This window comes from Erigeron canadensis, chromosome 5 (assembly GCF_010389155.1).
Source record: "Erigeron canadensis isolate Cc75 chromosome 5, C_canadensis_v1, whole genome shotgun sequence".
Classification (NCBI taxonomy): Eukaryota; Viridiplantae; Streptophyta; class Magnoliopsida; order Asterales; family Asteraceae; genus Erigeron; species Erigeron canadensis.
The window spans coordinates 40,283,582-40,406,531 of NC_057765.1; the positions used below are offsets into that span (position 1 = coordinate 40,283,582).

Here is a 122,950-nt window from a genome sequence, read left to right on the forward strand (position 1 = left end):
TCACCGTAATCTGTTGTCACAGTTGGTATGAGAGGTTTTAAGGAAGACTTGTGTGATATTTCCCCCTAAAATGTGGAAGGAGTTTGTTTACCTGAGCATCTCCACCAGTGGGAAAGACTTATTTAGCGGTGAAATAACATTTTAACCGAAAACATCAATTTAAAAAACTATGAATACATCTAACAAAAACTTAAATGTTAAACGGGTCAAACAAAATTCCATACTTCTAATAATAATGTGCATTTGTTAATAGATAGATAGATATCAGTTTTCAAATATTGTTTTTTAATGTGTTAATCATTGTAAAAAGTAAGTAATAATAATTAAACATCCAAGCAAAAGTCTGGTTTAAAACGCTTCTGTGCTATTATCTGAGTCCGTTTCACCGATAATAACTGTACGTCAACAGTTTCCAATTTTTCACGTCATAGATGAATAAATATAGTGTCCACAATCCTAATTAAACAACATCCGCATGGATACGCAATTCCAACCTTCATCATAGTAACAGAATCTAATCTATTGGTGAAGGTCAACCCACTTAGATCAAAAGAAAGGTAGTACTAATAGCTTCACATGCATAATAATTAATATAAATAATAATTATAATAATAACGATCTCGATAGTGAATCCTAATGTAGTTTAAAATTACATAACTAATTGTGTAGAAAAAAGACAGATGCATGTGAGATACATAAAAACTTACCTTTTTATGTAAAATGGCTCGAGAAGAATTGAAGTAAACACCAATATTCTGGCCTCAAAATAAATGAAAAAAGGGGGCAACAATTAATGGTGAAACGAGAAGAAATGTAGGTTGATAAAATTTGAAAAGACATATTTTGGGGGAAGGGGCCGGACTTGGAGGGAAATAAGAAGGGAACAAAAAAATTTGGGAGATAATAAGTTTTTATCTAGTGTAAGAGCGGGGCTTAATGTATGACATCCGGGTTCTATTTGAGGTTCCATATAGTAAGCAAGCGCGTTTGTTTTAATTAGGGCGCCTCCTTGATACAACTCGATCGGTTTTTTAATAAGAGGGTTTTATTTGGGGGGTTCTATTTAGATTTGTGTAGTACATGACATATACCTAGCTTCCCAAAAGTCGATTAAAAGACCATCTTCATTAAGCATCTCCTTTATCAGCTCCCATTCTTCTCTTAAACATATAAAATTGCTACTCCAAGAATCTCACTATTAAGAAGAACCTTTGCGTCCATACAAGAATATCCATGGCATAAACCTATGAAACTATATATCAGCATTGATATTACTCGATCTTTATATCTTGAAACGGTAGAGTCTTCCAAGTTTGAACCATAGTCAAGTGAGTAATAAGCAAACCGGTTGTAGGGCTTCTCTCCTTTGGCAGACAAACATCAAATGCAATAAACGTATGTATGTATGCATGCAATTATATATATATATCTATGTGAAATGTGTATACAACGTACTATACATATATTATATATCGAGTCTATAGAATTCTTGCCAAAGGAGAGTTGCTCTGCAACTAGCTCGCTTAATTTGAGATAAGAACACAAATCAAGGCTTGAACGGGTTCCATCAAAGGTACGCTCGTAAACGTTAAACAAGAAGGCTCTAATTTGACAGTAATCATAACAAAGATGATGTCAATCACTCTACTAAACAGCGACAGAGCCAAAAGGGAGGCTCCGCCCACAACCAGCCAACCTTTCATTGCAAGTTATGTCTGGGACCATATTTAGAAAATGGGATTTAGCAATCGGCCTCCCCCAATCTTCCATAGCCAGTTAATCGACCCCCCCTCCCCCCAACCCAAAAATAGATAAATTCTAAATTCATGATTCCGCTACTAAAAATATCATGTTCAGTTTTTGCTAGATCCGGTCTCAAATGGGTAGTAACATTTGACACAAGTAAACGGTTCATAAATGATATAATTTCTTGTTACATATGTTTCATATGTTTTTAAATTGATTTTATATGTTGTTTCATGGTGTCTCTGTAAGTATTGCTAGTTAGATGAGGGAAAAAACAACATAACATCTAAATCAATTGCTAATTGCAGTTGTACCATAGATTTTGTTACATGTACTACAAACTTTGTATTACATATATAGTTTATATAGTCTATTGTGATTATAACCGATGACAATAATACATTATTGATGATCAAGGAAGAGCGCAATTTTGATCAAGAACTATATATATACGTAAGTCTTTCTTTTGCATTTTGTAACAAGTAAACAAGGATATGCTGCACTACCGATGATCTGCTTCGATCTTTTGCATTGGACTATTGGAGTTTACTGATCTAGAAATATTTTGGTAATGCATAATGAAAAACGGAAAATAGTATGTGTATGTCGTGGTAATTAAGGGTTGTTAGTGTAAAGTGGACGTAAAATGGCAATAGTATTATATTGATAATATTATATATATATATGTTAGGCACCCAAGTTTTGTGAAAAAAACTCCAATATATCAATTTATAATACATAAAAAAATATATGGGCCCAATTAATTATTCAAAATATTAAAAAATTAATATGTGAAAAGTGTTCATAAAATTTGAGTGTCTAATAACCTCATATTCACTTTTCCAATATATAAAAAAGATATATATAAAAAAATATAATATTAATATATACTATATAAATCGATTAATAATAATTATATCTTAATGACATATTCGAAAGTCATTAAATTTTTGTAATTAAAGGATTTTGTCTAATTCTCACTAAAAAATAATCATGGCTCTTAATATCTTTTTTAAATGTTTTGAGATATAAAATTTCATATTTATATTTAACTTTTACTTTTTAATACAAATTTATTACAAAAAGATAAACTTTAGATAACTTGGAAGATAAAAAAGAGAAAAGGGAAAAGGTATAAAACTTTCAATAATGAGTGACCAAATTCGATAAATACGTTGTTTTAACAGACTCCGTTTAGAGAATCCACTCATAATCCTCAATTACATATTGCCTCTTTCATTCCAACATTTTTTAGTAAAACATGTTATTATGTGTAGATAATCAAGATGATAGTTGTTGCTCTTTTTATTGTTTTTTCTGTAGTTATCGTCTTCATTACCATCTGATTCAAGTTATTACACGTTATATAAAAAAAGATTGATTATCTAAAATAGAAAGTTATAGGAATAGATACATAAAGTTGTGTAACCTCCCAAACAACTTTAAAAAAAATTGGTATTTGCCTGGGCACCACTTAATCGCATAGAGAATAATTCTCTCAAGCCGCTACCCTAGCAAAGCAAGCTTGGCGGTGAAATCTCCAAACTCCTTGTGTTGGGATATAACTCAGGACATGCGCCCACAAGGGGTTTTTGTAAGGATGCAGGTGGCCACTGCGCCATTAAACGAGTGGTTCTCCCAAACAACTTTACTATATAAAAGAGTGGGATGGTTAAAATCATTTCTAAATGTATACAAAACATGTAATTTGTAATGTATCTCCCTTTTGGCTTGTAAATTTTTAATCACTATGACTATCAGTTGTTTGTTTTTATTACATAACAAGTCATCACGAAAAATGTTGTCTTAATTTAAGTTGATATATGTTTTTATATACTTTATATTTAGTTATCTGAAGGTGGAAGGAGTACGTACGTATGAGAGTAAGGTGGTGACCAGATGAAACAACTCCCTGCTCTATAGGTACTTATGGGATGAGGAACAAAGTGGTGATAGTAGTGTCTGATTTCTTCTTCACACTCTCACCTTATAATTTGTTTAATTTTTTTCTTGATTTTTTTGTTTTCTTTTAAATGTAGAGAGATGGGGAGAGAATGGTGAAACATTCCGTACTTGCGGGGAGAGGATGAAGGGGGATGAAAAAATAGGAAAGAGTGAGGAATGGTGTTTATTACTTTGTACTTTGATGACATTTACTTGAATTTCACAATAATATATCTTCGTCTTTCAATGAATTATATTCATATGTTATTGAATTATTCGTTAAAAATTTACATTAGCTCATGCAACGCACGGGCCCAAAACCTAGTGTATATATATATATCTATATATATATATTGCTGGTAGAGCAGAGAGAAAAAATGAATGAATTTTCTCGCTTTTGATTGGCTGGGAGTTTTATTTTCTTGTATTCTTATTGGTTGAAGTTATATTTAGAAAGTATTCTTAAATGTCTTTTTTATATTTGGTAACAACCAAATCTAAAAGGAAACTATAAAAAATAGATTTAAATTCTAAATAAGTTGGAAATCTCTTAATATAACCTAATATTTATAATATAATACTTTTTTAAAACAATTGTACAATTAAAAAAAAAATCAAAAAACAAAGGATACCTTATCTCTAGCTAAGAAATTTATCAATTTATATATACGGTTTATATATCAACAATGATTATTTATTTTTTCCCTACTAAAATAAATATTAGATAAACTATTGTCAGATAATTCTTTTCTGTTCTAGGGTCGGGTTGAAATTCAAGATCAGACACTTCAACCTGGACTCGATTCCGGTCGACCCAAGTCACCAGACTAATACATGGGTTGGCGAATTAATATACCCTCACGTGGGATACACATGAGGGCATTAACGGAGGAAATTAGAGGTACGTTTGAGTCAGGGGCTTCTGGTGATCAAAAATGCAACTATAAAGGCATCTAGAAGCATTAATCGACCACAGGGTGCAAAATGCTAATTTTGACAACCACAGGGGCCATTTCTGATATTAACCCTATATTATATATATAACATTTTAATCACCTTAATTTTTCGTTATAATAGGGCGAAAACTATGGTCTCTTTTAGGATATGTTTTACTCTTTTGTTTTTACCACCCGTATGTGTATCAACCATGTGTTCACAGCTACACAAGTTTAGTTTCCGTTTAGTTTCGTCATTTATATAATAACTTATCACAACTTTTCAATAAATTAACGTTGTTTTTATACATTTTAACATGATAATATATTTTAAAGCTACCCAGATAGAATTCAGTTTATCTGTAAAGCGTTTATAAGTTAACCCGGGTTGATTAGCTAGTTTATATATTAAAGATAGTTGTAAAAAAAAATAAAAAATAGTGAGGATTAATTAGGAGGTAGCTTTAGGTTTAAAAAGGGATTAGGGGTGTCCCCAACCTACTCTTTTAATTATATTATTATAGATTATTTTTATTTATTTATTTATTTAAATTTCACTTTGAACCCTCCAACTTTTATGTTATATGAAAAATTACTTTGAAGTGAATATGTTTTTGGTAAAGTATCATTATTATTAATAGTTTAAAGTTGTATAAATATGAAAAATGTAGTGAGGGTTGAGATATAGTGTGGGTTGATGTATTAAAGTTATATGTCAAAAAATAAAGAAAAGAATTTGGGTAGTTTGAGTACCATTGCCACCAAATTGAGTAAGATTATTGTAGAATTTAGTAGTTTTGAGTTGAAAAGTTTTTATTGGATAAAAATGATGTGGTAATTTGAGTATAATTGGATACTTCGAGTATCACTCTTTCTCCCCTTATGGATGTAGCGTTTTGTCATAGATCAATTGGATCCAAATATTATGGGTCCCACATGTGAAGTTCTCTCTAGAGAAAATGTCACAACTGGTTTCTATGGTTAGTTATATTCACATTTCGCGCCATGTGTTTTTTCTGTTGCAAACAATCCTTTAGTATTTTATTTTCGTTGAAAATGGTCGTTGACATTAACTTTTGTTAGTTTAGCTGTTAGATCTCTCACGTTCATATCACATGAGGACATTTTAGTCCATTTCATAGTCTCAGGGACTACTAGTAATAAAAACATAACATATTTTAATTTATTCATGAAGATTTATATATAAGTAGGTATATGTATTCTTACCATATCTTTTAAGGGTCTTTACCATATCTCATATAACTATATCGATAACCATCGACATCACTCCTCTACATATTACCTTTCTATATCTCGATGTTATAACTTCTTACTAGAAAAATACCCGTGCGATGCGGGAGGTATGGCGATAACGACAACGGGCAACGGCAGCCACAAAAACAGTGGTAGTAACGATGTGGGTATTAATATAAAAACGATTTATGTAAAAGATAGTGATATAGTTATTTTAAAAGTTGGGAAATGTATGTTTACAATTTATTAAAGATATTATATATGGGGGAAGTGAGTATGAGGTTGTCCCCCATTTAAGCTTAGATGGGGAACCCCTCATATCTGGTTTTTATAATCATGAAAATCATGGGGACATGTATTTGTTTTAAATTCAAACAAATAATAAAATATTTGTATGTGAGGGGTTCCCCGTCTAAGCTCCTCATCTAAGCTTAGATGAGAAACAACCTCATACTCACTTTTCTCATTATATATATATATATATATATATATATATATCTTAGGGAAAATGTTTAAAACATTAAATTAATAAATTAAAAAAAAATTAGAGTATTTTGAAATTTTCAATTACTTAATTATAACAAATGTTTTATGATATAGTAGGGATAATATTGAATTATGATTTTCAAATCGTGCGCAATTTCACATGACCAAATGAATACAGAATTCGTTTTTACAATAAAAATGAATGTAACACTATATCCTTTTATAACAACGTTTATTCATAACAAAAACAATCCCCGAGCGCTAATCAAAACAATCCAGAAAATTAAACACTGAAAAATAACTATATCGTTGATAAATCCTCATCGGTCCCACACAATTTGAACGTACAACAATAACATCTTCAAGAAAACATGATGCATCAATGCAACTTCAAAACTTATGGTTAGGCTGCAATTGGCGTCTTTCGGTTTGGTGCAAACACGTACTTCACAAGTGATTCTTTGATCGATAAGAGCTCAGGAAACTCAGCTTTTAACTTGGTGGTATCTAGTTCATTGTTGCTTCTTGGTGCAATTATCACTTTTGCTTGTTCTTCAAGACTGAAGTTCTTCCATGTAAAGCTTGAGTCAATGTACTCACGGTACAGCTCCAAGACTTCATTGTGGCTAACACAACCAGGGTTAGTGAAATTGTAGATCCCGGTTAGGTTTCTCTTAGCCATTTCTACAGAGATTGGGAGAAGCTCGTCAAGAATGGTCATGGAGTTTGGGATGTTGACCACTTTCTCGTAGCGGCTGATTTTTGTGATGAAGTTTCGGGGGTTTGTAAGATCCGAAGAGATAGGCATCCTTACACGTAATGTGCAGACATTATCGTAGTTTTTGAGCAGTTCCTCTACCTGCAAGTCAAACAATGGCATCGTAAGGTCTGAGTGTCAAAGTGGCTTGATATTGCTTCGAAATGTACATCAAAATTGTAAAAATCTACTATTCTACCACATTTTTATCAGCAAATATCAGAAAATGCCTAAGCGACACAAAATCTTTACAATGATCATCACAAAAATGTTTACATAATGCTAAATATTCAGGAAATACAAAAACTTTGAAAGTTTGAATTAGTAGGTTCCTTAGAGTTAGTCTTTATTGAGCAAGATAAATTATAAATATCTATAGATCTTTTATTGTAGATCCAAATTGACTTCAAAGTAAGACCCAAAAATTGAAAGATGACAACATACACGTATATGTCAGTTTGTTTTTGTATTAATTCAACATTACGATCTCAAATCCACGACAAATGCATCATAAAAATTCCGCATCCGGCCATAGAAATGGTATTTCCCCAAAACTTCATGATTGCCTTAACTTCAGAAAGACAAAATATTGAAATAACGGTATCAAGTTTTACCTCTATTATAGCTTTCATCAATATTTAACAAGTTTGATTCATAGAGCATTTGTCGAAATAAAAGGCTGGCTATTGTCTAGTCTAGCTAACAAATGAACATGAACTAAGGAAATGCAAGGTGAAGACAACATAAGTTAGGAAACCTTGACTGTTGTATTCAAACTAAGAAAATATGAAATTGAAACATTAACTTAACAAAATTTCTTATTAGAATCTTACAGCAATTCTTTTCTTTGTTGAACTTTTTCATCTTAGGTGTACCAAATGCGTAAAGATCCAGATCACGTTTTAATAAGAATGTATAGGGGAGAAGAACCAGATTAAAACCAATGAAGCTTGGATTCTTCAACGTGAGTAATAAAATTGCCTATTTACCTCATAATTATTTACAAAAGCACAGGCTTATCAAAAGTAGAAACTTAAGTCACCGTATAAATCTTAAAGTCTGATTTAAGTCTAATATAAGATGGATCGATGGAATCATGCAGTAAATACTAAATCCTCCAAGAGAATGATTTTGAGGTTGAGGCTATCAATTTATGGGTCCCAAAAGGTCCATGAAACTGTCCTCTTCTACTTAAATGAGAATAATAATTTGTGAATTGTGACCCACGACATGTAAGTTTTAACTGATTCAACAGAGCTACTATACACAGTAGAAATGCTAGGCATCTACCTCAACATCCATTGTCATTAAACTTCAGTATGATTTTGAACATATATGTAATGAGTTCACATGATAACTTCATATTTCTCCATATTAATGTAAACTTGTTATACAAAAATGTGGTTTATCCAATACCTTGAATCCACCATAATTTTATCAACAACTCCACACACATATATTAAAAAAAAAAAACTTATCGCAAGGTTAGTTGCACGACTATACAACATTGGACAAAAGTTTAACAAAAATGAGATCTTGAACTTATTGTAAGTCCTCTTACAAACTTATTGTACTTTGATTGGTTTCAGTGTGAAATATAAGGCCATTAAAACTTATGCTTTGTTTAATATGGACATAAGATCTTAGATCCTCCAAAGCTCATCAAAAAAATGACACAAATATCATAAGAACACAAATCAACACAAGGTTCATCACTTCATTGCAAAAAACTTCAAAGTTGTTCTTAAGATTAATAACTTGAGGTAACTATCAACCTTTCATACATTAACATGGGCCCATGATATTAACAATTTATCATAAAGTATTATGAAAAGCTTAAATTTTTTTCATTAGAATGCACATCAAACCTTAGATCCACCAAACTATAATCAACAATTTCACACAAATACATCATAGAAACAAACAAATCAGCAAATGACAATAGTAAAAACTGACAAAATTAGGCACACATATCCATAAGATCATATCAAGATCTTTAGGATCCAATTCATTTTTTAAAAATATTTTCAAATTACACAAAATCATCAAATGGATCATCAAAACTATACTAAAATGATCATATACATTCTAAAAATCTTGAATCACACAAAATCATCAAAAGGGTCATCACAAAATCATTAATATATACTAAAAATCAACCAAATCTACAATCTTGAAAAGCAGCTGAGATTAAAATAAAGATAAGTAATAATGAAATATGGAAAAGAAAAACTTACCATAGCTTTAGTCTTGGAGTAAAAAGATCCAATAAAGTTGGGAATATCCTCTTCCTTAAACCCAAGACCCGACCCGAGAGGATGAGCATCATCATACTCAAAAATACACCCAGTAGCATAATTAATCAAAATCAAACCTTTTTCACGACAAACATCAGCAAGAGTCAATGTCCCAACAACATTAGTCCTAATGGTTTCAACTTTATGTGACTCACACCAGTCAACGTTTGGTCTGCCAGTCACACCAGCAGCGTTGAACACGTGAGTTGGGTTCACGGCAGCAAGGTCAGCGACCAGGGTGTCACGTGACTCTAGCCTGCCTGACCCATATGTGTATTTGATGTTTTGAGATTCACAGATTTTGCCAAGTAGACCCCCAATCCAACCGGTTCGACCGTAGATCAAGAAGTTTAAAGGGGCTGTGGTTGTTGTTTGTGAACCGTTGGATTGGGAAACCATTATTGTTTGAAAGAGAGATAGATATGAAAATATTGATATAGTGATATGGTGTGTGTGTTATATGTCTATGTTTGTGAGAGTTTATAGAAGTGTTTTGTGTGTGTGTGACGGTGGGGAGTTTGACGGAGATTCGCCAGCTGTAATTTTATTCTTATTGTTCGAGTTGTGTTAAAATGTAACAGTAACCATGTCCATTGTCGGTTTGTAATAAAATGTGGAATGCGAATTATACCATTTGGTTAGGGTTTATTTGACTAGAACCCCTCACATCTTAATTTTTTTAATTCAAAGACCAAATATTTATAAATATATTAAAAAATTAGTATGGAATGGGTTTTACACTCAAATGAGTGTCTAACAGCTACATATTTCATTTTCTTTTATATTATAGTTTAAATTGACATATTCTTTTATTATGATTACAGTCTAATTAATGATTTTTTTTGTATGGTTATTTTAAAGTGTTTTCTCAATTATGGCTAGATTTTCTATTTCTAAGACATTTTCCAATAAGACATCATGTCTCACGTCTCAGAGGACGTTCATGGCATTCTCATCTTCCAGACAACGATAAAAATAAATAGAGAACATGTGTGATAATTAAAAAGCATTCCGTGATGTTATTAAAAAGTAATCCGTATGTTTTTATTGTTTAAGAATGCAGTGGGAATGTGATACCACGATGTACACACGATTTTTTGATGATAGTAGTATAATATGCACAAAGATAAGTCCATCGTCAATTTGGATCACGGCATAAAATAAAAATATAATACTCTTATATAATAAAATATATAAGATCAATGTGAATCACGTATTGCTTATAATAAGACTGAAGAATTATTGTGTCGAAGTAAAGAAATAGTATTCCGGTTGCCAAGCGAAAGTAAACGACTTATCCATCATGAAATGATTCGAGTTTTAATTGTGGAGTAATTGAAATGTGGTTGCCGGGTGGGAACAAGCCATATTCTGTCACGTTTGAAAACTTATTATATGTTTAGATAGAATTCGTGACGTTCAACAAAATTAATATAATTAAATATGTTTAGTTTCGTCATCAAGAGACCATCTATTCATTCGTTGTACTTCTAGGCCCTATTCCCCCTAGAAGAAAAATGATTTCTTTACAATATTTGCTAAAACAGTTATTTTCCATATATAATAAATCTTTGATGTACCGTGTACGCGTACGTGAAAACATGACTAACATGTTGAGATGATAACTTTATAAGTAATGTAGTTTTAAGAGTATATATTAAATATGTAAATACAGTTTTTTTATTTATGTCGACTCGTATATTATAATAGAATCCAACGAGATCTAGATCATGAATCTGCCCCATTATTAAAAAATATATACGCCAACGTCTTCATGTCCAATACATTGTGTTAAAATATTTATATTAAAAACAAGGGAAAAGATCTCATGCACTAATTATTCAAAAATACATTGAATTGGTAGCTTCAAATCGTGAGATTTTCTTGAACAGGCATAAAACTGCCCACAATGCTGCCGCCCATATCTGGAAAATTTGGGCAGCCAGGGAGAGAGTTCACCTGACCCTTGCCATCGACTTCCACCGGATACTTAAGAAGATGAGCCGTCACGTCACTTGCTTCATCCGCCGCATACCGGTCCCAGTTTTGTTCTGCCAACAACCTCACCTTTCTTACACACTTGAGGCTATTGGGTTGCTCAAAACAGCTCTCTAGATTTCCAATGTGCTCTGCCCAAAGTGACATCCTGTATCCAAATACCTGCACAAAACCATTTCATTTTCGCTAATACATCAAAATGGTAAAGTTGGAAGAGTTGGCGAAAACATAGTTGAGCAGGCCAAAAGTTATCTGAAGTGTATATAAAATGAATCAAAACTCCAGAATTGCTTTTTAGAACCTTGGACTGTTATTATACAAGAATAGGAAATAATATTTATCTGGTATAAAAATCAATAAGAGTGGATAGATTAAGTGTTTGTCAGCCAACCCAACCCGACATGACTCGCCGATATTTGTTTCAAACCCAATCCTCCCAACCCGCCTCACTTCTAGATTTGTAGAATATGTAAGGGATCTCAGTTGTTTTATGAGTAACATACAGGGCTTACTTAAGTTCACACATATACATATAAACGCATGATAAGTTTACTGATATAAACATCTGTGTGCAATTCTATGACCTCTGAATTAACTAGTCACCTGTCCAGTTGGATTAAAACCCTTGCGAGCCCAAGTGTGATGAGGCTGATATGCACCCATAGCAATTTCAGTGTCTCTAGTGCCTTCCAGTGAACGTTGATTAATGTTTGCTGAACCCAAAAGCACAAACTCATCATCCACTATCATTCCTTTTGAATTCACATATATCATAAAACGCCCACTTTTTCTGCTTAGTGCCTATGCAATTCGAAAGATTGTATGTTAGATGATGACATGGTGAATCTTCGTACAAGGTCTTGTTTAAATTTTCTGCATCCACTGTATCAAAATTAGAAGAGGCAATATTGCATGAATTGGTCTTCAGCTTACACTTTATCTCTTAGCAGGTCACATAAAACTAAATTAGCTAAAAACACGCCTCAAATGGATTAAAAGTAGCAGTGTAGCACATAGAATGGTTGGTTTTAATGTATAAAATCTCCTAAAGTTAGAATATCATTGAAATAATATAATTTTCAAAATCGTACTTGAAATTTTATTTGTAAAAAGAATATTTTACACAAAAAGTGTTTCAGGCCAGCCACGGCCCATGCAAAAAGTTAACATGTTTGACTTGTTTCTTAGCCTGCCCGGCCTCCTCATTTTGTCTCCTACGATAAAAATGTCAAATGATTAAAACAAATAGAACCTTTCAGCTCTTCAGTGTAAAAAGAAAGGTAGGGATGTACTTGAGGCTTATTAGAGCCAGATGAGTCTTTCCCATTTAGAATCGGTGCTATGCCTCCAAGCGACTCACGAACACCAAGACAGAAAAAGTTCAAGTAGTCTTGAGGCTCAAATTTATTTTCAAGTCCTGCCTCTTCTAATGCCTTGTAAATGACTCCATACATCATTTGCATAGTTTGATGCTGCCAAAATAAATTAATTGAGATAGAAGTGATTATATAAATGAAATAATAATAACTGATGCTTCTTTCTCAAGGATTTAACCTGCCAATAGAGAATACGTTGAGTTGCAGAATTTGTAGGACAGCCCTCCGGCCACATTGGAATGACAATATATACAGCAAACCTCTCGTTGTTTCTGATTTTATTTGCAATTTTTAGAGCAAGTTCCATTGGTATTAAGTTATTAGCACCTGCAAAACAAGCAAAGTTCTTCATAAAAATTACCGGACAATCAAAATTTTGCTAGATGCATGCTACAAATTACTTATTTATATTTTTAGGTGCATCCTAAAAATATTTGTTTGAATGTCATCATTTACGCATCCTGTTGTTTACCAATGAGCATGTGAAGTGACTTGTACTCTCCACCTTGGAGGTTATATTTTGGTCAAATTACAAGGAAAAAGGTAAAACCTAATAGTTAAAATGTTAATGTATCTTACCTAATCCTCTGTGATCAGTCCAGTTATATGAAGAACCAAGAAAATATTCATTTTCAATATAAATGAAATGTTGAGCCGAACGAATTGCCTTCACATAAGCGGAATGTATACTCATGTCAATCAGCACATTCTTCCCACATACGAGGTTCTGTTACAAGGTAGCCTAAGTTAGAACTTAGAAGATATTATCGCAATCACTATAACAGTGGGGGATCAAGTTTTCTAACCTGGTGATGCACTACCAAAGGACGTTTTTATATATTTATATTTTTACGCTACAAAGTTTTCTAGAGGTTATGCAACTCAGGTATAGGGATCCATCGCCGACATAAAAAATATTTTTGTGGTTTTGTTAGGATTCTTATTATATGATTGTGAATTCAAACGTGATACATATACAGAAGCAGCCTAACATTGTTAGAAAGTATAGTTCAGATAAAAAAGGGACAAAACATGAAAATTGTGAACCTAAGTATCCCAATTAGAAAGTATAGTTCAGATAAAAAAAAAAGGGACAAAACATGAAAATTGTGAACCTAAGTATCCCAATTATTGCTCGCAACCATATTTTAATGCAGTCTAGATCCGGCCCAATATGGCAATATCTAACAACCAGAGTATAGCTATTGTTCACAAATGCAGATACTTAAAGCCAGAAAACAATACTGGTTTTGTTATCCATAATCTACTTGTACCAAAACAATAATTGATCCTATTCCACCTTTAGCATCTTGGTAAGTGGTGAATTTTAATCGAAAATATGACTATGAAATAGTAGATATTAAAGCCAAAAAATCACCTTACCTTGCTTGAAGCATCTTTTAAGTCTTTTGGGAAGCCTTTCACGGAGTTAGAATCAATGGAACGGAACACCTACAGGCGATATGGTGTAAGTTTAGGAAATATAACTAAATTCAGAAAGAAGTTGTACTGGGAACCTGCCCGATCTGTTTTTACCATCTACCCAACCTGCCCTGGCCCGCTCATTTTCCTGCCTTTTAACTAACAAACCTGAATATGCCAACCTTCAGGATCCTTTTCACTAGTGTAACGAGCATCAGTGATTCCTAAAATGTCAGGAATTTTGTCTAGCTTAAGTAATACATCATCAGAAAATTTCTTAATTTTTGAAAGACCACGAGGCTTAGAAGCTCTCAACCACCGCTCCTCAAAGTTCTTGAGTACATCATAAGCCGCCGGACCTTCAATTCGACAGTGCAGATCATGCCATGGTTCTCTTGGACAACCAACAGTTGACCCCTGGTTAAGTGAGAAGTCAATATGCAACAAAAGAAAAAAATTGTGATCAGAAGTTAAAGAGTGAAAGAAATAACTTCCTTATAAAGCACTTAACTTAACGTAAAGCATACTTTGACACGAAAAATGTAGAGTATGTATTATTAAAGTACAAGTTGTTTACTGTATAGTTAGGATTGTGATAATCATCTTTGTGTAGCGTCCGTAATGTGTTGAAAAGAGAATGTTCTGGAGTATCATATCTTCCCGTGCATAAATCAAGACCACCAATGAATGCCATTATCCTTCTTTTGATACCAGCACTAGCATCCACTATAATGCTTTTCTGATTATGGGTAAAGATTGCTTCAGCATCCTGCAAATCGACAATACCAAATTCGGTCACCCACAAAGATTTTCCTACTCAAAACATATCGTGCATATTTCATATAGTCCTTTAACATTTAACAAATTTCACTCAAATTGTACATAAAGGCAACCATTGTCTTCCCTGACACCATTGACAGTTAGTATAAGTAGCTACTTGAAATACAGATCATATAGAGGCGAGCTGGTTAATCAAGTAGAGTATGCCGGTACAAGGTACGGGTGGATCAACAAGCAAATTCTATTACTGGTCAGGTTGACTCTCAAAATATATTTTGTTTCCTCTTTATGATACTGTTTAACTAATGTACTAAATACGATTAGAAGAACTTTCCTACTAGTAGAATATGCTAATCTTTAATAGCAACTGAAGATATGTGGGTGACATTTGACACGTTCGACAAAAATGATAGTTCATTTTAGCAGATTTTTTTCATTTTACCTTTTAACCGGTTGGATATAAAATATAGGGCCAAGTGCGCCGGTATACAGTTAACTAATCCCAAAAAGTTATCGTGTGCACGAACTTTAGGTTTATTTTATTGTATTCAGGAAACTTAAAAAGATGGTTATAGTAAACATAGAACCGGTTTCCTACTTATGAGCACCGGTTACCTCTCCACCATAAGCATCTCAACCCATCTATCTCTTTTTTTCTTTGTCTAACAAACCAACCCCCTTTTCTTTCTTTTTCTTTTTCTTTTTATTGCTAATTGATTAGTGGGTATGTGTTTTGATGTATATTTACCAAAGAAAAATGATTGAGACGATGGTGGGTCTAGACCTGAACGATGATGATGAATCAATGATGTTGTTTGTCTAGGGATGGGGTGGCTGGAAGTGGTGGTGATGGTGGTGATGAGAAGTGACGGCGGCAGAGGAGCGATAACAGGGACAATCAATTAGCACCGCCATCTGCTGCTATTGCGATAAACTAGGAACCAACTACTCTTGATCATCATAAATCAATATCCAACTACCACCGCCATCTGCTGCTATTGCTATTTCTCGATCATCAAATCCAAACAACTAATTTCGAGATGTTGTTAGATAAACCGGTATGATTTATGATCCCGTACAGTATTTGGTTGTTGTTGTTGGTTGTTGTTGAAGATGATAAGCACCAGCGCTGAAGATGATTGGATTTGCAGGTGTCGGAACAAATCTCGTCGGAAATCTTGGCTAGAAAAAATGAAACACAACCAAAACTCACATAATCGATACGGGAAGGTTGAATCAGCTCTATACGGGATAAATGTATATGTATACCATTGTATGTAGTGAATCTGCCTTTTTTCCAAAAAAAAACCCGACGGATTTTCCGATGGGAAGGTTGAATCTGCTTGTAGTTTGTGGTTGAATCTGCTTGTGGGTACAGTTTTTTCATATACACAAACATTGTATGTAAATCATTATTTTTATTGTGTGCATAAACTAATCCCAAAAGGTTATTGTGTGCATGCCACGTAAGCAGTCAACGTGAAAGTGGTGACCGGTTAACTTCTTACCCGTTAACTTTTGTTTACTATGGGACTCTTGAACAAGTTTCCTGAATACAATAAAACAAACCTAAAGTTCGTGCACACAATAACTTTTTGGGATTAGTTAACTGCATTCCGGCGCACTTAGCCCTAAAATATAACCTAAATTGACACATTCTTTTGTTAAATGGGTCGAATTCGTCTCCTCTACCTATACATTAGTGTTATCTGCATAATGAGAGTAAAAAAACCATTAAAGTAAATAGAATTGTAATCCAACCTTCTTGCCCTTCCCTACTGAACGAGGACAAAGTAATACTTGAACTGAAGAATTCTTGAAAAAAGCTCGGGTTTCTTCATCATGAGTATGCATTACCCCTTCCTACATATTGCAGGAAAATCTATTAGAATCAAATATACGAAGATACTACTTGAAATATTGTTCCCATTATTATTATATATACTTACCGTCTTATACCCAAAAATGCTCTTAGAAGTAGGATCATCCCACAAAAGAAGCAAAACTCTTACACCTTCTTCTGACTTACTTTTGAGAAGGTCTCCCAAAATACTATCTCTTGCGTTCATACCATAACGAACAAGCTGGACTTTATGGTAAATTGACCACCCTGTAATGTAAATCAAACGACGAGCCTGTCTTATGGCATCACAGATATCACGCCAACAATCTTTTTGTATATACTTCATTCCTCGGTCAAGCTTCAAACTTGGAATACTACCATCAACATGAGCATCTTGATAAAGGGTAACTTTCCCACCTCTTCTAAGAGGAAAATAAGTCCCTGGAACACCTTTAACTTCTGGATCACATCCCACACCTTCACGATAAATAGCCATTTTCTCCACAGGTGTGTACTGAATCGATAAAGATAACACAGCTCCAAGTTTACACACTTGACCACTTGCATTTAAAATCGGAAAAGTACCTTCAACAACCGAATCACAAACCAATAAATCAGCAGGAACCCCAACAGCTCCTATAAGTTTAGAACCAACGACATTATTATCTTTAACTACAAAAATAACTTCAGAAGCATAATGAGCCACGTTAACATATATACGCTGATTCCAAACAGGGTTCTCATTATTATTCACAACAAATGTTCTTCCAATCACCGCATCAGATAAAGAAATCGTCACATAAGGATCACTCGTCCCCAAAAGCGGCTTAAATTTCTCATTAAAAGACCCCATGTTTGGTAAATTCTTGGCTTCTTTAACACACACATCAAGATTTCCGTGTAGCAATATCGCCTTAAGAGATGCATTTGGTTTTCTGAATGGAACAACTAGTACACCTTGAGAATGTTGTGATCCTTCATCAGTTGGATCAACCATATCAAACCAAATATTACCTTTTCTTGTATATATAAACTTTTTTTATTTTTTATCGGTTGTATAGCAAGTTTACATGATAAAGCTCAAAACTTTATAGAGTTCATTCAGGCATTTTATCAAACAATTTGTGGGTATGAAAATTTTTATGGAATATTTAAGTGTATACATATAGATCATATATATGTAAGGGTGGGGGGAAGGTGCCAATGATTGGAATCTTTGGTTGACTTGAAGTGGTGTTTCTTGATTCCTTCGTCTGAGGAACAGCATTGCAAATTGGAGATCACTATGGACATGATGACGGCAAGGAAAGTTTTTTTATATCTAGTTTGACATTTGGCGCCAATAGAAGAAAAAAAAATTACTCCTGTTATTTATTTATTTATTCTATTTAACTACATTGTAAAGCTTGTTCTTAATGGAAAAAAAAAAAAAAACACTGCAAACAGAAGTAATTAGATTTTTAAATGTTGCTAATCCAAAATTTAATATTTTCTACTACTAAAAAAAGTTTATAAACAAATAAACTTTTTAAAAAGTTTATTAAAATTTCTTTTATAATGATGGGATTATTAACTACGGATGTAAACAACTATGCTAAAATGTTTTGTAAAGATCTCGTAAAATGTCTTTGTAATGTAATGAACTTTCGAATTCTGGTTATTGGATGTACCCGAGTATATGTGGCAACCATATAAGCTGACACGTGTAAGTTTTTTAATAAGTCAGGTACATCAATAATCAAGATTTGAAAGTTCATGACATAACATTGACATTTTACAAGATCTTTACATAACATAGACATTTTAGTATAGCTAGTTACTTCCATAGATAATAATCTCTATAATGATTTGTTATGAGTTATTTAAAAGTGGTTCACTAATTAAGTAGATTTTATATAACCAGTATTCGTAGAATTGTGATATGTCTATTTATATATACATTCCCATATTGATTCTAAGTCGTTTTAAGCTTAATTATGTGCAAATTACATATATATTCGATGCTTTGATGGTATTGTTAGTGAATTCAGGCTTAGAACAGGTACAATGGTTAGAAATGGCATTTGGAAGGTCAAAAGATGCATTAAGATGGTTCTTGGACGAGTTGGAGTGAAGATTGAATGAAAAATACAAGTTTTGTGAGTTTCGAAGCTTTATGCGGCGCATAGAAGTGGTATGCGGCGCATGGAAATATGTAATTTTGATCAGAAAATTTGGCAAAAGTTCCTGTGCGGGGCATAAAAATGGCATGCGGTGCATAACGGGCAATTACTGTTCATAAGTGAAGTTTATGCGGTGCACAACTCTTTTGTGCGGTGCATATCGGGTGCCCAAATTATGGAAACTCTAGTTTATGTGGTGCATAAACTAGGTTGGCAGATTTTTTTTTGTTTTTACACTATAAATACAAGACCAAAACCCTACCATTCGATATACAATCACCTCTAGTCGATTTTAGGGTTCTTTGGGGCAATACTCAGCAGCTTTTTCGTCCATCAAGGTCCAAGGGTTGTTCATGAGCTTCAAGGCATTCGGTTATCGATCTTCTTAGCGTTTACTTGTTTTCTACACATTGGTACAATATGTTCTCTTATACTTTTACTCTTTGTGTTTTGTTTATGATTATGAGTAGCTAAATAATTCGTCATCCACTGAGATGAAGTGATACATTGACTATGGTTGCATAATCTTTTGAATTCAAGTTGATTTGATTTAACGTTATGTCGTAATCTTAACTTATTAATTCTTTGTTATTTAACTCTTAATTGCGGATAGTTTTTGCATGATCTTAGTGGTAACTAGGCTGTGTAAAAGTTATTTTGATTGCTTGGTTAGAAGCGATTGTTTCTATGACGGGTACGGTAAAAAGTAATTAATAGTTAATAAGAGTTAACGGGTTAATGGTTGGGTACAATCAATAGACACAATTGTTATCTAAATAACCAAAACAATTAGTTGACTAGGAAAGTTATGAAATGCTTCTTGGGGTACCGTTCTTAGTAATGAAACTAGTTAATTAAGGGAATTGAATAAAGTAACGAACTTGACGGGTACAGGGTGAGTCTTTGTTTAGTTCTCGGTTATTAATCAACATATTCGAATTAGTTCTTCATTTAAGTGCAACCTAAATAATGTGTGTCATGGAGTCGAAGTGAATGATCTTTTAATTCTATTTGATATACAACAATTCTCTTTTCGATAAATTCTTTAAAATTTCTAACTCTTTTAATCAACTAACGTTTTAATATAAAAACCAAGATGACGTAGTGTCTTTAAAAAACCAAACTCTTTTTAACTACTTAAAACTCGCTAGCTCTTTGTAGTCTCCGTGGAACGAACCTTTACTTGCTTTAATCTATATTGCATACGAACGGGTCCATTGCCCGATTGTGTGTGGTATTTGATTCGGAGTATTTTTAAGGAATTTAATTTAACTAGATTTTCACACATCAAATTGTATCATAGATATCTCACCTCATGTCAAAAGAATATTTCAATATGTGATGTCGTGATAACATGTGATCGACTTGCATACATGTGATCATAGCAATATTCGTGCACATGTGACTAAAAATCCAAATCTCCACATAATTGTATAACGGATGATAATCCATGCCTCCACACAATTATAAATTTCAAAATTACACATAAGTTGTTCGGAAAACAATCAAAAAACAATTTTCATGTAAAAAATAATCATCGATTAGGCTTGATTTGAAAAGTTTTCAAAGGTTCTCGCAAAAAAAAAGTTCTCAAAATAACTTTACCCATTATGATATTATTAAAAATATAAACATATCTACTATATGGTTCTACAGTTATTATATAATATTATAATATCGTTATATAATAAATTTTTATTGAAAATTAATGAAAATGATGAAGCAGAAATTAATAAATTTTTGAAAAAATAAAAATAAAATTAATTTGTTAATTTGTTATTGTAGGTAATCAGGTCAACATTTGATCAACCATGTAAAAATTAGAAAAGTACGTGGGTGATGTATATTATTAATTTAGTTCAATGGACAACCATGTAAATAGAGATTAACCTATTATAGCAGGTCACTCGTCAACCATGTAAAAAATTAAAAAATATATGAGTAATACATATCAATAATCCAGTTCAATGGGCAAACATGTAAATTGTGAAAAAGTACGTTCTGTTCCTCCAATGACATCCCATATTTTAAACATAGATTTTAAATACTCCGTATTAAATCAAAAAGAAAGACATTTTAAATTTAACAACCCAGTTGAAATAATATATACAGATTTATATACCATTATACTACTTCTCAATTGTGTCCGTACGAACCATTTACCAGTTCATCGGCGTTCCAGACACCAATTTCCGGCGGTAAATATACTCATATATTATATATTTCTCTATATATATCTGTATTCATATCTATATGTATCCAAAATTGGCTTCTTTTTCTCATCAATTTTTGAATATTATTATCTTTTATTGCAGATAGCAATGAGTAGCAGCGTTAAAAAATCGTCTGTGCAAAAACCTAAACCTAATAAAAAAAATAATTCCGATAAAAATAGTAAATTAGGGTTTAATAATGAACATAAATCAAACACTTATTGTGGTGATGATGACTGCCTTTATTGTAGGGAAAAACATTTAGAAAAAATGTTATTAATAAAATTAGATATAGTATATAATTTAGCATTCGATAAGCTTATCGGTTTAGGTTACGATAAAGATGCTGTTATGAAAGGTATATTAAGGTGTGGATTTTGTAATGGTAAAATGGATGCTGTAAGTAATATAGTTAGTAATGTTGTCGGTTATTTTGATAAGTCGGTGAAAGGCGGGAAGGATACGAAGCAAGTTTTTGATAATTTGTCGATGTTGTTGAGTTTTTCGGTTGCGTTTTTAGTGTGTATGGTTAGACGAGAGAAAGAGGAGATGAGTAAAGAGGAGGCTATGTGGCGTTTGGTTATGTGTGATCTTCATGTTGATAGTGCTAGGGATATGAATGTCGGTGATGAGGTTAGGGTTACGGATGCGGAGGTTAGTGAGGATGGTATGAGTGGGGTGAGTCCTGATTCGTGTAGGTTTAGTAGTGGTTGGGGGTTTGGGAAAATTATGGTGGATGAGTTTCATGTAAAGCGTCCTGTATCGCGTGCTGAGTTTGAAAAGATTTTGGGAGTAGATCGTAAGGGTTCAAATGATTTGGTGATTTATTCCAATGAGAAGTTGATAAGTAGAATTAATGGAACGTTTGCTGAAGAGGATAGAGCGAAAATAAAAAAGAGGCAGGCCGATTCGGATGGTGGTTCGGGAGCTGTGTGTAATGGAGGTCAGTTGAGTGTAGTTGAAACAGAGGGTGTGGATTCTTGTGCTTCTGATTTATTCAATGAAATTATGGAAAAAATGAGTGTGAAAAATAACGAAGGAATTGACACGATTTTGAAGCAGTTTTATGATCTGACGATTGAAGGAGATAAAGAATCTGCTGATATGGACCAAAAAGATGAGATGCTTTTAAGTTTAGTTAATGAAATTGTGGCTCTTGAGGGTCAAGTAAAGGAAAGGAGGGAGTGGGCCCATCAGAAGGCTATGCAAGCAGCTAGAAAGCTAGCTCATGATCTCGCCGAGTTAAAGATGTTAAGGATGGAAAGGGAGGAAAATCAGAAAGTTAATCAGGAGAAGCCAACTGTCGATGATTCCACTATGAAGAGGCTTTCAGAGATGGAGAACTCGTTGAGGAAAGTGAGTGGTCAAATGGGGCGTGGAAATTTAATAGTTAGACGTCTTGAAGTAGAGAACGCGGAGATCAGAGCAGAAACGGAGGCTTCAAAGTTAAGTGCCTCCGAGTCCATGACTTTGTGCTTGTCTGTTGCTAAGAGAGAGAAGAAGTATCTCAAAAAGGTTTTGGCTTGGGAGAAACAGAGGGCCAAGCTGCAGGAGGATATTACAGCTGAGAAACAGAAACTCATAGAGTTGCAGGAAGAAAGGATCCAAGTTGAAGCTGCTACCAAGACCGCCGAGGTATGATCTCTTTATTTGTTTAATGTCATTAGATGTAGAATGCTAATAAATGCTTATTATCCTTTTCCAGAATATATTCCATTTATTTGGTTACTATAATTGAATGCAACATGCTAACAAATTATTCTTTTGTGAACTTCACTTCCTTATTATGATTGTCTCTTTATTATTGAGATATGTTATCATTAGTACCTAATATATCATCTTAAAGGAGTTGTGATCACCTAATATTGGTATCACGTCCAGACGTTCTCTTTGATCGACAGAAACTGATAAGTCCTCCTAAAAGAATAGCCTAAAAGTCTTCCGAATCACAAGATGATGACTTGTGGAATAATCAAGGGATAAGATTAGGAAAGAGATTTAGTGAATCCACGTGTCATCATGATATCATGTTGTGGTTTTTGGAGGATTTTTAGACTAATCTTTAGGATGATATATCATTTCCCTTGTTCGACTGTCTTCCTACTCTTCTTTTTTTTCCTCTTAGAGTTTCTTAGCTTCAACAGCCTACAGAAGAATCTTGAGTCTCTCTTTTCAAGTTGCATTACACGTGAATTCAATCTTCTCTTTACCCATTTCCTTTTTTATACGTAAAAATAGTTAATGCTTGCCCAAACAGAAGCATGGTAAATGAGATAACTTTTCCCTCCTTTTTGTTAATCATTACTCCAGTCTGATAATTAGATTATCACAAATCACATGGTGATAACTGATGAGGGCGGTTACAATGGACTAATGGAGGCCAAAAAGGGCACCGAGTAAATAGGCAGTCATAGTAATGATAATAGTAGTATCCACAATAAAAGTTTGAGCAATGGACTAATGCAACCAAATTGTTCTATTGTTTCTTTGTCCTGAACCGCTCTTTGGATTCCTTCAGTTTTTGTAATAAGAACTTTATAGATATTAGATTATATGCTTTTAGAGTCACATACAGCTCGTTAAGCCGGTATTAGAGAAGGTTTATACGGAACTTCTGGATGACTTATTTTGTTGTGCATAATTTGTGATGGCTATGGTTATATCATCACCAAGATCCAAACATGCTGCAAGGATTGATACATTCTACTGTCGGATGCTTGTTTGAAGTCACACGAGAGCGAGTCACATTATCCAAACACACAAATGATGTGAGAAGGCATGCTGGGCATTTGTGCCAATTCCAACCAACTAAACGCATCTAGTGTTTTTGAGGTTTTCAAGTATAGAAAACATTACTAGATCAAAAATTAAAACAATCAGAATGATTGTTTTTAGGATAATTAAAGCAATTTTGGCTATTCAGCAGTTTTTGGCAATATCTGGCTGTTTATGGCAATTGTCCATGTTAGGTGTGTAAGAGGAGGGGACATTCATATACTTCGGGGGAGGGAAGAAGGCGACGAGGCACATTCCTTTTAGAGCTTTATAACTCTACAATGGAGGAGGTGTAAATGCTTTATAAAATAGTATAATTGTATAAATAGTTGATTTGGTGAACTTGAAAGATTTAGTGATAATGATAACGAAGAATGAAGTGGGAAAGTTAGTTAACTGTTACTATCCTATTTTGAAAGTGGCCTACTATTTTGGGATGGGGAGAGTACACTGGTAAGTCAAGAATACCTATACTTGGGTGTAACACATGAATAGCTGGTTTAATTAAAAGAACTTAAATATGGCCGCAAATTCTGATCAATTTTTAAGCGCTGATATTCTAATTTTTACCGTTTTGACCCGTTAGCATTGAAATATACATGAGTGAAATTTGATACCTCTAGAAATTACCAACATTAACACCAAACCCACCATTGTTCCTTTTACCCATAGTAAAATGCAATATATTCCTTTTGGTTTATTTATAAACTTCTTTTTTTTTGATTAACCGCATCTAGTGATGGGTTTGATGTTTTAAATATTACAAGGACAACTAAAAACAACATTAGCTTTTTGAATAACAGTCAACAAACTTATGTAAAAATAGTTTGGTTATTGCTTCATAAAAGGTCATTGGAGAAAAAGGAATCATTGGAAAAGCTTCCATAAGTAAGATGAAGTGGATGTGTTTCTAACACGTGACCTAAAGAACTGGAGTCTGTCACTCGTTCAACCAAGCTATCCCTGTTTGGTGGTCTTACTTATCCACAAAATTATCGTAAAGTCAACTATGGAAGGCGCCTCTGTGACTAAGAGACATAAAATGATGTAGTTAATGTTATAACTGAACTTAGATTTTGTTTTTATACATATGCAAGTATTAATATATACTCTAATATTAATTATTTAATATGATATAGTTCATCTTTTCTTCCAAATATGGTTAAACTGAGAAGACTTGTTGTACAAAGATTTTAATGCTTGGGGGTTCTATGGTAAGTTACTTGGTTTATCAATATATTGACCAACAAGACCTGTAGATACATTTTCTTAATTACTTACACCCGCCTCTTATTTTCCCTTGTTCTTTTTATAAAAAAATCTTATGTGGTGTGTTAGCCCCTACTCGGGCACATACCCACACGTCCAAAGTTGTAGTTTTGATCATTAGTATGAATCCATGTTGCTTGCAGCTTCTGCTTAAAGCTGTAAAGTTACACGCTTGATAAGAAAGTCTCCTAGTGTTAGCAGATAAATGCTTCTAGTGCGCCTCAAGTCACCTCACTCCTAAACAAGCCCATATACTTGTTTTTAACAACAATTTGCTTGATTAACATGTAACTTGTATGCAAAGCATTGATGGCTAACAAAAGTTTTTGTATTAATATGGCAACTTCCAACAATCACAACTCAGAAAATAGTTTTGTAGTGTTAAAAGAGCTGGGAGTCTTTATCCTACTTTGTTTAAGATACTTATCCTAGTTAGTGTTTAATACATACCTGTTTATATCACCAAGTTTGGAGGTTCCTGATGTACATATAAGGAGTTTTTTCTGCATAATAATTAATAATGGCATAGACTTTTCCATGGATATTAGTTGTACATATTTTAATATAACCCTCTTATTCGCTCTAAAACCCTAGCCTTCAATAAGACAACAAGGACATCCTAGCCTCAGCCGTGAAGTGCAAAGCTCTAAACTTTGATTAATTTCTTGATTCATTCTGGTTTACGCCTTATGATTTTATATTCAACTCATTAATACTGTTTGTTTCGTTCTCACACAGAAATTCTTTTGTAAAACCTTGTTTGGTTTTGTTTTTGTCAATGTGGTTGATCAAGAAAGAAATGATGTTGGTATCTCTGGTATGAATCTGCAATAAGAACTTGTTAAAATTTCCATATGCCCCCAATGACAAACTTGGACTCGGTCGTTTACTGTTACTTTCTATTAATTATAAAGACGGTCTGAGGCTAACTGATTAATAATAAGCTTTGAAAAATTGTCCATTTGGTCAAATTGCGTCTAATCAATGCACCATTTGCAGAAAGCATCTATTTGCTAGTGTTTTCTGTTTTGTTATGTTCTGTTTCTGAGAGGTAGTTTTTTTCTGGAACAAGAAAATAATAGTCTCTCGAGTAGATTTTGTGAATACCGAGTATTTACTTTGAGTTCTATATTGAGTTCTTATCTATATTGATTGTGGTTCAATTATTAATTACTTGGATTATAAATTAGTCCACTATTACTTTGACGATGTTTGTATGTCATAATGTATTTTGCAAAACAGGCCCAATGGAGGGAAGAACGGAGAGCTAAAGAGAGTGCTTTAGCACAAGTAGAAGTAGAAAGACGCCGGAAAGAAGAAACTGATGCAACTAATAAAAGAAAGAATGAGAGTTTATGCTCAAAAATCAAATTAGACTTCCAACGTTACAAAGACGACCTCCAACGACTCGAACAAGAACTGTCATGCATCAGGACATCTACCAACCCGGATCAGCAGTTAACCAATTCATATGGGTTCCACCTTCAAGACGGAACTATAGCTAACATGCTTTCTGAATTGGATGATGTTGATGAAACAGAAGCTATTGATCGTGCATGCATAATTTGTCAAAGACATGAAGTTTCTGTAGTTCTCTTACCATGTGCACATCAAGTTCTTTGCATTAGCTGCAATGTTGAGTATAGAAGGGCAATCTGTCCAATTTGCAGCACCTCAATAGAACAGAGGATTCGTGTTTTTGGGGCGAGCTCCTAGTCTTGGGTTGTAGTTTACAGGTATCTGCTAAAGTTGTTTTCTAAAATAGATGTTTCTTTATGATGTTATGAACCACAGTAGGTACTTTGTTGTAGTGTTGTGAACTAAAGTAGGTATCCTTTTGTGTTGCAATGAACCATTTTGATCGAGCTGTGTCAATGTCAACTTAGCACAATAGGCTGGCATTTTCATGACTAAAGAAAAAAAAGGGTTTTGATATGTTAATACCCTTCTGTCTCCGTACTAGGTTTTAAACTGTAACCCAGTTTCTATTAGTAGTGTTTTAGATATATTGGCACAAGTATGTTTACTAATTTTGTACTTAAAGAGAGATCATAGTGATGCCTTTGAAAAAAAATATAGTATTTCACAGTAGATTGCTTCCATGAAAGCTTATAAAAGCAGACATCATATCCACTCCTGGTAACAATCGATAATAGTGATCGTTACTCAGGGACTCTTTTTGTATTCTACTATAAAGCATTACACAATAATAAGAAAAAAATGAAGACAGAAAACACAACCCCCTTAAACGTATTAGGAACACAGTAACCCCAATCTTTGTGTGCCTTTCGAGAACTAAAGGCTCAACTACCTCCGTAAAACTCATATGGAAATTGATCTTCGTTTCCAAAAAATCCTGTTAAGTTTTCATTTACTGAATATGGCGACATGTAGCCAAATCGATTTGGGTCATCAACTAGTTCAACTTCCTCTGTAAAATTCGAGTATGATGAACTTGGTGAGATTTCAACCTGGTGATATGGTTGCCATGGACTCATTGGATTTGAAATGTCCTCTGTGATATACCCAAACGGCCCTTCTAATCCTCTCGATTGTTCCTGCATTGTCATTAAAATCATGTTGAAACCTGCCCTTGTGCATAGCTTAAATGTAGGTTTGTTATTGAGCTAGAAGTGGCAATCTTGACCCATCCATTTACGGACAGGGCAATTTTAAAGGTGGCATTTCTCAACCCTTACAACTTCGACCCGTTACCCAACCCGTATAATTTGGTTAATCCCTAGGATATGGATTGTAAAAAAAACATACCTTTGAAGAATCAAGAATTAAATCAGGTGAGACCCAAAAGCTCGAAGAATTGGTACGGCCAACAGAGGAAGTTGGTTCATTTTCTGAAGTAGACGTTTTCTCATAAGAGGCAAGAGGACTGGATAAATTACTCTCATTACCCATTCGGGTGCTTGTTTGAAGAACCAACGAGTCATTGACAACTCCATTACTACTACTTCCGGGCTCCTTAGTTTTTGGGCCACTAGTCACATAGCTGGTTTTTGACTCGTTCCTTTTCATCACACGACACAAAGCAAACTGTCCCTGTGAAAGCATGGATGCAACTCATTATTAAACTCTGCTACACTACTATATCGTTAAAGAAAATTGTTAACGGAAGGAATTTAGATGCATGTTTCCTAAAATATATACCTGAAAACTTGGTGTCCCTCTTGAAACATCGTCACATAGGCGGTACTCATGCATCACCCAATCAGTGCGATCACCTAATGGTGCTCTGCCACGATAAAAGACAAGAGTCTTACGATACCCTGCCAGAGAAGATTGGCATGTCACTTTTCGGTCTTTTCCTGTGGCTTTCCAGTAACCGGCTTTTGTTGCTCTATTTGTTCGCGACCCATTTGGGTATTTGCGATCACGTGGAACAAAAAAGAACCACTCCATATCGCGCTTTGGAAGGAAAGATTTATCTGTAATTAACACACCAATTAGAAAGCATACCATCATAAAAGCACTTCATTATTGCTTTAGAGATAAAAAGAAAGATTCTATAACAAGATCATTTTCTGAAAAGTTTCATGATCTCAATTATCTATCTTTACAGAAAAAGAATAAAGTGCCACTAAAGCTTCACAATCAAACAATTCTACTAATTAGCATGAACTAGTTTTTCATTAAACCATCAAAGCTTTCAAATTTATATCAAAAAATGAAGCTCACCAGGCAATTCCCATGGATCAAATTTGTACAATTCAATAACCGGAATCACTTCAAGTTCGAATTGAAGTCCTTCAACTTTCCTTTTAAGGTAATATCCAATCAATTCTTCATCCGTTGGATGAAAGCGAAACCCTGGTGGCAGTGAAGATCCTCCCATAATCTCCTACTAGAATTTAGAGAATTTACAAAGAAAATATAGAACCAAAAAAAAGGCCAAAAGTAACTTAGAACAATACAATGTCAGAGTTTTCGGTTAAGTACTCGTATTATAACTATTGAAAATTTGAAAAATCCAGAAATAGAAGCTTTTCTCAATACATAATTTACTTTCAAGAGTTGCAACTAAGTTCCATAGAATGCTTCCATTGTTCAACAAGATCATTTTCTTTTAGAAACTTCAATGGATTCTTAACAATCAAAACCTTCCCAAATTGTTAAAAGTATATATATATTTGTTACAAGTTATGGAAAAAAATATCGAATCTTTGAAATACCCACAAGTAAAATGATCAAGAAAATATGTGAGAATTATAATTGATAGGGGGGAAGAGGGGAGGTGTAAGAGTTGGAGTGGAGATGGGTTTTATACAAGATTTTGGGGGCAAAAAGTCTTTAAAAGTATATATCTATCTTATAATATTTTATAATATATATACTCTACAATAATAGTAATAGTATGTTATATAGAAATATAAAATATATTAAAAATGAAAGGAACAAAAACACCGAAAGTGGGATAGGTATGTTTGAAGCTAAAATGAAATTCCACAAAAAAGGCCATAAGTTCACACCTAAACGGCTATTCGCGCCAAAAAAGCTATACATTGTGACCGTTGAATTTGCATTACAACTTTTAATGCGTATCATACTAGTTATCTTAGCAGATATCTCGTTTTGTCATCTTAGAATTGTTGTGTAAATGTATAGCTCCCTTCATGTCTTGAAAATTATCTTCCAACAAAAACAAGTTGAACTAAAATAGATGCATCTAAATGGCACTTAAGATATGCTACATTATCTTAACCAAGACTGGCGTTGTCATAGAATGGGATCCCGAGAAAAAATCTCACAGACATGTCATTATGTCATTTCTAAGGATTAAACTCATGGAAAAATCTCACAAACATCCTAATTGCCTCAATTTGGAGCACTTAACTCGTTATATTAGACGTTGATATTCCCTCAATACTAATTGCGATTATAATAGAACCAAATATAGAAACGAAAAACTCTAAAGTGGTCGAATTAATAAAATCTACAAAGAGTTATATACTAGTGTTCTACACATTTATTATAAAAATTCGTAAGTTTTGATTTTTAAACTTCCACAGATATAAAAGTTTAAATGTTGTGAAACAAATTATAAACTCTAAACAAAAGTTCCAATTAACTTCCAGTTCTAACAATCGACTCCAACTCGAATTCACGGTCAAGTCAATAACTCAAGGTAATGTTGTCTAAAAACTACTGTATAAAAGTGTGTGAACAAAATACACATCAGCTTGAGTCAGACAAAATCACTATTTTGCCCTTTACCCTGTTATTTATAGTAACTTAAAGGTGATGTTGTCATCAGCATCTACTCATCATCAAACCAAAAAGTGCTGCTTCAGTTTATTTGCCACTTTTTTTTATTGTTGAATCTTTATTCCCAGACCCATTAGCTTTTAATACACACACCATTATCAGTTTATCACAATATCTTGTAGTTCCTTTCATTATAAGCTGTACATAAATCTGTATTTGATAAAAATGTCTCTGGATGAAGACTATATAATATTGGGAATAACATTTAGCTTGATAATGACTTGATGAGAGCTTCTAGCTTTTGGTAGTTCACTCTTTTTTTCTCATTTCACACATGCTTTTATGTCATCAATGTGTTTAAAAATTTAAAGTGGGACCGGCCAAAATGTCTTTTATGAACTTAAAATTAAGGACTTGTCATGTTTTTCTAGGAAATTTCTTTTCTTCTTCTTTAAACACCACGAAGAGCATATTCTTCTCTTATTTCTTCTATTCATTTTAACAATTTTTATGATAATTGTCTAAAAATGTGTATAGTGGGAACGAACTATCAGATTGGATATTGTGTGTTAAGAACTTAGTAAAAATATTCAAATCATAAACCGACTAATAAAAACTTACACGTGACGGGTCATATGGGTTGCCACGTGTGTCATATTACATGATTTGGACAATTTATCAAGTTGTGAACATACAATGTCCAAAACCTTAGTTCGTTCTTACTATAGACATCTAGTTGTAGTTAGTTACATCCCACGATACTTAACCCCTGTTTAAACTATGAAAAAATCGAAGGGTAAAATGAATGTCCAATTCAAAACAATTAGGTAGAACCGATAGAAACTTATCATAATTCATTTTTTTGTTTGAACTAAGAAAAAATTCAAGTAAAACAAAATTATAAGCATACAAATCACACTTCGAAAGCAATATACATCCAAAGGTAAACAAAACATCCCATACATAACACATAAATGAAAGCCAACTTAATCAAAGGTTACACATTATGGTTTTGTATTTTTAAATTTCAAACTGATACAAAGTTTAATTTAATACTAGTACTATTTACTTTGGGAAAAGACAAAAGGTAATCACCAAAGACATTGGAGATAAACTAGAAGATAGAAAATGTACATAAAGCGAAAAAAAAGAGAGACCATGGTTTACGGCTTTAAAGCAATGACTACTGAGGATTTGAGATTTTGATGTTACACTTCCAACTATAATCTTTTTTCAACCAAAGGTTACAACTTACAACAATTTTAAGACCTTAGATTCCCCTCCAACAAAATGTTACAACTTGAATCTCAAAATTAGTTTGTTACCTTTTCCAAAAGATGATTTTTGTATGTATATTTTCAATACAAGTATGCCAAAAGTGACAAAAAGGTTTGCAGTTTGTTCTACTAACAATCGATTCAAATAATTAATGAATTTTATTTACACAAGACTTCACTTATGTAAGGTTTTTGGATATAACTTAGGGAACAGAATCTGGAAATGCAAGTAATTTGTCATCTTTTACTATTGTATGTATGCATAAAAAATTTTGAATGTTTGATGGAAGTATACCTGCTAAATTGAATGAATCGTGGAATTACCGGTTGGATCTAAATTTTAGCCGCTCATTGATGGAGTCACTTCATATTTTTTATTTTTTTAAAGAAAAAAACAAAATATCATCATCTATATCAATCATCATCAGATCTCCATGTTTCTAAACAACCTTATATATCATGAAGTTTCTGGAAAAAGAAAAAAGAAAAAAACAGATGTAATTACATTTTTTATATTCGTAAAGATTCCGAAAAATAAAGTAACATGAAATACCAATGTGGATATATAAAGTTCTGTAGTTAAAACTTTAAGTTTCAGAGCTAATTTTCGAGTTCTCGTATTGCGAATTGGTTTTTAAAATGGAACTGAATTGTGCTTGGGTTTTGTACCGTGTGTGCCAACATTGTCTGGATCGAGTTTCCGGCAATCATTTACTCGCTATATTAATCTCTATTTATATGTATATCTATCTATACCTCGTTACCACCAACAGTCCATAAGAATCCCACCAAGTCATAAACCAATGGTGGTGGCCGGCAAAAACCCACGTCGGGAATCAGCCAACCGCCATAGCCCCATTATCACCACACCGGGAATAAGCCCACGCCATAGCTGCCGCCAGCCAACCGCCATTAGAGTTTGATTATGACTTAGATCGAGAATTCAATTTTGGTTTCATGTAGTCCTCCACAGCAGCCACCATCCACAATCCGTACTATTATTGTTCGAGATGTGAATTGTATTGTAACTTTATTTTAATTTTACGAGCATGGTACTCGCGCAATGCGGCGGCAGTAGTGGGGAAGGCGGTCTGTTTTACTAGAGATTTTTGGTAGTTACGTAAAGAAAAATAAATAAAAAAGTCCAAGGGCAAATCTGGTAATTCAAAGGTAGAATTACCTAATATAAAAATAGGTCATTTCTTTTATAAGGTATTATAGATATTTGTTGTTACTGATTTATATAATTTTTGTGTATGTATGTAATGATTTAAATATATATTATATAGATACAGATTTAGATATATACAACATAAAGAGTATAAATATAGTTAGTAAAAGATGACACATACACTCCGAAATTCTTTTCCCTATAACTTATGAGTCATCTTGTGTCTAATCATATAGGAATATTCAAAAGTTATAGGCATAACCAACATTTTCATGACCCGTAATTCCATACAAGTTAGGATCATAGTTAAGAAGAAGAATTAAAATGTTACTTACACTTACACTCACAAATAGTTTATTAAAAAAGAACTTATTATTTCATATCACATGTGACATAGTCCAGTTAAACATTTTTTTTATTTGTAAATTGTTTTATAATCTATATTGTTGCTCTACTCAAATACTCTAATACTAAGGACTAGTTGTAGGACCTTTCAAACATCTTAAAAGTATATTTTCGATTATCAAATTGCAATGATGCAAGTAATAGGAAAAATAAACTCTCTTTTCTGACCAAAAATATAGCAATAGGTGTTGTTGGTAGCTTAAATAAAATTGAAAAACAACGATGCAAAACATATTTAGACATGTGACCTACAATATAATAGCAATATCTTATTAATATTTTCGATTTACGACAGCCGCCGTTTTATATTTTTTATTAATGAACCTACCATATATATGTATTTTTTTTGGCGTGCATGTCTTTGAATTCTCAAAAGCCAACTTGCTACACAGTCCGTTGTTTCATATTCAGATACTACGAAGAAATTCAACTATATATAACTTGTTTAATCAATAACATGTCTTAGCGTGTTAAGTGTCATAATTTTTTTCACAAGAAAACTCAAATTCCAACCTCTCTGGGTACAAATAATATAAAGGGGGTCAGGAGTGTGAAAATGATCGCGAGATACCATGCGTTAGGCCATATATATAAATCTTGATTAGAGATTTAAGGACTCATTATACTTAAATAACATTTATTTAAAAAACAAACTTGTGTATTACTACTAATTACCCATTAAGTTTAAATCCTGTGTGTTTCTACACACTTTTGTGCGTGATTAGAATATACGAGTAGTTACCAAAAATCGAAAGTTATGTGTAATGCTTTTGTCTAGTCTGATCTCTAAGATAACAATGGGCTCAGATAAACAGATATCAATGTGTAGAATTTAAAACTTAATTATTTTCTTTTGTAGTCTTGTCGAGTTGTAGACTTAAATAGTTCATGATAAATATGAGTTATGTTCTTAATTACCTTAAATGACTTGTGTGTAAAAAAAAAATGTAACTTTTAATGTAAAAAAAAAGGATAAAATTATGTGTTGCTACATAAATGTATTTCATGAAAACAATTAATTCATTATAAATCGAAATTTTTGGTCCGTTGATTATTTGTTAGTGTGAAATGTGGTAGGAAAAATTAATCATTTAAGTGGGTTATGGTTTTTATTATGGGGAAATGAAAAGGATAGAGATAAGCTTATCTTGTCTCTATGTTGGGTCCTATATATGCTTTCGGCTCATTGTCTCCGAACCCAAATTAACCCAGCCCATGAGTCTCACACTACTCCCCTGACCTCTAAATCAACGGCTACTTTGGCTCCTGATGGTTCTTCAAAATTCAACCCATTTATATCATTGGACTAGCTTGTGTCATTTTCTAATTATTAGTGTCACTATATTCTACTTATCAGATTCATTGCTCCATATATAACAAAATCTACAAAAATATTTCCTTTTTGACTAATTGTATACAAACTTGACTGAAAGATCAGTTTATTACTAGTTGTAGCATGATTTTGAATTTCGTATTGAAATATAGTGATATATCATTTGAAATCTTTTATTGAATTCCATAGAATTAGACCAGTCGCGCTATAGAATCAAAAGACTTTTAATTCGTCGAACACCATGTATAGGACCTGTGACATGCGTGATTTTATGTACCAACTTATTATTAGTTTAAAGTTATGCTTGATACAAAAAAGCAATAATATGCTTGAACATACAACTATCATGGAAGTCAAGGATATACACAAAAAGATGGCTTGTGTAAAAAGGTGAAAGTATATTTTATTAATGCAGTTTGTCTCTTAGAATTGTTTTTTATTTCCAAGTATTAGAAATTTCGAATCCAATGCGTATGAGTCAAGGCATACAAATTACAAAAAGCCAATTCGAAATGTCTAAAGCATATCACGTTATGTATTTACATTTTGTAACTTTGTATATATGAAATTTTTATGTAGGGTATAATATATTAAAATGAAACATGTGGGCCTTTCCCATTCAATGACTTGTAGAGTTTGTTATGTTATTTTTATTGTGAGTCAGAGCCGTTCTTGAGGACTCAATTGTTCAATTTTTTTCAATTGACTTTCCAAATTTCCTTTAAGACAAATGGCTAGGAATGGCGACATGCGGCTTCTTCAACCACGACTTAAAACTAGTTAAAAGTATGGTCGATGTTGGTGGTAAAATATAGAGAGTCGTTGATGATGCCCTCGAAAGAAAATATTTTGTTTTTGTTTGTTAAGCATTTAATTAGTGTTTACTTTCTTGTATAATAATCGGGGAATTAATAATTGTACCCTACCTAGAACAACTTCAATCCGAATCGAATGGTCTAGTTTTAACTTTTAACTATTGTACCCTACATAGAACAACTTCAATCCGAATCGAATGGTCAAAGTGGTATAGTTTCAACTTTTAATTCTCTGTTGTGTCTTCTGCACCTCTAATGTAATCCGTTCTTGTACTTTCAACTAGTATCTTTCTAGTTTTTGGTTATTAATATACATCAAAAAAAAAATCTACCACTACTATAAATTATATAATATCTGTGATGTATGTTATATCAGTTGTACTTAATTTGTGATAGATTAATATAAATGATGGAAGTACGACTCTGTTAATTATGTTGCTATAGACAAGATGAAAAAATAGAATGGTAATTCATAATTTTTAAAAAGTTTAAAAACTAAAACTATGTCAAATGCCATAAATGATTAGATTAGATATGATTTTAACAGCTTAACTTTGGATAACATCTGGAGTATTGCATATTAAAAGAACAGGGATTAATCAAAGATTAAGGTCGCGTTTTGTTCACAGAATCTGATAGAATTTGATGAAATTGGAATTGAATTTCATTCCTTAATGCGTTTGGTTGCACAAAGAAGAGGAAATCTCATTTCACAGGAATGTAAACATTCCATCATTTGATGGAATCTCCATTCCTTGGGGATGGAGGAAGGAATTTTATTCCTTCCATCACTTGAATTTTCAAAAAATAAAAACATTCCGTCAAATTTCATTCCTTCAAATTCTAATTCCTTTGAAAGATTCCATTTCTTCCCAAAACATTATGTGAACCAAACGCGCCCTAATAGTTGCACTTAGTAGAAAATGCGTTCAAAGAAAAAGGACAAGAAAGCAGATAGTATTTGTCCTTTTAGGTGAACTTTTCATATTTGTTCAAGAAGTCGGAAAATAAGAAAACTGAACTACTGAAGTACAAATTTATCATTTGGGCTGCTAAAACAAAAGTTATTAAGAGATGACCCAAAGAAAGGTGTAAGTTTTTTTTCTTTTCTTTTGTCCATTAAATCTATTACTAACAAACTTTTGTAAGTGTTCAAGACTAGCAAGGTCCGTGAGGTGCTCTGTTTAATGTAAAAGCTTAATTAAGATGCGAGAAAATGCCGAAATTTTCCTGTCCATCGTATGTTTGCACTTTTATCCTTCATTTGCATTTTTCGGTTTCCATATGGCATATTTAACTAAACTTTATCTTAATTTAATTTTAACTTCTATAAGAAAACTTGATGATCTTTCATTTCAATTTCACTATAAATGTTTCCTTACCAAGCATGCCTAAAAGCTAGAAGATTAAAGAGTAAAATACAAGGATGCAATGCGGTTGTTTCTTTTAGTAATATGGATTCTAACACTTTCATGTATGTGTTAATGGAAGTTTTCATCAATGTTTTGTTCATGGGGGGCTTAGGCATTGGACGAAGTGGACAATCGGCTGAGGTCTGATTTTTAAGGGGGCTCGACTTTTTATTTTTTTTTATGCATATATATATGAAAAGTTAAATTAGGGACTCCTTATTTTAGGGACTGTTAGGGACTCCTTCTACCTCCTTCTCCGGCCACCACCACCATCATCTCTGACCACCACCACCATGATCATCTCCGACTACCACCATGATCCTCCGGCGACGACGACCATCTCCGGCGAGACTTACACATGTGTAAGTAACTTACACATGTTTTAAGTACAATTTTTTTAGGTAAATCACCCATCACCGGCCACCCCCTATGACCTATCACCCTCTATGACCTATCACCCTTAATGACCTATCACCCTCAATGACCTATCAGTCCCACCAGCTTTGGTTTATGAATATCCTTAAGGGCGAAGCCCGCTCCGAATTATAATTTTTATTCAACTTACACATGTGTAAGTTGTACTTACACATATGTAAGTCTCGCCAGAGATGTCGCCGGAGTTGAATATGGTCGAAGATGTCGCTGGAGATAATCAGTGGTGATTAGATCTGATGAAAATGGACGGTCTAGATCGAGTCCCTAAAATAAGGAGTCCCTAATCTAACTCACCCATATATATATATATATATATAATATGTTGTTAACCAAGATCGTTACAAATTTTAACAATTATCCAAAATTTAAACAATAGTACTTAACAAAAAAAAGCTCAAGTAACAATTTGATATAACATTTATCATCGTTTTTATATCTTAGTTTATATAATTATAATTGTTGCGTATATCCTCAGAGCCCTTTTTGTATTCTCGGTCTTCATAAATCCTCATAGACGGCACTGGTTTTGTTGTATCTACAAAAAAAAGTAATATAATATATGCAATTTCCATAACACGTTTACTTTACTCTATAATCTTCTAGCTTTCATATCCAGCAAGGCTGAAGTTCTTTTCTACCAAACCTATAAACAACATCTCTACCCTTGGTAGGGATAAGGTTGTCTACATCTTAACCTCCTCCATACCTTATCAAATAAGGTATTTGGGATCCAAAACCGATAGAAGACGGCATTAGGAGTTAATTTACTTTCTCTTTTTTTTTCTACATTTATTTTATGTTTTCCAATAGTCAATTATCATAATTGTCTATATTTCGTACGGATTAGCCCCGTCCTTATTTAGCTGATCAGTCCAGCCTATGTCTAAATTAAAAAATGACACGCCTGAACAATTTCTAAGATTTGTTATTCCTTAAATAATGTTTGAAAGTTGAAGCACTCAAGTGTTAAACCAAACTATCATCTTTTCCTACAGATCAATCTCATTATCGACATGAGTTACTTAATGAGATATATATAAAATTTGAATTAGTGACTCCATTTTTATATTGCACGATTATTAGCATTAGGCTATGTATTTAACTGATAAGGTTTTTATAGATACATTTGGCAAAAAGTCATACCGAATAATGAATTGCCCCTCTAACCTACTTGATATGTTTGGCTTCAACAACATCCTTTATGGATTCTCGTAATCCACCATCAAAATTACATATTTTCACTTTTGAAAGTGAAAATTTTTCAATGTCTTAACAAATGTAAGAAAAGAAAGAAAAAACCTCCCCCCTAACTTACAACCACAACCACATCCTATTTCAGGTTGAGAATGAAAAACTAATTAACCACATTTTCTCCACCTATGCAGCAAAATCTAACGATAATAGAAAATAAGAAGAAAAAAAATAATAATCCATTCTTTACCACCCCCCTTCACCTAATTTAAAAAAAAAAATAAGTCCCTCTTTGTCAAGAAAGATTGCCGCCAGCATGTTTACTCCATATTCAACCAATTTTTTGGGCATCTAGCTAAATTTTTGATCACATTTGCCTGGCACATTCCATTCGGACGCACAACATGTGGGTCCACGTTGAAGTTTCTACAACAAGATATAGGCTTGGCTTTGCTTTTGAGGATCATGGGGCAAAAATGAGATATGCTTTGGTTCTTATGGTGTTTAGAGATATTTTCCAGATGATTTCCATATTCTTCCCTCAAGAGAAATGATCATGACTGTCACATCATCATGGTATTTTCTACGATCTCCTTGTGGAATGTCCAACAATTCATGTAAATCCATCCCTGTAGGGAGTTACAGAAACTCGTCGTTAGAGCACGCAGCAGCTAATATCGTAGCTGGAAGTTTTGAACAATACCAATAAAATTAATGTGACCAAAAGTAAAATGTTAATTAGATTTCTTCAGTATATCCCAAATCCAACACAAGAAAATATATGCTAGAGATGACAATTTCAACCTATTTACCTAAATATGGTAAATTTGGCCTATATTTTTATACTCCGTATTTAACTAGTCAAATGAGTAAAAGTTGAAGACTGGCTGAAAAATGCAGTAAAAAAAAATGCCCTATGCAATGCTTACGACCCTTTGGATGACTTAAAAAATAAAGATTAATAATTCAACATTCTAGTTTTTGACATCATATCTAAAACTTTGAGCACTTGTTGAGTTGTTATATTTAGAAAGAGTTGGTGAGTCTCAAAACCAAGTGAGTTAAAACTACCCGTTAAGACCTATTAGCCAATCTGCTGTTTATACACCTCTAGTATATGATGATGCACATCAAAAACCTAAGGAATAAACCACACACTATTCAACTGTTAAGACCTATTAGCCAATCTGCTGTTTATCCACCTCTAGTATATAATGATGCACATCAAAAACCTAAGGAATACACCACACACTGTTCAATCGTGTTTAGAAAAAAAGCAGTAACTCGTTGTTTCAAGGGCTAACAAAATGGATTTAATAATGTTCTCAAGTTGTTGCTATGAACGAGCTTCAATAATACTTTGAACTTCATAAAACAATATTAAACTAAAGTTTATTTGAACTATCTGGAAAAATTAGAAAACATAAATTCAAACTATTTGCTAGGTAAAGACTAAGCTATTGACTTATTGCTATCAATTTATCTTGCAGGGGGGATTTTAACCAGCATGGGTCATGTTTTGTTGCCAATGGGTCAAATGATTTATAGGTCAAGTGATTACGACCTATTGTATTGATCTATTCAACATGTTAATAATAGTCTCTCTCTCTCTCTTCTCTCTCCTCTCTCTCTCTCTCACACACACAATATATAATTATTATTGATAATCTAATTTTAAAAAATTGAGGAAAAATGTGTGAGCTGGTCACCCACCCTGTTTTAACACACCATAAAATGACCAATTTCACCAAACCCATTTTGACTTGCTACACAACCCACCATTAAAGTAAGGATGGCCAGCTTACTGATTTGATGAAACAGCAAACATAATAAGAGGGAAGATGTGGGAGGTTACCAGCTTTCTTAGCCGCGCGTAAAAGAAGCTCCTCAATCAGGTGTTGAGCAGGGTCCCCATCAGGAAACCTTTCCATGAAATTGTCAACGTGTGACACGACTTCCTGATTGGTGAAGTACTGATACAACCCATCTGATGAAAGAACCAAAAATTGGTCTCTTGGACATAGTTTATGGTGTCTAAGAGAAGGTAGGCAAGATATGTAAGGTGCATTTCCAATATACTCGTTACGAAACATCTCCAATAATGAATCATTCCATTTCGCCTGAAAGTATCCAAGAATAAACAAATCATGCACAAAGCAAAGGTACAAGCAGCATAATGATCAATGTGTTGTTTGAACTAGTACAGTAGTATGATGACCAATGTTTTATTTTAACTATTCAAAGACAGTGAATACCTCAATATTTCATATAAGTTAATAACAATAAAAAGGTGAGACAAAGTTAGAATTAAGTAACAAACCTGTTTGAGAGATCCAGCACCAAAAGCACGAGTAACCTTCAGACGACCTTTGACTCTATCATTTACTATACAATTGTTGTCATCTGGATGCTCATTTTTAATTCGAATAACTTCCTGCAATGGTAACAAGATTTCTGCGATAATTTGAGATAATCTCTGGTAAACTTAGGTATAAGACAAGAAAAGCTTAAAAACAAAATCAAATCAAGTTTTATTTTAAGAGTGTAATAAAACAATGTTAAGAATTTACCACCACACATATGTACAAAGACTACAATGAAGCTACCAATGATTAGTAGTTCACATTTCAGTTACATATTGGAAAACATACATCACAGCATATATCATTTAGAAAATACCTTATCTCTTAAAACGGCATCTATGATTTAGAGGAAGTCTCACATGCAAATGTCCTCAATTAATCAAATAATTCTCGCCAAGGTAAAAAAAAAGTGTCACCATGCAAAAGATCGATCCAATAAACAGTTTCAAAGATCTAAAGGCCACTAATAATATAAACACTACATTACGACTTTATACTTATTTTATTAAGTGGTCAAATATAAAGCCACATGTCTTGGTACATGATGAGCCATTACTTTAAAAAATGATGACGGGTTGAAAAGTGAATTCAGGTAAGTGAAGCATAAGATGCATCCCTACAGGAAGAAACTTTAGAATGATAGTGTAACTTAAATTGTGGTTCAAGTAAAGAACCAAAAGATATGTCAACAAAAAGATTAAAAGGAGAGAAAGCAATTACACCGACTAAAGTTTGGCTTGTACTCCCATCTAGTACACATCAAACCTTTCAGAATTACTTAAAAGGCTAGATTTGAGTTACAAGATAATGTGGCCTCTCTCTTACTATCTATAATCAACAAAAGTAATGAGAAGCACAATTTGACTATGATGGAGCTGCTAGTAGTAACTGTCCCCATAATCATCCAAGAATGCTAGATAGCATACTTCAAAAAAGAATAAAACACCTCAAATAATATAATTAATCAATAACAGACAAGAAGTTCACTCTTTTTTTCTGGCTTCATCAAAAACGTCTAAATAACACCAAGGTTAGGCTCTAAGTATGTTAAGAGCATTAAACATGATATATCATAAGTAAACTTACTTCTTCGATGCTTGTGCTATGATCGGTAGATAGTTGTAACGCGGTCAGCCTCATATCTTGATCAGCAACTTCATTTTCTGTGTCGTTCCCCTTCCCAACTGTATCTAAGGATTCCTTGACTACACTGTCATCAACAATCCCACTATCCTGCGGTTGAGATGGATCTTCTGTTTCTTGGTGTTGTGCAACAATTGCCCGGCTATCTCCTAAATTCATCACATACACGTCCTCGTCTCTCATCAAAACAGCCAATAAGCAGGAACCCATTAGCGCAAGCTCTGGATATTGATCCATAACTTTATCAGTCATATCCAAATACGCAACCTCGGTTACTTCCAAAGCCCTCGACATTGCTCTCAACACCAAATCATGGTCTACCGGACCAGCTTTTTTCTTCCTAACACTTTTAACAACATTACCTGTCTCCTCTATTCTGTTTTCCGCTTCTTTATGCTCTTTAGTATCCAACCCAAATTTCCAAGCAAACAACTTACTACCTTCCTTATGCTTAGTGAATCCATTTCTTAATTTAGACAGCAGTAATGACCTTCGATTAACACCGGAACTGTTTTTGCTTACACTAAGTGCATCATCCACCGAAAATGCAAACCGCTCAGAACCAGAAAGATCAAGCCCATCTTCAGGTTCTTCCTCTGCAAGATATTCCCATAATCTCCTTCTCCTAATCACTATTTCTTCTCCTGATCGAAACGAAACCTTCTTTACAACATTCTCAGGTACTAAAACAACATCTCTAATTTCTTTTTCTTGTAATTCCTGCAAACAAGATTGAGCTTGATCTTGAACTCGAACATCACCCTGACTATGACTCTGACACTGACTCTGATCCTGAACCGTATTATCCAAATCCCAAAACAAACCTTCAAGCTCTTTATACATCGCTTTATACAAATTCCCCATCAAAAAACTCAGGAGCATCAGGACCATTAAACCCATCATAAATCCCAACAAACAACCACCCATGTTCTTCTGACACCACCACATGAACCCGATCTTCACCCGCTTTCCCCAACGCCCATTGCACATCCCTGTCATCCTTCAGCCCTCCCTCCTCCCCTCCCTCTCCCCCTCCACCTCCGCCTCCCTCCTTCCGGCCTCCCACAAAATTCCTAACCGGAACTACCCAAGGCCTCGGGAAATTTCTATTAAATGCCTTCCTAATCCCATCCATCCCCTTTCCTCCTCTTCTTCTTAAGGTACATTCCGCTATTCAACGGTGCCGAAAACGGAACACCACCACTACCTCCACCATGACCTAAATCCGAATCCAACGGACCAGACAACGCCCCACGCTCAATCGGTCCGGACATAAAAAACCCTCCCCTGCCTGAATCAGAATCTCCTCTAGGTAAAGGCTGCAACGGTAAAGCACTAAACGACGACGTACTTTCAAATCCATTAATTACACTAACACTATTACTACCAGCCTTAACACTACTACTACTACTATAAGTAATATTATTAATATTATTGTTATTATGATTATCAGTATCAGTGGCAGAATCGTAAATATCAACAGTTCTAGGGGTAAACGAATTAGCACTTACATAAGCGCCTGAAATCGCTTTAAATCCAGTTTCCAAAACGACACCGTTTTGATTTTGAGAAAATCGAAGCGATTGAGACGGAGACAAAAACCGATCGGAGTGAGTAGGTGATATAAATCTCGCAGATGACCTGACGTAACAAAAAGAGTGACCTAGGGTTTCATCTAGCGGCGGCGGTTGCTCGCCGGTGCCGGTGAAGTTGAGGTCCGGTGAGGTGGTGCTCCGCCGTTTGCTTAACGCCGTCGATGGATTGAAGCAGGAGAATCCACTTCCCATCACATTTGATTTGTGACTTTAGTAAAATGAAGTGAAGTTTGTTGTAACAAATTTGTATGTATATATGTATGTATATGTATGTATATTTTGAATACACACAGTAAGCGTGTGTGAATCAAAGAAAGAAGTAGTGAGAGAAAAAAGAGCTGATTGTTTTGTGTTAAACAAAAAATAAATAAAATTGGAGAGAGAAAGAAGACTTTGCTTTAAATATGAAAGAAAACTTTCATGATTGTTGCACATATTAAAAAATTAAAAATCAAAATCGATGGGTGTATTTTCTCTTCTTTGTAGGGTTTTGGTTGAATTTCTTTGAAAAACATAATGTTAATATTATTAATACATAAGTAAAATAAAATAAGTATTAAAGTAAAATAAATAAAATAATAAGTTTTTTTTTACTGAAAATCATCGTGTATCATTAAAATTATCATGCATCAATTGCTTCATAAATCTTCGTGCATCAATTTAACTATGATCTTAGGGTCAAGATCTTGGTCTATTTATTTTACTTTAATACTTGTTTTACAATATTCAACCCCAAAATATCATTTACCTAATCTTAACAATCACACAAAAATTTAAGGTGAGTGATATATCTACAACATATTTTAGCCATCTACAACAAAAATACATATTTATTGCAAAATATACAACTGTATAAAGTATGCATTGTTGTTGATTACCAAAATTTGTTGTAGATATGATCGACTAACATTAAATTAAAAAAAACTTACAAAATACATCAAAGTACATTAAAAAAACATATAGTTATTCTTCAACATGATAAGAACTAGGTTTGTTTTATTTTCATGTATTTTAAAGTTTTTCGGTAAAAAATACCTTAGTCTTATTTCATTAGAGTTTAGAGTAATGACATTAATTCTCATAATTATACACGAGTACGGTATCCGCGCAATGCGGCGGCGAGCCGATGATGACGGTGGTGGCGACATCTATTGGTGTAGGTAAATATATTTGATTTAAAGGGGTTGGTAGAGATATTTTATAATATAATGGACTAATGGTGTAATTTAATATTAAGGGTTGATGATGATTTAATTCATTAAGAGTATTTTAGTCAATTCGCATGTCCCATTTTTGTAACTTTCAACATAAGGTTATAATTTTTATATAGTAGTATAGAAGTATAGATTATCACATATTTTACAACTTATCAAGATAGATTTGTAATTTATGTTAACTTTTAAATTATAAGTTATCTTTTAGTTACTTCTAGTGTCCAGCATGCCAATGTAAATACAATACTTATATGATAATATATTTAAATGAAGTTTGAATTTATGCCTTTCAGTATTTATATTGCATGTTCGTTGTCATTAGACTATTATAACATGAACTCGCTTTAAACTATAGTCAACATAATATCTACAAGTTAAGTAACAGTGTAACACGATTGCGAAATGTAACAATATCAAAACATTAAAGGCGTGTTTGGTTGCAGAAAACACCTCTTGTTTTTCATTTTTATTTTTTAAGAAAACATAGAAAACAGAAAACGCGTTCTAATCATAGTTTTCTATAAATATTTTCCAAGAAAACAGAAAACAATGTTTTCTACTTTTCAATTAAAAACCTGAAAGCATCTTTTTCTTGTTTTCAATTTCCTCTTCCCCTTCCACTTACATCTCTAACATATTTTTTAATATTTTAATTAGAACGCGTTTTTAAAATTCTTATTTGTTTCCTACAAAACTAAAAGGGTTTGTATTTTCTAGAAAATTAGAAGTGAAAAATTTGAAAACATTTTCAACAACCAAACGACCCTAATCAATTGCGATGATGCACATATCATTTCCGACAAATTGTTACTCCTTAGTCCTTAATACTTTACATGATTTAAGTATACATAGTTGAGTACTTGAGTGTAGTTTAACCAAAACAAAAAAGTATTTGCTATAACTAAGATTAACTTTAAATAGTTAGTTACCTCGGAGTTTCTTTCAAATGTTCTTATAAATAAAGCTTTTATATACATTTTGAATGATTAAGTATAATGTAAAAATAATGAAGTTTATTGGATACTTCATTGGAAGTTTGGAACCATATATAAAAACGGTTAGTAGTTTATGATTGTAATTGTTATTAAAATAGTTAATTTAGGATTTGTAACTTTGACTTGACATTACCCAAGGTAAATACTTAAATAAGTAATGTTGTGCAAAACTAGGAACTTTGGGAAAGTTGTTTTTGTAATACGTGGACGGTGGAGATTCAAGTTGACATAAGAAAATATGCATGTCGCTGTATGTAGCTGTACCTGATAGTCAAACGCCACATTGTTTTTGTCTACATTTTGTAGACTTTTTTCTTAATTCATACTGTTTATTTTTACCGTGCGTTATGTTGTTTTTAGAAACCTTATCAAGTAAAAGATACATTTATTTGTTTCCTATTATGATTATGACGTGTTTTCTAAAAATATGTTATCATGTACATATATAAGATATAGTATTCATTTACATAATCAATTCTATGAATAATTGAATGAAAAAACCAAATGTTAATCATGTATTAACTATACGAGATGGGTACCCGCGCAATGCGGCGGCGGCGGTGACGGCATCGGGTGGTATTAGTGGCGGTGGTGGTAAAGATGTGGTTATTAATCTAAAAGTAATAAACGTAAATGGTAGTGTAGTTATTTTATAGTTAAGAGATGTGTATTTTGTAAGTAACTTTATTAAGATTATTATAAGATATTAGGTGAAAATATTTAAATTAATTAATAAAGAAGATAAATAGTTTGGAAAAATATGTGTGTAAATTATTTTAGGAATATATTGGGTGGATTTAATGTGTGAAATAGAAATGTGTTGAAAATTAAAAATATTTTTGGTATTTTAAAGGTAGAGAGTTGAAAAGTGGGTAGTTTGTTTATTAATATAGCATAGATTCAGAAATAAATGGTTTGATGGTAATGTAAATTAAAGGGTAAAATAAGGATTTTAAAGGTAGAGTGTTTAATTTGGTAAGGGAGTAGTTTGTTTATATAGGGTGTATAGATATGTGTAATTGATAAAAATGTGATAAAATTGGGGGGAAAAATGAAAACACACTAAAATTATACTTATATATGTGAAATGTAAAAAAAATGAAAAATATCATATAAATCATTATAAAAAGTAAACAAATATTGTTTATCCTTATAATAACCGATTTCTACTTTCAAATATTATTAAAAAAAAAAAGGTTATTTTATGTTAAGTATCAGTTGGTACAAGGTTTGGTTTTAAAAACAAACTAATATGTTAATAGTTTTTTTTTAATGGTGAATTTCGCTTGAAGTAATTTTGTGTCGCGATTTGAGTTGTAGGTCTAATATACATTGTCTTAATCAAATACGCATTAGAGATTTCACTCGAAGTAGAAATGCCTAATTCACATACCCGTTTAGGAAAGCCCCTACTAATCCGCCAAAAGACACGACGATTAATAAGATTAAACCATGTCTCTTTATACTTGAACCTGGTTATACCCAAATCAAATTCTCATAGAGGAACTTCTTATGTCTATCCTATCTCCCTTTTCAATGTAAAGATAGTTGAATAGACTAGTATGTCAGTATGTCTCTTACCTCTTAATGTATTTTAACATCACATTTATGATTTATATAAATTTTCTTTAATGAAATATGATACAATATGGATCTCTCAACATTTAAAATAACTACGTTACTCTTTTTTAGATTAATTACATTTACATTATCATCGCGCCACTACTAACCGTCGTTGCCTCTATCAAATCATGCATCACTGTCATATCTCCCGGACAAACGTCCAGTATGATATACCATGTCACAAATATATTGTTATATAAAACTTTGGTTTGCAAGTAAAAATAAATAAATCGTATCCTATCTATATTCATATTACTATTCCATTATCCCATATGTCATTGGAGTTTACAAACTATTGCTTAGTGGATGACGTTGATAATGGTTAGACTATGGTTAATTAACTTATTGTTATATACAATATATATATCATGTGTATTTACCTATTATGTTATTGTGTTGGTTTATATAAAGGTCTTAACCCTAACCATTGTAACACACGTTCTATTGTTCTAATACATTCTCTCTTCCCTCCTCCAACATTTCTTCTCCTAATTCATTTATCTATTATATTGTATGTTAATTATTGTAGCACTTGTTATTGATCAAAAGATCAAGATTTATAACACTTATTATATTTATATTTATATTGAACAAATAAAAAAATTTATTTTAGGTATTCAACTTCAGATTATTAGTTATTTGTATCGATTTCTCAATGTTGTATTATTCAATAGTGTCTCATGTGTGTCACTAGTCACTACTTATAGAAGTGATAAAATAGTTACAAATGTAAATTATGCTTTTCTAATATGATCATAATCTCTCTCGACCAGGTCATCATAAGAAAAGACTGCAAAATCTTTCCAAAGTGTTATAAGACTTTAGAACGATACTAGCAATTAATTAAAAAGTTGTAATTCCACATATTACAACATGATTACATATCTATAATTGTTGGAGTGTGATTATGTTAAATATAAACTTATGTCCGAAAATAATTTAAGTTTAATTAGTATATTGATGTAATATATTAATTAATATAATCACGAATTGATTAATTTAAATATATTAAAGGGTCAATAGTATTTAAATTAATTAAAAGGAGGTGTTTAAGTGTAATTAGAAATCAGTGGAAGTTTCCTAATCCTAATATGATAAAGCCGAAATTTCTAAGGTTTGGAAAGTCTTCGAAGTTGCTTGCTCGTCAAGTCTAAAGCCCTAACTAATTAGCCTATATATAGAGGGCTAATTCTAAGGATTTTTACATACAATTACACACAAGCAAAACTCTTTTCCTCTCTCTTTCGGTCAAACCAAACTAAATCTCAAAAGGGATTTTGTTTGTTGGTGCTGTTCGAAATACAACATGGAACAACATATATATAATAATTAATGTCTACATTAATTATGGTTTTAGTGTAGTCGACTACATATGTTCTTGGTTCATGGAATTTCAAACTAAGAGAATTAACAAAGGAGTTTGTTGGATCGTGATTCGGGTACTAACATATGGTATAAGGGTGCTTAGCGTGCGATTATAGAAGGGTTTTGCTTTAAACCCTAATTCATCATAATAATAATATTATTTATAAGTTGATTGCATATACGTTTTTTTTTGCATACTCGTGAATTGTTATATGTTTATGTGCTCATATTCTAACAATAATTTCTTATAAAGCAAATCACTCTTCCCCATCTTTAAACTTTCGGCCTTTGAAATACCTAAATTACTATTCTCATTTATTCATTAATTTAAACATTTTCACCTAATATAATTATAATACCCTTAGTAAAATTAATTATTTTTACATTTCCTACATTAAATCAATTTATCTTTACATTAATAACCACATTGCTACCTCGTTGTCACCGCAACTGATGCCACCCGTCTTCACCACCGCTACCTAGCGTTATCGTCGCATTATTCGGGGAACATATTAAGCTTTTATATAAGAATAACATTTATCACCTCACTATAAAGCTTTATTAATAGCCTAATGGCATTAATTATTAAGGGAAAAAAATGTTTTATATAGTAATTAAGATGATTGAAATTCTTCTTAAAACAATTATTAATTTATATTATTATTATTATTATTATTATTATTATATTATACCATGTTATTCATAGTCCTAATAAATTTGATGATAAAAAATAAATCAATAGTGAAAGGAAGTTAAACACTTAAACCTTTAATAAACTGGGGGCATTATTTTATTTTTCATTTACTTTATTAAACATTTAATTTTTAGATGTGAATAGTATATAAAATTCAACCAGAAAATAAATGAAAAAATTGCATAAACTTATTATTGGAAGGAGTCAAACTCAAGTATTACTTGTGAGTAAAAATCTAAAGTAAAAAATCAATAAAAGTCACCAAATCGTTACGTAGTTTATAATTTTTTAATTTGTTTGTTTATAACAGGAACAGGAACAGCGAGCCTACCAGCTGAGCTTTTTCAACGTTTTGTCAAAGAAAATAAAGGAAAAAGTACTTTAAATTATCAATAAAATAAAACAAATATAAATAAAAATAATAAAGAAAGAAAGAGAGAGATGGAGAGAGAGATTCCCGCCCTCACATACAAAAATTGCTTTCTGCAGAAGTCAAAGGAGTTTGTTGGTTAAGTAAACGACAATACCATTTGTCAGACATATTCCTCCTCTCACATCTTCTTTAAACTAATGTTTTCCTTTCTGTTTAATTAGAGTATTATTTTAGTTAATCTCATTTAGATTTTTTTTTTTTAAAGAAATTAATTAATTGTTTAAAAAATAAAAATCTAACTAAAGTTAGATAAACAGTTGGTTTCTTTTTACTTCTAGATCAAGGGATATATGGATTTTAATAATCGTAAACTTTTACAAATAAACTAGAGAGATGTGGAGAGCTTCCATGGATAGGTTACTAACGTTATTGGCTCTGAAAGATAGGAATTGTGTCTATGGAAGCTTGGTTTGCGGTTTATGTCAGGAAGCGGATGAATCCATCGAACATATTTTATGCTCTTGCGAGATTGCTATGGATGTGTGGTATAGAATTAGTGTTTGGTGTAAGGTAAATCTCATCTTTATCTTTTCTGTGAAAGACATATTTGATTTATATATGCATATGGGATTTGGGAAGAAAACAAGGAAGGTATTTAAGGGGGTGGTCTTTGTCACTTGCTGGTCTATTTGGAAGGCAAGGAATGAGAAGAAGTTCGAAGGCAAAGAGATCAAGGTGGAGAAGATTATTCACGAGATCAAGGCCTTGAGTTTTTTGTGACTCAAGAATCGGTCGAGTCTAAGTTCCCCTAGTTGGCAAGAATGGACATCTTTCAATGTAAATTTGTAATCCTTATAATATACTTGTAAAAGAGTTGGCCACTCCACAGTTTGTGGGTATTTAGCGATTTATGAATAAAATTTAACTTTAAAAAAAAACTAGAGAGATGTGATTTTGTTTGTCTTATGTCATATTAGAGTTCAACCAATCATATACTCGTACTTAAAACTTTATTTATAAGTTATATTTAGAATTACTTTCATAAAATAACAATTAATTTTACATGAATTTAAAAGATTGAGTGAATTTGATAGGGTGCCACCCTTAAATACGGATATACCGTAATATCGGAGTGTTATACTCCATCTGTCCCATTTTAATTGTCCACTGTTGACTTTTAAAATCTTTTTGCTTCAACTTTGACCATAAATATTTTTGTTTGTATTATATAATACTTGATTAAAGTTATATCATTGAAAAGTTCGTTTAAAATCAAATTTATTTATATATTTGTATCAAGTGTTATAGAATATAAACAAATATATTTGCGGTCAAAGTTGTGACAAAAAGACTTTGAAAGTCAACAATAGACAATTAAAATGAGACGGAGGGAGTATATCGTTACTCGTCTGACCATTAAAAACCTATTTTGTCATAAAATGAAACCTTATTTATAGATAAAGTTTTATTTTAAGAGATTTATTTTCAATTTTTATTTTTTATCAGTTTCATAAACTTTTTATATGTGTAAACATGGTCTTCTATTAATTTTTGTTAATGACAAACGGAAAATGGTATTTTATTTTGAATTGTTACGAGTATTATATTTGATTTTTAAGAAATATAAAATCATATAATATTTGATGTTAGTTTATGCAAAAAAAAAAAAAAAAAACTACTAGTTTTATTACTTATAAATTAACAGGTTTGAGACTTAATTTTTGACCATTACAACCCAGAACAAACTTTAACCAATTTTAATTTCAACTAATCACATGATCATTCGTATCAAATTTTCTTTTTAATTCCAATCATTTAGTTTTAACCGGTCACATCATCATCAATATTAAATTATAATAACACATTTTTATAAATTAAAAAACTATTAACTATAATAATAATAATAATAATAATAATAATAATAGTTATTATTATTATTATTAATAAAATAACATAAGTTACGTAAAGACAATGACTTAACAACATACCTAAATTGAAAAAAAGCAAAGTACTTATCATAGTAGCCACTCGAAGGTTTTAAGTTTGGGGTTTGCTAAATACAGTTCTTAGGGCTGTATTTAAGGTGTATAGATTATTTGTACATTTATCATGAAAATTAGGGGCAGACTTTTAATATGGAAGATATAAGTTTTTTTATACACGTTAAATACAGCTTAAAGGCTGTATTTAGTATTTTACAAAAGATATTTTACAAGAAAATTAGAACACCTAAATGGTGATTTCTTACCGAGTGTTATTTATTTATTTCCTTTTTATTTAGCAATGAATACTAAATGAAATTAGGAATATTTATCTCGTGAGGTTGAATTTAAGACAAAAAATCTCTCACGAGAATATTAACACCTACATTGTGAGAGTTTTTTTCAAAATTAGTGTAATGGGAAAAGTTATTTACCATATTAGTATAGTTTCAAAAATATTTACCATTATGGGTTGTAACATATTTTAACATGATTTTTATTAAAAAGATTTACAATAAATAGATAGAAAATCTTTTGTACTATTACATGATAAGGATTAATCGATTATGGCTTATTTTATTATACCATCATCTCAAGATTAAATATTACATGTTGATGCAAGCTTTTATAAATCTTGAAATGGTGATCAGATTTTAAGAAGTTGGAAGCAAATCCTTTTTAAGTATGAAAAATTCAAGTTATATAGAATGAGGAAAAATGAAGATAATATGGGTGAAACTTAAATGTGTTCAAGTTGAATGTCTATCTATTGATATCACAAAAGTTTGTTTTTTTTTAAAAAAGTACTACCTGTTATCTCTTGTAAATAGTTTTATATATATAAAACATTTATTATTAAAGAACCTGATAATATCAAATAGCTTCATTGACTGATGATATAATTAAAAGACCACAATCTTGTTAAAAGTTAAAAGCTGATGATATAATTAAAAAGCTTGAATTTACTTACAACTTTTTGACCAAGTGTTATAGATTTGTTAAAAGCTTAAGGTTATGCCCATATAATCAGAATAGATTTGTTTGGTTGAAGGTTTTGGTTAAGCGTATAAAAGTCAAATTTAAGGGGATGAAGATAATTTAGGTGAAATCAAATAGGTAGATATATATGATATAGGTACTGTATTGTAATTTAGATGGATGATAATTTGGGTGGAATAAGTTCAAAAAAATTTTAAAAAAATTATACTAATTTGGTAAATAATTTTTCCCACTGCACTAATTTGGAAAAAAAACTCTACATTGTGATTTCTAACCGAGTGTTTTATTTACTTAGTGCAATTATATATTCACCATATTTTATAGTTTCAGACTCAAACAACTTATAACTCGTATTATTTTCTTTTACAGCTAATAGTACTTGAACACGATATAATACCCTTACAATAGGCATATATATTTTCAAGTTACATCAAATAATACCTCCTGACCCCTAAATTTTACAAGATACATATCATAAATCCTCTTTACGTGAGAGCAACAACACTCATAATGGATACAATTGCAGCATATATATACTAAGTCATATTAAAAAAATACAACATTCTTCCTTTTTCTCTGGCCACCTTCTTCTCCGGCGACCGCCACACCTGCTCCTTCTTCTCCGGCGAACAATCACCGCCACCACCTCCGACGACTTTCCGGCGAGAATCAGGTTCGTTTTCGGGTGGATACGATACGGGTCAGTGGCCCTTATCCGTTCTAAACTGACCGTCAAGGGACGCATATGGAAATCGTATGGATTTGATGGGCGGTGATCCAAGAGATGTGACGGTTTGCTACGGTACGGGCGAAGCCCTTGCTGCTGGCGCCGACGCCGTGGTTGGGGTGGTCAGAGATGATGGTGGCTGTCTTGCCGGAGAAGAAGAAGGTAGTGGCTGGCGGCGATAGTTTCGTCGGAAAAGAAGCAGGTTGCTGGCTGGAGAAGGAGGAAGGAGGAAGAATGCTTGATCTGGTCCGTCCAAAGCTTTGATCCAATGGCTATGGAGTGTATTTTTGTACATTTTTTCTTCCATGTGTACTCAAATTAACTTTCCTATATATATGTGTGTGTGCGCGTACACACGCTGCTAAACCACTCCTCTTTATTGAGTATACAAAGTTAGATGGATGCTAATGGCAATGTATTCAACTATTCATAGATCGATAAGCAATTATGATAGTATGACCATGTCTTAGATGCATATTGTTTTGTCTTGACAATTGAATGCAACCTTAGCTACACGTAAGTCTTTCATTTGCAAGATGAAATTACAACGATAAGTGAAGCAAAATAAGTAAATTTGGATTTACACATTTGTCCACTATATAGGTGTTTGGTATTACGTTTAAAAATGATATTCTGATTATTATATTTGTAAAACACAAATAATTAAAAAAACTATTTGGTTTAAAAAATAAGGGTTTTGCTAAACAAAGCCCTAAGGGCTTTCGTTAAGGTGCATTAATTAGTTGTACACTTATCATAAAATTCAGGAGACGACATTTAATATGGAAATGTACAATCTTTTTATGCACGTTAAGTGAACCCCTAAGGACTTCCTTTAGCATTTCCAAAAAATAATTATATGCGTTTTGAAAGAAGTAATATGTACATGATTTTGAAAAAACAGGTGGAGACATGTTTTTTCAAAACGCAAAATCTATTTAAAAAATTCAACCCAAACACCCCTTATATAAAACTTGAGCCTACGATATTTTGTCATTACAACAGCAATAATCATGTTGATGACTTCAATCTGTATACATGAAGTCAAGGGAGCAAGTTGGAAAATTTCATATCAGATCCTTTTTGATATATAAAAAAGGTTATTGATTGTAAAAGGTTTATTGATACCAAAATAAGAGAATATATTCCTCGTTTACCAATTTAATCATGAAAAGCGCTTTTTATTCCTGCCTAAACTCAACCGTAATCTTTTCATTTTAATAAATTCGTTTGATATTGAGAAACCTTTCTCTTTCTCGTTGGGAAATTTATTCCTGCCTAAACTCAACCGCAATCTTTTCATTTTAATAAATTCGTTTGATATTGAGAAACCTTTCTCTTTCTCGTTGGGAAATGATCCCTACACAACATCTTTTAACCATACACAACACTGTATGCATTAAGCAGTTGTACAGTATAATCATATGATGCATATTTATGTTGTATATGAGTAAAAGGTGTTGTGTAAAGATCATTTCCCTTTCTCGTTTGATATTGATAATTGAGAACCCTTTCTCTTTCTATATTTCCTTCTTTTTTTTAAAAAAAAAAAAAAAAATAATAATAGTAAAACCATAGCTTATAACCTATTGTTTGATAGATTATTATTCAAATCATCAAAACCTATGATTAAAAGTTATTTGTTTTTCGAAAATATGCACTTAATATCTTAGGAAAACTTATAATTAAACCATGTAAAGATTGTACTCCCCTTGTAAGTATTGTGAAGAGGAAAATTTATCAGTCTCATGCTTCTATAAAGTCTTTTAAAGACTCCACCTATCGTGATCCAAAGCGCTGCCTATACGATATATATTACTGCTTATCTATAGTCTTCCATTCCACGGTCTCTTTCCTCTAGGCTAGAGAATATCTTCTTTCTAGATGTATTTCTTACGTACTCCCCTTGTAATCTAGCTACTTACTAGTCTTATTCATACCAATGGAAATCTAAATTGAATGTTAAAAAAAAAATAAAAATGTAAAGATACATATGTTGTTAATTATACATAGCAATTAAACCATATGTAAAGCTATGGATTCAATTTATAATATTTTGGATTAAAGAGAAAATACAACATTATCTAAAAATGTAACAGTAAAGATAGGAGTACTAAATTTGGAGTCATCAGCGGAGCCAAACAATGATCCATCACTTTCTAACTCCACATCTCTTTGATTACCAAAAGGGTTTCATTTGCCCTATAACATAAGTTGAAACTAAATATAAAGGGGCCATGAATAGGACCTTTGATGTGTATCTTTTTTTCTATGGGTGGTTTTATATGAAAACACTAATATGATTGGGGAAATGATCCGCAATGTAGATTTGTGAAGAAAAAAGAATTGATTTTTCCTCTGAAGTTAATTTAATATACAGACTAAGCCTCATATATGTGAGAAGGCCAATACCCAAACTTAGGTACTACCACAATACCGATCATATGTCCTTATATACACTTAAAAGAACCCAGGGTAGAAAACGAAAAAAGAAAGTTGCTACTAGTAGGATAAATATTAACCCCTATGATTATATGCTAAAATTATGATGGACAAACAATGAATAGAACAAAGAAAATGAAATGTTTTAGTAAATGTACAATTACAAGTTGGAGTACCGTTAAAAAAAAAAAAAAACAATTACAAGTTAGAGTGTCATTCAAGATACAATCTATTAGAATAAAATATAAATTATCCAATAATAAGAGTATTCCACAATTATCTATAACAAATTAAAGTTTAATGCAAACATAGCTAATTTTCAATAAGTCCAAATTTATTTATTTTTTGCTCCATTTCTTAAAAACATGAAATCTTAAATGACAAAGAATATTTGGTTTATACACAGTTGTATTATCTATATAGGGGTTGAATATTGTAAAATAAATATTAAAGTAAAACAAGTAAGATAAGGTCGTGATCATTTGAACATGAAGACTCACGAAGCACAAGTGTGTGTATATATATATATATAGATTCACGATGATTTTCATGATGCATAATGATTTTCAGTGAAAAAAACTTATTGTTTAATTTGTTTTATTTTAACTAGAACCTAACCTATATATTTTACTAAAACTTTTAAAGTTGTACATGTAAGGTACAATTGACTAAATTATTATGAAAAATATGATAGGAAAACAAATGAACTAAAATAAAAGAACCAATTCTAAAGGCAATGATGATGAAAACTTAAGACAGCCGAATTGCCCAGAACTATCAGACGAAAGACTTGCTATGTATGACATAACTTGCGAGTTGCGATATGTTGAGGTACGTGACTAAGGATCGAGTGGGCCCAAGGTTTCAACTTTGATATACATAACTTGTAATATGTTGATATTTTTTTAAAAAGATTACTACTAACACCAATTATTCGAATTAACACGATTTTTTTTCTTTCTAGTCTTATACCAAAGAAAACCCAGAGGACTTAATGCTATGCAAGATCATCTCCACATCAACATTACTATTCCGGAACCTCCGTTTGTATCTAGTCTTTCGTAAGCATCAACATGTACCATAATAATTCCTTAAAGTGCCTTTCTTTCCCAACCCCCCCCCCCCCCCCCCCCCCCCCCTTTTTTTTTTCTTTTTCCTTTTCTAACCACTATGAAAGTTAAGGGAATTCAACTGTGAATGACAAAACTTGTACTCATGCTGATGCTCTATACATCTTTTTTTTTTCCCCTCAAATATCTTGAGAGTCATTCTTGTGCATGCAATTGAACAACATAAATGGATGAAATGTGCGAAGTAAGCATTGGTATCTAATTAAGTACAGATGGGGATTGAAGCAAAAATATTTAGGTGGGGATGATTGGTTGCTATCGAGAAATAATACGTGGGGGCGTGGGGCAATATGAATAATGCAAGTAGAAATTTCTATGCACCGGGCCCTTAAATAATACAAGACCAGTCTTGAAAAAAAGAATGTTGCATTACTTGCATCATCAACATCATCATTCATCAGATTAGAGGTTTGGTTGAGCAACTGCCAAAGGTCTGGCCATATAATCGAGCCCACGAGCCTTTTTTAAAGGTGAAATGCATTATTGTTTCCAAAAAACTTAGCCCTCTAAGTGACATTATTTGGTAGCTGAAATGGAGGATTGGAGAGGTTATAGGGCTGTTTGAGAGAGATATCACAAACCTCAAGTACCCAGGAGTGACATTAAAAAAAAGGTGTACAGATGAAGACATTTGTTAAATAGCCAATCGTGTGGCACCAAACCAAATGCCACCCCAAACTATTGAACCAAAACAGATGGACCAATTCAAACCAAATGAATCAGCTAAAAACCGTAAGACATTCCCTCATTAATCCGCCACCACAAACCCCTGGCTAATGAGTACAAGCACCAAATCAGATTGCAGGGTCTTCCGACCAAAGAGACTTTTAGGAAACTGATACAAACTACATTTATGAATGAGTCAATGTGTATTGTGAATTTTCCTGATAGGTGCACTGGTTCATGAGCTTAGTTAATGGGGAAACCGGTCAAAAGAATCTACTGGTGTACTGAAACCGAAAAAAGAGCTCAAGACATCTTTTTGGTTTGATTCAAGAAAGATCTAGTTTCATGGTTATCATTTATATAAGGTTCGATACTGCACAAAGTTTTGATGCTCTCATATGACAACTTTCAACATGGGTGAATAAAAGATGCAACAAAGTTGTAGGCGGGTTACTGAATCATATACTTCTCAGATCTTAAAACCAACATAGATAATGCATTCATCTGATAGGAAAACCATTATTCCCATTAAAAGAAACCAATCGAAAAAGTACAATTGATATCACCTACTATGTTTTCAAATATAGTAAAAGCACAATGAAGCTATACTGAGTTACTGACCCGGAGTTGATCTTTGTTTATGGCTGCAAATTTCTACAGCCATTGAATATAATAGAAGCGTTTCTGATTATTATCATGCCAAGCATGTCATGCAGGTGCTAATCAAGAGTCATCTAAGCCTTTCAAGCAAGGCAATAATGATGCAGCAACTTCATGAACAAATAGACGTGTGTTGCCTATGATTGATTTTTCAAGCCTTTTTATCGAGCTCTTCCAAAACTGCCCAAAGTTTAGGATCTTCATAATTTTCAATGAGAAGTGTAGGGTTTGCTGTTATTAGCATGTTTTCAGGATTTCTAGTGGTTAAGCCAACAACTGGCATTCCGGCAGCCACACCAGCCTTTATCCCAGAAACTGAATCCTAAAAGCCAGAAAGATTAATTACTTTAAATGAGACAAACTCATTATCCAACTTGACACTCTAATTACTTATGAAAAAGTGTCATTTCTAATTTTCTATAATCAATTTCGGCACTCTAATTGTTTATGAACTATTTTTTATTTTATCACACCCAATGCAATCTGTTTTTACCCATTATCCAACTTGCACATCACTGCTATAACGCTATATATAAACAATCTAGAATAATTTCCAATTAAGAATACTATGAAAATGAATTAGTCGCATTATCTTGATAGCATGATGATGTAACTTTGACTACAAAACAGAAAATCTATACCTCACAGATGAAGGTATGCTCCTTTGACACGTTGAGAGCCTCAATTGCCTTTAGGTAAGGATCAGGTGCCGGCTTGGCATGCTCACACTCACCACCAATGATAACCAACTGGAAGAAATCAGTAAGACCGAGAGTTGAAATCATCAGCTCAGCATTTTCCCTAGGCGCATTTGTAACAGCTGCACGTTTCAACCCATGATCTTCAACCCATTTAGTTAATTTATATAGACCCTTTATGGGCTCTACCTTTTCCTTCACCAATCTGCATACGATATAAAAATCAGATATCGAATCAAAAGATACACACACACAGGTCGAAAATTTCAACAAAAAGCCTTACTTCCTGAAGTATGCTTCTTTTTCTTCACAAAACTTTAAACCCCTTTCGATATCATCAGGAAAGAGGACAGCTGCAATGTCATCATTGTGTTTTCCGGCAATATTCTTTGAGAAGAAATCTTCATCTATTGGGACACCATTGTTGAAACCGATCTGTATACAAAAAAAACATATGTATCAGTGAATTCTATTTAGCGTTGTTAAAGAGAGAGAGAGTATCAACCTCTAGAAGCATTTCTCGAAAAGCAATGTGGTGGATGGGATCTGAATCCAAAAGGGTTCCATCAACATCAAACAATACCGCCTCAAGTGGAGCAAGCGCTGTAAATGCAGCTTTGCTGTTGCAATTAGGAATCAAATAATAGAAAAAAAAGAGTCAGTATTATGATTATCTCTATCTCTATCTCTACTACATTATAAAGCATTTGTTCCCTCCAATTTTTTCAATTAAGTAGTTGATAACCCCAAAATACTCCTTTCTTTTGTTCAATAATTTAAACATCTTCACTTAAGATACCTATAATGTTGGAAGACTTAATGTCAAAACGTGTACATATATAAGTCAGTTTGTATAAATATGGGTCAGACATACTATTATAGTGTTTAATGGGTCATTAGTAAAAAGGCTATTCAGTTTGGGCCTTAGGCCAACAAACCCTCTGTATATAAAATAAAGCCTTGTGTCGATTAGATAGAAATGTTGCCACAGTTATCCTTCAGTTATACCGGTTCACTATGAAACACACCTGTTGGAAGCAACGATTCGATATGTATATATACTAGGATACGTATCGAACATGATCATCAGTTGTATTACAAATTCTCTGTTAATATTAGTATTGTTATTATCATTATTCTCTCTCTATTTTCTATATCTGAATCTACAAAAACCTGTGATGAAGTTAACCAAGAAACCGGTCACGGTTGGGATGAGAAATCGTCTCAATCAGACCTTACATATAATACCCTAAATGAAATTATTTACAACATACATCCCTAAACCTTTAAGATAACTATCCATTTTACATCAATCATTTTTACATTAATACCCAACACTGCTACCACCCCCACCACCACCCATCGTGCGGACATTTGTCTAGTTAAATTATTATGTAAGACAATACCATTACAAGGATACATATATACAGAATATGAACAAAACCAAAATTATATAGATATATCTATCACCATAAATCCAACTATTTGTCCTAGGAAGAAAATATCCTTTATTTATAGGGGCTTCAAGGTCTATTTGCTTGTCATTATTACGTTTATATATGCTACAGCTTTGACAAACACATCTATACAAACAGCTCCTAAATAAAAGGTAAAGCGAACGAACGCATATTTAATGGTAATCATCCTACGTTGATAATTAATTACAACAAATCAATCAGCAGTTACTTAATTAATTATAAAAATTATTATGAAGTATCGAAACCGAAATGATGAATATAGAAGCATTAGATCAGATAATAAAAACGATAATAGTAGATAAATAATTACGAACAGAATAACAGAATTTGATTTTACATCACTATATTAACATCAACAACAACAACAACAATAATAATTATGGATTTCATATTCATAGAAAAGCAAAATCCTAATAATAGTAATATAATACTCGTAATATAAAAAAGGTGAAAAAGAAGGAAGGGATGTTATAATAACCTGGTTTCTGAAATATCAGAAGAAACCGTCATCGTGCCGGGGGTTGTTGAAAGGAAGGAAGAAATTTCAAATCTGAAAAGTTAAAAAAAAGAAAAGAAAAAGGGCAACAAGAATAATATGGAAAGAAATTGGAATGTTGAAACGAATGTGCCGATCGACAGTGTCTGGCTGCCAATACAAGATGCAGATGCTAGAAGAGCTTTTTATATATAACACATGTGATGTGACATTTGTAGAAGGTTGACAAGTGTTGTTTCCTTTTTTCTTGCATTTCTTCCACGAAATTGTTGTTACTCCAAATAGCACATATACATTCATCGAATCATCGAATTTCAAATATTAATCAAAGTTTCTAAGTTTTAAACAGCTTAAAATTTGTAGTATTAAAATTAGTCTGTTTAAAATATAGTTTTTTTATGTTACAACAGAAAAAAATAATCGCATGGGTCAAAACCCGGCCCGATCCGTGACTCGGTTTTGGATTTTAAGGGACATTTGTTATTCACTTGTCAAAACTCACCTGACCAGGCCCGAAACCCAACGGAGCAACAAAATACTTGACTTGACTCGTAACCTTATCGGGCAGGTCGGGTTGAGATGGGTTTGGACCGGGTTGCAAGTTTTCAGGTTATATGCTAATCCCTACTTGAAAGCCTCGAAAGATTTCGTAAGGATGGTTAAAAAAACTTTAGTTTCTAATTTTAGTTCTAAACTCTAGTTTCAATTCCTAACCACAATCTCACCTCCAATCATTGTTTTTCTTCCAAACATATCATGTCACTAACATGTTAGAGAACACGAACTTACATAAAAGAATTATTCACACTTACAAAATGTAAATCGTCTTGTCAACAACCTTTGTCCAATACAATTTAAAAAAAAAAATAGTTTCAATTTAAACATATAAGAGTTATATCTAATCAGAAATTTGTTGGACCTTTAACCCCTATTACCCAACACTTATACAATGATACTTTTAGACGTCTTTAATTGTTTAGTTATGTGACACATCATGTACTAAAAAAATCTTTAAATTCTTAAAATCATCACCCATTATAAATTCTCTAAAACATTTATGATACAAACATCTTTCTTTACATATTCTTACAAATTTCCCATATATACTATGATTGATTAAGAAAATATATTTAACTGGATATAATAGTGCATTCTTTATCTTGACATCTCTTGTACAGGAGGTGCTTGTGGATATATTGTAGCCATTGCTTGTCTATACCTTTCCTTATTTCTCCCCCATCCTACAAAAATACCAAAAAAAAAAACAAAAACATATATAAACCACATATACATATATATATATTGAAAAATTATTTTGAGAACTCTTTTTTTGGCGAGAACCTTTGAGAAGTTTTCAAATCAAGCCCAACCGATGACTATTCTTTACATGAAAATTGTTTTTTGATTGTTTTCTGAATAACTTATGTATAAATTTGAAGTTTATAATTGTGTAGAGGCATGGATTATCATCCGTTATACAATTATGTGGAGACTTGGATTCTTGATCACATGTGCATGAATATTGCTATGATTACATGTGATCGACTTGCATACATGTGATTATAGCAATATTCATGCACATGTGATCAAGAATCCAAATCTCCACATAATTGTATAACGGATGATAATCCATGCCTCTACACAATTATAAACTTCAAAATTATACATAAGTTATTCAGAAAACAATCAAAAAACAATTTTCATGTAAAGAACAATAATCGGTTGGGCATGATTTGAAAAGTTCTCAAAGGTTCTCGCAAAAAAAAGGTTCTCAAAATAACTTTATATATATATATATATGAGGAAATCATAGGTGTGTTGCTTTCACCTACCTAGCATCTCCCTTTCACCCAAAGAATTCAACATATACGGGTAGGGATAAATATACAACAAAATTTTACCATCTACAACAAATGCATATATTTTATTGCGCAGAGTATAACTGTATATTGCATGCATTGTTGGAGTGTCGCAAATTAAATATCGTTAAAAGACTAACAGAATTTTTTATTAAAAACTTGCAGCAAATCTTTTTACCATGTAGATGTTTTAATTAATGGAGTGTCGCAAATTAAATGAGTATAGTTCAATGTAAAATCTAAAAATGGTACCTTGAAAAACAATTAGTCCTTGGTGCTCAAGTTGACGATATTGTTGACACAAGGCACATTGGTGACAAAAAAGATGAATGCAGTAATCGCTCAACAAGCTTCCTTTCAAATGCCACTGTCTTCTGATTTTAGTGCGATAAAGGCCATTGTAGAAAGTTGCTAAAATGAAACCAACGACACACCCTTGATAGCCCATGGACCCGAAACATTGATGTCGAAAAAGAAAAAACCATATAAAGTCCACGAGTTCCATAAATCCAATGTGTATTATGTATAGAAAGCAATATAGCGCTCCTGGTTCGCTCCAAACTATAATACGTTGTTTAATTAGTGACAATTGGGATCATTTTTTCTTTTTCTTTTTTTTTTTCTTTTTGACAATTTGTCATAATGTGTTACATCTAGGTAGAATAGTTTTCTTTGAAAAAGCTTACTTGTTTCCCCTTCATTAACAATTTCCGCAATCTTTCCAAATGCAACACATGGGCAAAGAAGTACCAAGAAACCTAATCAAACGTATGAGAAACATAATTCGAATAACAAATACAGTATGTTTTATGTATGAAAAATGCTTGAATATATAAATATTCTAGCTAGATTTTAATAATTTTGTTTTCAAGAATTCTTACATATTTTAATATCGGAGAAACAATCAAAAAGACCAATTGCCCAACTATGTCTTTGATTAAGGTAGTGTATAGATTCCTGGCCCATGATGAAAGCTGGTGGAGGATAAGGAGGAGGAAGGCCGGCGGAATGTGGCCAATAATACATAGGTGCCATTGGGTTGCCGTTTTCCATTGGTGCTGGTAACGGAGATTGGTGGTTGATTTCCGCCGTTGGTGGAAGGGCTTGAGGTGCATTTCGTTGGTGGATTTGAGATTGATTTGGCTCTTCCTTCATTGTTTCATTCGAAGAAAACAAAGAACATTATTATTTACGTGACCATATATAAATATGTAATGTTTGGCCAAAAAAGTTGATTCTAAAGAGGTAGATTCATATTTATCCTTGAAAACAAATTTGAAAATTGTTTATTGTATGTAGAGGAAAAAAAATGATTTAAGCAATCCGTTGAATATGTGCCTTTGAACAAACAACCTATTTGTACGAAATACATATTGCCATGAATAAAAATACTCGTAACAAGTATATAAACAATCAACAACTAATAAATAACCAATCACTACAAAAATAGTCATCCATATATTACAACTTAAAATTGAATTATAAAACAGGATTTTGTTAATAATAACGCTAATGACTATATATATATATATATATATAGCCTGCTAGAGTTGTAACAAATTCCTAAAAAATAAACGTTGTAAAAAATGAGCTAAAAAATTAAGGCTCTTCCAAAAGAGGAGTATAGTTATGATATGGCCATCGTTGTGCCATCATTCCAAGCCCTACAGGTACTTTCATGCTTTGAAGTTTGTTACAATAAGGAGTTGGATAATCTGGTAATCTTGTAGACCACTGAAGTTCATATTCACAATATCATAGGACTATGTATACGTACTCGACCAAGATATTCTTCTCCATATCGGCCCGTGCAAGAGTTTCAGAAGGATATTTTTTCTCAAACTCTTCCAACGACTTCACATAAAACTCGACTCCTCCATATTCCTTGGTGATCATCCGCAAGCCATAATCACCGTTTTTTTCTAACGAATAGTCTGGCTTGAAATAAGCATCAACGAAAAAACAGAACTCAAAAAGGAGGATGCTGAATACCCAAGCCCCAGTTAGTATAACCAATAGTTTACATATGGTGTATAGTCTCCTTGAGTTGTCTAGGTCGAATGGCTCGTACACGTTTCTTGATTTTATGAGTTCTTCGTCGTAACCGGCGTTTCTTGCCTTCTTGACTGCCTTGTCGTAACCGGGAGAAGAGACCGATGACATAGGTAGCATATGCCCGTTACTCCTATCCATGCCGAAACAAATCCTATGTATCTTGAGAGAAAAGAAAAATTAAGTATGTATCGATTTTTTGAATGGTGAAACTAAGGCAAATCGTTGGGTTTATATAAAGGTAAAAACTAACTTAATCCTAACCCACTACTAATTCTACTTTCATATTTGTCGAAATAAACCCTTTTAAAGTTATCTTTTATCATATTTCATCCTAAATAGTTAAACATTATTTAAGTTGATTTAATTTAATCAATAATTCTTTTCAAATATACAAAAGAAAATCTTAAGTTTTTAATTCAAATAATTACTCTAAATATAATTAAAAGTTACGTAAAGAAAATTTTTATAAGAGCATTTCTAGCTTATATAGTGAATATCAACAGTTTAAGAATTTAAGACTATGAATCTTTATCGTTATATATACCAAAAAGGCAACTGACCTAACATCAATTGACCAATCACAATTCTCAATTTCTCGAAATTAATTAAATCAACACATGTTTAAATTAATTTACATTTTTTTGTTTTCCATCACCAATTTACACATTCAACCCAATTTAAAAATAATTAATACTTTATTGCATAATATCTATCAAATAACAAAATATAGCTAAAAGTTAGGAATGTTACATACTTATATCAATACCTTTATTTTCATATTATTAACTGTGATCAAGTTTAATTGTCATAATTAGTAATTGTAATTAGACTATAATTAAGACAATCATTATTGTTATTAAATTGTAATCAAACTATCATTAACAATCATGTCTAATGAAAATAAAAGTATCTTTTTTGTAAGATATCAATGAAAACTCGGTCAATAGTGTAATCAAAATTAAGATATTACTTTTCTATAATAATAGTTTGTATGAAGAAAACTTTTTTACATCATCCATCCTTAATATAATTTAGCATTCAATATTAACATTTGAAAATCTCAATTTATTTAAAAGTATATATTTTTACATTTAGCATATAAGTTCTTTTCCCAATATATTAACTCATATATTGATAATGTTGTAAAACCCGTATATTTGACATGGGTCTAAAATCTCGTATGAATATGAAATATATAGTTTATAAATGTCTAATTTTTAAAAGATGTAAATATATAATATATAGAAAAAATTTGGATTGAATATGGTGGGCTAGCAAAAGATACTATTTCGTTTATATGTATCGCTTTCTATATAGATGATGAATACTGTTCGGAATTGTGTGTTTCTATAAGTACATAACAGTCTAAAACTCACTAATAAAAAAACCGTTTTTTTGTGTGGCAGAGGCGATCAAAAGAAACACACATAACCACATTAGCAAGTTAGACAACAAAGCATTTAAAAACGCAAACAAATGGTACACAATTTTCTTTTAGGGTGGAAATGAGGATTTCGCTTAATGTAAAACTAGGTTACCCCTGGCAACTATATTTCAAGTCTCCATGGATCATTTCTGTGCAAATGCTAGGAATTTTTCAAAAACCGGTGTCTGCAAGTGCTAAAAGTACGGGTGGTTAGGAAGAACAATCGTTACCACCACACACAGTATTTGCTCACTGAGTGGATCAAAAGAAAATACAGACTATACAGCTGAAGAAAATAAAAGAGATAGAGACCGATAATTAAGTTAGGATAACAAGATAAATATTAAATACAATAGTTAAGTTCCTGAAACTGTGTTTTTATACACACTCAACAAGAACATTGTTATGTTGATAACTGGTAAGCATACACAGATCCAACATCAATTGAACAAAAAATGGGTCTCAGAAACACACCATCAAATCAGAGTTACATGATGGTGCAACGGCTTTTCTCCTCGGTTGGTTGTGTGTTGCCCTGCTGATACCTGTTTGACTCGTTCGGGTTGTATGTGAACTCGGCCGTATCAAGCCCATACTGCTCAATAGAAATATAAAACAAAGTTTAATTGTTGACATCTTTTTCCTTAGGTACGGTTCTTTGTTCATGTCAAAAGGACAGAACCAAAAAGAATTAGGTCAAACATGTTGAAGGTTGTCAGGTTAGCTTTAAATGTATAACACCTCCAAACCATGTTATTTAGAGGTTCAAATAAATATTAAACTGACAAGACTTTTCTAGTTATAATTATATGAAGAGTAAAACATGTCCTTTTAATATTTGCAGATTCTGTTTGGTGCAAGTGGCATGCCATTCACGATGACATGCAACCAAGAGGTGGGAGAATGGGATTGATGGAGGGTCGCATTATGGGTCAATGAAGGATGAGTCAGAAACGACATATTTGTCCAAATCTTTTCGACTTTTTTTTTCAAATAAACTTCCCAAGACTTGTAATGATGATTAAATCCACAAATTTTCAGTAATAGACTCCGGTTCTTAGATTAAAATTTACGTTTTAGAGATAAACTTCAGGTGGCTTTCAACCTTCTTTCATTTTTAGCCGATCTTTTTAAATTTGACCCATTAGAGGTAAAAGCATAACCCAAATCGACCCTTTCACAGCATAACAGGTTGCAATTTCCACTTCAACTTATTAGACGGACTGAGCAGGCAAGGTCATATCAGAAATATTTTACACCTTCTAAACACTAAGATTATACACACCTTTTCCCTCATTCGTGTACTCCACGCATCATTTCTGCTTGGACGACTATCAAGAGTCCCAGTAACAGGAATACCCGTCGCAGGCGCTGGTTGCCTACTTATCAATGGTTGACGTTGTTGCCTGGGGCCAGCTATGTATTCATCATCACTATCATAATCAGCTGGACTATTTGCAGCCCGGACCATAAGAGCTAACAAGAATACAAGAACCTACAAATCCATATATGATCCATACTAAAATTCAACGCCGCTAACTATAATACTCAGTACTCACATATAGAAGATCAACTCATTCATAAGTAAATGGGTCCAATTACCAGCCAATAAAAACCAAGGAAAATTTCATATATGTCCCTACAAAACCTTAAAATATCATCCATATATATATACATATACTTCTAAATGACTAAAATATCATATATATATATATATCCCTCAAAAACTGCTAAGAAAAGTCAGTTATTTCTGTTGACACTTGTCATTTTGATGAACACTAGATAAAAATGTTATTTAATACATCAACTGACAAAAATGAGAAGTTTTGAGATTTTTTAAGAATTTAATATTAATTTAATTATTTATTTGGATATATAAGAGATATTAATGCATATTAAGATATATAATATTTTGAAAATTAAAAAGATACATACAATATTTTGAATTTTTGTTGGGGACATATATGAAATTCTTCCTAGATACTATTCACATACTGTTTTTGTTATCACGAGGGCACGACATAAGATTAAATATCTCACCTCCAATATAACCGCCCCAAGGGCTACCCATCTGCATACTTTCCAATTTTTCTTTAGAAATCCATATATCATGTCGAAATCTCCAGTTTTGTCTACTGGTATCTCCTGGGAAGGAAACATTCATATTCAGGTATTCAGAAAAATAAGATATATCATGTAGAAATTAAAGCAGCATTTGAAAGAAAACTCACGGCTCTCCAGCTTTTGTCAAAGAAGATGAAAGCAGCACATCCCACTTCAGCAATAATTAACAAGATCACAAGAAGAGAGTACTGTGTATGCTTAAGGAAATTAACTACATACATATGCAACACACGTATAGGGGCAACAATTAAAACTGACAGACGAAACAGGTAAATTTTAATTAAAACTAGCTAAACTACTCAAACAATTTAATAGTAGTCCAAAGATATGCACTCAATACTTGCACACAATTACACTGTGTCATGCAAGAATGATAATCAGACAACAGCATTTGTAAACGTACTATTAGTACTATTATAATACGTAGGCGATAAGATTAGTATAAAGACAAAAAGAAAATGTTGGCGCAATAGTTGGCCAACCCAAGCAAACATGCTCATTTTGGAACTCTCTTAACTTGTCACCAACCTGTTCATTATGTCACCTATTATCACAGTATAGGCTTCACTTGTATAAATTTAATGATTATTAGGTCATTATGCTTTACTTCACATTAAAGACATTTATAAGGAAGTCAAAATAAAGGATACACAAGTAAGGCAGCATCCACTTCGAGTTGCTGCTCCAATGCAACCAAAACAAGATATGACAAGCAGAGCTGCACCAATGCCAATGAATAGATAAATGAACCTGCATAGAAGGGGCAATATTGGTTACTATAGTAATAGGACTCTGAAACTAGCTGTAGCCCTAAAAGCAAAATGTAGCTGGTAAGCCTAACAAACCGAAAAACATATGGCATGCTTCAGTCAATGAGTTGTAGAAAATACGACATATGTTAATAGTAATTCATAACTCCGCATATTTGTTTCAAGAAGTTGAATAATGTCACCAAGTTAAAGAAGAATTCAACTAGGCTGTAGCACAGAGAATCAATTGGTCTTCTTCATAATATCTGATCCACAAGTAATGTTTTTAACAAAATAGGCCAGAGGCACATACAGAGTGTAGAGGCCGTCAAAAATAGGTACGAGGACCTTGAAAACAGTAGTCAGTGGGTCATAATAGAAAGTTCCTAGTAAATAAATCTTATATAAGACACTACAGTTGATACAACAATCATACAGTACAACTATATTCAAGTACAACACTTGTAAAACAATAAAACTAAGATGGTAATAATTGAACAAAATAAAATGCAGCCAACTCAGTCTCACAGTGACAGTTCACTCAGCAATTGCAAGTCGTAAAAGTGGTGATGAATTTGCAGATTTGCTCACGGAATGTTGTGGTCTTGTTCTTGACTTGTACCTTTTGGAGTCAGCAATGGCAACAGATTTGCTCACAGTTTGGGTTAAGTGCTCTATAGCTATTTTTGCAACTATAAACCGAGTAAACAAATTGAAAGTACTAGGTATGATTTAGGTTGATAATCAGGCTTATCATCTAATCATATTATAACTCTCAAACACACTAAACGTTATCCAAAATTACAGTTTATTATATTGAACACAGAGCAACTAAATTTCTAACGTTTTAACATTTGATTAACTTGAACCCATTTTCATTTATAAAACATCCCAACATAGTTATAGGTAAGGAAAAAACATGTGACTTTTGTGCTTTTTTTTCATTTTCTGATTGACAATTATATATTTGGGTCTTCAAAACCATGTTTTGCAGTCATCTAGATAATTCCAATTCAGTGATAATTAATTAGACAAATAACCACCAACATCTAAAGAGTTAAAACAAATATAGGATACTCCATGACCTTTTAGACTTTCCTAACAAATTGTTTACACTATTTTTAATTCATGTAAATATGTAGCTGAGATCATTAGAAGAGACTCTATTTTTATTTTCCAGCACCCTAAAATATGATAAGTGTAAATTCAAAATGTTATTAAACAGAAAATTACAATTTCTGTATTTGGGCAAATATATATACCCAGGTGGCCAGGTTCACAAGTACTCCAAGCGAGCATGCCTAATTCATTAAGATGTTAAGATTCAGCAAATAGTTGCTTACCGCAAGGGCAAGGCTACGGAACTTATGGGCTAGGTGATTCATGATAGACTAAGCAACATTTTTCTAAAGATAGCTTGGTTTCAACATACCATAGAAACTACTTACAACCCAAAATATTGCTTGAACATATGTATAAAATGTCACAATAACTATGGTTGCCATTGCTGCCAACGTTTAGAAAACCAGCTGGTTGTGCATCTCATGAAACATCTCATGTGGTTCTAGTCTTTTAGAGCTAATGCCCACACACAAAAAATTGATCAAAATGCATCAAGTTTTTGGTATTCAAACCTTCACATATTAAACCTTATATAACAGTCATCATTAGGAGCATTACTTTTTTGAAATAATCCTTTTAACTGTTTATAACTCGATATCAATGTTTAGTTATTAGCCGCTTTTCAATCATCTTAGTGGCTACTTCAACAACTAAGTATAGCATCGGGAAATCTAAATCTTACTATCAAAAGTCATTACTAGCAATTAATAGGCCGCAGCGATTAAATAAACGTAAAACATAATAGACGGGACCATACCAAGCAGTAGGCAGGTTATCAAAGATGTTGCTACCAGACATTGAAACAGCCATTAACATAGGACGACCGAGCTGTATTAAGTCTTGTCCGTGTGGGGGTCCCCAATCATCCATTCCATTTCTATACATAACAAACATGTATACCCCATATCCAACCATCGCTAGTCCGAGTAACGTCAACAAGAAGTTTAGGAGCTTCAGTAGACACTCCAAAAACCCCTTACACCCCATCTTCTATATCTATCTTCTATGTATATAATATATATGTATATATACTTGTCAAACTAGTACTTCAATCCTACATTACAAAAAAAAAAAAACAGAAAAACATAACACGTTAGTTATAACAACCTTAACAACATAAAAAATATATGATGAAATGGAGCTGATTTTTTTTTGATTCAAATTAAAAATAAAACTTAATAAAAATCGGAAAAGGGGTACAGTATTAGAAACAGAATTCAATAGATTCCAAATATATAGGTATATGTATATTTTATATAAGTAAGCAGATCATGAATAAAAGCCTAAATGGATCAAAACTGGATTGAATTTCGAAAATGGATACAAATAAAAGAAAATAGATAGATACATGAGATTTGTATGTATAATTGGATTGGATTGGATTGGAGAATGAAGTACTTACAAACAGAGAGACAAAGAGGAGGAGGTGGTAGGTTCAGATTTACAAGTAATACTCCTTCCTAACCATGGAATATATTTGATAATAAATATGAAAAATTGAAATCAATCAAATCAATCCAATAATAATAATGAATCGGAAATTAAATTTTAACTACGAGTATTTATTTCTGGATTTTTAAAATAAAGTGTGTTATCATCCGTAAAAGGTAAATTGGAATTTGCTGGATTGTTTTTTTCTTTTTCTTTTTTCTAATGATTATTTTTTAATTTTTTTAAGTTGGTGGACCATGGGGTGTCACACCGCCAAACCGGCGATTACCATTAAATTAAAAATAAGTAACACATACAGTCCAAAAGTAACTATAGTTGGATGACTTCACGAAAGACGGTAATTTAAAATCGTTTATATATAAGTTTGTGTTACTTAAATTTACTAGCATGAAAATGATTGATAATTGTGGAAAATTTGTATAATTGTATAACACCCTAAAACATGAATACATGATTGGTAGAATACAACTAAAAGAATGATAGACGGATTATCACTCATTATTTATTAGTTTGTGAAAAACTCAATACGAGGAATGCATGCAGTTCGTTATGGGCACAAAAGGGTTTCCCAAGCCAGACAACAACCACCTCAGCAAAATTCATCAAATTACCAGCGCATATATATACAAGTTATCATCGTTATTAGTGTCTCCCTAAAACAAAATGTATAATTAATATGTGTAATAATACTACTACTAATAATGCTAATAACGAATAATTCAATTGTTTTAAGAAGAATAATAATAATGTTCTTTTAAAAGTTGTGCAAGTAAAATGGTTTGTGAATGCCAATAACGAATGATGAAACTGTTTTGCACTTTATTTTCAGTCACTTTTAGACAAGGAAATGAGAGGTTGAAAAGATAAAAGCAAAAAATAGAAAGAGTCAGCTTAAAGAGTTATAATGTTTACAAGTTTTAAGTTCTATTTAAATACACCAACATAAACTTTTCACCAACAATGCTTTTTGCCTTTTCCTTACAGATGCATAATCCAAATCCAACAAAACACAAGATTTAAGATTTGATATAAACTTTGATGAAGGGAATTATGCGTATATAAGTTTATATACTCGTATGATGAATCAAATACAGTAACTATTTTATTCTGATCCTCGAAAATTATAACAATCCATTGTCATTATAAACATAAACAAAGCAGAAACACGATTACAAAACTCACAAGTCCGTACCCAACTCATAAGTGATGCTATAATCCATTACTATGTTGACTTACATGTATTCAATTTAGGATTTGCAAGTCTAAAAAGTGGTTTATTGAGCACCCTGTTATCTTCCATGAATCTTACAACCCCTTTTTGATGATAAATAACCTAAACATTTTACGAACTCTAAACACAATTTACCCACAGAGATATGCACTTTAAGTTCCGATTTGAACCTATCAACGAATGCAAATCTTGAATTTCCTATTTTTGGAAATCTAGTCGTGGCATAATACAAAAGATTAACTTGTTGTCTAAAATAATGATGGCCAATTAACTGATCATTCACTCGATGTGTTGTTGCTTGAGCTGCCAACCCAGTATTGTTTAGAGGCGACAAAAATTTTCTTAGGGACAAAGGGTCCATCTTCATGATCCAACAATTTAACATCCCATCTCATGCCAGCTGTGATTTTCATTACCTTGGTCAATACATCTACTTCATCTCGGAGGATGACTGAACCTTCAGGCCTCAAAATTCGGTCCATCTCTAGTAGGATGTCTTCCAAATCACATCTGTTTATCAATACCGATTTGTCAATCAAGATGATCAACTCCAGGGTTCAAATTAGTTAAACACGTATTGCAAGGAGTAGTGAAGGAAGTTAATCTTTTGGGTCGCATTCTACATGCTTTATATACTAGTAATATAATGGAGATACTAATTATTTAGTACGAACGTTAAGGGGAAAATCAATAAAGATAACACGACAAATTCTGCTCTATTACAGATAGAAGACACTTATTTTAGGCAGAAAAGTACAGGGTTTAGGGATTCAGATTATTCATTTACCCATATGTACATAGTGTATTAATTGATATTTCTAGGTACAGATTGAAGTACTTACTTGTTCTCGTACAAGCTGAATAGACCATTGCCATGAATAAGGTCATATGTCCTTGGGTAAGTTGAGAAGCCTTCACACCTGAAAGACAGACAACAATTGAGTAATCTATTAGATAATAATATTGGATATCAGATTTAATGTTAACTTTTGTCAACATGTCAAGTAATTTACAAACTTAAGCAAAAAGTATCATTGTGAAAAGGTGGTCATATACACATTCACTTTAAATTGCATCAACTTGGGTCACATTTTATCATTAACAAGTCAGATGAGACAAGTTTATACTGTTTCCTATTTGATCCACTACATCACCAAAGTTCAAATGATAAAGATTTACAGAACTCACCAGTCATGATATATACCGATAAGACCACGCTCATAGACAACACCCAATGTGTTTGGAGCAATAGTCGGCACAACATTCATCACCCATAATTTATTTGAGTCAAGAGCTGCAGCAAAACCTCCAAGACCAGCATTCATATCCATAATGTTTCTGTATCTTGAGGTGCCAATTAACCGATTGGATCTTTTGTAAGTACCAACATACATCTTCCAAAGTTTACTATCTTCTTGATAAGATTCAACAGAAACATCTGGAATTAGTCCCTTGGATACACGAGGAGGCACTGCCTGTAGCCTTGCTGGGAACTTTTTCAACTCCCCTCCTGCTACTTCATTTGCACTCTTAACTTTAGGGTAGGGAGTTACACATGTTTCCATTTTCTTGTACCTAATTATAATTACGAGGTAATAATTGATTAGATAACTAGGACTCCAAACCCACTTGCATTTCCAGTATTAAAATAGTAATATAAAATTTTCTCTCACAAGTCAAAATCAATTTCACTTTGACATCAATGAGCATGGCCTATATGTCTGGTTCAGTCACACACACTGAAATTAATTGCATTCTGGTTTTTCAATCAAGATTTCAATGGACCTAAATGCTCTGATTCAAACCAGAAAAATCTAAATGGGGTCCCTTTTAAATGAGTTTGTCACAAAATTACAATGTACTGATTCATATTACTCTTTAAGAAGGCTAAAAATGAACAAATACCAATTTAAAAATCCATCAACCATTATATCAATTGTTGAAACAAATAGCATTCAGCTTCTATTCTTAATTTTCAGGCTGACTCAAAAAACACAAATAAAGCTCGACACAAAACATGGTAAAGAGCCTAGAGTTGATTATGTGTAAACATCATCTATTGAAAAAAAAACTAACCATGCTAAATAGAGTTAAACATGAAAAGTTGGGAAGTTAATCTTCATAATCAATTTTCATGATATTCCTTAAATAGTTATTTTTATTCAATGCAAAACACAAAAAAACTTGAGGAGCATAGCAACTCACCATACATCATCAGCATCACTGGATTTGCAGAAATTCACAGAATCCATTTGGCAGGATTCGGTGTTTACTTTTTTCCTCCATATAGCAATATCTCCCTTCTCATATTTCTTCTCCCAGCAAAGAGATTCAGCAAGCTTTTCAATCTTTCTTTGCTCTGCCTTCAGATCCTCTTTTGACCTTTTCCATGTCTGATAGTATGTCTTCCAATTGATTGGAGGACCAGATAAGATCCAGAATCCTCCAGGCCTAAGTACTCGATCAACTTCCATCAAGTACTTCCCATCTGCCCACAATTTCGAATACTTCATATTACAATTTTTATGCATCAAGAAATTTAGAAATATCAGTTATAAGTTGCTTGCATGTAAGCATGTTCAATTAAGGGAAAACTTGAAACATGTTTGTCTAAGTTTTCACTCCATGCTAGAATAGAACACTTCAAAAACCTAAGAATATACTTGTAATTTAAAAGTGACAATTTTAACGGGTTAAGAAGTAACAAAAAGAATTGGATGAAAGCAAAATCGGTTGAAAGACTCTCAAAATATGCTTCTAACACAAAAACCCTGATAAATTATTTAATTTAGAGTGCATTGAAGGTAATAAAAACATATGGATGAAAGCAAAACCAGTCGAAAGTCTCCCAACGTATACTACTAACACATGAACCCCACTAAATTATTTAATTCAGAATGCATTTAAATAATAGAAGTTTTGTAACCATATTTGATACTTTAATCACTATAAAAGGTTTTGGAGAAAAAGCCTATTGAGTGGACCAAAAACCCAACCTGGCCCAATTCGGCCCCCATACCAAAGACCTGCCTGTTCTCTTACCCAAGCCACCCATTTTTCCACATCTATTGTGATTAGTAGAGAGAGTTTTAGACTTTCTGGAAATTTACAGAATTTCAACAGTTTCACATGATATATAAGATATTAAATCAATATTATTTACATTACTCACCGTTTTCCCCCCATGGTATCAGGCATCGTGAACACTGGGCCATATCAAATGCTCTTGATGGAAAAGGAAGACTAATTGATCCAAGAACACCGATAATGGCAGGCACACCACGCTCCAAAGCAAATTGCACTTGTGCTTCATGATTGTCCCGTGGCGCAAATGAGAAAGCCAACACATTTCTCTTCATCAAGAAAGCACCCCAGCTTGCAACCTATGTCAATATTGTGAAAACAGTCCTGAGAGATTAGATGTAGCACTCTCGCCCATAATGGGTCAGTTGAGTTACGTTTTATTTCTTTTAATGGGTTAATGAATTAAGGTGAATAACGTATCGATAAGGAAATGGTTCAAAAGGGTTGAAAGTCATCCAAAGTGTATTTAAATCAATAATAACCTGCTAAATCGCTTAAAAGGTTACATTGTTTACTAAATTATATAGTTTTTGTGTCATATTTAGTGCATTATTTAATAAGCTTGTGCCTTCAGTGTGTGTACCGAGTTTGCTAAATCAATATGACCGGTGTCGCCATTCATTATGTTCTAGTAACCTTATTAATAGATATCATGTAGGAAAGAATAGCAAACAAATTGAACATAACTAAACATACCCCACAACCAGTATCCAGAGCTGTTCTGATAGATCCATCGGCAATTGGAATTACAGATGCAAGTTCGTCAATATATGCATCTGCTCCTTGTGGGAACATCGTTCCACCGCCTGGAAACTTAAAGACATTACCCTGAAACTCCACCCAATGTTGATTGGCCTTCTCAACGGTTAAATGTTTATAAGGCACATTAGCATAGTGAACATAGTCACGCCCTTTAGGCCATGGAAACGGAGTTGAATACCCTTTTGGAGCTGGAATAAGACATTTTAACTTTTCCTCTTGAGGAGGGCAATGTCTTTCTCTATAAACCATATCCTCTCTTGGAAACTTCATGGCTCGGTCCTGTTCATGACAGGGTGTGTAGTCGGTGTATTTGACATCACATGGCTTGATCAATTTAGCTTTTGGTTTGGAAGAATCGGGAATAGGAATACTATGATGAGAGTCAAAATCAAGACTAGCAAAGTCATCCTCACATTCGGTTTTCTTGGTTATGTCCATCGCTATGCTATCTCCCTTTCCAAAACCACTTTTCTGCCACGTTCCTAGTAAGTAAAAGAAACAGCAAAGCCCGAACACAACGATTATAGACAACGGACTTCTTCGTCTATTTGCCGGATTATTCTTAGACCCCATCTTGTACTACAAAAACCCTGTTCCTATAATTCATCGCATCAGTTAGTAAAATGTAACAATACATACTTAGCCACTTTAAGTAATAAAATTTACGAATTTAAATCAAAAATTCAACATAAACGGAAACACGAGATAATGAGACTCGTATGATTCGAGTTAGGTCCCTAACAACAAAAGCATGACACTAACTTTCTATATATAGTAATGTACAATAGTGCAAATGGTTTCAAAAATCATTGAAGATGCGGCATGAGGGTTAAGTAAATGAAATTGCATCCAATCCAGCTTACTTTCAAGCATCGTAATTGTAACGATTCGATTTTATTTGTGCTTATGTGTCATCTATATAAGTTGTCATGTCGGCAAAAGTACTACCGGATACATACAATAACAATATTTGAAAGCGCACACATCTAATTATTTTGGGAATAAAATTTTTGAAAAATATAAGATCGATTCAGATAATAAGAACAAAAAAGTTTTCAGTTTACCAGATCAAGATATACATATAAACTTGAAATGTTTGATCCAAAACAGCTAATCAATTCAGATCAAACTAAGCATAGATATATACACACATATAGTTAATGAACATAATAATAATAAGAATAAATGAGAAAGTACCTGAATGAATGAAATGCAGATTTAAGTGCTTTCTCTCCACTCAATTTTGGCAGGCATACACATTAAAAAGATATCATTAATAGTAGGAAGTAGCTTTTTTTTTTTAAGTAGGAGAAAGAGTGTGTGAAAGATTTGATGAGGTTTTATTATTATATATAGATATATGTATATGTATATGTGTGTGTATTATACTAATAAAATAATGATACTAATAATGAGGAGGAAGAAAAATGTGACGGAGTTGACGGATCCGACGACGGCGGTCGGTGACGGTGTGGGGAGAGATCTGTTTGATAGTATTTGTTTATTTGTAGTTGGACTTGAGTGATTTTTCACGACGTTTTTATCGCTGCCGTTATAACCAACATTTTTTACGTTCGGTATCTTTATCAAGTCAAATCAAATGGTGATATTTGCATATACTGTATGAGTATATGACTAACATAACACTATGTTAGAGCCTAATTCTTTTGATTTTCTGGATTAATGTGCATAGGACTTATATTATGTATTAGAGCCTAATTATGTTGACTTTTTTTTTTTCTTGATTTATATATATTTCTGATATTTGGTTAATCTAATTATCCAACTTTAGGTACACAGTACCAGCTTAAGGTTTTTAGAAACTTAAAGTGATATCACTTTTGGCCTTTGGAGGCCTAGCTCATTAACATAAAAATTAAACTAAACAAAAAAAACTAACTCGACTTATGCTATTGAACTACTAGTAATTAAAAGATACAGATATTGATGTAAAACTAATACAAGGTGTTATTGTAATGCAAATTATATTTGGATTTAGTCCAAAATTCAAACATTTAAGTCTCGAATACAAAATATAAATTTTTGGAAGCCTAAAACGATCACCTAGACCCATAATACTGTTGAGCCACCTCTAAAATACATCACCGGATTTTAGATAGCCCAAATTCATAAATAGTGAATTACTCGGTTAAAGTTTTTTGTTTCCTATAATATTTGAGCTTATAATTCCTGGATATTTTCATACTAGCGTTGTACCCGCGCGATGCAGCGGGGAATAAGAAAAAAACACCGGTGGTTTGATGGTAGTTTGTGGGGCGGCGGCAATGAAAAAGAAAAAAAAATAAGCCGGCGGCAGTGGATGGTGGTTTGATGGTGGTTTTTGGGGCGGTGGTGGATGGTGTCTATGGAGGATAGCGTACATAGAAGGTGGATTGCGGCGGTGGATGGTGGTATTTGGGGCGGTGGTGGATGGTGTTTATGGGGGGAGAAAATCAGAGAAGGGGAGAAAGAGAGAAAATCAGAAATCGGATGAGCGTATGTGTGTGTAATGAGCGTGATGGAGAAAAAATAGGGTAGTGTAAATTAGGAGGGCATAAAAGACATTTTAAAGGTAGAAGTGTTAAAATGGGGTGAGGTAGTTTGCTTATTAATGAAGTATAGATTTAAGAACAAACTTATTCTACTTGGTCATCACTCACGTTGTTGTAAGTCTACAATTTACGTTCGAGTCAATATATTTCAATGGTTAAATTTTATGTAATTTGGTGTTTAGTTATTTTTGTTATTAGGTATTTTTCTTATGAATCCGTCCCTTATTCGAATCTTATCCAAATTTAAAAAATTAAAAATTGGAAAATTAAACTCTTTTATTTTAATTAACCGATATATTACGCCTTTTTCCCCTGAAAATAATGTCCATCACAATTTACATTAACTGATCATTTATCATTATAAGTTTTATATGTACCTGCTTCATATCACACTCTATAATAATTGATCATTTATTTGATTATCAATTTTATATGTACTTGTTTCGAGTCGATTGTTCAACTTAACAATATAAATATAGCTCTCTTTTAAGTCATTATACCAAGTAACTATGATAAGGGTAGGTTCACTCTAATCCAATCAAATCTTATTAACGAATGGTTTTATTATTCAATAAAGTACGAGTATCTTTCAGCAATAGATTATCACAATTAGTTGAAAGAACATGTGTAAATATAAGTTTATATACGAAAAAGAAGGTCCAATATCATTATTGCTTTTGTTATTATTATTATTATAGTCATTGGTTAATAAACTTCGTACTATTATAGCATCCGTCTTGATAATTAATAAAGTTAAAGATGGCCATGTTTTTCGTTGCCGACATGATGAGGTGTGGGACGTATGAAAATGGATCCCAAAAATGGAATTTATTAGAGATCCCCACCATTTTGACATAAAACCATCATCTCTCCCACACTCATTAACTACATACATCATCCTTCCAATTCTTTTAATTTTAAAACTCCATATACCATTTGTTTATTTGTAAAACAGAATAGACTATTCAAGATAAAGGTTAAAATATAAAGCTTGATGTAAATTTAAGCTGAAAATATAAATTATTAAAAGATGAAAGTTAAAAATGTAAATTTTGAAAGTGGGCTCACAGGATATTGTTTACCTTCTTTTTTTAATTGGTGAATTTTGCTTGAAATTTCGTGTCGCGATTCGACAGTAAAAGGTCTAGCATACGTTGTGTTAACCGGGTCCGCGCTAGAGAGCTCATTCGAAGTAGAAATGTCTATTTCAAATACCCAATGGGGAAAAAACCACCTACTAATCTGCCCGAAGGCACGACGATTAATAGGGGTAAAACTCTGCCCCCTCAGACTTGAACCTGGATGTACCCAAGCCAAGTCTTCATAGAAGGGCTACCTATATCTCAAAGTTGACGGAATGGGGATTCGAACCTGAGACCTATAGGTCATCGGGGGAACTCCAAACCACTACACCAACTCATCATTGATTAGATATTGTTTGACTATTTTTCAAACAATAAAAAAAAACATGAATATGTTAAGAATCCGTTATTAATCCTGTAATTAAAATATAATTGTAGAATTAGAAATTTATATACAGAGGATCATATGGAACTTTCAAATGGAACTTTCAATGCACGGAATATACTTTGTAATTAGCAAGATCACATCATTTTTTACTTGCTTGATCCACGCTTAATTGCGCGCTTCTAGTGCAAGTTTGGTAGCTTATAAATATTTGTGAGTCAATGCATACTTTAATTAAGCTAACCAGGGTGAATCCTTTATCAAAAAAATAAGCTTTGTGAACATATATCGATATCCAATTCCATTTGTGCAATAAATATTGTAGAAATGCAACATATATAATGCCTTTCGATTTTTATGTCCTTTTAACTATTTATTTTACATACGCAAATTGAGTTGTAGAGTTGATTTAATTGATTTCTGAACTTTTCACTCCTCGTACGTGTACACTGTACTGTATAGAATCTATTCAACTATTCATTTAAGTCAATGGGACATGTGAGCTACCGTATTATATAACAATTAAGCGTGTTTGATTAATTAAGATTCTCCGCACATTCGTGATTAAGCTATAAACAACCACCCTAGTTAATGTATTGTCAAATTCGCATTAAAAATTGAAAGTCTTTCTCTAGTTAAAGTCGTAGATTAAGCCGTTCATATTGATATACCCAACCACTTAATTTAGGTTTTATTATGCCCCTTCAAAATTTAGATTTTCTCTATGTATTTTTAAATTTTTCATCGATTTTTAAAATTTTTTTATAGGTTTTTAACCTTTGGCCCCTTTTTAGATTTTTTTTTCCATTAACTTTTTAATTTTGTCCTCGAAAATTTTTTCCTAATACCGCCTCTGATTTTTGTGTCGGTTTGTTAATTATGCATTTTATTCAATCAGGGTCTGGGCTGTATAGAATCCAATTAAGTCCATGGTACATGAGACCTAACTATATTTAACAACTATGTTTGATTAATTAAGATTCTGTATGTAACTAATAACAAACATAGAGCGTAATGTCTTTGTTTATGATCACCTAGCCAGCTAAACAAGACGCACTGCTAGAAGAGTATTTCGTAGACCCGGTTGGTCTTTCTTTTGTATGTAACCTTGTTGCTTTCCAGACCCAAGTAATATAGCAGGTGATCGAGTTTGTTTTTTAAATCTTTTACCAAACAAAAAAGGAGTTACTACAAAGTAATTAAACTTTCACGTCGATCTGATTTACTCAATATAACATGCGTGTTGATAAAAGGGTTCTGGGCCTGTAGATATAGAACCCGTATTTATTCTTTCTTGCGATATTTACCTATGAGAAGTGATAAAGCTACAACAAGTTTTAGCCATCTACAGCAATGTTTGCTTTATACACTTGTACACTGTGCTGTAAAACATGTACATTTGTTGTAGATGGCTATTGTTTGTCATATATATTATGAACTAAAATGGCACTAATCATATACTAATATTATTTCTATTTGTACTGGACTACTATTTTGTGGAATAACATGCTTGCAGGGTTAATCCTTTAATGTCTATATAAGAACAAAATTGTAGCTACATAAAGGTAACAAGTGCATTTGATTTAGGTGTATCTGCTCTGACTCTATTATGATCAAACAGAGAATGGTTGTAAAGGGTAAATAGTTGTTAAGAAAAAGACATGTTAAAACAGTTGCAAGAGTCAAAACCATTTACTTTTTGAAAAGCTTTATCTCTTAAAATTTTACATCAGAAAGTTACTTATATAGGTGAAAAGATTAACACCTAATAGAACAGTTCTCATACATTCTTGTTTCATTTTCGTAATTCTAAATCCTTTGACAATGAATAATATTGTGACATTATTGTTGGTAGCACTCATTGCATTATTACAAATCAAACAAAGTTTTTGTAGTAACCAGCCTCTTGTTCTAAGTTACTATGAAGAAACATGTCCCATGTTGGAAGAAATCGTTAATCGTCAAGTAAAAATTGCGGTTCTGAAAGAGCCTCGAATGGCTGCTTCACTTCTTCGCTTGCATTTCCATGACTGTTTTGTCTTGGTATCATTTACATTTACATATATGTTTGTCATTGTCATTTCCATAATATCTTAAACCCATATGTTGACTTAGAGTTGCATACTTTTGTGCTACTCATTTGCATAATATGTGGGCCCGGATAAGCATGTAAATGGGAGCCACGGAGCGTAATGACATTTAACTGATGATACTGGTGCAGGGGTGCGATGCTTCGGTTCTACTAGATGATTTTGAGGGTGTGCCAAGTGAAAAGAATGCAGGACCTAACGTGAACTCGTTAAGAGGATTTGAAGTCATTGATGAGATAAAGTACCTTGTTGAAGATGCATGTCCTTGTACCGTTTCATGTGCAGACCTTCTAGCCATTGTTGCTAGGGATGCCGTCACTATGGTTCATTTTCTTCTCTTTTTTAAAATGTTTATACCGCCTTTTATTACATATATTTACCAAATGTGACTACTGAATTCTGAACTACCTTTACTAGTTTATTGGTGCTTGAAATAACTTAAACACTATCTTTTGTTATGTCAAAAAGAGCGGCGGGCCTAAATGGAATGTGTATTTAGGAAGGAGAGACTCCACGAAAGCAAGCTTGAAAGGCGCAAACAAGTTCATTCCTGCTCCAAATTCTTCTTTGGAAACCCTCATTGCCAACTTCCAAGCTCAGGGTCTTAATATTCAAGATTTGGTTGCTCTTTCAGGTACATCACATATAACATATACTTACAACCACCTGATATTATTTGTTCTGTTTTATCCTTTTTAATTCATTCATTTTATAATAAGACGTTTTTAATTCATTTGGCGACGACATAACAAGCAATGCTTTAGTACATTAACAAAATAACCAGTGTATTTAACAAAATCTCGTATTATGTTATTAATCCGGTACTTTTGATTAAAACAATTTAGAAGATTGTAGCTACTGAAATCCATGGTGGACTATTCGACTGTTAGAACTTAAAAGTAGTCTCCATAGTAATATACTCGTATTTTGTTGGTCTACCTGTTTCCATTTCCGTTAAACAGGTAGCCACACAATCGGAAAGGCAAAATGCAGGAGCTTTAGGCAAAGAATCTATGACTACAATGACTCAGAAGAAACCTCGTATAATAATCACCACAATGACAATGAATTCTTAAGAGTGTTGGAATCAATATGCCCAAAATCTGGAAGAGATGACTCTTTGGCACCATTAGATTTAATGACTCCAACTAGATTTGATAATCACTATTTTCACAACATAAAAAGGGGACAAGGACTTCTTATTTCTGACAACGTGTTGCTTTCTGAAGATGTTGAAGGGGAAATTCGAGACATCGTGTGGGAGTTTGCTTCAGACGAAGAAAAGTTCTTTGAGTCGTTTGCATATTCAATGATTAAAATGGGAAACATAGATGTACTCACAGGGTATCATGGTGAAATTAGAAAGAATTGTAGGTTTGTCAACACCTAAATATATATTATAATTACTATTGATCTGTTGTATTTTATCCATTTGGTTGTTTGTTAATGAAGCATCTATTTATGCTGTTTCATGGCACTTAAGGGCTACATTAAAAATCAATTTATGTTTTGTATGAACTTAATTTGATCATCCTCTACAAGTACCCTTTTTATTAACCAATATTTTATATATTGATTGTTGAGTAATTGTTTTCTATGTTGATAGATAATAACCAGACACCAGCCATGAATAGTCAGTTCGGCTGGCTGGCCGGCGATAAAGAATCTATTTTTTGAATGTTTCCAAACCAATATCACATAAATAGAAATATAGATACAAAATATGACAAGGAGGCATAAAATAATAGATTCGACGGGTATATATATAATTCTCAAATCAAAGAAAGATAGCAAGTAGCAAAGGCGATGGAAGAAAATACGGATGAGATAATTCACAGATCAGAATATGGTGGTTCAATTCCTGTTGATAATGTACAAGCTCTTGCATCTAAAGACTTGAAAGATATTCCCATTCGTTACATTCGACCAGAGATTGAGTCTGAAGAGGTATTAACCGATGAGTCACTGCAGATTCCAGTGATTGACATTAGCAAACTTATTGTTGCAGGACAACCTGGCTATGATGATGAACTGGCAAAACTTCATGTTGCTTGTAAAGATTGGGGATTTTTCCAGGTAATCCATACATATTAATATATGAATAATGGAAACATTTTAGAAAATCTTATATACATTATTTTTTTGCATATAACTATGTATACTTGATAATGCCTCGTGCTGGTATTTTAGGCCTACATTTCATTGATCATTACTGATATGCATAGCAAGTTATGATTTACAAAGTTAGTTACTTAGTTGAGAAGTTCATAAAATTGTAAACAGTTGATAAATCATGGGATATCAGAAACTATTGATGCAATGAAGGAGGTTACAAAAGAGTTTTTCAAGCTGCCATTAGAGGAAAAGATAAAATATGCACAAATTTCAAGTAGTATCGAAGGTTACGGTCAAGCATTTGTTGTATCTCAAGAACAAAAACTTGATTGGGGTGACATGCTCTTCCTCTTACCCTTGCCAGTTCCTCAAAGGAACATGAGATTTTGGCCCCAAAATCCCAATTCATTTAGGTAAATTTTACTTTTTTTTCGTTCTAAAATGATCAAATTTAGGATAAGTCAAACAGATGATCTATTCATGTACTTCTGCAATTTCTCAAATTGCTTTGGCTTCATTTGCATTTATGTGTTGATTAGGACAACCTTGGATGAGTACTCCAGCAAATTATATGGCCTTTCGATAAAACTATTTGAGCTAATATCTATAAACCTTGGAATTAAAGCCGAAGAAATTATCAAAGTGTATGAGAAATGCACACAAGGCATCCGAATGAACTACTACCCCCCATGTCCTGAAGCACACAAGGTTGTAGGGTTAGCACCACACTCGGATGCAACTGGGCTAACCCTCTTGGTTCAAGTCAATGAAGTTCAAGGGTTGCAAATTAAAAAGAACTCCAAATGGGTTCCTATCAAACCTATTCTTGGATCAATTATCGTCAACATAGGCGACGTCATGGAGGTAATTTACCAGCTTATAAAAGTAGCCTTTAAGGCTTTAACCATATAAATAACTTGGTTTAAACAAACTAAACTAACTAGAGGTGGCAAATGAGTGTGCTAAAATATTACATGTTAAGGAACTATTGACCTGATCAACCCATATATATTTAAGCTAATCATTTTTTATTTTAGTCACTTAAATTTACCCACTTATAAGTAGATAGAGTTGAAATTGCGGCATTTAGAAGTCTGTTTATATAAACCTTTTTTGGCTACTAATCGAGTTGTGTCTGAACTGAAACAGATAATGAGCAATGGAGAATATAGTAGTATTGAACACAGGGCTGTAGTTGACTTTGAAAATGAACGCCTTTCAATAGCAGCATTCCATAGTCCTGGTATTGAAGCCGTGATCGGACCTTTAATGGAGCTATGTAAGGAGAAGACACCAAAATATAAGACGATCGATGTAAAGGATTACCTGAGGTTGATCATTACCAGCAAACTTGATGGAAAATGTCTCATTGATCACATGAAGATTTAATAGAAATTAACTCTTGCTCTATAACTTAATTAAATTGCATCAAGGATGATTAGAAGTGTGTCTCACCTTGGTTACTTTCTTTTGTTACCTTCTATATTGTAAAAAATTGTTTCAAACATCAGTCATGACCAAAAGGGGATTGATGAGATAGAATACAAAAATGTTGTACGGATAATCTTGAAACAAGAATACACGAAAACTCTCACAAGAACACTCCCTTCTAACCAATTTGATGGTCGAATCATGCATATTTTCACACAAACACATTGGTAATATATCTTTTGTTGATTTTTCAAGATATTTCAAGTATAATAAAACCAAAAATAATAAAATATATAATAAGGGTATGCCAAAAAAATTTTAAATGATCAATAAACTCTTGTGAGCTTAAGATGGACTATCCATAGATGAAAAAACAATGTTTGATGGAAAGTTTTTAAAATGAATAAAACTTCCAATGTGTTTTAATATAACAGTATACTCGTTATGGAACTCCTTGAAAACTTACATCCCCACCTTTTCTACTTTTAACTTTTTATGCAAAAGGGTTAAGTTTGAACAAAAACGTAGATGTACTTAGGGAAATCAATAAGATATTAGGTTTGTCAACACCTAACTTAATACTATAACTAATTTGTTGTATTTTATGCATTTGGTTATTTGTTAATGAAGCATATATTTATGCTATTTAATTTATGGTATTTAAGGGCTATAAACAAATCAATTAATCTTGTCAGTTGTCACTGAAAAAAGATTACTACATTGTAACCACTGTTCAAGAACTTTGATGATCATCCTGACATCGTCTACAAATACCTCTTATATAAGCTAATATTTTATAAGTTTATATATATAGACGGTTGAGTAGTTGTTTTTTTTTTATGTTGATAGATCATAGACAACCACCAGCCATGAATTGGTCGACTACCATAAAGCATCGGTTTTTCAATGATTCCAAACTAGCATCACATATAGATACAAAATATGACAAGAAGGCATGATAGATTCGACGGGTATATATAGATTCTCAAATCAAAGAAAGCGAGCAGGTATCATAAGTGATGGAAGAGAGTACGGATGAGATAATATATAGATCAAACTATGGTGGTTCAATTCCTGTTGATAATGTACAAGCTCTTGCATCTAAAGACTTGAAAGACATTCCCATTCGTTACATTCGACCAGAGATTGAGTCTGAAGAGGTATTAACCGATGAGTCACTGCAGATTCCAGTGATCGACATTAGCAAATTTACCGTTGTAGGACAACCTGGCTATTATGATGAACTGGCAAAACTTCATGTTGCTTGTAAAGATTGGGGTTTCTTCCAGGTAACCAAATACATATGACATCTTATATACATTGTTTATTTGTATTATGAATTTAATCATGAGCTCTTGACAATAAAAAAGCAACATACTCACTGATTATGGTTTGATTATGCCCCAAGCTCGTGCATGTATATATTTTAGGCCTATATCTCATTATTTATATGCATAGCAAGTTTTTTCTTTTATGATTTGAGAAGCTTAAAACAGTTGATAAATCATGGGATATCAGAAACTATTGATGCAATGAAGAAGGTTACAAAAGAGTTTTTCAAGCTACCATTAGAGGAAAAGATGAAATGTGCACAAATTCCAAGTAGTGTCAAAGGTTACGGTCAAGCATTCGTTGTATCTCAAGAACAAAAACTTGATTGGGGTGACATGCTTATGCTCATACCCTTGCCAGTTCCACAAAGGAACATGAGATTTTGGCCCCAAAATCCCAATTCATTTAGGTAGATTTTACTTATTCCGTTCTAAAATGATCATATTTAGTATACGTCAAACAAATGTTCTATTCATGTACTTTTGTTGTTTCCAAAATCGCTTTGGCTTAGTATGCATTTATGTTTTGACTAGGACAACCTTGGACGAGTATTCGAGCAAATTACATGCCCTTACTATAGAAATCATAAAGCTAATATCTATAAACCTTGGAATCAAGGCAGAAAAAATGATTAAAATGTATGAGAATTGCGTGCAAGGCATCCGAATGAACTACTATCACCCATGTTCTGAAGCACACAAGATTTTAGGGTTAGCACCACACTCGGATGCAACCGGGCTAACCCTCTTAGTTCCAGTCAATGAAGTTCAAGGGCTACAACTCAAAATGGGTTCCATTTAAACCTATTCTTGGATCAGTTATTGTGATAAGAACTATGTCACAACTTGATTATTTTCTTTTGTTACCCTCTACATTTAAAAAAAAAAATGTTTGAAACATCAAACCCTGACCTAATGAGGACTGATGTAAATACTTGAAGCGAGCTATAATAAGAAAGAAACTTTGTTTGAAGTTGATGTATAAACTTATCCTTAAAATGAAAAGAACGAAATGCATTTTTATTTTGGTCCTTGCAAGAATGATCCAAACTTATTTTTGGTCTCTGTGATATGGACTTAATGGCGATCTCAGCCCAATTATATGAACCCGTCTTAACTTTATTTCTAAAACTGACCATTTTCTCTATACGAGTATATAAATACACAAACATATGACCAATCTATATAATTTCATATACAAGAAAAACTCACAAAAACCTAATTGAAAGAATGGTCATTTTGTATGTAAAGACAATATTGCTCCTCTCTAATGGTAGAAAAGAAACAGATACTGTCAATTAAGACTAAGATTACCACTCAGTTGATATTACAGGCATCAAATCACCACTAAGTTTGACCATTTTTGCAAGGACTAAATGCGCCGGAATGAGATTAATTAATCATAAAAAGTTATTGTGTACACGAGCCCTAGGTCGGCTTTATTGTATTCGAAAAACTTAAAATTATGAACATAAAACGGATGTGAGACCAGTTACTTAACATAAAACTTGTTAATTTTCATAACATTTTTTTATTTTGTGCATAAACTAATACCAAAAAGTTATTGTGTGCATGTCAATCAACGGGTCAACGTGAAAGTGATAACCTGCTGAGTTTTTACCCGGTAACTTTTGTTTACAATGAGACTCTTGAACAAGTTTCATGAATACAATAAAACCGACCTAGAGTACTTGCACACAATAACTTTTCAAAATTAGTTACCTGTATTCTAACACACTAAACCCTTTTTGCAAATGAGACATGGACAAAAATACATTACATTCAAATAAAATGGATATCCATTCATATCAAGCATTTGTTAGTTAGAAGCATTTATTGAATATTTAATTTAGATCTATAAAGCACTTAGTCCTCAATATCACATTATCAAATCAGTAGCAATGTAGCATGACATCCAACAAAAGCAATTGACTAATGATAACCACCGCAACAGGCTAGCCGTAGGCTTAAGTACCGCAAACCACAAGTATATGAGAATGGGAACTCAAAGTCATAGTGAATGATATTCAATATATGGGAAGGGAATGCTGAAATCATAGAATAAGCATGATACCCATAGTTGATAAACTCTTACGAATCAAGAGTCAACACGTGAAAGTCGATTTACACCAAAAATGAGACCTATTAAATGACTCGTTTTATACGAACTCTGTGTGAAATTGTTATAATTAGACACTATTTCATATTATATATTATAAAAATATCAAAAAATCATATATACAATACAAAATGATATATATGTATTTTTGATATTTTTAACTCGAATTTAAAGATAAATCTTATGTTTATAACTTAAAATTATCAAAGATGTAATCATTTTATAAATAGAATTAAAATAGTCAACCACTTTTATTTCAAAAATCATACATTAATAAATTATATAGATTTTCTTAAAACAAAACTTTTAACAAAATTTAAAACCATAAGACAGAAAACATCAGGTAAATTGTTTATCATTGGTAGTACTTTAGAGTTGAAAAAACAAGAATATCCTCTCGTGACTCGTGTGAGTCATGTTAAGAAGTTAACGATGATCACTTAATGTCATTATTTTAAAGGATTCAACCTGACCACTATGATCCAATAAAGGACAAGCAATGTCATTTTAAAACTTTAAGGATGATAAATGCATTTTTAGACAAACCATAAGGACGATTTATAAAATTAACTCTAATAAAATGTTACAAAAGAGCGAAACTTGGAGACCATTTATAAATAGGTATACAAGCATTATACTTTTGTTAATGATAATATTTGGGGAATTTTAATAAATCGTAAGATGCATTAAACAACTGTGTAACAGTATCAAATACAACTTACCCTCTTCCCCATTTGTTGTGTATATATAGTTCAATCTGTAAGTTTTCAAGCAACAAAAACATACTCATAAATCCAGTATAAGTCGATAATATTTTTGTCGTACACTATCAAATTGGTATATAAAGATTATTTAGTTTTAATAACCAATTTATAGATTACAATCAACAACCCATGAATATCTTTGACCAGTAATTATTTTACCAATTACCATTATATCGTTCCAATGTTTATTGAAATAATGATAAAACAATTAAACCTTTCAATAATCTAAATCGATAAAATGAGATTAAAAGATATTATTTTTTCCAAAACGAAGTTTCATTCTCATGTTCATCAAAAGGCATAACCAATTTTGTTTATCCGTTGAATTAATTTGCAACAAACATTTTTTTATTGAAATACACTATAATGTTCAACATTTTAGATTTTTCATAAATAAATAAATAAAGGCATCAGTTCTCCAAGGTGTTGTAGCATCAAGCAAAAATATGCATTCAGACGCAAATTACCCATTTGTCAAATAAAGCTTCATCATATGCCCATTTATTCACTAAGTTCAATATATTTACAAAATAGTAATAAAAAAGAGTTAAAAATTATCAAAATATAGATTAGAAATAATAGAAAGATGAAATAAAAAAGCGATCAGAACCTGTCGGGATTCAATGTTTAACATCAATAAATGTATTTCAGTGGATTGACAGACCATTGAATTTTATCGTCACCTCGCTTTTTTTAAAAAAAATTAATAAAAACATGAAAGAAAAAAAAATTAAGAAAATCTAATTGCTCAGAACTTCTTAGAGGTATTGCATCCGTCAGCAACAAGATTAGATCTAGTTTCTGGAGCAATGATTTGTTCCTCATAGCAATCTCGATTTTGATCTAAGAAAACATCATATAGGGATTGAAAAGAGTGATGGTGAATTATTATAAGCTAAGAATATATCGGAAAAGATGGTAAATACTGAGATGGGAGAAAGCTTGTGAGATGTTGATAAATATATAGGTGCAGAATGAAAGAAGGGTATATCTTTATGTATAAGTAACGGCGCTAAAAAAACCCTAAACTTTGCGAGTGTTAATTTTTGCAAACAATATTATTCGGGCCTATGAAGTCCACGGCCCAGTCAAATTCCTCTTCGTGGTAGTCCTGGTTCTACTCTCACTTTTTCTTTTTTTTTTCATTAATTCTAAATTACAAATATTTTACAAACACGATTTTTACAGCTTAAATCATTTTTATGTTTTTCTTTCTTTCTTATTTCTTTTTGTTTATTGGACGACCTTAAATACCACATTTGTTTGTAAAAAGTTTATCATCCGAACATTAGTTCGACTTGATCAGTCACAATGCATGTTATATTAATGTTATGTGAGCATTTATAATCTGATTTTTGGATCGATAAATTTCTAAAAATCTCACCACGTTCTCATCATTTTACTTAAGATTAATTAAATACAAAAAATTAACACAAATATCACACAAATAGCACAAATTGATGTGACAAAGGGACCCACCGTATTTGTCTCGTCGATTAAGCAATGAAGGGGGCCGAATTCACAATCAGATTGGTAACAAACAAAGGTAGTCATTTATGCGCTTATAATAGAGCTAAAATCACATTTGTAAGATGTAGAGTGATATATGGTTTTTTAAAAACCAAATATGATGTAAGAATATTAAAAATAACATATGTAAATCTCAGTTACTAATTGCGCCAATAGGTGATGATGGGCGGGATTTAGACCTTAAAGGCTTAAAATGTCTGTTGTATATAAATCGTTCTTTGCTATTTTTGGCGTGAAATATTTTAAGCTGTAAATGGTTAAATAAAATAAATATGTTAAATAATGGTAAGTCAGACAACCGACATAGTAAAACTGTTGTTGGATTTGTAAGATTTATAAGTCTAGACATCTTATAATACTAATGTAGATATAATTAGATGACAGTTAAAACTTAAAAGATAGTTAAGTGCAATCCTAAAGCTTATATTCACGATTTTGCATACTCAAATTGCATAACAATAATGTTATTGGTTACCACCCCACATTCTTCATACCACAAACTCATTGGTCTGAACGACATGATCTTGTCTTGTTAAGAAAAACTCAACGCGAACAAATAAAAGTCATTGGATTTGACTTGAAAGAAAGAAGCAATACGGACGCTACCAAAAGTATTGAAAAGCTCAATTGCATTACAATATCTACAATTAACTTGAACAATCAGTTATGACGAGTTGTCTTAAGAATCCAATAGGTCATATCAACAATTCACCAAAATATTCAACAAGGTTTACCTAAATAGAAATAATAAATTATGTTGATACGATATTATAATCATTCATGTTATCTTGTACTTAGACTTTTGTGAAATGTGTGGTTGTGAGTAACACCCCGATTTGTAATGTATGGGATTCAATGGTTCATAGTTCATAAACAACATTTGTTCGACACAAACTTTTCATTCTTATTTTCTTTTCGAAACCCTTAAAATCACTAGAACAATAAAATGTAATAGGTATCAACATCGACCTTTATTTTAACTACTGTGAGCACTAGTTCGTTCTTTCGAAAACAAAATTGACACTTAATCTATATATTTTTATAGTATTTTATAAAAGATTAACCCTTTAAACAATACTTTATATTTTAAAATATTGAAAAATATACAATGTTTTCATCTAAAACACTTTAAAATGTTTTCACAAATACTATCTTCTCAACATTAATAATTACATGTATATACTCTATACACGTATTGCATTGGGCTTCTGTGTTATCCTATATTCAATTGTATTGGACTTCTATGTATATGTTGCCTGGTACAGTCATTAAGAATATTGAGAAGCTTCTTAAAGATTTTTTGTGGAATGCTGGTGGTTCTGTTGTGGGGGAAAGCAAAAGTTGTCTGGAAAATTTTGATGAAGGATAACTCTCTTTGGGCTACTTGGGTGAATGTTGTCAAGTTAAAACATTCAAGTATATGGGAGGTGGTTGAAGATAATATGATAGTTGGGGTTGGAAAACAATGTTGAAAATTAGAGATATGGTGAAACAAAATGTGAGTTACAAGATTGGTGATGACATGAGTATTTCCATGTGGTATGATAAATGGTGTTCAGAAGGTCCATTGAGTAATTTTATTTCTAAGAGAATTCTTTATGATACCATAATGGATGTGAACACGAGATTAAGCACTATGACTAATAATGGACAATGGATGTGGCCTGAAGGTTGGGTGGAAAGATTTAATATTTTGCAAAATATTACAGTGTTTTGTTTTTGCAAATGGACAAGAAGGATAAAGTTGTTTGAGTTACTAGAGTCTAGAGATAAACAGCAAGTGGAATTCTCTACTAAGCAGGCATGGCAGGATATGAGGATTAACTGGCCAAAAGTTGTTTGGAATGATGTGATTTGGTTTAAGCAATTTGATACAAGACATGCTTTTATACTTTGGCTTGTAATACAGGGGAGATTGATGACATTGGATAGAGTTGCAAAATGGAATCACAATGATAGTTTGCAATGTGGACGCTGCAATTCTGGAAGTGACAATCATGAACATCTATTTTTTCAAATGCAAATATACTGAACAAATTTGGACTAGTCTAAGGAACTTTAAATGGAGAATGAAAGCCGAAAGTTCTTTACAAGAGATTACAAGGTCTAAAGGTCAAAATAATATTGGAATTATGGTGAATAAGCTCGTATTAGTTGTTGTAGTCTACTATATATGGCAAGAAATGAATACCAGAATTTTTCAAAAAGAAATAAAAGAATGAGGAGGCTGTGTGTAATGTTATTAAAGACAGTGTAAGAGCCAAGCTCCTTTCCCTTAGAATATGAAAGACTAGCAATGTGATCAGTATAGGTGATCGGTGGAATTTGAAGTGGGTCAATTTCAATTTTGTGGCTGTATGATGGAATGGTGGTAAAGGAATTTCAGCTTAAAGTATGCATGCGAATTAGAATAGTGAGTTGTGAAAGATGAAGTTATTTAGTCCTTTTTTAGCATACTTTGAGTTTTTGATTGTTTTATGATGTGGTGCATTTGGTATGTATTAATGAGCATGCTCAGGATGTGGTTAGTATAGCAGTAGTATGTTGTTAGTGCTTTTAGTACGAGGCTTGGTTGTGACCACGTATATTGGTTTATTGTACATATTTTGAATATCAATACAATTTACAAGTTTAATTATAAAAAAACATTAATGATTAATTACACTATCGATCTTTTATTTTATAAAATGTTTTTATGAACCTTTTAAGGGAATTATTTTCACATCAATTTTTCACACCACTCGGCGTTGCTTACACTACCAACAGACAACAGTCATCCCCACAACCACATTGTCGCCATTACGACCACCGTTACATTGTGCGGGGTACGTTGCTGGTTGTTCTTAAAGTAAAAAGGTAGAATCATACCTTTTGATCTTTAAAAATAAATTTTATGGCGACGTTGATTAAATTTTGTTTTGAAAAAACACTAGACGTCCAGATCTTAACTTGTTTCCTTACGAACCAACCTTATACTATTCGAGTTGGTAAAACCATTTAAATTTTTGCTACAAACCCAGGTTTTACATTTGTAGGAATAGATTGTTAAAAGGGATGGCTAGGTGGGTTTGAGAGCCATGAGTTTCATCTCACGTATGTATGGTTCGAACTTTGCATACTGCCCAATTGAATGTCACTTTGGTGATGCTAACTATTTAACAACTAAAAACCGAAATTTTTTGCATACCAACTATCTCAAAGTTATGCCTCAATAGCCCGTCTTCCATGTACCTTATGATAATTATGCAGGGGTTCTTGTGCGCCACATTAAACCTTGATAATTTTATATGTCGATATATTCATAAAAAACACTTGACCACAATTTATTTGTATATTGACGTTTGAAACCGTGGCATATTGTAGTTGAACTGCATTTGGGCCATGTGTATTCACATAAAAATAAAAACAAGAAGAAAGAAAATTCCCTGGCGTCAAAATAAATCATCATCCCTCCCTCCCTGAGTCCCTGGCTGCTTTAAACTTTCACCACCACAAGTCCACTATAATAAATAACAAATAATAATAATAAACAATAAGAATATTCCCTCAAAATATTTGGGAAGTGGGCCACGCCCAGTCAAACCCACACACGCAGCCATCTTTCTCTGTGTGTGACTAACAACTCCCTCACTTGACCTGACCCGATTGATCAGACCAGAGCATATCAGACCTCTCAATAATGGCAGCCATTATTAACTTACGAACAATTTCACCAGCAGCAGCAACAGCATTGAATTTGAATTCAGATCGTCTTTCTTCAAAATCTTGTCTTAATTATAATAATAATAATGAAGAATCATTATTCATCAATAGTAATAATAAGAAACAAATCACGAAGTTAATGACTTCGACGGCGGCTGTTGTTGTCAAGTGTATGAATATCGCTGAGCCGGTTTTTTCTCCCAATGGTCCCCTCTTTCCCCCAGTAATCATTCCTTTCATTTCCTTAAGTATTTTGTTTATTCATATATATTCATGTATATATATAACTGTTTGTATATATATGTATATATGCAAATGTATATGTTGTTTGTATTTATGTTAGTTTTTGAATATTATTAATACTAAGAAGAATATTACTCCAATTTAGTAGTGTAGTTGCTGTTAAGAAGAATGAATTAGAATTAAGTTGCAAAAGTATTGACTGTAAAACGTGTGTTTAATAGTCCACAAGGAAACGGATTGCACGAGATTATACCGTAACCGTAGTTTTAAGGCTGGGATGGGTAAATAGATGTGTTATATTGTAATGTATATGACCTTTCGTTAGCTTGTAAACTGGTTACATGACATTGGTACAAAATTAATAAATGAATCATCCCTGGTTGAGCTTGCATGATGGAGAGGTAACTGGATACGTACAATAGCAATGAAATGAAATGAAAACCGAAATAACACGATTGACAGTTTGGGAGCTTGATGTATACAAAAGCAGATAAATGAAAGTTCGATACACATAATAGACGGTTTGAAATCTAGATTTAAGTGATATGAAAGCTGGATGCACAGAATAGACGGTTTGGAAGCTGGATGCAAACATTTTTTTTTTCTTTCACAGGTTGGATATGTTTCGTGCACTTGTCTCATTGTATAATAGTAGTTAAGGATATGATAAATACATGCTTTTGGTTTCTTATGATCTCTATATACTTGATTAGCATATAATCTGGGAGTACGATAAACAGGGTTGTATATGAATAATAATGATGTCACTATATGATTGTAACCTGATTTAGAAGATAAATTTTCCATGTATCGTGTATGATAAACATGGGTATCTCTGTATTTACAAGTACTTATGATGACCCAAATTTTTTTTTTTTTTTTTTTTTTGAGTTTCAGTCTAGCGATGGCAGTTTGAGGCAACCTCAGATATCTCAGATTGCTCAAAGGAAAACAAAGATAGTGTGTACGATTGGTCCTTCATCAAGCTCACGGGAAATGATATGGAAGTTGGCTGAAACAGGGATGAACGTTGCACGTCTAAATATGTCACATGGGGATCATGCATCACATAAGAAAACCATTGATCTAGTGAAGGAATACAATGCTCAGTTTGAGGAAAAGGTTATATCAATAATGTTGGATACTAAGGTATTCCTTTTGGTTTATGGAATACTGATATTGTCTTAATGCTGTTATTAGTTTGTTTGGTGTTCATTTTGGCTTAATGCAATATGGAATTACCTAACTTAATGAGCATTAGGTGTTGTCCATGTTTTTCCTAATTGAGCCTAAAATGTTTCAACTTCTGTTATGACGAGAATACTTCGGGAGTGTTTGGATTGCATTTTTAGGCGGTGGCTGGGAATCTGGGATTGTTTGTTTTAAGTTGCTTATCTGATAAGCAGGTTCAAACCTGCTTATATAATGTGCTTATTCCTTTTGAAAAAAAATAGATAAGAACTTTCAGACCTGTGTTTGAGATTGCTTATCTGCTTTAAAAATAAGCACGTACCAACTGGTTTATACTTAAGTGCTTATTTCTTATAGAATAAGTTGATAAAACAGTTTTCAAAATAGTGTTTGGATTGTTTATCTACTTTAAAAATAAGAAATAAGCATGCACCCCTTTGCAGTGACTTCTGTATATAATATTATAAACTATTCAACTTACATATTAATGCTATTAATCCTGTTGCTTCAGGGACCTGAGGTCAGGAGCGGAGATGTATCTAAACCAATACTCCTTCGTGAAGGACAAGAATTCAATTTTACAATTAATAGGGGAGTCAGCACAGAGGACACTGTTAGTGTAAATTATGATGGCTTTATAAATGATGTCGAGCCTGGAGATACACTACTGGTTGATGGTAGGTCTTCCTTCAGAACACGTGACCTATTTATGAGTTAGTATTTAATTATATCTGAAGTTAGTCAGTTACTCTTGTTTATTGTAGGCGGGATGATGTCATTGGCTGTTACCTCTAAGACCAAAGATTTAGTAAAATGTGAAGTAATTGACGGCGGAGAATTAAAATCAAGGAGACATCTTAATGTCCGTGGAAAAAGTGCAACTTTGCCTTCAATAACAGGTTTACTTGCATCTTATAGCTTGAACTGGTTAATTTGTTGCAGGGATAGTTGTTAGTTACTTTCGTTTCATGCTAATTTGGTTTAAATTGCAGATAAAGACTGGGAAGATATACAGTTTGGAGTGGACAACGAGGTTGATTTCTATGCCGTCTCATTTGTGAAGGATGCTGAAGTGGTTCATGAGCTTAAAGCTTATCTCAAAAGTAAGAAATCTATATTTATCTATGGTAAAGTAACTGTTGTATATTCTGGATGTGTCTTCTTTCTCCTTTTGTGTTACTTCTGAGCTTCACGATTCTCTTCTGTAGGATGCAATGCAGATATCCATGTGATTGTGAAAATCGAGAGTGCGGACTCAATAGTGAATCTTCCTTCTATACTTGCCGCGTCTGATGGGGTCAGTTTTACCGAGTACTATCTTTTTAATCTCTATTCCTGCATTGTGGCTAACTGTATGACATAGTTAAAAGGTGAATACAGTCAGAAATTTTAATCTGTTCGCTAGGTGAACCTAAAAGAAAAAAAGCGGGATTAATTGCCTGAAGTTATATTATAAATACAGTGACAGCACATTGCTTTTTTGGGTAAATCTGGAATTGCAGAAATCTTTGCGGCTTTCAATTGACCACTAGGTCTACTACCAAGACAAAAGGCAGCTTAAAAACAATTATGATGAATTTAACACTCGGCACTTTTGACCCATTTGACCTGTTAGAAATAAAACATAACCAATATCGACCAGCTCGTAAGTAAATGTGTCAAAATTGCAATCTCTTCTCGCATGTTTATTGCCCATTTTCTTAAAAATCTTTCTCCAAGTAGGGATTACTAGTTTCCATGATCAGCTGGCTTACTACTATAATATATTAAGCTTAAAACTCTGCTTATTACAACTATATCCGCTTGCTCTTAAGAAAAAGCTTTGATACCCTATGCTAGTCTATATTTTTCTCTTTTATAGATAGAATATCTAATCCTTATTCATCCTTTCTCAAGGCAATGGTTGCACGTGGTGACCTTGGTGCAGAGCTTCCTATTGAAGAAGTCCCTATATTGCAGGTAAATGTGATTGTGATATCTTACGTAATTATGTTTGACCACCATTGCGATAAAGATAATTAAACATAGACAAAACCAAATCCTCTTACGCTCTTTAACTATTTTAAATCTGAGTTAATATTTTTAATATTATAATGGCCTATTATTTTATCAGGAAGATATCATTAGAAGGTGCCAAAACTTGCAGAAACCTGTTATAGTAGCAACAAACATGCTGGAAAGCATGATTGATCACCCAACCCCTACAAGAGCTGAAGTCTCTGACATTGCAATAGCAGTTCGACAAGGTGCCGACGCTATCATGCTTTCTGGAGAAACTGCCCATGGCAAGTAAGTTCCATAAAATTATGAATGATTCACTGCTGTTCAAAAAAAATTTATGAATGATTAATAAATCTTCATCTGCTTTAAGATGTAAGATTCATTGATAATTTACATTGACTTAATGCTGCTAAAAAGATTGACATTCTTGAGATATGCTTTGCTAATTGTTGGTTTTTCTAATATGTTCTTATTATTGGTATTGGTTATTCTTATTATTGGTTTTGTTAATATATTTAGTAACTGCTGTATGCATGCTAATATTTCAGGTTTCCACTGAAAGCTGTGAAAGTTATGCACACTGTGGCATTGAGGCTTGAATCAAGTTCTGTTAACCCGGTTCCCCCTGTTCGTAAATCTCCTTACAAGGTGTGGTAGTTAAGCCTGCTTTCTTATTGGTCACAATTTTGACCCATTTACCTATTAATGGGTTCTAATGGATCGAATGTGCTGATTTATAAGATTTAACCAAACAGGAAGCTGGTCAGTTGGGTCAAACTGGTCGAAAATTATCTAAAACGTACCCAAATGCATAATGTCTCTTGTTTTCTTTTCATAGGTTAGGTCTTGTTTTTATAATAAATAAATTATTCATGAATATATTTTAACACATTTATTATATATGAATTGCAAAAATGGTTGAGGAGGTCAATAGGTCATCCCACCTGTCATGTTTGCCTGTTTTTTATGTGTACTACTTTTACTTTACCATCTAACATCAAATGCCATACCAGTCTTCCTTAAATCATTTTAGCCCACTTCTTTTTAATCCTACAAGTATATTTCATGTTGGCTAATCTGATAAGCTTTCCCAGAGCCATATGGGTCAAATTTTTGGCTTCCATGCTGCAACAATAGCCAACACTCAGTCTACTCCTATCATCGTATTCACAAGAACAGGGTCCATGGCTGTAACTTTAAGCCATTACAGGCCATTCTCAACTATCTTTGCCTTCACAAATGAGTGAGTGCACTTCAACCTTAAATACTCATATTTACACAATTGATTATTGTATAATATTAGTCTGTTACTTGTATCATTTTTAACAATACTGTAATGTGGTATTAAGATCATAAACTGATGCTTTGTGCAGAAAAAGAATTAAGCAAAGATTGATGCTTTACCATGGGGTGATGCCCATCTATATGGAGTTCTCTGATGATGCCGAAGAAACCTTTTCAAGAGCTCTGAAAATTCTAGTGGTTAGTAACGGTTTATCTTTTTGGTTTCACTTTTGTCTGTCATCTCAACGAAGTTTAACTGAGGATGTAGTTGAAAGAAGTGCTATTTCATTTATCAAGATGTCTTAAGTACGCGTCAACATTGAATATACGAATCTCGTTAGATAGAGGTGGCAAATTGGGCAGGCCAGACTGGTTGGGTAACAGTCAAAATGGGTTTAGGGTCAAAACGTTTGCTATCATTTATGTGATGATCAAAGCTACTGGCTGGGTTGGGCCAGCCTGCCATCAGTTTTTTGTCCATTATTTTAGTTTCCTAATAATTAATGTATTGAATATGATCAAATACATTATCAAATATGATAATTTTGTTCTTCTCGGAAAAAAAAACGGTATATAGAAGAGAAAAAGATCTCGCTTTTAATGCGATGGCGGAGTGAGTATCTAGAATATGCTCTCGGTTCGTTGTATAATTTTCTGTATCGTCAATGTTTTTTTCCTCTACCAGGATAAGAGTTTGGTGAAGGAAGGGCAGTATGTTACCCTTGTCCAAAGTGGAGCGCAACCAATTTGGCGTCAAGAGTCTACTCACCACATACAAGTTCGTATGGTCCAAGGTTGACTCACATACATAAAGTAACTCTCTACAAATGTTCTTAAAGTATCTAAAGCTTGTCTCTGTTTCTTTTCTTTCTGACCGTTCATATAAGTTTTTCACTTAAACTGTCTCCTTAAAGTCAAGAGTAATCAGCAAACAACTATTCTGGGTACCAAATACTAGGTTCGATGTATATTTATACATTAGGAAGTTTTGATGTCCCCCAGCAAAGAAGAGGGAAACAAGATGGAAATTTTGTTACTTGATGGAAACCAATCAAATGTCTTTTTCTATAGCAATTTTTCTAATTATTTTTAATTTTCTTAAAATACAGAATGTCGCTAAGAGAGTTTGTTCATCTTGATCTTTCATATATGTATATTAACATATATGGTGTTCCTTTTGGTTATGTATGCTTATGTGTGGCATTTATATTTGTTTGCCTGTGTGTAAACTGTGTCACGCCTTTGTTAATCATACAAATAGTCTCTTTTTTGTTTAGGTCTAGTCATGGAGTAACCCTAAATTGATCTTATAATTGTAACAAATACTACATCAGCCTTATTCTGATGTAATTACCATTCAAAGTTCGCATCAACGTTGAAGGTGTTAGTCATTTATCTACTCTGTATTTCAAATTTTTTTTTTTTGTCAAGTAAGTGTCATTTCAGATCCCAACCACCACAAATGTAAGAAACCTAATCACGATTGGATCCACAATGATACTTAATACCAAATTGGCCAAGACAACAAATTTAACATATGGTGATACAAATTTGGTAACAATTTTTTAGTCATTTGAATAGTAGGAACAAATTAACAAGGAATAGTTCCCTTCCAGTCGACAATTTCCAAGACGTCAGCAATGTTGCAGTCTACTAGACTCTAAAAACGTAATAAGGATGTTCGTAACATCTATAAATATCCAACAAAACTAAATTCTTTACGCAAGTGCAAATAAATAGTGGTGTAAATCTCTGAAAAAAACTGTTATAGACAAATTAAAATTTGTTTCTTGCTGTTAATTTCTCTTTTTGTATTTTAGTAATTAACTAGTATTTTTATCCGGGCGTTGCCCCGGGAGAAAAACATAACTCTGGTGATAAAAGTTACAAAAACATTAAGCCGAAAAACAAAATTTGCGTGACAAAAGTTATAATAAAAGTTGTAGTCAAAAGTAAAGAAAATAAAACTTTGGTAACAAAGTTTAATAAACAAAAATTATGTCGTAAAAGCAAATAAAAGAAAAAATTTGCAGCGAGACTAAAGAAAACAAAGTTATGTGGAAAAATAGTATAAAGTTAAGAAACTTATACTTGAAAACAAAGTTTGTATATCGAAATTTTCTTTTAAAAAAATTTATGTGACAAAAGTAAAAGGAAAAATATAAAATAATAGGTTTTGTGTCGAAAGTTTAAAAAACAAAAGTTATGTAGTAAAAATAAGAAAGAAATAAACTTTTGATGTAAAATGCTTAGAAACCAAAAGTTATGTAGCGAAAAGAAAGTAAAGCAAAACTTTGGTGTCAAAAGTTAAAAAAGATAACTCCGTTAAATATCCTTTTGTAACTACCGTTAGTTAGACCAACAACAGTTAACAATCGTTAAGTCTTTTAATTATTTTGGTTGTGCATTAGCAACTTATACCTTATGCATTAAAGGGAGTACTTTTAGCTACAGTACTCCTTCCTCACATAAGAAAGTTACTTTTTAGTATTTATATATAATCTATAAACATATATTTTATGGGAAACAAAAAACACCACCAAGGTAACATATTGGTCACTTGTTAGATTCGGATGGAGATCCCCTCAAGTTATTTTCAACTTGAGGGGTCAAGTTAAGAGTTTCTTAGCCCTTAGATGAAATTTAAGGGTTAAGATGCAAAAATGATCTTTTAATCTTGGCCTTTAATTTTCATTCAATAGTCAAGATCCCCTCAACTTGACTCAAGTTAGAGTTTCAACTTGAGGGAATCCTCTTCTGTAAGATTCACAATCCATGGATAGCTTTAACAATACAAATAATAAATCAAGAATTTGTAAGAATTAAAACAATTCTTAAACGGAATGTTAAAATTGTATACAACTTGACTACTATCATTTTCAATAAATAAAAAAAATACTACTAATTTGTCATAGCATCCAATTCATTTACGAGTACTAAATAGTAAATACTATAATAAAACAAGAAATGTGGGTTGTCTGTGACTTTGAAACGAGTCAAGTTGTCATACTAGACAAAACTGATTGACAGGATCCAACTCGATTCCACGTTGGTTTACTATTATACGTACAATATCAAAACTCAAGTCCAAAATAAACAATAATACAAAGCCCTTCCCATCTCTCCTTTATAAATACCACTCATACGTCAATCATGTACAAACGCAGTTGCTTCAATTCATTTTCGATTCTCAACTAACACATTTAGGTACAAAACTTTTTTGATATTGTATTACTTTTTGTATATATATATAGAAGACTTTAGATTCATTGAAATGAGTTTTGTTTCCCATACTTCTATAGATTATGTTTTTAGAGCACTAATTATTGACATGTGATTTTATGTGTTTCGTTTTATAGGATAAAAAGTTCGATATTATACATGGATTATAAACATCTCGTTACCGAAGAAAGTGTGAGGGAATCTCTTATCGCCATTTCAAACGACGTTCATGTAGAGATTGCTTACTTACCCAAGACCCAAAATGCAAAAGATATGGCAGATGATACGATTTCTAACGTTAAAATCAAGACCCGTGAGGAATTAAGATTGGAATTGATATCAATAGCTTCTTTAGAATCGTCAAGTGACTACAATAGTAACGATGATTTGTAAATCGTTGCTTTTTATAGTGCATTTTAAACATCTTTAATACTGTCAATTACTTAATTTTCAGGTAATAGTAGTATTAGTCTTGCTCTACCATTAATATAATGAAATAAAAAAAACTCTCCAAACATTTTGTTATTATTTAAAAGCTTCATGTATTTGCTTGTATCTTTTATTCTTTTAACTAATCGAAGACCGTAGTTGGTTTTGTAAGTAATTGATTTGGTAGGAACGGTTCATATCTTTATAAGAATTTAGTAGGAAAGTTTCGGTTATTGTATTATTTGCTTTTACAAGTGAAGAATTTTTTTTCTTTCTCATTCTATAAAGTTTTCTCCTAAAATTCTAGATGAACAGGTTTTTTTGTTTACAGCTTCTTTAAAAAACAGTCTAATTTTTTCATAACCTACGGGTGGTGCACAAATGTACAATACACACAACCAGCATTTGTCACACTTAAAGATTAAAAATGATTGATGTTAAGTTTTTAAACCTTTTAGTACAATTACATATGAGCATCGCGTAACTCTTTTTGAAAACGATAACGAAAGCACAACTCATCAACATACAGTATATCTTTAGTTGGTAATGGTCGTGAATTTTTCAATCCACCGATACGCTTTCGAATTTGGATAGCCCACATCTTTGGAGACTGGGCTTAGTCTCTTGCCATGGGCTATTATTGATACCCTTTTTTTCACAAATGGAAGACATTCGAGCCAAGCGAACAGTTTTATGACGCAATAGCCCAACTAACCCATTCAAATTGGGTGAGAAGAGCAAAACCATATGCTTGGAGGAACTAGATTTTACCCGTCAAATAAAAATCTTAATTTGATCTTATCACATGATATTGAAATCCTAAATCAATTTTAATGCACTTTCACACCTCTTTTATTTTTACGTAAAAGAGAGTGATGCAGATATATGAGTGTGCATACGTTGTAATAACCTATTTTTTACAAACAAATTCATAAGGGAAAATAACTTAAAAACCTTAACGTCACCATCATTAGCTAATTAGTAAAGAGCAAATACAATTCGGTACCTTTACCACTAGAGATGATCATGACATTTGATATAAACTGTTTAACATTGAATAGTTTCTCGAAACAGGTAGCCAATCAGAGGATAAGACCTTGGGCCTATTTTAACCACAATAATCCAATATCATTGCATAAATTTTTTACACAAGAAGCAATATTGCAATTAGAGTCCGAACATGACGGAATTGAGTTTTGTTATCCGGAAACTATACAACAGGAACCAAGTGACGCACAACTGTTAATTATATGTATTTGAAATCACATCAAATGAGTGTCTATTTTGTAGATTTAGTTCACGTTTATTATATTTTAGTTATGTACGAGTAACATTCAGCATGCCACATATACACATAAAAAAAAAGTCAAAAGCCATAACTTTTTTTGTTTCACAATTTCCTAAACTAAAAAAAATAATAAAGATTCTTTAAAGTTGTTTTCAACTTCATAGATAAAGTTGTGAACATCTTGACCTTTAGATTAAAATTAAAGATCATATGAGCTTTGATTTAAATCTAATTATTCAAATATTAACTTTACCTGAGTTTTAATTTCGGAGGATGTCAGTAACAAAATTCGGGGGAGTGAAATTGCAACGAAATGATAATGCTAATTTTATTTTTATTTTTTATTAAAAAAAATGTCAAACAGAATCATTCATCACCAGACTAATGACAACCGATTCCTTCATTCACAAGATCTCACAAATGAAACTCCAACTTAACAATAAAACCCCCCTTCTTTCCCCCCAAATTTCACACACACACAAACACACACCTACTACTATTCTCTGCTCCATCATCTCTCACATTATCCGCGTTAATTTTCTATCAGGTTATATCTATATCTATATCTATTATATTATATTTTTTTCATTTAATGGCGTATAATTACTAGTTACTTATATAACTATAATTTCAGAGATCTGCCATTACATTTATCAAATTATTATATAATTCTGTATCCATATATGTTTAGTTTACTCAATTTTTTATCACTTAATTCTATGTTTATTTCAGCCGTTGAATTCTAGGGTCACGGATCCGATTTTTCCGGAATTTAAACCTAGAGTATTACGGATGTGATTCCCCTAGGGTTTAGGTGTATTTGTGTGTGTGTGTGTGTGTGTGTGTAGGTGATTGATATGATTTTGTATTGATTTCTGTTTTTGATTTTTTTTTTTTTGTGGTTTTTAGTTTGGTTGCTGTTTGGCGTTTGAAGGAAGTATTTCAGTCTGATTCGACACGATGGTTGGTTTCGAGATGGATGATTGGAAAAGTAAGCTTCTAATTGTTCCTTTTTAAGCTTTCATATATACACATATACATATTATATATACATATCTGCTGATATATGGATACATCATACTGTGAATTATACGTATATCTGGATTATAATTTAGGATTATTTCATTAAGTTAGCTTATATAAATTGTATTGTTGTGCATTTTTGAATAAGCCGTGTGTTTATCGTTTGACGGCGGTGTTGCAATATTGTTTTGCTCTTTAAAAAAACCGAGGAGGTTAGTACGTGTTGATACCAAATTATCTAAGTGTCTGGTGTGGAAGTTATGATTAGCACAAGCTGATTTTTAGGGAAATGTAAGTTGAAATCTGGTGGATATTTTGTATGACTTGTGTGTGCGAGCTTGTGTTTATCACTTTACTGTTTGAGGCGGAGCTACAATGTAGTTATTTTACTACTTACATCATTAAGGTAGCTTATGTGCGGGTGCTAAGTTACATAACTCCTGAATTTAAAAAAAACATAAGTAGAAATTGATATGATTCCACATTGGCCAAGTATGGGATTGGTTGGTGGTTTGTAAGTCAAGGTGTCCCCTCCTCCTTTGAGCTAGCTTTTGGGAAGTGAGTTCTACACTTACCTTATGGCATGATGTGAGCCTACTATGGGATGGGTTCGTATCAGAAACCTAACACATCCATGAGAATGTTGACTTCAGAATTCTGTAAAAGTATGATTTGCTTTGATGGTTAAATATTTGTGAAGTCCCTCTACCTTTCGTCAAGAAATGCTCGAGTTGTATGTTGGTTGCAGTTGTTTTAGCTTCACATATCTACTGATTTGGATTTTTTTTAATTATATTTTCCCTATAATTGTTACATTAAGCGATATGTTTATTTCAATGGAACAGAGATTGGGCTCGGATTGACTGGATTTGGTGTATTCTTCTCGTTTCTGGGGGTCATGTTTTTCTTCGACAAGGGATTACTTGCCATCGGAAATGTTGGTTTTTCTCATTGCTGTCTTAACCATTGTTGTTTTTTTTCTTTCTATTTTTCTTGTCTGTTTCTCAACTAATTTAAGGTAAATAATTGTCGCAATGAACCAGATACTTTTCATTTCGGGAGTGATAATGACCATTGGTGTCAAGTCGTCTTTGCAGTTCTTCATGAAACCCAGCAACTTGAAGGTTTCCATTAATTTCTTACTACCTGGCTTCCGGTCTTGTTTGTTGGGCTTCATTCTTATAAATTTTTGCCTGATTTGCTTGCACAGGGCACAATTTCTTTTGGCATTGGTTTCTTTTTTGTCATAATTGGATGGCCTGTAATAGGAATGGCAATAGAGGCTTATGGTTTCATTATTCTTTTCAGGTTTGTTAAACATTATCATGAAACAATTCCTTCATACTAGTCAAGGAAAATTGGTCTGGTCGGCTAATGAGTCAAAATGGGTTTGGTTCATGGCATTTAATATTTTAGTTATAAGTAAAATATTTTAGCAATGGCCTGGTTGACCCAAGTCACTTTTTGTTCATAATTTTTTAAGTATTTAGCAAATAAATAGTGCATTTAGATATGAGTACCAAAACTATGTCGTAACAGAATTATAATCCAATGTATGAAAGACGTAATTTTGAAGCTCGTTAATATTTATGCTATGCTTTTGTCAATATCTGACTCGTTTCTACTGCTCCATTTGACTTGTTAGAGATCAAACATAACTTAAATAACCCATTGTAATTTAACGGGTCATATTTGTTATCTCTAGTTTATACTTCTATAGGATTTACAGTTCGTTACTTACAAGTTATTATTTGCAGCGGCTTCTGGCCCACACTATCAGTTTTTGTGCAGAAGATACCTATTATTGGTTGGGTGTTTCAACAGCCTTTTATTAGATCGGTACGTTTCTCTCGTTCATCCTTTTTATTATAAAAGGTGTTTCTGTTCTAACGTATGTCGAGTCTAATGCTTAGTGTCTTACTGTGATTTGACTACACCGTTATAGTGACAGTTATCTATTAATTAATTAACTAAAAGACAAATTTGTGAAGGAGATCAAATTACAAATTCAATTTATGGAACTTTTGAGATCATGTGCTCCAAGTTTGTAATCTTGTTGGTCTTGTCACATACTCACATGTGAATTCTTGCTAGGTTTTTTCCAAGTTTTAAATCAAAATTCACAACTTTGGACAATTGAACTTGGTTTTATTCATGATCTATGAATTACTATTCTATACTTCAGTATTCAATTCTTTAAATGATATATGCCTGAATTTGGTTGAACTTGTGAACAAAATATTTTTATAGATTTTCAGATACATGAATGAATCATTGTTGAAATCTATATTATTGTATTGTTTATAAATTATTTGGACACTAATCTTAGTATGCTTGCATGTTTTTTGGGCAGTTCCTTGATCGCTATCGTGGCAGAAGGGCTCCTGTATGAAATTAAATTCAAACTTTCTGGCCAAAAGTGTTGCAAATGATGGCAAATCTTGTGAAATTTGAACGGTTTTTCTTCATTTTGGTAGAGTAGGAATTCATAGTGTATAAAGATCTTACCAGGCTATGTTATTTTGTTCATTGATTTGTGAATTTTAATACGTTGTTGGGTATCCTAGTTTCTACCAATTTTGGGTATCATGAATTTTGATCACTCAGATTGGATTCACTCATCAAATATATTTGATACATTGAACTTTCTCTGATTGTTGTGATACAAGTCAGAAAGTTAACACAAAAAAGCTCTCGGTTCATATTTTCCTGCTTGTTTGCATTTTGCCAGAGTCGGAGAATATAAACTTTTGAAATCATTCTATGGAAATAATCTGATTGTTTGATTACGTAAAGATTCTTGTATGATAAAATTACCAAAAGACGCCATTATTTTACGTAATGGGATATCCATGTTGGTTTTATTGCTTACGAATTTGACCAGTTTTTAACTTTATAACGTGACTCACCAAGGGTTATAGGCGGCGACTTAATTTTGTCCCAATAACTGTTACATATCAACAAGTTAGATGTTTTAGGATAGTTGAATATAACAGCGGACGTTTTTCGTTCATGGACCTCGGTCTTCGTTCCTTAAATGTTCATTGTGAAATCTGCAGTTGAGCTCCTGTTTTCCATTATTTTCAACCATGACGGCATGACTAGTAAAACCTTGTATTTAACAGTTCTACAGGAAGGAAGCGGATGGATTGATTCCATGAACGAAAATGATGTGTTTTGATGTAAAACTCATGTTTTTATTGCATTATGTAACATTTAGAAAGAAGGAAAAATCCCAAACACAAGGTCTTTTGGTTTTCAGTAGAAATTTGAACACTGCAAATTAGAAACGAAGAGTTTTACACCACATTTTGGAGATAATACATGTTGCTGAAAATGAAAAAATATTTATCACCCCGTAGTAATTTTAGTGTGTTTACAACAGGAGAAACAACAGACGAGGAATCTGCTTGTTGGTTCCATGTCAGGCAAGTCAGTCAGTCAAAGATAACAAAGTTGGTTGGTCGATTTCCAAGCAGATTTCTGTAGATCGCTTCTTATAACTTCGAATGATGTTTCAAGGGGCAGCCACCTTCAAAAGCATGTTCAAGTACATCTTCCATTCTCTTAGCAAGTAGTATCTGTGTAGCAACAAGCACTACAAATGTCAGAAAACTCGATTTGTTTGAATTCAGAAGTGTGCTTATTTGGGCAATTTTGCAAGAAACGTGATTTAAAATGTCGATCAATGTTGTGTTTAACGTGGTCATTTAAAAGCTACTATACTGACGTAGTGCCATAAAAGTGTGTGGAACTAGGAGGCTTCAATTTATTTAGGACTGAAACTAAGTTCATTAGAGCATTAAGATGCATATTTCCATATTTCAATTTATTAAGTAGACCGTCATACAAAAGGTCACCAGTTTTTACTTGTAATATAAATGTTTTATTGTATGATATAAATTTGCTGGGATAATTTCCCCCCTTCATCAAGAAAAAGAAAAATGAAGATGCATATTGCCATATTTTTTATTAGAAAAACATCAAAATCTTAAAGCATAGTATTTACCTCCAGACTTTTGAGAACAGCTGAAGGTACTTCTGCCAAATCTTTTAAATTTCTTTCAGGCAGAATAACTCTCTTTAGCCCATAGCGGTGTGCCGCCAACACCTGTTGAAATGAACAAAACCGGATTTGAGTTGACCATAAAAAGGCGGAAAAACAGAATAAAGGTGTAATAAGTCAAATTGGGTAAAATTTCAAGTCAGTCATAATGGGTTGAAACAGTTCGGATTGACTTCACAGCATTTTTTTTTTTTTTTTTTGTCCTTTTTCTATGTTTATGAATAGATTAAGCATATACAAACTGAAAATGGAAAATCATTTAGAAGATTGTCAGCATTTTAATACAATTTAAATGACTTTCAACCCATTCGATCTTTTTGGCGCGTGTTCTATAGCTTATGTATTTATTCTCCCAGAGTCCCAGTCTCACCCTTATCGTATAAATACAACCCCATTTGACCTACCTTCAAATGAATGGGTTAAATTTCCCACATCTACGATAATAGGTATAGAAAGTAATCAAGTATGTCATAGCTCCAATGAAATTTAATATATTAGATTATTTTTCAGCTTATGTATTTAATCAAGTATGTCTATACTGAAACTTAAGCTGTAAACTCCAATGAAATGCTAATTTTGAGGGTTGGGCTCATGGGTATGTATGCACGCATATGAATTTGGGTATGAGAGGAAGCAGTTACTGACCTTATCCTTGATACCGCCTACAGGCAAAACTAGACCACGCAGTGTCATCTCTCCTGTCATTGCTGTATCTGCTCTGACCCTTCTTCGACTGAAAAGGGAAACCAGTGAGGTGACAAGTGTCACACCCGCTGATGGTCCATCTTTTGGAACAGCTCCTGCTGGAAAATGAATATGAACATCCCTTCCCTCTAGCAGATTATTTTCTTGTGCAGTAGCTAAATTAAGTTCAGTAGCTCTAGCTCTTACCTGTGTCGAGACATAACAATTGTTTAGAAAACTACAGATGTGCAATATGATATGACGCATGGTAAACATAATAAATATGCCGAGAAGATACCCATGTAAGTGCTATCTGTGCTGATTCTTTGATAACATCACCTAGCTGCCCAGTTAGGTGTAGATCCCCTTTTCCTGCAGTTGCTGTAGCCTCCACAAACTGAACTTCACCACCAAAGGCGGTCCAAACTAGCCCAACAGTAATCCCGGGAGTCACAACCCTCTCTGAAGCTTCGTTATAATCGTACTTTGGAGGCTGCATTAACGTGTAGAGGACAGTAAGGCACAAGAAAATTAGCAAATATAATCAAGATTAGATGAAGCAAGATGGGTAAGACAGGTAACAAGTCCAAATAGACTGGATCGGGTTGGGTTGATCCTCACAAAATTTTGTCCAATAAAATATTAATAAATAAGTAATGTGTTACTCAAAGAATCCCAGAGAGATGTATATAACCAGCTAAGTAGCCAATATCAGAATAACGCTATTTGGTAAATATGTAAATAACTTACCCCAAGTACTTTTTCCAGCATTTCTTCATCCACAATCAATGGTGACATGATTCTAAAAACATCTGATATTTCATGATTGTTGACACTCATCGGTATGACTTCCATCTCTACTTCAGTCCCTCCGTTAACAATTCTACTCTCTAATAATGGTGAAGAAATGGGGTGCATATTTTTATTAAGTGGAAGATTAGGCTCCTGCTCTGCCACTGTTACAGCTGCTGCACGGGCTAAGGCTGCAAGGTTTCTCTCCAGATTCCTCACACCAGCTTCTCTAGTGTACCGCTCAATAACAAGTTTCACTATTCCCTACCATAAAAAGATACATATAGCGGGTTATGAAAAGGTTTCGTAATGGATTCAAGTCAAAGCAGGTGCAGGTAAGAGTCAAAACTACTCTGTCGAATTGACCATCAACACCTTCCTGTTTGTCGTTTTCATACCTCGTTATTTTATTAAGTAATACACAAAGAACACTACTCAATTAATGATTCAAATAATGCTAAAACAAATTAGGAGATTGTAAACACCGGGCGGATTTTGAACCACTCAACTGGTTCCTTTGTAGCTAATATTTTATAAACTATTAACTGATATTCACATATAATTAAAATCGGTGCCTCAAGAATACATTAATAAGCAAAAAATACATAAGCCATAAAGAACCATAAAGAACCATGCACAAGTATAAACTCATCAGCTGCTGCTTACATAAATATATGGACTCAAATGACAAAACAATCTTAATAAGTGCAAACCTCAGGAAGTTGAAGAAAATCTGAATTCAAGCCATGCTGATTCAGAACACGTGGAATTAGATGGCGCATTGCTATCCTAAGCTTCTCTTCCGATGTATATCCAGGGAGCTCAATGACTTCCATTCTGTCTAAGAGTGGTGGAGGAATTGGCTGCGCCCTATTTGCAGTCGCCACAAATATCACTTTAGATAGATCAAAAGGTACATTCAAGTAGCTGTAAGGTATGAATCAAGGAATTCTGTATGAAAATGAATTATTAAACTTATTTGGAGGCTTAAACTTCATGTATGTTAAATGGCATGCAATTGAGTTTTAGCATATAAGAATATGATGTGGGAGGAAACCGTCTATGTTTCACAACTCCAGAGACCAGAGATGGAAGTTTTAATACATTGATATAGAAGGATGTATTCGGGTGGTTTTTTTTTTATTATGTCTAATCGGTCAAACAATATAATTTCCCGAAACGGAAACTGATCAGACTCCACAAACTAATTTACAAAAAAAAAAAAAGTGAAACTTTGGACGGTTTCAGTCAACCAAATGCAGGTTGTTTCAACTCACATAAAATCAGTGGTTTACCCAACTGCCGGACTCACCCATTTTGCCACTTTGACACAAATCAGTTAAAGCCAAAAGGATACTGATCACTGAATGATTTGTTCTGTTCCGGGTCAAGAACCTCAAGTAGTGCTGATGCAGGGTCACCACGAACATCAGATCCTGTCTTATCAATCTCATCCAGCAACATAACAGGGTTGCAAACCGCTACTTTCTGAAGTCAAAACAGTATTATAAGAAGCCTACAGAATTAATAGAAAGAATATTACTTAACTGCCCTATGTGCATGGAAGTAAGATGACTATCCAGGTAATGATATTCAGCCATCTTCAGTTATTACAACCTCCACATTTCCAACATATCAACTAACTCTTGGTACCATGAATTAAGCTAGTAAACTTCACCTCAATGTCGTATAGCACATCAAAGTAAAAGTTCCAAAGTGAAAAGACTTATATTAAAAGCAACCGTTACCTTTAATCCATCAATGAGGCGACCGGGCATGCTACCAATGTATGTCCTCCTATGCCCTCTAATATCAGCTTCATCTTTCACACCACCTAGGGATATCCGAATAAACTTCCTACCTAGAGCAGAAGCTATAGATGATGCCAAAGATGTTTTCCCGACACCTGGTGGGCCCACAAAGCACAATACAGGGCTTCTGGCATCCGGTTTCAGCTACAGTTCGGAGATCTAGTCAGTTACTTCCATATAGAGGTGCAAAATGAACGGGTCAGGCAGTTTGCATACGTTTTGTTCAGGTTCAGCAGAGCGATCAACATTTTATCCCTATGTTTTGAAGTTAATAAACAACCAATGTATTGCTAAGTAAGAGTTAAAAACCATGTTATCACAAATTCACAATAATGCTTTTTAATTTTAACAAAGAGATTTATGAGATTAAGACATTTGAAAACATTTTGGACGCATTTTGACCCGTTGTAACTAAGTTTTAAATTGCTAACATTCGGTCAGTTTTAAACAAAATATGACAATCCAAATCAAACCCTTTTCAGGTAAATGGTTTGAAAAGCCCATCTTTACTTCCAATCATCACACCACTTAGAACACTAAACTCAAAAGTGGATAGAGAGATGGTCAACCTTGCGAACCGCTAAATATTCAATAATCCTTTGTTTGACTTTAACTAAGCCATAGTGGTCACTGTCAAGGCGATCTTTTGCAGCTTTCAGGTCCAACTCGACCTCTTCGCTGGTTGTCTGCCATGGCAAATCAGCAAGCAGCTCAAGATAAACTCGGGAGCTATTATACCCGGGTTGCTGAGGTTGCATACTTTTCAGTCTCCTGATGAAGCATTATATAATAAGGTTAAAAGGTTAGCTTATCAACTTTAATAATCGCAACTTGAAATGATGATACATAAACATTAGTACGACAACCTCCTTTTATAAAAGGCACAAATCAAATTAGAAAATACACAAACAATTACAGATCAAGATGTATATGAACAACTAAAATCGCCTTAAAAAACGAGATATAGTATGTTGTCAAGAGTTCACAGAAGCACACCTTAATTCCCTTTGCGCATGCTTCCAGATATTTGGAGGCATTCCAGCATCTTGCATCTTCCGTTCAAGAGCAGCAACATCATCATCTTCATCATCATTGTCGCCAAGCTCTTCTTTAATAGCCCTCATCTGATTTAAGTTCAAGATAATAGAAGAAAACAGACATCCAAATGAAATCCTAAACCATAAGTCATACCAAAACTAGCTTAGATGAGAGAAAACACACCTGCTGGCGTAGAAGAAATTCTTTCTGTGATTTTGACAATTGTCCTTCAACCTTTTGTGTAATCTTTTCTGCTACACGAATAGACTGGGCCGTAATAATGTCAACATGTGACTAGGGATTACGAACTTTCTAAAATAATAATAATAAGATAAGAATAAAACACTTACCTGCAAATGCCTCTCAACTAATTCTGTGGCTTTCGAAAGTCTGACTTTTAAATCAACAGAATCTAGCATAGCCAGCTGCTCTTCAAAGCTAATCTCGAAGCTAGCAACAAATATGTCTGCCAGTTTGTGCACAGGAACAGTCTCGAGTAGAATTTTAGTTCTTCCCCCAGTTTTTTGTTTCTACAACAAAAATTCATAAGATGATTATAATATACTAATATCAAAAGAACTAGAAACGAGAATTGCATTTATTAGTTATACCTGCTCAAGAACAGAAATAAGCTCCATTGCAGTTACTTTGAACTGACGAGACAATGCAATGTAGTCTGCGTCTTGTTCTACTTGCTCCATCTCTAATTAAGATTACAAAACCGAAGCAACTCAACATCTTGACAGAGCTTAAAGCTAATTCTCTAAGTGCAATACGCCAGTTAATACTGTCACAAGTTCAGCTGAAAGTGTTTCTATATCCGTGATTATCTCCATTTGATGATACTTAATGTTCAATTATGAAACATTCAACACATAGCTTGTATGAATCATGTAGTACATCAAAAGAATGATGTACTTGTGTAGATAGTATATATACCGGTTTTTGTCATATCAATAGGGGAAATTCTTGCAGTAGTGTATGCTCCTTTTGTGTTGAGGTCTTGGACACTAAATCTGCTCAATCCTTCAAGAACAACTACATATGTAACCCTCCCACTTGGTTTCTCGACTCCTCTTGATAGATGCAATGCACGAGCAGCAACTCCTCTAAGATCAAACATTCAACATTAACCATAACTTAAAGTCAAAACAGAGCTATCTTTTGCCAAATATATACCTTGTATGCCAATTGGGTTCGTTTAAATTTTTCCCATCGGTCTTGTGATAATCTAATAACACTGGTTGATTCTTGGAGCTTCTATCACCTGAATCCACCCCTGCACACAAAATGACTAAAAGTTAGCTTTTGGATCATTAGTAGCATACGGAAAAATGGAGTCAAAGCCGAATCACCTTGTGTCACCGTCGAACCCACTGTCGTTTCTGTGGAATCTCGAACTGGTAGAATGCCGATCAATCCTTTCTCCTCCCTCTGCCATAGTTCTTCTTCCACCAATTTCACACTAAATCAATTAAAACACATCGGGTTTATATAATGTGATTCAGTTTAATGAATAAGTACGTTAATTTAATAGTTGAAATGACCAAATCTGAAAGTAAAAAGCAAAACTTGATTTGAATTACATGATGAAACATATTAGTCTTCGCTCATAAACAATTCAGCAACGATGCTTAACATAGCATGTGACCATTATATATATATTTTTTGTTGTATGACATTATCTAATCTTAGTTTCATATGGAAAGGTTCAATTAGTATCAAGAGTTCTTAACGTAAAAAATGTACGAAGGATGATGCACCGACTTTTTATACTTTCATACACTCGATGCACTTACTTCAAATGCATCAAAGATTAAACTCAATCATATCAAAGTCTCAAGTGCATAAACAACAAAAAATTGAGGCATCACCTTCCTTACAAAATAGTTTCATAACTAATAAACAATAAAACAGTAATTCCTACTTCAATAGTGAAAAATAAAGAGTTCAACGCACACAAAACAAGTTTCTAGTGTTGGATACACACAATAGCAAACGGAATAAAAGTACGGAGTAGTACACTTTCATGTACTAATTTGTATTCCAAAGTAAACTTTTTGGTCAAAACAAAGTTGCATATTTATTTATTTTTTACTAAGACAAGCTTAACTTAATGATAATAAAAAGATAAATAAGAACTTTCAACAAGTCAACATAACATCACCATATTATTTAACATGGCCACATGGGTTGATAAAAAAAAAAAAAACACAAAGATAAAGACCACTGTGCTCATGATCATTATCACATAGGGAAAATGTTAATGAATGGTAATACCTGGTTGGAGAAGTGCATTGAATCCGAATAATGGCACCAGGTAACAATACTTTGTTCCTAAAGGGAAGAATTCCAATGCTGCTAGGAAGTTCCCCCATCATACCAATATTATTATTATTCCTTTAATTTGTTTTAATGCAATATAATGTTACTTGAAAGTATATCTATGTACATATATATGCAGAGTGAGTTAAGAAGAGTGTTGAGAGGTGGGGGATAATATACCACTCAGAGTTGTGACAGCTTTTTCAGTCAGTTTGATTATTCTCTCTTCGATTTTTGACTTTTTTTTTCTTTTCAATTTTTGACTTTATAGTTGTTTTACTTACCGGTATCCGCGCAATGCGGCGGTGGTGGCGGCGGCGACGGTGTAATGGTGGAGGCGACTGTTTGCGATGGATACATCGTCGAGTGGTATTGATAATTGATATAAATGGTTAATGAAGATTTTTAAATAGTTAAAATACTGATATTATAATTTAATCATTAAATGTATTTTTGATAATTTGTTTATGTAACTTTTAAAGAAAGGGTTGTGTGTAACCAAAAGTTAAATTTAGAAACAATGGTATTTTAGGTATAAAAAAGTGCTCAGTTTCTTAAAATAGGAAATGTTCGTTTGCTTTATAAGAGATTATAGACGGTCCTTAATTGTTTTCCTCATTTTTATGTTTTTTTATTTAATAAAAAAGGTAAATTCATAGTTCTTAACTCGTAACTTTTAACTTGACTCGAAAACAGGATCTTTTGGTTCGTGACTTCAAACGTGATATGACTCCTAAGAGTCAGGACATCGTTACCCTTAATGAATTAATTTACACTAACACTCTTTTATGACCTTATCTTTTAAAATATCTCCAATACCTTTTAGACCAATTACCTATATATCACCGCTTCGCCGTCGCCAGCACTGAAATACGTCGGGTACTGAGCTAGTTGATATCAATATATAGATATAAAATATGGGTTTTGCTAAACGTAGCCCTAAGGGCTTTCGTTAAGGTGCATAAAATAGTTGTACATTTACCATAAAATTCAGGAGTGGACTTTTGATATGGAAATGTATAACTTTTTTAAGTAAAACCCTTAGGGCTTCGTTTAACATTTTCCTAAAAATATCTCATGTATTAAGTGGTTGTGATGTGACTAATTATAACACTATCTATACTACTATATAAAGCAAACTGCCATTCCCCTTTAAGTAATTAAGAACTTGAAATGACCATATTACCCTTCTTATTTATTCACTAATTTAAACATCTTTACTTATATACCTATAATACTCTTAATAAAATAAACTACAACATAGATTCTCCAATCCTTAAATAACCATATTAACCCTTACCGCCGCACATCATCACCACAATTGCCGCAGTCACACCTTTGTCGTTACCACCATCACCGCTGCATCGCGCGGGCACCCCGTCTCGTTTTTACAAATACTACTAATCAATCTAACGACTCAGTTGTTTGAAAGTTAAACGATAGTGAGTCGCGTGGCAGCTTTGAAAGGTAAACGATAGCGAGTCGCGTGGCAGCAAAAATTTAGTTGTCTTAGTATCAAGTAATATTGTAATAATATTCTAGTTTTGACAGCATTTTTCTTTTCATATTCGAGATCGAGCAGTCGTCATATTCATTTTGAAATTTTTTTCTCCATTCTAAGATTATATTAAGGTTGGAAATGTACGTAACAAGAAGATTATATAGATCATATCATTTAATAGTTAACAACAATATTTAAAATTAATTACAATATGATTGATTATATATATATATATATATAATATAATTCTAGCTTTTGTTTTGATTTGAATATACATGATTGGATTGTAGACAAGTGGCATATGGATGACTACAAATCAATGTAGAACATGGGGATCTCACAACTTGGATAAATAACTTATCCGTCGTCTTCTTCGGATTACCTACGTATGGTATACAACATCCGAACTATACACGTACAAAGAAACAGATTGAAAAAAAATTATATCAGATATGTTTCTATACGTATGATCACAAAGTAAATTAATTGGTCTATCTATACAATCCTATCTTTAGCATTCAATAGTAAAAATGATAAAATTATAGATATTAAAACATATATAGACTGAATCCAAATTTATCATTTAAAAAAAAAATAAATCATTATCCAGAGACGAATCTAAGAAAACATTTTGTCGAGGCGTATACTAGTGGTGATATTTAAGCTTGTTAATTTAATTAGATTTTTAAGCTTTGTCGAGGTGTATCCTAGCATACAATGGGTTCTCCCATCGCTAGATGATTGAAAGGAAACTAGGAGATCCATCACTCCAAAACGCACGGATGTTAATTTTCGGATCCCAAAACATGGTTTTTTTTCTAGTTTTTTGCATTTTTGTGTTTTTCTTTTCTCAGTTTATTGGATTTCGTTTGTGGGTTTAGTCTTGGGCTTGTTCGTCATTTTAGGCCCATTCAGAAATCTATTTTTATGTTTAGGTCATATTATCATACTTGCACATTCCATTTTTCAATATGAAATCTTTATTTTTTATCTCAAATCAGAATCATATGTGTTTTGCGAAAAATCACTATACTTATTAATATTTCTGTAACCAACGATAATTATAAAAAAAACTGTTTTTGATATTCGTATAAATCAACATATTCACTGTAAATGTATTTATTTATCTCATATATAGTCATAACATCGGAGATATAAAGTACGTAATAGGTTTGAGGGTTTAAGTCCTATGATACACAAATTAGCATGGACGTTTATTGCGTTTCTAACCCAAAAAAAAAACATGATAAAACGTTAATGGGATATTCTATAACTACAACATCTATTGAGTTTTAACATAATTCCTCCCTCGGTTCCATTTTAAATATTGGACTTGTTTTCTTTAAATTTTAACTATAAGTATTTTTGATTTTGTTATATATTAGTTGATAAAATAAATATCAATTAAAAATATGTTTATAACCCAAGCCATCCATATAGCGTATATTGTGTAATAAAATACAAAGAAAAATATTTACAGTCAAAGTTAAACGCATAAAACTTAACAAGTTAAATTTAGACAATTAAGATGGGACGAAAAAATTATATAGTAATCATCATATGCTACTTAAAATTATCATCTATCGTTGCTTATTTGCTGTATAGAATTGATTTTCTTATATTCTTCCACATTTTGCATTGATCATTCGAATAAAACCCATACATATGAATAAGCGCGTTAATTAAAGATGTAACATCAAGAGTAGGTTTTCGTCCATCTAAATTCATAAACGTTTTGTCTCATTACTCAAAAACAAACATATTGAGTCGAAATATTTATGTTCGTATGTGATTGTCCTTGCAAAGAAGTTTAGTTATGACTAAAATATAGTATTTCCCTAGTTGTATACCCCCAATGTTGATACCAAAATCGGTGGCTTTTTTTGATCTGGATTTGGTACTAAATTACCTTTTGTTGAATTTATTTTCACTATATATATAAAGCTGATCGAATTAACATTTTGGCTTCATATATAAGAACGTACATCATCTTACTCATTCATATCTTTAAGGAATTGAAGCGGAAAGAAATGGAAGTTAAAACGATTTTGGTCTGTGTTCTCGTTGCAATGCTCGGTATAGGAGCTATGATTGCGGGTTATGTTGCCGAAGCCACAAAGCTTAATGTAAGCCATTCATCCACATATTTCATATCATATCATATTATATATATATACCGGTTAATTAAACTAGTATCATTATCTTCGGGTAGTGATAAGACTATCGATCTGCATCTTATCACCAGTCTCGATACCGTGCTTACGCAGGGATTGAGTACTGTTGTTCTTCTTGTTGTTGGTTAATGAAACTAAAAGATATATACTGTACTTATAAACATGTTGTTTATTCAATATATGTTATGTATGGCAGGGCTCTCAACTAGTATACAACATTGGCTTAGAACCTGAATGCAAGTACTCACGTAGTCCATCCATGGGCCTAGCAATAGCCGCAATAGTGGCTCTCGTGTTGACTCGTGGCATTATCACATCAGCTACCGGCGGTTGTTGTTCTTGTTGCGAAGCTCTCCCTAAGGTGTCTAAACTTGCTCGGCTTTTCATTATTATATCATGGTACGCAATAATTAGTTCATATATAGATAGATATATAGAATGCCTTGTCTTCATCACGAATTAAGATTAATTATTCCATTTAGCTAGCTAATGTCGAACCTTACAATTATTAATTTTATATGTTTGTATCTATACAGGATTACATATTTTGCAGCTATTACACTGTTTCTTACTGGTGTCAAATATCCCAGAGCAGGTGTGAATAGATCGATTAATGGCGAGTATCGTTGTTACGCCTTATGGAATGGGATCTTCTTTGGAGCTGGTATTGCGAGTATTGTTAGTGTGCTTTTCGGTCTAGTTTATTACCTATTTTATGTCTTGGCTGAAAATGGCGCGGCCAAGACATCAAGGCAGGTTGATCTAGAACAACTCGAGGCACTACCACCAATCACTGATAATGGCAAGAAACCACCGGTGCCTTTACAAAAACATTGAGATAATACCAATGTCAGAACCTCATTTTGCTTTGCCTCTTATTGCTTATAGAATTTTTCAGTTAACTTTAATTTATACTTCTAATTCTCTACAATTTATTTTCATCTTATGATGATCGAGATGCATGTAATTTTATTGATGGCTAAATTATTTTTTGGAGACATTAGGGGGGAAAAAGGTTAGCGATGAGTTTGAAAGTATGGAAAGTGGTATATATTGGCATGGTATTCTTGATTTTGATATATACATCATACTGATAAATCTTATCTTAAGAGGTTGGGTATTGTAAAATAAGTATTAAAGCAAAACAAATAGAACAATATCTTGACCTTTAGATCATGGTTAAATTGATGCACGAAGATTCACGAAATAATTGATACACGATGATTTTCATGATGCACGGTGACTTTCAATGAAGAGAAACTTATTGTTTTATTTGTTATACTTTAATACTTGTTTTATTTTACCTAAAACCATCTTATCAGATATTCATAACAAAGGAGAACCAAAAAGCCTCTAGGATTGACTCTTTTACTTTTTAATAATCACTTCTATTTGTTCATATTCACGTAATATACTTATATTAACTAAATGAAATAACTTATAATATAAATTCCTCAACCTTAAAAAAAATATATTTTCCCTTTTTACATCAATTACTTTTACATTAATAACACGTTAACATCATCACTGTTGTCATTGCCTCAACTATTACCCGCTGCCACCGTCGCCTCCACAACCTCCCGTCGCCGCCTCCACCACACCGTCACTAATACCACCATTGTCACGCATACAGGCATACTAAACATTATTTATACAAGCCTCTAATGCATAATTAATATAAGCTATATAAAGCTCTATGATTCTTGCTATGTATTCTTCATGTCTTAGTATAAGAAGATTACACAAATTTAGCCGTA

General features: G+C 32.8%; 15 protein-coding genes, 1 long non-coding RNA gene, 3 other non-coding genes and 1 pseudogene across 19 annotated transcripts; 8 read left to right on the forward strand and 12 right to left on the reverse strand.

Moving 5' to 3' along the window:
* Window positions 1-6,534: 6,534 nt before the first annotated feature.
* LOC122600769 (bifunctional dTDP-4-dehydrorhamnose 3,5-epimerase/dTDP-4-dehydrorhamnose reductase) lies at window positions 6,535-9,888 on the reverse strand. The gene is made up of 2 exons (XM_043773527.1): window positions 9,360-9,888; window positions 6,535-7,224 (listed from the first exon to the last, which is right to left on the reverse strand). The coding sequence occupies exons 1-2, from the start codon at window positions 9,816-9,818 to the stop codon at window positions 6,769-6,771; spliced, it is 915 nt and encodes a 304-aa protein (XP_043629462.1). The 5' UTR covers window positions 9,819-9,888; the 3' UTR covers window positions 6,535-6,768.
* A 1,276-nt stretch (window positions 9,889-11,164) lies between these two features.
* On the reverse strand, window positions 11,165-17,835 carry LOC122601804 (phospholipase D beta 1-like). The gene is made up of 10 exons (XM_043774539.1): window positions 16,945-17,835; window positions 16,757-16,858; window positions 14,793-14,984; window positions 14,384-14,632; window positions 14,177-14,245; window positions 13,373-13,520; window positions 12,972-13,120; window positions 12,710-12,889; window positions 12,021-12,218; window positions 11,165-11,579 (listed from the first exon to the last, which is right to left on the reverse strand). The coding sequence occupies exons 1-10, from the start codon at window positions 17,833-17,835 to the stop codon at window positions 11,286-11,288; spliced, it is 2,472 nt and encodes an 823-aa protein (XP_043630474.1). The 3' UTR covers window positions 11,165-11,285.
* A 3,208-nt stretch (window positions 17,836-21,043) lies between these two features.
* LOC122599143 (MND1-interacting protein 1-like) lies at window positions 21,044-27,122 on the forward strand. Its single transcript, XM_043771600.1, has 3 exons — window positions 21,044-21,198; window positions 21,316-22,848; window positions 26,500-27,122. Exons 2-3 carry the CDS (start codon window positions 21,322-21,324, stop codon window positions 26,971-26,973), a joined length of 2,001 nt encoding a protein of 666 aa, XP_043627535.1. The 5' UTR covers window positions 21,044-21,198; window positions 21,316-21,321; the 3' UTR covers window positions 26,974-27,122.
* A 200-nt stretch (window positions 27,123-27,322) lies between these two features.
* On the reverse strand, window positions 27,323-29,442 carry LOC122599144 (NAC domain-containing protein 71-like). Its single transcript, XM_043771601.1, has 4 exons — window positions 28,948-29,442; window positions 28,420-28,697; window positions 28,027-28,311; window positions 27,323-27,815 (listed from the first exon to the last, which is right to left on the reverse strand). The coding sequence occupies exons 1-4, from the start codon at window positions 29,102-29,104 to the stop codon at window positions 27,561-27,563; spliced, it is 975 nt and encodes a 324-aa protein (XP_043627536.1). The 5' UTR covers window positions 29,105-29,442; the 3' UTR covers window positions 27,323-27,560.
* Window positions 29,443-38,421: 8,979 nt separating this feature from the next.
* Window positions 38,422-43,957, reverse strand: LOC122600783 (protein phosphatase 2C 29-like). The gene is given in 6 exon segments (XM_043773544.1): window positions 38,422-39,142; window positions 40,369-40,633; window positions 40,834-40,947; window positions 41,963-42,889; window positions 42,891-43,142; window positions 43,144-43,957. Coding segments are annotated over 6 exon segments (2,346 nt in total). The 5' UTR covers window positions 43,807-43,957; the 3' UTR covers window positions 38,422-39,017.
* A 14,372-nt stretch (window positions 43,958-58,329) lies between these two features.
* Window positions 58,330-61,322, reverse strand: LOC122601915 (haloacid dehalogenase-like hydrolase domain-containing protein Sgpp). Its single transcript, XM_043774647.1, has 5 exons — window positions 61,139-61,322; window positions 59,688-59,802; window positions 59,466-59,617; window positions 59,126-59,387; window positions 58,330-58,806 (listed from the first exon to the last, which is right to left on the reverse strand). The coding sequence occupies exons 1-5, from the start codon at window positions 61,168-61,170 to the stop codon at window positions 58,636-58,638; spliced, it is 732 nt and encodes a 243-aa protein (XP_043630582.1). The 5' UTR covers window positions 61,171-61,322; the 3' UTR covers window positions 58,330-58,635.
* Window positions 61,323-62,311: 989 nt separating this feature from the next.
* LOC122601805 (protein PLANT CADMIUM RESISTANCE 11-like) lies at window positions 62,312-64,264 on the reverse strand. The gene is made up of 4 exons (XM_043774540.1): window positions 63,897-64,264; window positions 63,702-63,773; window positions 63,268-63,576; window positions 62,312-62,397 (listed from the first exon to the last, which is right to left on the reverse strand). Exons 1-4 carry the CDS (start codon window positions 64,168-64,170, stop codon window positions 62,312-62,314), a joined length of 741 nt encoding a protein of 246 aa, XP_043630475.1. The 5' UTR covers window positions 64,171-64,264.
* Window positions 64,265-66,805: 2,541 nt separating this feature from the next.
* LOC122599764 (tobamovirus multiplication protein 2A) lies at window positions 66,806-72,002 on the reverse strand. The gene is made up of 7 exons (XM_043772329.1): window positions 71,894-72,002; window positions 71,249-71,545; window positions 69,271-69,370; window positions 68,728-68,808; window positions 68,537-68,641; window positions 67,782-67,991; window positions 66,806-67,091 (listed from the first exon to the last, which is right to left on the reverse strand). Exons 2-7 carry the CDS (start codon window positions 71,476-71,478, stop codon window positions 66,984-66,986), a joined length of 834 nt encoding a protein of 277 aa, XP_043628264.1. The 5' UTR covers window positions 71,479-71,545; window positions 71,894-72,002; the 3' UTR covers window positions 66,806-66,983.
* Window positions 72,003-73,023: 1,021 nt separating this feature from the next.
* Window positions 73,024-78,552, reverse strand: LOC122599255 (probable methyltransferase PMT14). Its single transcript, XM_043771735.1, has 7 exons — window positions 78,218-78,552; window positions 76,955-77,616; window positions 76,347-76,557; window positions 75,380-75,662; window positions 74,363-74,749; window positions 74,017-74,094; window positions 73,024-73,684 (listed from the first exon to the last, which is right to left on the reverse strand). Exons 2-7 carry the CDS (start codon window positions 77,591-77,593, stop codon window positions 73,450-73,452), a joined length of 1,833 nt encoding a protein of 610 aa, XP_043627670.1. The 5' UTR covers window positions 77,594-77,616; window positions 78,218-78,552; the 3' UTR covers window positions 73,024-73,449.
* A 4,311-nt stretch (window positions 78,553-82,863) lies between these two features.
* LOC122601806 (peroxidase 20) lies at window positions 82,864-84,519 on the forward strand. Its single transcript, XM_043774541.1, has 4 exons — window positions 82,864-83,082; window positions 83,261-83,452; window positions 83,598-83,763; window positions 84,092-84,519. The coding sequence occupies exons 1-4, from the start codon at window positions 82,864-82,866 to the stop codon at window positions 84,517-84,519; spliced, it is 1,005 nt and encodes a 334-aa protein (XP_043630476.1).
* Window positions 84,520-84,935: 416 nt separating this feature from the next.
* LOC122598916 (S-norcoclaurine synthase 1-like) lies at window positions 84,936-86,633 on the forward strand. Its single transcript, XM_043771395.1, has 4 exons — window positions 84,936-85,205; window positions 85,413-85,657; window positions 85,784-86,108; window positions 86,394-86,633. The coding sequence occupies exons 1-4, from the start codon at window positions 84,936-84,938 to the stop codon at window positions 86,631-86,633; spliced, it is 1,080 nt and encodes a 359-aa protein (XP_043627330.1).
* Window positions 86,634-87,694: 1,061 nt separating this feature from the next.
* LOC122601807 lies at window positions 87,695-93,788 on the forward strand (annotated as a pseudogene).
* Window positions 91,292-91,391, reverse strand: LOC122602452. Its single transcript, XR_006324270.1, has one exon. It is a non-coding gene; the product is annotated as a small nucleolar RNA Z101 (small nucleolar RNA).
* Window positions 91,489-91,577, reverse strand: LOC122602459. The gene has a single exon (XR_006324276.1). It is a non-coding gene; the product is annotated as a small nucleolar RNA snoR14 (small nucleolar RNA).
* Window positions 91,634-91,719, reverse strand: LOC122602454. Its single transcript, XR_006324272.1, has one exon. It is a non-coding gene; the product is annotated as a small nucleolar RNA U61 (small nucleolar RNA).
* A 114-nt stretch (window positions 93,789-93,902) lies between the features above and the next one.
* Window positions 93,903-94,451, forward strand: LOC122601808. The gene has a single exon (XM_043774542.1). It carries the CDS (start codon window positions 93,903-93,905, stop codon window positions 94,449-94,451), a length of 549 nt encoding a protein of 182 aa, XP_043630477.1.
* Window positions 94,452-95,840: 1,389 nt separating this feature from the next.
* LOC122600733 (pyruvate kinase isozyme G, chloroplastic-like) lies at window positions 95,841-102,024 on the forward strand. Its single transcript, XM_043773487.1, has 12 exons — window positions 95,841-96,344; window positions 97,262-97,513; window positions 98,067-98,232; window positions 98,320-98,454; window positions 98,548-98,658; window positions 98,764-98,852; window positions 99,452-99,514; window positions 99,669-99,844; window positions 100,105-100,204; window positions 100,651-100,799; window positions 100,930-101,038; window positions 101,526-102,024. The coding sequence occupies exons 1-12, from the start codon at window positions 96,099-96,101 to the stop codon at window positions 101,637-101,639; spliced, it is 1,710 nt and encodes a 569-aa protein (XP_043629422.1). The 5' UTR covers window positions 95,841-96,098; the 3' UTR covers window positions 101,640-102,024.
* A 1,913-nt stretch (window positions 102,025-103,937) lies between these two features.
* LOC122601995 lies at window positions 103,938-104,590 on the forward strand. The gene is made up of 2 exons (XR_006324137.1): window positions 103,938-104,047; window positions 104,200-104,590. It is a non-coding gene; the product is annotated as an uncharacterized LOC122601995 (long non-coding RNA).
* A 1,571-nt stretch (window positions 104,591-106,161) lies between these two features.
* Window positions 106,162-109,449, forward strand: LOC122600726 (vesicle transport protein GOT1-like). The gene is made up of 7 exons (XM_043773479.1): window positions 106,162-106,326; window positions 106,689-106,770; window positions 107,648-107,739; window positions 107,846-107,926; window positions 108,013-108,110; window positions 108,560-108,641; window positions 109,156-109,449. The coding sequence occupies exons 2-7, from the start codon at window positions 106,740-106,742 to the stop codon at window positions 109,192-109,194; spliced, it is 423 nt and encodes a 140-aa protein (XP_043629414.1). The 5' UTR covers window positions 106,162-106,326; window positions 106,689-106,739; the 3' UTR covers window positions 109,195-109,449.
* Window positions 109,450-110,051: 602 nt separating this feature from the next.
* LOC122599644 (lon protease homolog 2, peroxisomal-like) lies at window positions 110,052-117,697 on the reverse strand. Its single transcript, XM_043772186.1, has 17 exons — window positions 117,474-117,697; window positions 116,549-116,658; window positions 116,373-116,472; window positions 116,133-116,302; window positions 115,805-115,896; window positions 115,544-115,723; window positions 115,377-115,460; window positions 115,152-115,279; window positions 114,725-114,926; window positions 114,093-114,299; window positions 113,702-113,832; window positions 113,058-113,271; window positions 112,303-112,608; window positions 111,851-112,045; window positions 111,514-111,759; window positions 110,812-110,913; window positions 110,052-110,383 (listed from the first exon to the last, which is right to left on the reverse strand). The coding sequence occupies exons 1-17, from the start codon at window positions 117,572-117,574 to the stop codon at window positions 110,300-110,302; spliced, it is 2,652 nt and encodes an 883-aa protein (XP_043628121.1). The 5' UTR covers window positions 117,575-117,697; the 3' UTR covers window positions 110,052-110,299.
* Window positions 117,698-122,950: the final 5,253 nt, after the last annotated feature.

Bases quoted from the DNA above. Each gene is read 5' to 3' on its own strand.
- LOC122599644 (XM_043772186.1), bottom strand. From the start codon at position 117,574: ATGATGGGGGAACTTCCTAGCAGCATTGGAATTCTTCCCTTTAGGAAC. The intron at 114,300-114,724 runs GTTGACCATCTC...TCCGAACTGTAG, and splicing joins AATATTTAGCGGTTCGCAAG to CTGAAACCGGATGCCAGAAG. The intron at 110,384-110,811 runs GTAAATACTATG...GTTGCTACACAG, and splicing joins CTGTTCTCAAAAGTCTGGAG to ATACTACTTGCTAAGAGAAT.
- LOC122601806 (XM_043774541.1), top strand. From the start codon at position 82,864: ATGAATAATATTGTGACATTATTGTTGGTAGCACTCATTGCATTATTA. The intron at 83,453-83,597 runs GTTCATTTTCTT...TATGTCAAAAAG, and splicing joins CTAGGGATGCCGTCACTATG to AGCGGCGGGCCTAAATGGAA. The intron at 83,764-84,091 runs GTACATCACATA...TCCGTTAAACAG, and splicing joins AGATTTGGTTGCTCTTTCAG to GTAGCCACACAATCGGAAAG.
- LOC122598916 (XM_043771395.1), top strand. From the start codon at position 84,936: ATGGAAGAAAATACGGATGAGATAATTCACAGATCAGAATATGGTGGT. The intron at 85,206-85,412 runs GTAATCCATACA...AATTGTAAACAG, and splicing joins AAGATTGGGGATTTTTCCAG to TTGATAAATCATGGGATATC. The intron at 86,109-86,393 runs GTAATTTACCAG...GAACTGAAACAG, and splicing joins ACATAGGCGACGTCATGGAG to ATAATGAGCAATGGAGAATA.
- LOC122600726 (XM_043773479.1), top strand. From the start codon at position 106,740: ATGGTTGGTTTCGAGATGGATGATTGGAAAA. The intron at 106,771-107,647 runs GTAAGCTTCTAA...TCAATGGAACAG, and splicing joins CGAGATGGATGATTGGAAAA to AGATTGGGCTCGGATTGACT. The intron at 107,927-108,012 runs GTTTCCATTAAT...TTGCTTGCACAG, and splicing joins TGAAACCCAGCAACTTGAAG to GGCACAATTTCTTTTGGCAT.
- LOC122599255 (XM_043771735.1), bottom strand. From the start codon at position 77,593: ATGGGGTCTAAGAATAATCCGGCAAATAGACGAAGAAGTCCGTTGTCT. The intron at 76,558-76,954 runs GTATGTTTAGTT...ATATTGACATAG, and splicing joins CTCTGGATACTGGTTGTGGG to GTTGCAAGCTGGGGTGCTTT. The intron at 75,663-76,346 runs GTGAGTAATGTA...AATTGTGGGCAG, and splicing joins GATACCATGGGGGGAAAACG to ATGGGAAGTACTTGATGGAA.
- LOC122599144 (XM_043771601.1), bottom strand. From the start codon at position 29,104: ATGGGAGGATCTTCACTGCCACCAGGGTTTCGCTTTCATCCAACGGAT. The intron at 28,312-28,419 runs GTATATATTTTA...ATGCTTTCACAG, and splicing joins GAGGGACACCAAGTTTTCAG to GGACAGTTTGCTTTGTGTCG. The intron at 27,816-28,026 runs GTATGTTTTTTT...ATGACAATGCAG, and splicing joins TAATTCTTGATTCTTCAAAG to GAACAATCGAGAGGATTAGA.
- LOC122601804 (XM_043774539.1), bottom strand. From the start codon at position 17,835: ATGGTTGATCCAACTGATGAAGGATCACAACATTCTCAAGGTGTACTA. The intron at 12,890-12,971 runs GTTAAATCCTTG...TTATTTTGGCAG, and splicing joins AACGTATTCTCTATTGGCAG to CATCAAACTATGCAAATGAT. The intron at 11,580-12,020 runs GTGACTAGTTAA...GGTTTTGTGCAG, and splicing joins GTTTTAATCCAACTGGACAG to GTATTTGGATACAGGATGTC.
- LOC122600769 (XM_043773527.1), bottom strand. From the start codon at position 9,818: ATGGTTTCCCAATCCAACGGTTCACAAACAACAACCACAGCCCCTTTA. The intron at 7,225-9,359 runs GTAAGTTTTTCT...TTTGACTTGCAG, and splicing joins ACTCCAAGACTAAAGCTATG to GTAGAGGAACTGCTCAAAAA.
- LOC122599764 (XM_043772329.1), bottom strand. From the start codon at position 71,478: ATGGGGTGTAAGGGGTTTTTGGAGTGTCTACTGAAGCTCCTAAACTTC. The intron at 68,642-68,727 runs GTGAGTTTTCTT...TTTCCTTCCCAG, and splicing joins TTGACAAAAGCTGGAGAGCC to GAGATACCAGTAGACAAAAC. The intron at 67,992-68,536 runs GTGAGATATTTA...ATGGATTTGTAG, and splicing joins TTGGGGCGGTTATATTGGAG to GTTCTTGTATTCTTGTTAGC.
- LOC122601915 (XM_043774647.1), bottom strand. From the start codon at position 61,170: ATGACGGTTTCTTCTGATATTTCAGAAACCAG. The intron at 59,803-61,138 runs GTTATTATAACA...TAATTGCAACAG, and splicing joins TCTGATATTTCAGAAACCAG to CAAAGCTGCATTTACAGCGC. The intron at 59,388-59,465 runs GTAAGGCTTTTT...TATCGTATGCAG, and splicing joins AAAGAAGCATACTTCAGGAA to ATTGGTGAAGGAAAAGGTAG.
- LOC122599143 (XM_043771600.1), top strand. From the start codon at position 21,322: ATGAGTAGCAGCGTTAAAAAATCGTCTGTGCAAAAACCTAAACCTAAT. The intron at 22,849-26,499 runs GTATGATCTCTT...TTTGCAAAACAG, and splicing joins CTGCTACCAAGACCGCCGAG to GCCCAATGGAGGGAAGAACG.
- LOC122600733 (XM_043773487.1), top strand. From the start codon at position 96,099: ATGGCAGCCATTATTAACTTACGAACAATTTCACCAGCAGCAGCAACA. The intron at 98,853-99,451 runs GTCAGTTTTACC...TCCTTTCTCAAG, and splicing joins TACTTGCCGCGTCTGATGGG to GCAATGGTTGCACGTGGTGA. The intron at 101,039-101,525 runs GTTAGTAACGGT...TTCCTCTACCAG, and splicing joins GAGCTCTGAAAATTCTAGTG to GATAAGAGTTTGGTGAAGGA.
- LOC122601805 (XM_043774540.1), bottom strand. From the start codon at position 64,170: ATGAAGGAAGAGCCAAATCAATCTCAAATCCACCAACGAAATGCACCT. The intron at 63,577-63,701 runs GTAAGCTTTTTC...AACGTATTATAG, and splicing joins TGTTAATGAAGGGGAAACAA to TTTGGAGCGAACCAGGAGCG. The intron at 62,398-63,267 runs GTACCATTTTTA...GTATTTTTGTAG, and splicing joins AGGACTAATTGTTTTTCAAG to GATGGGGGAGAAATAAGGAA.
- LOC122601808 (XM_043774542.1), top strand. From the start codon at position 93,903: ATGGTGAAACAAAATGTGAGTTACAAGATTGGTGATGACATGAGTATT.